Genomic DNA, 142,835 nt, shown 5'->3' with positions numbered 1-142,835 from the left:
TGCCAGGCCTTGTCCTGAGTGCTTGCTAGGAACTAATTCATTGAAATGTCACAACCACCCCATGAGCAGAGAGCCATGCTCTTAGTTCTGCAGTTTTGTGCATTGTACATAAAGTGTGACTGCAAATCAGTGTTTGCTGGGGTTTGGGAAGGAATTGAGGCAGAGGAGAAGGCACAGGGGAATTTCTAAGATCTCCGTTTTGATCGTGGCCCTACGCATTTGCAAAACCCATAGAATCTTACATCACCAAAAGTGAACTTTAACATAGGTAAACTTAAAAAAAATTTTTTTTAAATATTTATTTATTTTTGAGACAGAGCGAGCAGGGGAGGGGCAGAGAGAGGGACAGAGGATCTGAGGTGGGGTCCATACACTGACAGCTCAGAGCCCGACATGGGGCTCGAACTCATGAATCATGAGATCATGACCTGAGTGGAAGTCAGACGCTTAACTGACTGAGCCACCCAGGTGCCCTAAGTTTATTTATTTTGGAGTGAGAGAGAGAGAGAGAGAGCACAAGGGGAGGAGGTAGGGCGGGGACAGAGGGTCTCTGAAACAGGCTTCATGATGGCGGATAGATAGCCTGACGCGGGGCTTGAACCCACAAACCTTGAGATCATGACCTGAGCCAAAGTCGGATGGATGCTTAATGGACTGAGTCACCCAGGCGCCCCACCACTCTTGATCTCAGAGTTAGAAGTTCAAGACCCACGTTGGGTGCAGAGATTACTTAAAAATAAAACCTTAAAAAAAAAAAAAAAGTCAAGGGGGATATTGGGAGATCCCAGGCTGGGATGCAGACAATGACAAATGAATCTGAGTGTACTGCAAGTGTAGGACAAAGGAGCTGTCACCTCTTTGAAGGTGAGAGAAAAAAAGGAGCTGACTTCAGTGACTTTGATTTTAAATGAAAACTATAAAGCTAAACTCAAAGAACTATACATGTAAAGAAAGGAGAAGGGCTGAAATCCAGCCCAGGAACCCCCAGCTAAGCTTGCTGCTAAGAACAAAGGTTCCATCTGTTCACCCTACCATGCGATAAGACAGGTGTCTTCCAAGAGGGGCACCTCTTTAGAATTTGCACAAAAGGGTCTATAGAAGGATGTAGTGGCCCTGCCTACAATCAAGGTGCCGTATTGCCCCCATCTTACAGATGAGGAAGCCAAGGCAGCAGGTGGTCAACTGGTCCAAGAACTGGTCCAATAAAGCACCAAGATTTCACCTCTGGAAACAACTCAAAATGTCCATCGGTGGCTGAATGGATAACTGAATGGATAAATAAAAGTGGTCTGTCCGCACAACGGAATATTACTCAACCATAAAAAGGAACATCACACGGACACCTACTGCAACATGATGAAGCTTGAAAATAATTCACCAAAGTGAAAGCAGACAGACACAAAAGACCACATACTGTATGATTCCATGTATATGCCACGTCCAGAATAGCCAAGTTCATAGAGACAGAAAGTTAGAGTGGAGGTTGCCAGGGGCTGGGGGCTGGGGTGGGGAGGAGAGCAGAGAAAGGGGACTGAGTGCCAATAGGGTCCGGGACTGGGGAAAGAAATAGATGTTTTAAATTGTGCCGATGGTCCCATGCATCTCCGCATACACTACGAACCACTGAATTCATTAGACACCTGAAACAGGAGAATTACGTAGCATGTAAAGTATATCTCAATAAAGCTGGGATTTCAAAAAAAAAAAAAAAAAAAAGACATTCAGCTCTGGCAGCCTGACCGTCACACCATGGGAGCTCCTAACACACATACCAGGTTGCCTTCACCCAGGCAAGCTTGTTAATATTCCAAAACCCATATCCAAGAAATGCCTGAATTAAACCCCTGCCACTGAGTGAATACAGCAGCCATTGTCTTGCCTGGCCCACTCTGTGCCAGCCACTTTCCTTATATTAACTCCCCTTTTCCACAGCAGCTGGGCAGGTTAGGTTCCAGGCTCCCGTATTTTCTGGGAGGTTGGTGTTCCGGAAACCTTGGCAATATGGAAAGCTAATCATTCAAGACTGCCCTTGACCATGGGAGGGCAGGTATTTATTTCTGTTTATCAGCTCAGGGGGGATGTGGGGGGTTGCCCTAGTGGAGAGAGTATAGGCAGAAGGTGTAGAACTTTCAGTCCTACCCACCCTTGGGGTTACTGGATTCCTAATGTGGGGTGTCCACTTAGAGACAAAAAGCAAGACTTACCCATATTTTGATTGCACGGATTCAAATTTGCACTGAAAATGACAACTCTATATGATTATCTTTTGTTTTTTACATTTATTTATTTATTTTGAGAAGAGAGAGCACAGTGGGGAGGGGTAGTGAAGGAGACACAGAATCCCAAGTAGGGTCCCCGCCATCAGCACAGTGCCCAATGCGGGGCTCGAACCCACAAACCCCAAGATCATGACCTGAGAGGAAGTAGGATGCTTCACTGACTGAGCCGCCCAGGAGCCCCAGTAACTTTTAAGTTTTTAAGACCTGTAACACTTTGGATTTGAATAGAAGCTTTTGGCTTCCATTGACTTGTTTGCTCTCATTTGTCTTTGGAGCATGTGTATGATGGATGGAACAAGGACGCAGTCAGACTGTGTGAGCTCCATGCCTTCATCTGACTGAAACTGCTTCTGCATGTAGTGGAAATAAGAATCATGCCTTCCTGTCCACCTCGCCAAGAGTTAGTCAAGTTCAAATGGGATAAAGCAGAGGTGAGCAAACTACAACTAATTGGCCACACTTGTCTGGTTTCCTTCCTGTTTTCTATATAGCCCAGGAGATAAAAATGGTTTTCAGAGGCGCCTGAGTGGCTCAGTCGGTTGAGCAGCAGACTCTTCACTTCAGCTCAGGTCATGATCTCGTGGTTGATGAGATCTAGCCCCACATCGGGCTCTGTGCTGACAGTACACTGAGACTGCTTCTGATTCTCTCTCTCCCTCTTTCTCTGCCCCTTCCCTGCTTGTACTTGCTCTCTCTCAAAATAAATAAATAAACTTAAAATTTTTTTGAAATGGTTTTTACAATTTTCCAGTGGTTAAAAAAAAAATCAAAGAATGATATTTCACGATGCATGAAAATTATGTTAATTTCACATTTCAGTGTCCATTAACAAGGTTTTGTTGGAAGGCCACCACACCCATGAATTTACTTATTGTCTATGGCTGTTACAGTCTAAGACTGCTGCCTTCCAGGATAAAGGACGCTCTTGGTAAAACAGCACAAGAGAGGGGCGCCTGGGTGGCTCAGTCGGTTAGGCGGCCGACTTCGGCTCACGTCATGATCTCGCGGTCCGTGGGTTCCGTCGGGCTCTGTGCTGACCGCTCAGAGCCTGGAGCCTGTTTCAGATTCTGTGTCTCCCTCTCACTGACCCTCCCCTGTTCATGCTCTGTCTCTCTCTGTCTCAAAAATAAATAAAACGTTAAAAAAAATTTTTTTTTAAAAAAACAGCGCAAGAGATAGAAATATCAGCTATTGTTTATTCTTCCTCATTAACAATGTTCCCAATATACAAACCCAACTTTTTTTAACCGCCTATATTTATGAACTACTAGATTCATTTGTTAGCATGCATTGTCTTTTATATTTTTCAAGGCATTAACCCAACAAATGACAAATAGGGAAAAAAAAAATACTCATGACACAGATGGGAGAAATCCTTGATGCGGAAAGAATCCTTTTAGATACAGACAAACCAAACTTATAATTATTTATTTGGTCATAAAACCAAATAACAAATAGTTAAAGATGTTCCATCTAAGTTAGTAACAAAGAAATCCAAATTAAATACAAGATACTTTTTCATCCTGCAGATTGGTCATGGTTAAAATTTAGAAGATGAGGGGCGCCTAGGTGGCTCAGTCGGTTAAGCGTCAGACTTCAGCTCAGGGCATGATCTCATGGTTGGTGAGTTCGAGCTCCGCGTCGGGCTCTGTGCTGACAGCTCAGAGCCTGGAGCCTGCTTCGGATTCTGTGTCTCCCTCTCTCTCTGCTCCTCCCCCACTCACACTTTTACTCTCTCTGTCTCTCAAAGATGAATAAATGTTAAAAAAAAATTTTTTTTTTAATTTAAAAGATGACTACCCAGGGATGGAAAAGATGCACGAAAAATACATACATCGCACATGTGATGTTTCCCTGAATGCTAAATAATTTTAAATGTTAACCTTTTTCAAATTTAAAATGCCTCTTAAAAAATATATCGGTTTGGGGCGCCTGGGTGGCGCAGTTGGTTAAGCGTCCGACTTCAGCCAGGTCACGATCTCGCGGTCTGTGAGTTCGAGCCCCGCGTCAGGCTCTGGGCTGATGGCTCGGAGCCTGGAGCCTGTTTCCGATTCTGTGTCTCCCTCTCTCTCTGCCCCTCCCCCGTTCATGCTCTGTCTCTCTCTGTCCCAAAAATAAATAAAAAAAAAAAACGTTGAAAAAAAAAAGAAAAAAAAAAAAATTTTAAAAAAAAAAAAAATATATCGGTTTGGAACCAAAAGACATAAAATATTCTCCATTATTTATTCAACAAATATTTTGAGCATCAAATGAGTGCCAGACCAGGGGAAGAATTTACATTTGATAAAATTGCAATGGAAGTCCACTGAAGGGTTTTAAGCAGGGGATGGCATGATTAGATTTTACACTTTAAAAAATCTTTGGCTGCTGGGTGGAGATTTGGCCCTGGGGGCAGAGAGACTAGTTAATAGGCTTTATCAATTACCATCAGGAGAAATGGTGAAAAGTACAGTAAGATATAACTTACCGAAGGGTACCAACCACCTCATTGCCCAGCACTGCCTTCTCCTGACCCACCAGGGCCTTCAGTATATTCTTTCCAGCCTTTTATAACAATGCTTGGGCCCAAAGTAGACATTCTAGGCCAGCTGTCCAACACAGGTATTATATGAGCCATATTTGTAATTCTTAACCTTCTGGGATTTTGAGAAAAATCTCTGCCCAACATGGGGCTTAAATTCATGACTCCCTGAGATCAAGAGCCAAATGCTCTACCCACTGAGCAAGCCAGCCACCTCTCCAGGAGTCACATTTTAAAAAGTAAAAAACAGGGGCACCTGGGTGGCTCAGTCAGTTAAGCATCGGACTTTGGCTCAGGTTCAAGCCCCACATTGGGCCCCACATTGGGCTCCACAGCATGGAGCCTGCTTGGTATTCTCACTCTCCCTCTCTCCCTCTCTCTGCCCTTCCTGTGCATGCGTGCACTCGCGCTCGCTCTCTCTCTCTCTCTCTCTCTCTCAAAATAAATAAATAAACTTAAAAAAAAAAGTAAAAAAAAGTAAAAAACAGTTCCTCAGAAAGTTAAACATTTACCATATGACCCAACAACGCTGCTACATAGAATTCCAAGAGAACTGAACATGTATGTCCACACAAAAGCATATACACAAATGTTCATCGCAGCCTTATTCATAATAGCCCAAAAGTGGAAGCAACTCGGATGTCCATCCACTGTTGAATGCATAAACAGCCTGTGGAATCTATCCATACAATGGACTATTATTCAGCCATAACAAAGAATGAAGTACTAATAGATGCTAGACGAGGATGAACTTTAGAAACAATATGTTGAGTGAAAGAAGCCAGTCGCCAAAGGCCACATAGTATATGCTTCCTTTTACAGGCAAGGTCCAGCATAGGCTAATTCTAGACAGAAAGTAGATCAGGGATAGTTGGGGCTGAGGGAGGAGGAGTGGGGAGTGGCGGCTAATGAGCATCGGGGAGTGACGCAAATACCCCGAGATTAGAATTATAGCAATGCTAGGGCACCCGGCTGGCTCAGTCAGAAGAGCCTGAGACTCTTGATCTCAGGGTGGTGAATTCGAGCCCCACATTGGGTGTAGAGATGACTTAAAAATAAAATCTTAAAAAAAAAAAAAATGTATATATATATATATATATATATATATGTATGTGTGTAAAAATAGAACTGGTGACATTAATTTTAATAATACACCTTAATTTAATCTAGCTATACCCAAAATATTATCATTTCAATAGGTACTTGACATAAAAAGTTATCGATGAGATATTTTATTGTTATTTTTTTTCCCTTTTTCTTTTTGAGAGATTCAGAGCACAAGTGGGGGAGGGGGAGGGGGGAGAGAGAGAGAGAGAGAGAGAGAGAGAGAGAGAGAGAATCTCAAGCAGGGTCCACGCCCTAAATGGAGCCCGACACAGGGGGCACCATCTCACGAACCGTGAAATCATGACCTGAGCCGAAATCAATAGTCGGATGCTTAACCCACTGAGCTACCCAGGAACCCCTCATTTTTTTCTTTTTAAAAGTCTTATATGAGTAATCTCTATACCCAAGATATCAAGAGTCATACAATCCTCTGAGTGAGCCAGCCAAGTGCCCCTTATTTTTTCTAAGTCTCTGAAATCTGGTATAGATTTCCCACTCACAGCATATCTCAACTTAGATGTTAACAACGTCTTTGGGAATACTTGATCTGCATATAGATTTCATCAAACTTACCTTTGAAAAAGTAGAGTCAAAATGTTATCATGAGGTGTTTAAATAGCATCAATATATGTTTCAAATTCCCTTGAAAACAATGTATAAATTTTTTATTAAAAATTTTTTGGGGGGTGCTCCTGGATGGCTCAGTCGGTTTAAACGTCCAACTTTGGCCCAGGTCACAATCTCTCAGTCCATGAGCTTGAACCCCACATCGGGCTCTGTGCTGACAGCTCAGACCCTGGAGCCTGCTTCAGATTCTGTGTCTCCCTCTCTCTGCCCCTCCCTCACGCGTTCTCTCTCTCTCTCTCCCTCTCTCAAAAATAAATAAAACATTTAAAAAAATAACAAAAAATAAAAAATTTTAAGTAGGCTCCATGCCCAGTGTGGGGCTTGAACTCATGACCCTGAGATCAAAAGTCGATGCTCTATGGACTGAGCCAGCCAGGTGCCCCTATAGGTTTTTCAAAAAGTAGAGCGGCATATCCAAATTGTCCCAAACGGACTTAAAAGTTTTCCAGTAACAAAATCAAGCATCAGGTTTTTTTTTAACTGAAAATAATGAGAATTAAATTCAATCAGAAGTTCAATTCCTCAGTAACACTATTTTCATTTCAAAGGCCCAACTACAAGTGGGGTGGTGACTCCTGCTTGGGGAAGCCCAGACAAAGACTATTTCCAGGGTCGTCCGCCTGGTTCAGTTGATGGAGCGTGAGACACTTGATCTCAGGGTCCTTAATTCACGCCCCATGTTGGGCCTAGAGCTGACTTTAATAACAGTAATAATAAAAAGACCATTTCCGTCATCACTAAAAGTTCTTTAGCATCCCTCTCTTAGAAGAGGGTCATTGTGAGGCTTAACAGAATTGATGGACTTGAGTGATCACCGCTATGCCTGCCCAGTTCTCAGTACTCAATCCCATGTAATTATTTCACGGCTGCCTCATCTGGGAAGCCCATTCTTCCAGGCTGGGCAAGGTCCAAGCCTGTCATCCTGCTTTTTCCCTCCCTCTTCCCACTGGTAACTCTCTTCCGCCTCCTAGTAACTCCTGACAAACACTGCCCCTTCCATCCCTGACGGCTGAGTGCAAGTTTCCTGAGGGCTTCCTGCCGCCTACCCTCGAGTCCCCATTCCTCCAAGCAGCAGCCAGAGTCATCCTTTCAAAAGGTAATTTGATGGAGTAATTCCCTTTCTTAAGAACTTTCTAGATCTGGCCTTGTTTGTTCTGGCCCCTCCCAGCCTGCCTTTCCACCCCACCTAGAATCTGGGACTGCCTCTGGCCTCCAGGCCTTGCCCCCAAATGCTATCCTCTTCCTTCCAACAATCTTTGTCCCAGGTGGCTCCAGTCATTTTCTTAGGGTCCTCGCTCGCCGCGCCCCCCCCCCCCCACCGCTGCGCCTCACACCTTCCCAGCAGCTGCAGAGGTAGCCATCTGCGTGTGACTGTTCTGATTAAAAGCTTTGATGAGTTAACATGTGTTATTGTGTGCTTAATGGCTTTCTTCTGCTAAATGTGAATTTCTTGAATGAGCGGGGCCCCATCTGCCTCATCTGTCCCTCAACCCCAGGGCCCGGCACACATAGGTGCTCAATAAATGTATGTGAGTTGAAATGTTTTCTTAATGTAGATTAAAAAAAAAGTCTGCTCCATAGAAATGTATCCTCCAAGAGGTAGGAACTGCCCTTATCTGTTCCGGGTAGAAACTGCAGGAAAGACTCAAATATCGCCCGAAGGAAGAAACCGATGCATTTCATTTGCTGGTTTCTCGGAGCCAGAATGTCTGAAACAGCGGTGGTCAGCGGCCTACCTGCGCTGGCGAGGCCCCGCCCCCTTCTCCAGGCCGCCCCGCCCCCCGCAAGCCCAACAGGCGCACGCAAGCCTCTCCAGATCCGCACGCTGCTCAAGGGTATGGATTCTCCGCCAGCTCGGAGCACGCAAGGGCACCCTCTGCCCCGGGAACCGCAAGAATCTATGTAGCAGGAAGCTCTCAACCACAGAGGAACCAGGGGGTAAGGGGGAGGGGGAGGGAAAGCACCTTGCAAGTCTATGGAGCTAGAACAAATGTCCAATATTTTAATGCTAACTTACAAAATTTCACCTCTGGACTGATGTGCTTCCCAGATTTGAAGGGTTTTATTGGTTTTGGGGGGGGTTATTTTTGGAGGGGAGGATGTAATGACATTTCTAAATACAATGGCCAATTGAGCAGTACTTGTAAGGTGATCTGTTCCTACTCTGCAAGAGAACTGGATTTTAAAAGATGACAAAGGTGCCTTAAGGGATTTTCAGGGAGAATTACGCCCGCACTTCTGCATCTGCGCCGATCGCGGAGCCTGGGTTCTCATAGGGGCCCTGTCGCCAGTTATTCTGGTTCGACCTTGTTAACAGCTCACCCTTTCTTTGCTCTCCACTCGGCCTCTGGCCTCTGCCCCAAATCCATCCTTCCGCTAGTTACTGAAGGACGCAACTCCTTTTTGGTCAATCCAATCAGCTTGGCACGAGAACGCCAAAGGCACGAGAAGAGAACTCAGGCTCAAAGTGCAAAGGAAGCGGTCAAACGTGCATTTACAAATCACAGGCTTGCCTACCTAAAACCCTCGGCAGAAGAGACGAACCAGCTCGGGAGGGCAAGGCCAGATTTCCGTAAGGCGGCGGTCGGCAGACCCCACTCCGTACCCTGAAATTTACGGCTTCCTCAGGAACCAGCAACAGAGTCGGAAAACAGGATTCTTAAAACAAAACAAAACAAAACAAAAAACATACCTTGTTTTTTGCTGTTTTCCCTCCAGCTAAAGCTAGTCAGGAACAACCTGGATTGGAAGCTGGTGCTGGGGACGTGAGGAGGAAGCTCCCTCAAGCACCTGGGGAGGGACCACCGTGGGAGAGACCCGGTTCTGCGCCTCCTGCTAGGCTTACAGCCCTGCGCAGGCATCTGCTTCCGAGGTGGCCTTGACTGCTTGGTGAATCTCTTGAGACCCAGGCCTCTGGGGCCTCGCTTACCGTCCTGCGACCACTCAGAAGGACCTATCCCAGAAGGGAAAGCGATCTGGTCCTCTTCTTCCCAAGCTCCAGCCTTTTATAGGCCCCCTCCCAGCGGCCCACCCCCCCCCCTCCCCCACTGGCAGGTCTAAAGGCACGGGCCGGAATCCTTGCTTCATTTGCATAACCTAAAGGTTTACTTAAGGCGTGGTTCCAGAACCAAAGAGCTAGCTATTCTAAAGTAATTTTGAAGGCTCCACCTATTCCTTTTAAGATGTATTTATTTAAATAATCCCTACCCCCAATGCGGGGCTCGAACTCACAATCCGGAGGTCAGGAATTGGAAGGCTCCAAACTCTGAGCCAGCCAGGAGCCCTTTCACCTCTTCTTGAAGCATAGTGACAAACCCCATAATGTTAGGACTTTCATTCCAACCACAGTAGTGCCTGCTCCCCCTTATCCAGGGGGATACAGTCCAAGATCGCCCGTGAATGACTGAAACCGTGGATCATCTCGAATCTTACATATACTGTTTTTACCTGTACACATATACCTATGGTATGCTTAATTTTTTTTAACATTTTATTTTTTTATTTTTTTATTTTTTTTTAATTTTTTTTTTTTTAACGTTTATTTATTTTTGAGACAGAGAGAGACAGAGCGTGAACAGGGGAGGGGCAGAGAGAGAGGGAGACACAGAATCCGAAACAGGCTCCAGGCTCTGAGCTGTCAGCACAGAGCCCGACGTGGGGCTCGAACTCACGGACCGTGAGATCATGACCTGAGCCGAAGTCAGATGCTCAACCGACCAAGCCACCCAGGCGCCCCTAACATTCTATTTTTAAGTAATTTCTATGCAAAGGTGGGGTTCAAACTCATGACCCCAAGATCAAAAGCCTCATGCTCCAAGACTGAGCTAGCCAGGGGCCCCCACACATACCCATGATAAAATTTAATTCAGGGGCCTCTGGGTGGCTCAGTCGGTTGAGCATCCGACTTCGGCTCAGGTCATGATCTCCCAGTTTGTGGGTTTGAACCCGGCATGGGGCTCTGGCTGGGCTGACAGTGCAGAGCCTACGAGGGATTCTCTCTCCCTCTCTGCCCCTCCCCTGCTTTCTTTCAAAATGAATAAATAAAATTTAGAAAAAAATTTAACTTATAAATTAGGCACAGTCAGAGGTTAACAACAATAACTAATAATAAATAATAGTTAAAACAATATACTAAATACTGTAATAAAAGTTATGTGAATGTGGTGTCTTTCCAAATACCGTATTGTACACTCCCTTCTTTTTTTTTTTTTTTTTTAACTTTTTTTGTTTTTGAGAGACACAGAGACACAGAGTGTGAGCAGGGGAGGGGTAGAGACAGGGGGAGACACAGAATCTGAAGCAGGCTCCAGACTCTGAGTCGTCAGCACAGAGACTGACACGGGGCTCAAACTCACAAACTGCGAGATCGTGACCTGAGCCGAATTGGGTCCCTCAACCAATTGAGCCACCCAGGAGCCCCTACACTCCCTTCTTCTTGTGATGATGTGTGAGATGATAAAAAGCCTACGTGAGGAGATGAAGTGAGGTGAATGAGGTAGGTGCTGTGATATAGTAGTGTTAGCTACTGTTGACCTTTTGACCATACTTCAGAAGTAGGATCATCTGTTTCTGGACCAAGATTGGCCATAGGTAACTGAATCCTGAAAAGTGAAACCAGAGATAAGGGGGAGCTACTGTATTCACTAGAACACTTTGTTAGATAGATGGATGAATGGATGGATAGATAGAAAGAATGAATTTAGCTGCGCTACAAATAAATGTCTGCCTTGTAAATAATGTATGTTTCTACATCTCAGGGTGGGGAGTTTAAATTTTTTCTTTTTAATGTTTATTTATTTTTGAGAGAGACAGAGCATGAGTGGGAGAGGTACAGAGAGAGAGAGGGAGACACAGGATCCGAAGCAGGCTCCAGGCTCCAAGCTGTCAGCACAGAGCGTGACGCGGGGCTCAAACCCACGGACCGTGAGATCATGACCTGAGCCGAAGTCGAACACCCAACCAACTGAGCCACCCAGGCGCCCCTCAGGGTGGGAAGTATAAACCCACATTGGGCTATGCACCAGGCATGGAGCCTACTAAGAAACGGACAGAAGGAAGGAAGGAAAGAAAGAAAGAAAGAAAGAAAGAAAGAAAGAAAGAAAGAAAGAAAGAAAGAAAGAAAGAGAAAGAAAGAAAAAAAGAAAGAAAGAAAGAAAAGAAAGATGCCTTTAATGGGTCCCAGTGTTGGCTTCTGCCATGTACCTTGGGGCTAATGAATCAGGCCCAGTTTAGATAATATCTTTATAACCTTTAACATATTTTTGCATTGTTTAATTACATTACAGTGCAGGTTCTTTGCACGGTTAAAGGAAACATAATTTAACATAACATCATAACATGAATGCATGTCACACATACTGTATAATATCCGTGCATACATCACATCGCTCCACTGAGTTCATTAATGTGAAATAATCAGGTAATTTTACTCATTTTTATTTTCATTTTTTTAAGCAGGCTCCATGTCCAAAAGGGGGTTGAACTCACAACTCCAAGATCAAGAGTCACATGCTCTACCGACACTGAGCCAGCCAATCGCCCCATTTTTTCTTAAGTAATCATCAGCTGGTTGTAAATGCTTTATATTTCTCAGAAATCCTTAGTAGGTTGTTACACGAGTGTTTCAGAATGCTTTAGCAATATGTTTGGGGAGCATATTACCTGGGAATGCATCACTCTTTTTTTTTTTTTTTAAGTTTATTTATGTTGAGAGAGAGTGTGTGCACAAGCTACGGGAGGGCAGAAAGAGAGGGAGAGAGAGAATTCCAAGAAGGTTCTGCATTGTCAGTGCAGGGCCTGAAGAGGGTCTCAAACCCATGAACCAAGCTGAAATCAAGAGTCAGAGTCTTAGCCAACTGAGCTACACAGGTGCCCCTGTATTATTCTTTTTAAAATAATGGGACATGCTAATAACAACAAAACTAGAAACAAGCCAAGGGCCATCAACAGGGGAAAGGTTAAATTGGCTATACTACAATCACAATGGAATACCCTACAGCAATAAAAAAGAGTAAGTCACTGAGACACAAAAACACGAATGACTGTCACAAGCATGTGAGAGTCTATGTATACTGAATACAAGAAGAGGCAAAACTAACCCATGGTGCTAGAACTTGGTTTATAGTTCCCGCTGGGTGGGGAATGGGTGGTGCCTGGGGAGGCCATGAAGGAAGCTTTTGCTGGACAAGTTGTTAGTTGGTGTCGGCCTGCATGGTGGTTATGGGATGCGTCCATATGCAAAGGCCATCGCTTAGCACACTGTACTCTCTGTAAATTCATTCTCCTTGTCCCCTGTAGCTGTGTTCTATAAGGTCACCACAAACACTGAATTAGTGAACAATGAACAATTGCTCTTAGGGAAAATATAGGAGTTGGTTCCCGCAAGCCTTGGGTCACATTTCCCAATCAATACATAATCTCGTTTTATGTGTGTTTCTGTTTAAGGACTCCTGACTGAATAGACATTGTTGGCTCATAAACATTGAATTCAGGGACAGCAGCCACACAACGTGTGCCCGAGTGAAGCTTATCTGACACCCGTATTTTCTCTGTGAGGCCCATCACAGCTTTCTTGCACTTAGGAACACACTGGCCAGCCCCACCACGTTAGGGGGCCATTCTAGATACCAAAATCAACAAAAAGTGCAAAAATGCAAAAACCATGGTGCTTAAATAGACCACGAAGAGGACACCTGAGGACCATGACAGTTGAAACAGGAGGCAGAACGTCATTGCCTCGTTGGACATCAGCTCGAAACATGCCTGTCAGGCGACTCTGTTACTTTGCACATGTCCAGGGATGACCTCCCAAAAGCACCGTGAGTATTGATTTGGGGGTTACAAACAAATTTTAGTGAGTGAAGACACAAATACAGAATCCACAAATAATGAGGATAGACTATTTTATAACTCAGAAAAAGTTTTAAGAAAGGAGAGCGAAGGCTCTTGCCATCAGAAACTTTGCTATCCAACACAGTTTCAAGAACAGATTTCATTGGTTGCCCACGCTCTTTTTTTTTTTTTTTTTTTTTTTTTTGAAGTTTATTTACTTATTTTGAGAGAGAGAGCACAAGCTGTGGAAGGGCAGGGAGAAGGAGAGACATAATCCCAAGCAGTCCGAGCCATCAGCGCAGAGCCCGATGCGGGGCTCGAACTCACGAACGGTGAGATCACGATCTGAACCAAAATCAAGAGTTAGACGCTTAACCAACTGCACCACCCAGGTGCCCCTCCAGTGCTGTTCCTAAAGATCTCTCTTCTCATCTTCTCCCTCTGTGGATCTCACATTGTATCTTCATTCGTACTACAAACATTTATTGGGCACCTTCCGTATTCCAAGACGCTGCCTATTAAATCAATGGCAGTTCCCAGAAATCAAAAACACGGTCTTGAGTACGACTCCTTGACATAATCACAGTACTTTTTTCCCCTCTTAAATAGAAAAGCTATGGACATGTGGTGAAAAATCACAATTGTAAGAGTATAAAAAACAAAAGCTACCCCTACTGTCGCAAGGTTGTACACAATACATATAAATGGTGATTAGCGGAGCAGGCTTCACAATGGAACTCCCTAATAAGCCTCAGTTTCTTCACATGTAAAACAGGGACCCACCATGGCATCTAACTCAAAGGCTTAACCCACCTGCCTGTACATGGGAAGCCTGTCTTCCTCTTGTCACTGAATAGTTACTGAGCATCTGTTACAGGCCAGGTGCTGTTGTAGGCAATGAGGCTATAGCAGAGATTAAAAAAAGACAAGTACTGGGCGCCTGGGTGGCTCAGTCGGTTAAGCGTCCAACTTCAGCTCAGGTCATGATCCTATCTATAGTTCGTGAGTCCGAGCCCCGCACTGGGCTCTGTGCTGACAGTTCAGAGCCTGGAGCCTGCTTCAGATTCTGTGTCTCCCTCTCTCTCTGTGCCTCCCCTGCTCATGTTCTGTCTCTGTCTCAGAAATAAATAAAACATTAAAAAAATTAAAAAAAAAAAAAAGACAAGTACTCATAAAAATCCCTGCCCTCATGGAACTTATGTGGGGGGCAACAAAACAAGTCAATTATTGTCTATTAAAAGCTAAGAGGTCTATGGAGAAAAGGAAAATTTAGGGGTCTAAAGAGTCTGGTTACATACAGCTTTTGAGGAAATGGCAGCTTTTTAAAAAAAATTTTTTTTTTAACGTTTATTTATTTTTGAGACAGAGAGAGAGAGACAGAGCATGAATGGGGGAGGGGCAGAGAGAGAGGGATACACAGAATCAACAGCAGGCTCCAGACTCCGAGCCATCAGCCCAGAGCCCGACGTGGGGCTCGAACTCACGGACCATGAAATCGTGACCTGAGCCGAAGTCGGACGCCTAACCGACTGAGCCACCCAGGCGCCCCGGAAATGGCAGCTTTAACCAGACCAGGTAGGAAATGCTTTTGGGGAGGTAACCTTTGCACAAAGAGAATCAGTCAGGAGGCTATGGGGAGAAGAGCAAGTGCAAAGGCCCTGAGGCAGGATTATGGAAGGTTAACTGGTAAAAAACAAAACAAAACAAAACAAAAAAAAAAAACAAGGAAGCATAGCAGATGAGTGGAGAGGGCAAGAAGAAGAGGAGGCAAGAGTCAAGAGCTGGGGAGTATGATAGGCTTGCAGACTGTAATCAGGACCTTGGCTATTACTCTGAGTGACATGGTGTATCAACCCAAAATTTTTGCACATAGAAGTAATATCTGACCCCTTTCATACAGTATTGACAATATTTGGTGTCTCCTTCGAGAAAATTTGCCATGCACGTATAAACCTACACGCAAGGCTGCCTTTCTGGGCTTGCAATCTGCAGGTGCACATGGATTTGCGCTCACAAGGGCTACACTCTGGATTAATGCTCTGCCGTTGCCATCTTGAAATTCTTTTTTTTAATGTTTACTTATTTTGAGAGAGAGCACAAGTGAGGGAGGGGCAGAGAAAGAGAGAATCCCAAGCAGGCTCCACACCATTAGCAAAGAGCCCAACTTGATCTCATCAGCCGCGAGACTGTGACCTGAGCTGAAAACAAAGAGTCAAGACGTTTAACCAACTGAGCCACCCAAGTGCCCCGCCATCTTGAAAAAATTTTTTAACTTCATTTTATTTTTTTTAATTTTTATTTATTAAGAGACAGAGTGAGTGGGTGGAGGAGGGCAGGTGTGTGTGTGGGGAGAGAGAGAGAGAGAGAGAGAGAGAGGAGAGAGAGAATCCAAAGCAGGCTCCACACTGTCAGCACAGAGCTCAGTGCCAGGCTCAGACCCACACACTGTGAGATCACAACCTGAGCAGATATCAAGAGTCAGATGATCAACCAAATGAGCCACCCAGGACCCAGCATCTTGAAATGCTCAATAATTCTTGAAAAAAAGGCCCTGCCTGAGCACCTACCATACATGGGATATGCAATAATTACCATGGATACAAACTTGAGAGGTTCTCAGTCGCCACCTGGCTTCCTTGGCATCTACTGTAATATTATGTGTGCAGACGACCCCAAGGTCTATTTGTCATCAATTGTCCCATTAATAGACAGGGAGAGGTGGGGGACAGAGAGAGAATTTACCACCATTACACCATTTCAGCCCAAACCACCAATCCAGGAAAAAAATAAAATCCCTACTGACTAAATTCTATATTCCATGCAAAACATTAAAAATGCCCCAAAATGGGGGCGCCTGGGTGGCTCAGTCGGTTGAGTGTCCGACTTCAACTCAGGTCGCGATCTCGCGGTCCGTGAGTTCGAGTCCCGCGTTGGGCTCTGGGCTGATGGCTCAGAGCCTGGAGCCTGCTTCTGCTTCTGTGTCTCCCTCTCTCTCTGCCCCTCTCCCGTTCATGCTCTGTCTCTCTCTGTCTCAAAAATAAATAAACGTTAAAAAAAAAAAAATTAGGGGTGCCTGGGTGGCTCAGTCGGTTAAGCATCTGACTTCAGCTCAGGTCATGATCTCACCATGCGTGAGATCGAGCCCCGCGTCAGGCTCTGTGCTGATGGTTCAGTGCCTGGAGCCTGTTTCAGATTCTGTGTCTCCCTCTCTCTCTGACCCTCGCCCCATTTATGCTCTGTCTCTCTCTGTCTCAAAAATAAATAAACATTAAAAAAAAATTTTTTAAAAAGAAAAAAAATTTTTTAAAAATGCCCCAAAATGTTAAACAGCAAACGTATAAGCTGATCAAAGTGCACGCTGTAGGCTCTCTCTCACAACTCCAGAAACCCTGATTTGAGCACAAGAGGTTTTTGCAAACTTTGATCACTTTTCTCAACAGTTTCTGAGACTATTCTTTTTTTTTAAAAGGGAGAGACTCTACCTTATGGGAAAAGACTTCACTGCCTGAGATTTTTCCAGAAGGACCCAAATGAGGGTAGATTTCAAGTTTCCAAATGCACACAGGGCTTCTGAGAGTGTGTGATTAAGGGCGTGGCCCCTACAGGCTGACAGTTTCCCTCAATTTCCCTCAATTCCACCACCATGTGGCCTTAAGGCCTTGAGGCCGGGACAAGCCACCCTCTGCACCTTCTTAAAGGAGCACTTCTCGAGGTGCCTGACTGGCTCAGTCAGTAGAGCAGGTGACTCTTGATCTCAGGGTCATGAGTTCAAGCCCCACGTTGGGCATAGAGCTTACTTAATAAATAAAAAAAAAAAGCACTTTTCAAAACAGTATGGGCAGTTTCTTCTCTTTTCTTTTCTACTGTTTTATTTTTAAATTTATTTTGAGAGAGAGAGAGAGAGCACAGGGGAGGGGCAAAGTGGAGAATCCCAAGCAGATGCCCCACTGTCAGCATAGAGCCCCATGTGGGAATCGAACTCATGAATCATGAGATCAAGACCTGAGCCGAGATCATGAGTCCGATGTATAACCAACAAGCATTACTTTACCATATGGACAGTCATTCCACTCCTAGGTATCTACCCCAAAGAAATGAAAACAGGGGCGCCTGTGTGGCTCAGTAAGTTAAACATCCAACTTTGGCTCAGGTCACAATTTCATGGTTCATGGGTTCAAGCCCTGTGTCGGGCTCTGTGCTGACAGCTCAGAGCCTGGAGCCTGCCTCGAATTCTGTGTCTCCTTCTCTCTGTGCCCCTCCTCCCCTCGGCTGTATCTCTCTCCCTCTCTCAAAAATAAATAAACATTAAAAAAAATTAAAACAATATAAAACAAAAAAACACAAAAGCAATGAAAACATACTGACACACAGACTGTAGGGGAACATTTCTCACAGCACTATTTCTAGTGGCCAAAAACTGGAAGCAACTAAATGTACATGGGCTGGTGAATGGGTAAATAATACATAGTCCATCCAGGGGCACCTGGGTGGCTCAGTTAGGCGTCCAACTCTTGGTTTTGGCTCAGGCCACGATCTCAGAGTTTGTGGGTTCAAGCCCCACACCGGGCTCTGTGCTCACAGCCACAGAGCCTGCTTGGAATTCTTTCCCTCCCTCTCTCTCTGCCCCTCCCTTGCTTGCACTCTCTTTCTCTCTAAATAAATAAACTTAAAAAAAAAAAACTATAGTCCATCCACACAGTGGACTATTATACAGCCCTAAAAAGGAACTGAATGCCCATACTCGATACAATATGGATGAACCTTGAAAACATGATACTTGGGGAAAGAAGCCAGACACAAGACACCATGCACTGTAGGATTCCATGTATATGAAATGTCCAGCATAAGCGAATGCACAGAGACAGAACATGGATTCGAGGTTGTTGGGGCTGGTGGAAGGAACAGGATTCACTGCAGAAGGACCCAAGGATAATTTCAGAGTGAAAGAAAGGTTCTAACCATAGTAATGGTCGCACGACTCGATAAACATACTGAAAAATCATTGAACTGTGCACTTCCAATGGCTTAGCTTTATGGTATGTAAATTATCCGTCCATAAAGTTAAAAAATAAACCACTTCTGTGCGACGTCTGCTGCAGGCATGACCGTTAGTTAAATATGTAGCCGCTGGAGTAATAAGCACTTACAAAAGGATCTGCTGGCGAGACAAACTGCTATTCCCTAGGAAACCCCCCCACCCCGCTGCCCGAGGCCCCCGCAGGCCCTGTGGGCCACTGCACATCTCCACCTCTGTTCTGGCAGTCTCCGCCGTCACGGGCATGACGTGAAATCCTGGTCATTTTTCAGGGTCTTGCTCTAAACCGCTGCTCTCCTTGAAGCCCTCCCCAGTGATGCCCTGCTCCCGCCCCCACCAAAGAATCCATGATTCCCACCTTGAACTTCGTTCAAATTACAAGCAAGTTCTAGAGATCTGTTGTAGTTAACAGCACCACAGTGCTGAGCACTGAAAAACTCATTAAGGGGCGCCAGGGGGGCTCAGTCAGTTAAGTGTCCAACTTCGGCCTAGATCATGATCTCGCCATTCTGGAGTTCACGCCCTACATTGGGCTCTGTGCTGATAGCTCAGAGCCTGGAGCCTGCTTCGGATTCTGTGTCTCCTTCTCTTTCTGCCCTACCCCACCCATTCTCTCTGTCTCTTTCTCTCTCTCTCTCTCTCTCTGTCTCTCAAAAATAAATATACATTTTATTTTTTATTTTGTTATTTATTTTTTTTTAATTTTTTTTAATGTTTATTTATTTTTGAGACAGAGAGAGACAGAGCATGAACGGGGGAGGGTCAGAGAGAGGGGGAGACACAGAATCCGAAGCAGGCTCCAGGCTCTGAGCTGTCAGCACAGAGCCCGACGCAGGGCTCGAACTCACGGACTATGAGATCATGACCTGAGCTGAAGTCGGACACTTAACCGACTGAGACACCCAGGCGCCCCAAAAATAAATATACATTTTAAAAAATTCTTTAAAAAAAAACTTGCAAAGAGGGTAGATCTGAAAGAGGGTACATCTCAGGTTAAGTGTTCTTGTCCACAAAAAAAAAAGAAAAAAAGAAAAGAAGAAGAAGAAGAAGAAGAAGAAGAAGAAGAAGAAGAAGAAAAAGGGGCGCCTGGGTGGCTCAGTCGGTTAAGTGTCCGACTTCAGCTCAGGTCATGATCTCATGGTTCGTGGGTTCAAGCTCCACGTCGGGCTCTGGGCTGACAGCTCAGAGCCTGGAACCTGCTTGGGATTCTGTGTCTCCCTCTCTCTCTGCCCCTCCCCCACTCATGCTCTGTCTCTCTCTGCCTGTCAAATATAAAGAAACGTAATAAAAAAATATTTTTAATAAAAAAATAAACATTAAAAAAATTTAAAACTTAATGTTTATTTATTTGAGACAGAGAGAGAAATTGGGGGAGGGGCAGAGAGAGAGAGAGAGAGAGAGAGAGGGAGAGGGAGAGAAAGAGGATACCAAGCAGGCTCCACACTGTCAGTGCAGAGCCCGATGTGGGGCTCGAATTCACAAACTGCGAGATCATGACCTGAGCTGAAGTCAAGAGTCAGATGCTCAACCGACTGAGCCACGCAGGCGCCCTGAACTCATTTCTTTCTAAATCCAATTATTTGCAGCCGTGTGTATCACGCCACCAGCAGAGGATGATTCATCCACAGGCATTCCTTTGGCCTTACCTTCTGGTGGAGGAGACAGACAAGAAACGGATCCATCTGTAAGTGCCGGAGGGAACACGAGGCAGGTTCGGGGTAAGAGTGTGGGGAAGGGGCCCTCTCGGAGACGGTGGTCCAGAGTGCCTTCTAAGGAGGCCCCAGAGAAAGTAACCCTCTGTCAACCCTGGTTTCACGGACCACCAGCCCTGCTACTTGTCGGCGGGGGGGGGGTCCCCCGGGGCTCAGTGTGGGTTCTGAAAACTGGACATACTGATGCTAGCCCCTGGCGTCACTCTGCAGATGGGACAAAGCAATGCAGCTGTCACTATCGCGAGTACCTAGGCAGGGCAGGGAGCCCTGTGTTTCCAGGAGGCCTCCTTCAGACGCGGACATCGTGCCACGGATTGAGGAGTAAGGTCAACCCACATCTATGGAGAACATCCAAAAGAATAATGATAAAAATTTGTTCAGCTATTTAGTTAACGGCCAAGTGTCCTTGACTGTCAGCTCTAGGAGGCAGAAACAGCTCTTTCTGCCTCCTCACCAGCTCTGTGGGACCTGCACATAACCGGAGCTCAAAAACAATCCGGAGAATGAATGAATGAATGAATGGATCTAAGACAAATGCGAGAACGCACCCGTGGGTTGTGTGTTTTTTCTGTAAAAGCAAATGAGGAAGAGGACTAAGGCAGGCAGGGCCTCTAGTGGAGGGGAGGACACATGTGTGCTCCGCCCTGCCCCATGTCTGCACCCCAGCATACAGCAGGAGCTCAATAAATGTGCATTGGACAGGGGAGTGCATGTCCTGCTCGGTCCTTTCTGTCCTTGGAGGTCGGCAGCCTATCCCGTCATGCATTCAGGTAAAAGCACCTCTCATGCCCCACGCACCGGCACTGACTCAGGTCTTCAAATTCATTCATTTCATTCTCTAGATTGTTTTTGAGCCCCAATTATGTGCAAGCCTCGCAGACGTGTTCAGGAGGCAGAAAGCAGCTCTTGCTGCCTCCTGGAGCTGACAGTCAAGGGGGAGATGAGAATTAACTATCTAACAAAAGATTATGATTATGATCCTGGACGGATGTCTAGATGTGAGTTGGCCTAATCCCTCAGTTCCAGGTCGTACAACATTGGAATGTAAGCAAGGCCTCTGTTTTCTGTTTCCTCCTTCCCTTCCCTCCCGTCCCCTTCTCTTCCATCCCCCCCACCCCCACACTTCTTCGAGGACTTGACTTTTAAGCTGTGCTTTGAAGCTAGGCAGAGAAGGAGCAGAAGAGCCCAAGGGCTAGGGGGCGCAAGACCTGGACGGGGGCAGTGGGAAGAACAAGACAGGTTCTCAGAGGGTTGGTGGGATCAGACTGGGTCAGAGTATTGACTGGATTAGGTTTCTAACCTCAGGTCTGCTCCCACACCCAGCTCGACCCTGGGCCATCTTTCCTCCAAGAAGGAAACGTGTCCTTCTCTTCCTTACCAAGGTGATCCTCAGAAGCCTTCTGGGGATGCTCCCAGTCATATCTGGGATGTTCCCTTGTCTCTGCAGCCCAGGGTCCAAGTGCCATTGTCCCACTCAGACCCCACTCTACTCCAATAGATCCCACAGACACACTTGTTCCCTCCTGTCTGCAGGGTGACATTAGGACTTCATCCAACAACTGGGTGTCTGTTTACTGAACCCCTACCAAATGCCGGGCCCTGTTTTGTTTGCTGGGGACACTGTGAACAGCAATGTCCTTGGCTTTGAGGAGCTTTCATTCTGGTAGGTGGAGAGAGAGAAGCAGAGAGGTGAGATACGTGGGGTCCCGGGGAGTGGTCTCTGAAGAGGAATACAGTTGAGGGGGACGCAGGCATAGAGGGCTGCGTGCAGGTCAGGTGGGCTGTGTGGTGGGGAATGAGGATGTCGGGAGCCAGCAGACCGCCGGGACTCCTCATCGCTGCTGGCAGGGTGTCCAGGCTGGGGAGAGGTGGTCTTTCCCGGGGCGAATTAGGTCATGGTGTTCCCTGGCTTCAAACCCTCAAAGGCTTCTGTTACCCTTGGAACAAAGGCAAAGCTTCCCAAGGGGCAGCCTGCGTGTGTGACCTGGCCTCTGTGGTCCTCCCGCCCCTGGCTCCTTCCATCTCCTCCATCCTGTCCTTGCCACAGAGGCCACAGGGCCTTTACACAAGCGGCTGCTTCCTCCACCCAGAATATTCTTCCCTTCCCACCTCTGCTCAGGGACTCCTATTCCTGTCTCAGGTCCTGACTGTCACTTCCTCCAGGATGCTGTCCCCAGACTCCCGTGACCAGGGGGAGTCAGTTATGCCCCCGTCTCCAGGTACTTTCCTTCTCAGCACTTGTCTAGGTTGGAAATGTACATGCATGTACGTGAGTGTCTCACATCCGTCTCTTGCTGTCTGCTGAACACCAGCATCAGGGACAGGACCTGGCAACAGCAGAGGGGCGGCTCATGGTTCTTGAAGGAAAGAACAGAAGGATGAATGGATTGGATGAGGGGGCCGCCGCGGGAGGGCCCAGTGGGTCTTTGCGCTCCCGACAGGGTCAAGCACGCTGGGGTACGAGGCAGACTGAGTTGTTCCCAGCTCCGTGAGCCTGGGCAAGCACAGGTGTCTCCGAGCCTCAGTTTCTCTCACTGGTAATGTGGGTGTGATCACAAATGCCCAGGGAAATGAGCAGGCATGTCTAGTTTCCCTGGCCCACCTTATGCCCAGTGTGTGTGCGTATGTGGCAAAATAGACATAACATTGTATTTATCATTTTAATCATTTCAAGACCACAAGTCACTATTTGGTGGCGATGAGAACATTCACAGTGTTGTGCGCCCATCATCGCTTTGGGTATTTCCAGAATTTATTGTTACGGTTTTTTTTTTTTAAGCATTTATTTTTGAGAGAGAGACAGAGACAGAGAGACCGAGCACAAGTGAGGAAGGGGCAGAGAGAGGGAGACACAGAATCTGAAGCAGACTCCAGGCTCTGAGCTGTCAGAACAGAGCCCGACTCAGGGCCCAAACCCACAAACTGCGGGATCACCACCTGAGCCAAAGTCAGATGCTTAACCAACTATGCCATCCAGGCGCCCCAGGTTCAAGCCTCATTGGCTCAGAGCCCATTGGCTCAGGGCTTGAACCCACCAACTGCAAGATCGTGACCTGAGCTGAAATCAAGAGTCAGATGCTTAACCTTCTGAGCCACCCAGACGCCCGTGTGTGTGCGTGTGTGTGTGCGTGCGTGTGTGTGTGTGTGTGTGTGTGTGTGTAAGTAATCTCTATGCTCAAATTCACAACCTCTGAGATCAAGAGTCACATGCTCTATGGAGTGACCCAGCTGGGTGCCCCCAGAAGCTATTAGGTATTTATGAAGGTTGTGTCATGTACGTGAAGTTTCCAGCACAGGCTCAGGGGTTCAAGAAGTGCTCTTTAAACACGCTTACTTTCTTCCAGTCCCTCTCCCCCGCTCGTGTGCGTGCTCTCTCCCTCTCAAAACAAACAAACAAACACCCTGAAAAAACAAAAGAAAACAAAACAAAACAAAAACACATGCTTACTTATTATTAGCAGCACTGACAATGGTACTCGGAAACTAACCTCTCACTTGCTGAACCTCCGGCAGCAAGCGCTCTGGGCCCCTGACATATGTTCACACTCATTAACTCATTCAGTCCTCACCCCAACCCAGGGGGGTAGGCTCTATGATCCCCATTTTACAGAGGAAGAAAGCGAGGAAACAGAGCGGTTTGTTAACTTGCCCAACGTCACACAGCAGGGCCAGGGTTGATCCTGGCCCCGATATCCCCACTCTTGACCTCCATGCAATGCCAAGCTCAGGTGAAGCCAGGGCCACAGGTGTTTTCCCAGATGCAGGGAAGGGCAAGGAATTAAAGTTTCCTAAGTGAGAATGGGCGGTGGAGGGGGGGGAGGGCAGTGTTTTCTGCTCACCCCAGGTGCCACCTGGAGGTGACACCTGGCTGCTCGAGGGAGAGCCAGGTAGATGCACAGAAAGCGTCCTCCTCCCTCCTTCTGCCCGCCTTCCCTTTGATGCCTGGCCTCTCATACCGCAGCTGTCACCTTGTTAGGCTGGTGACAGGTCCCAGGGCCTTTTCACCAGGGCCCCGAGGGGCCGGCTGTGACCCTGACAGGCTGACTGCCCAAGAGCGCAAGCTGGGAAGCACCCGGTTAGTCGTGCCGTGGGCAGGCGGGGAGCTCAGCGTCCTCCCTGCACGCCTGCCACCAGGGGGGCGCCAGGGAGCAGCGTCCCGAGGAAGGAAAAGGAGCAGGCGCGTCCAGCTTCCCCAGCCTACTTACGCCCAGCTGCTCATAACATCCCCAACAATGGGCTGTGACTTTCTTCCACCCACTGAGGTTCTCTATGAAGAGAGAGCAGTTTTTCTATTTACTAAGCATAAGAATGTCTGGGCAATTTTGGGGTTTTCTGAAGAGGCTTTTAAGACCAGCCTAGTTTTTTTGTTTTTGTTTTTAGTTTATTTCTTTATTTGGAGAGAGAGAGAGAAAGCAGAGGAGGGGCAGAGAGAGAAGGAGAGAGAGAATCCCAAGCAGGCTCTGCCCTGTCAGCACAGAGCCCGACGTGGGGCTCGATCCCACGAACCGTGGGATCATGAGCCAAAACAAGAGTCGGCTGCCCAACTGACTGAGCCACCCAGGCGGCCCTGGGAACTTTTTTTTCTTAATGCAGATTCCGAGGTCCCATGTTTGATCGGCCTGGGCTGAAGCCGGGACACCTCCAGTTTCTACCCGTCCCCACCACAGCCAGACACACACACACAGACTCTGATAGATGTGGTTTTTGGACCACTCCTAGGGAAACGTAGGAATACAACAAGGATTTTTATTTTATTATTATTATTTTTGGCATTTTTATTTTGAATAGGGATAACTAAACTAGCTATACATTTCCTCTCTCTTTATTCACGTTTATACCAGCTGATGGGATCACCTCGGTCTAGAAAATGCATGGGTTCTTACTGAGATAATAGTAAAAGCAAGAGCAAACATTTATTTAGGATCTACTAGGCAAATTTGCATGGTATTTGCATCCACATTTGCATTTTTACCCTCGCAACACTCCCGGGAGACGGTGCTATAATTATCATCTCCCTTTTTTGAGAGGAGGAAATAAAATAACCTAAGCAAAGTCACCCCAGCGAGTAAGAGGCAGAGCACGGATTTGAACTCTGGGCTGTCTGAGTGCCTAGCGGCCACGCCATGCTTCCTTCCCCCCTGAACAGGTGACAGGTTCCAGTGTGCACCACAGACAGGAAGTGTGGGCATCCCCAGGGAGATGTTTCTCAGGGCCCAGGGTTGGTGCCGAGAACCGTTTGTCTTATCCTCCAGTGGTGACAGAGACATCTCTCAGATGTCCCTCTAATCCCAGGGACACTGTCCACGGTAGGAAGGGAATTGGCTGCAAAGTCTCTGTGTGAGGCTGGGGTAGCCGGGGCCACAGTTTGGATCCAAAAAGCACTAGGTTTGTTTTCAGCACGGTGCTACCCAGAACAAGGTGGATTTTATTGCTGTAAATGTTCAGACACACAGATCTCGTTGCCTGAGTGGGAAGAGAGTGCAGATCCCAGGACGGCTGCCTGCTGGCCCCTGTCACCTCTGCAGAGGTCAGAGATGTCTCAGAGAGACGATGTCTCAGAGATGTCTCAGAGAGATGCTTGTTTTCATGACTTCCAGTTTGGGAAGGCCACATGCATTCTGTGTGCAGGGCAGCTCATGGCCACCAACAGAGTCCGGTCTCTCTGACACTGATAGAAACGAGGACATCTGATGTGCTCCCAGCTAGTGACTTCCTCACAAGGGTGCTGTGGTGAGCAGGATCATGAACCCTCAAAGGGGTCCACATCCTTATCCACAGGACGGAACATGCAAATATGCTGCTTTACACAGGACGGGGAATTGAGGCTCCTAATCTGATGACTTTAAAATAGGGATGGGGGGCGGTGCCTGGGTGGCTCAGTTGGCTGAGCGTCCGACTCTGGCTCAGGTCATGATCTCACAGTCTGTGGGTTCGAGCCCCACGTCAGGCTCTGTGCTGACAGTCGGAGCCTGGAGCCTGCTTCCGATTCTGTGTCTCCCTCTCTATTTGCCCCTCCCCGGCTCACACTCTGTTTCTGTCTCTGTCTCTCTCTCAAAAATAAACAAAGCTAAAAAAAAATTTTTTTAATTAGGGATTAAGGAGCACCTGGCTGACTCAGTCATCAAGCATGCTACTCTTGATCTCAAGGTCATGAGTTCCAGCCTCACTTTGGGTGTGGAGCCTAAGTGTAAAAAATAATGATAATAAAACAAAATAGGGATTAGAGACCTGAATGACCTGGGTGAGACCAATGCAGTCTCAGTTCTTAGAAGGAAGGTGAAGGCAGAGGACCAGACCCAAGATGGACGTGGTGGGAGCCACTTGGGAGCCGTGGCTGCCTTTGCCGAAGGGAGGGGGCCGGGCGCCAAGGAATGTGGTAGCATCTCAGAGCAGCTGAAAAGGGCAAGAAAAGAGATTCTCCTCTGGAGCCTCTGCAAAGGCACACAGCCCTGCTGATGACTTCATTTGACCTTACGAGACCCACAGCAGACTTGTGACCTGTTCAATAATGATTTTGTTGTGTAAGCCATGACATTTTTGGTAATTTGTTACCGCAGCCACAGAAAACAGAAAGCATGGGGCGCCGGGTGGCTCAGCTGGTTAAGCATCTGACTCTTAGTCAGCTCAGGTCATGATCTCTAAGCTATTGAGATCGAGTCTCATGTCGGGCTCTGCCCTGATAGCACGAAACCTGCTTGGGAATCTCTTTCTATCTGACGGTCTCCTGCTTGTGCCTGTGCTCTCTCTCTCTCTCAAAATAAATAAACTTTAAAAAATTATATATGTGTGTGTGTGTGTGTGTGTGTGTGTGTGTGTGTGTGTTTTGACTCCTTGAACTATATCAGTCAGGATAGGCTGAGTTCCACTGCAGTAACAAATGACCTCCGGAGCCCAGTGACCCAGCAGCCCCAAATTGTGTGTGTGTGTGTGTGTGTGTGTGTGCGTGCGCGCGTGTGTGTGTGTGTGTGTTTTGACTCCTTGAACTATATCAGTCAGGATAGGCTGAGTTCCACTGCAGTAACAAATGACCTCCGGAGCCCAGTGACCCAGCAGCCCCAAATTATGTGTGTGTGTGTGTGTGTATGTGTGTGTGTGTGTGTGTGTGTGTGTGTTTTGACTCCTTGAACTATATCAGTCAGGATAGGCTGAGTTCCACTGCAGTAACAAATGACCTCCGAAGCCCAGTGACCCAGCAGCCCCAAATTGTGTGTGTGTGTGTGTGTGTGTGTGTGCGTGCGCGCGTGTGTGTGTGTGTGTTTTGACTCCTTGAACTATATCAGTCAGGATAGGCTGAGTTCCACTGCAGTAACAAATGACCTCCGAAGCCCAGTGACCCAGCAGCCCCAAATTGTGTGTGTGTGTGTGTGTGTGTGTGTGTGCACGCGTGTGTGTGTGTGTGTTTTGACTCCTTGAACTATATCAGTCAGGATAGGCTGAGTTCCACTGCAGTAACAAATGACCTCCGAAGCCCAGTGACCCAGCAGCCCCAAATTGTGTGTGTGTGTGTGTGTGTGTGTGTGTGCGCACGCGTGTGTGTGTGTGTGTTTTGACTCCTTGAACTATATCAGTCAGGATAGGCTGAGTTCCACTGCAGTAACAAATGACCTCCGAAGCCCAGTGACCCAGCAGCCCCAAATTGTGTGTGTGTGTGTGTGTGTGTGTGTGTGTGTGTGCGTGCGCGCGTGTGTGTGTGTGTGTTTTGACTCCTTGAACTATATCAGTCAGGATAGGCTGAGTTCCACTGCAGTAACAAATGACCTCCGGAGCCCAGTGACCCAGCAGCCCCAAATTATGTGTGTGTGTGTGTGTGTGTATGTGTGTGTGTGTGTGTGTGTGTGTGTGTGTTTTGACTCCTTGAACTATATCAGTCAGGATAGGCTGAGTTCCACTGCAGTAACAAGTGACCTCCGGAGCCCAATGACCCAGCAGCCCCAAACGACAAAGGTTTACTTCTCGTTCCTGCTACACATCCATTGTCCAGATGTCTGAGACTCTGTCCCGTGTGGTGACTCAGGACCCAGGCTAACGTGATGGGATGAGGTGCCAAAGAGAACGGGAGCCGCTAAATGTCTTCCATGGTCACTTGCACACATGGCTCGCTGGCCAGACTAATCACAGAGCCTCGCGTACAGTACAGCAAGGGCCCGGGAGTGCCGTCCCACCGTGCACTCAGGAAGAGGGAACTGGGAACGTCACTAGCAACTCATCACACAGCCCTCGTCACCCTCAGCCAGGAGTCTCTGGCAGCCACGTATGGATGGCATGCCTCCTGTACCACTTACTGGACTAGGGTTGTACAAAATGACAATAGTACCTACCTCACAGGGCTGTTGTAAAGAGTCTACACAAAGAGGCTTTGAACAGTGCCTGGCACATAGAAAGTGCTCAAATCTGTCTGTTGTTGTTGCTGGTATAAATTGTGGTTCTTTGGTTATAAGCAGGATACGACTTGACTGTGATTATCTTAACCAAAAAAATAGGCATTTGTTGGAAGGAGAGAGGATAGATCAGACAATCAAAGAGAAAGATGAACAGCCCAGACCTCAGCCAGGGATAAGGGCAGCTGCGGGGATCCAGGAGGTAGGATCAGACAGTCTCTCCAGCCACCCCTGCTGGGCAAGGCTCCAAGATTCAGATTCCAAGACAGATCTAGCTCTGCACATCCTTACCCTTCGACACCTCGATCGACAATCCTAACCAAGCCGCAAGGAGCTGGGAGAGAGCAGCTCTTTGAAGGGGTCAAGGGCTGTGGCTGAAAGATGAGTCCACAGTTCACTCTGGGTGCCACTAACGCATCCAACAACTTCACTGAGCTAGAGGAAGACCTTCCCTGTGGGTGGATGTGCCCCTGAACCTGTGCACATGGCTTGACAAGCAGAGGAGGGTCTCCTAGCTCAGGGGACCTTGTACAGTGCAGAACCCGCTTAACCATCCATGGCCACCCTATATCTTTTACCAGTCCACAGAGAAAGAGAGATAGAGAAAGACACAATGTGGCCAGAACTGAGCTCTGGAGCTGCCACAGTCCTTGGAGTGGTCTAGGAGCAGAAGCACTCAGACTGGAGAGAGAAAGAAAAATAAATCCAACCTGCAGAAAGAAACAGAGCCAAGAGGCTCCCTGAAATGCAAATCCAGTCTGCATTTCTGATGGGTTTCCATTTCTGGACCCTCCTGGGGCCTTTACGTTCTGCAAGATGCTCCATATCTTTATAGTAAGCCCCCCCCTTTTGCTTCAGCTAGCTGCATTCCAGCCCCAGCAGACTTCTAACAAAGGAGGAAGCATTTGGTTACAGCTATCATTCTCCTGGGTTGACAGGGAGACTCTTTTGCCAAACACCCCGGGGAGGTGAGACTCAGACCATACCTGGGGTACAAAGGGGAGATGTATGGTGGAGCCAGTGTCCCTGGAGGTAGCGATAAAAAATGACGTCTGATTCTCTGCAGATGATGGATGAGAATTTAGCCACCTCCACCCCCCGAACTGTAGTTATTCTAGGAAAGCAGCTCTGGCAGCAGGGAGGGTAGCTTCCACAAGGAGAAGCCTCCATGGGTGTATTAAACAAAATGCTTTTGAGGAGCCCCCCAAGAGTCCCACTAGACAGTCTGACACCAGGCCCTTCCCATTTACTCTGGGTCACAAAGCCCAGGATGATGAGTCCCCATCAAGCATCAAGGGGAACATGGCACTTTCTCCCTCCCCCTGTAAAACATCCGAGCATGTGGGGGTGGGCTTATCTTATATCAGGTCCATGATTTCATAATACTGATTGATCAACTGTGCAAATACAGGGTTACCTTGGGTAAATCTAAATTTCCCTTCCTCCAAACTCCTCTCAGAGGACTTCATGTGATCCTGGGCTGTCCTCTCTTCTCTCCACGTGGCTCAGGCTGGCCAGAGTAGCCCTGGCCACTGGATTGGCTCACAGTGTAGGCATGTGACCCTTGCTGGGCCAATCAGAAACTTCTCTGGGATATTTTTTCCAGATTTTATTTATTTATTTGTTTATTTATATTTATATTTTTTAATGTTTCTTTATCTCTGAGAGAGAGAGAGAGTGCAAGCAGGGGAGGGGCAGAGAGAGAGGGAGACACAGAATCCCAAGGGGCTCCAGGCTCTGAGCTGTCAGCACAGAGCCCGACAGGCGGCTCAAACTCACGAACTGTGAGATCATGACCTGAGCTGAAGTTGGACGCTCAACCGACTGAGCCACCCAATCGCCCAATGTTTATCTATTCATTTTTAAAGTAAATGCTACATTCAGTGTGGAGCTCGAACTCATGACCCCGAGATCAAGAGTCACATGCTCCTCCAACTGAGCCAGCCAGGCGCCCCTATCCATAGATACCGGGAAGCAAAAGTTCTCCTTCTGATTGGCTGCTAACCTGGGAGTCTGAAGCCACCACAGGTCATTGTTTCTGCTACGTGGAGAGAATATCCTCGCAATGAAGCCAGGCAGCAACTCACAGAACAGAGAGAGAAAGATAGAAAAAGCACGTAGCCATTGCTAAAATTCCCGGTGACTTTCACCCATCAGTTTACCATCTGGCTAAGCTCTTTGGGTTTGGGTTCACGCTCAAAGAAGAAAGTTACATTTTGTGGGGACTCCAGTTGATATGATTTTGGGGAGGTCCTGCTAAGAGAAAAACAGTTTAGGGACACCTGGATGGCTCAGTCAGTAGAATACTCGACTCTTGATCCCAGGTTGTGAGTTCAAGCCCCATGCTGAGTGTAGAAATTATGAAAGAACAAAGAAGGAAGGAAGGAAGGAAGGAAGGAAGGAAGGAAGAAAAGAAAGGAGGAAGGAAGGAAGGAAGGGAGGAAGGAAAGAAGGAAGGAAGGAAGGAAGGAAGGGGGAAGGGAGGGAGGAAAGAAGGAAGGAAGGAAGGAAGGAAGGAAGGAAGGAAGGAAGGAAAAGAAAAGAGGAGGGAAGGAAGGTAGGAAAGAAGGAAGGAAGGGGGAAGGGAGGGAGGAAAGAAGGAAGGAAGGAAGGAAAGAAGGAAGGAAGGAAGGAAGGAAGGAAGGAAGGAAAGGAGGAAAAGTAAAGAGGAGGGAAGGAAGGAAGGTAGGAAAGAAGGAAGGAAGGGGGAAGGGAGGGAGGAAAGAAGGAGGGAAGGAAGGAAGGAAGGAAGGAAGGAAGGAAGGAAGGAAGGAGGAAAAGAAAGGAGGAAGGAAGGAAGGAAGGAAAGAAAGAAGGAAGGAAGGAAGTGGGAAGGGAGGGAAGAAGGAAGGAAGGAAGGAAGGAAGGAAGGAAGGAAAGGAGGAAAAGAAAAGAGGAGGGAAGGAAGGAAGGTAGGAAAGAAGGAAGGAAGGGGGAAGGGAGGGAGGAAAGAAGGAGGGAAGGAAGGAAGGAAGGAGGAAAAGAAAGGAGGAAGGAAGGAAGGAAGGAAAGAAAGAAGGAAGGAAGGAAGTGGGAAGGGAGGGAAGAAGGAAGGAAGGAAGGAAGGAAGGAAGGAAGGAAGGGGGAAGGGAGGGAAGAAGGAAGGAAGGAAGGAAGGAAGGAAGGAAAGGAGGAAAAGAAAAGAGGAGGGAAGGAAGGTAGGAAAGAAGGAAGGAAGGGGGAAGGGAGGGAGGAAAGAAGGAAAACAACAGTTTAATTATGACTATAAAACGGCTAGCGGGGCGCCTGGGTGGCTCAGTCAGTTGAGCGACCAACTTCGGCTCAGGTCATGATCTCGCGGTTTGTGGGTTTGAGCCCCGCGTCGGGCTCTGTGCTGACAGCTCAGAGCCTGGAGCCTGCTTCGGATTCTGTGTCTCCCTCTCTCTCTGCCTCCCCCCACCCCCCACTCACACTCTGTCTCTCTCTCCTTCAAAAATAAACATTAAAAAAAAATTAAAAAAAAAAAACTGCTAGGAAATGAACAGCAGCCCAGACTTTCCCCAAGAGCTAGTTTGTCGACCCTTGATCTAATATATGACTTAGGAGCAAAACTTCTAAAATAAAATAATTACTAGGGCCCCTCCCAGGGCTTAGGAGGACATAAGCAAATACCCCAAAACTCACGTTTCATGACCCTCACATTAAGTCACCTCTGTTTGTATCCACTTAGGATCAGTCCCTTAATTTGTTTGTACCTATCACTTCTTTCCCCGGTGTTATACCAGACTGCATGCGAGAGCTGCCTCATCACTGTGTTAGCCTCTGTCTGTCTACACCACACCTGAGAGCTGGCAAATAGCTAAGGATATTTATGCTCGTTCTCTTTCAACTATATATATGTAGTTATACACAGATTTAGATAAATTGATTGACTGATATACAGAGAGATTGATATATAAATATAGAAATCTATCCTGCCTGTACTCTCTCTGTTCTCTCTTTTGGACAACAATTTAGCAGTTCTGTGCACTCAACTCAGCTCCCACTGACAACATAGATAAGCTTAATAGTAAGTGTGAGGCACTGTGCTTAGTGCTTTAAAGACATTTTCTTATTTAATCTTCTTGATAAAGGGGGGAGGGGGGGTCCGTTCCCTGCCTGTGATTGGTTCAGGAATCCAGGCCTAAGCCACTCAGCTTCAGGCACTTCCCAATGAATGGATTCTCAGTCCATGGGTAGGTATGAGACCAATTACACTGAAAAGAAGGAATCGTATTCCATCATCAGGAGGGAGGGGAGGGCTCTCCATTGCTCATTAGATATGAACAACAAGGCACATGCCCTCAACTCCCACAAGAAGCCAGAAGCCACCTAGTGACCACAAAAGAAACTCAACCTTAGTCTGAAGGCAAAGCCTGGATAGAGAAGGAAAGCTTGAGGGTTGGGTCAGATTCAGTTGCTGGATTAGCCACACCTCGAGGACACCCCACCACTGGGCTCTTTGCTATGTGACATGATGCGCTTTCTTGTGGTCGACATAAATTTGTGTTCCTTCCAGCCACAAACATCTGGTTGATCTACGTTCATTGTACACATGAGAAAGCTGAACTCAAAGATACTATGTAACGCAAGTGAGTCAGTCAACGAGTAAGTAGCAGACCTGGGTCTGACTGCCATACTAGCGCCTTTCGTCATACCAGTTTGAGGCTTAGCCTGAACATCCTGCCCCACTGCCCCCGTTTCTGCAGTGCAACCAATGACACATCAACAACAACTGTAATAATGGTAGCTAACACTTGATGAATGTCTGTGTCAGATACTGTTCGAAGTGATTCACTGTTACCAGTATCCCCATTTAACAGATGAGGAAACCGAAGCAGAGGATTTAAGCAACCTGTCCAAGTTCATAGGAGATTCCAATCATCCATGCTCTTACCCACTACGTTAAATAAAGTGATGCATTTTAGTACCAACTTCAGTTGGAGAAACTGGTTGCCACAGACCCCACCAACACCCTGTTGTTACACGCGGGCTGCTTCACTTCTTTGCAAAACCAGCCTAGCTCCTGTAGGCACAGAATTTCCAAACCTTGGGGCACAGCAGGGCAGCAAAGACTAACGGCCATTACTTTGCTATATCCATTTATTTCCCGGTTTATTTTGCTTGTTGGCTAACTTTCTCCAGTTTGCTTTTCTATCTGCACTGCCACCCACTTCCTTATGTTACGACTTTAAATGAATTACATTCTTGGCACATTCACCTCCCTTCCTCCCTCTCCCGTCTGAAGCTCAGTAAACCCAGCTGGCGATAGGTTCGCCTCCAACTTGTTTCTTTTTGCACGTTATCGACTTAGGAGCTGAAAACAATTCCAAGTCTATAGCCAGTGTCCAAAGGATGCTTACCAAAGGCCCAGCACGTTCTGAGTGCTTAACATTAATGCTCCTTGAAACAACCTCTGAATTGTTCTATTGTTATCATCCACCCTTTGGGAACGGAAAAAAACCTGAGACACAGAGAAATTAAGTGATCTGCCAAGGTCACACAGCAATACAAACCAGAGCAAAAAGACTTGAATGTCGAAAGTCTGATTAAGGCGGCCCTTGGCATTGCACTTACTAGGGGGGAAATGGCTACTTGTATGGTATCAGAGAACTTTCGAAATATTAAAGCGTGCCACCCCACCCCCCGCCAGGCCAATCCTGTGTTTGTTGAAGATTCCGTCAAGCAGAGAATTATATCAACTCAGACCCAATCTTTTCAACCTGACCCTTTGTCCTCAGCCTGATTTCCTCAGCTTAAAATGAACGCTCTTTGCAGGCTTTCTCATTGGCTCTCTCATCCTTCCGGAGCTGGGCGGTCCCACATGAAAGCTGTCAGCCACCTGTGGCTGCTAGAGAACCTTTAGAGGGGCTAGTCCAAATTGAGAGGTGCTGTGAACATTCAGTGCATGCTAGATTTCAAAAACTTCGTATCAGGAAGAAATACAATTTTGATAATTTTCGTATTGATTACAAGTTGAAATGACAATATTTTGCACGTATGGAGTGAAGCAAAATGTATTGCTAAAATTATTTTCAACTGCTTCTTCTTACTCTGTTGCTTTTTTATTTTTTTAAATTTTTTAAAGTTTATTATTTAGAGGGAGGGAGACAGAGCATGAGTGGGGGAGATACAGAGAGAAAGAGAGGGAGACGCAGAATCTGAAGCAGGCTCCAGGCTCCGAGCTGTCAGCACAGAGCCCGACGTGGGGCTTGAACCCACGAACCATGAGATCATCACTGGATCCGAAGTTGGACGCTTAACCGACTGAATTACCAAAATTCATCCTTTTTTACCTGCTCTGTGAAAGCAGGTAAAGTGCCCCATTTTTAACTTTTTTTGTAAATTTTTGCTTCTTCTGCCTCTTCTTCTTTTTTTCTTTATGTTACCTTACAAATGTGGCTACTAGAAAATTATAAATTATATGGGGCGCCTGGGTGGCTCAAACCCCATATCAGGCTCTGTCCTGACAGCTCAGAGCTTGGAGCCTGCTTCTGATTCTGTGTCTCCCTCTCACTCTGTGCCCCTCCCCCGCTTGTGCATGCTCTCTCTCTCTCTCTCTCTCTCTCTCAAAAATAAATAGAAATGTTAAAAAAATAAAATAAAATAATAAAAAAATGCAATCGTGATAATAGTGTTTGAATTACAAGTAAAAAAACCACCTCTCTCATGACACTTGAGGCATAAATCCGGACCCAGCCAGGACAGCAAAGCCATATGGCAATTAGCATAGCAAAAGTTTAATTTAAAGAATTATTAACTCCCATGGGCGATTGGTGTAGTGACGGATCAGATGCTAGGGATGAGACACAATGCCCAAAGAAGAGTCTCTCTCTACCGCTCTTGGCAGCAGCCAGACCTTGTTAGTGAGGTGTTGCCTCTGGAACTTGCTGGAAATTTGCTACCTGGGATGCCGGGGAGAGTCTCCCTGGAGGCTCTCACCACAAAACCATCTGACGGGGCGGGGGTTGGGGGGGATGTCAAGGGGAAGTTGGGTGCTGCTGACCACAGTGCACGGCAGGTGCCTGGAAAACTGCCCACACCAAAGGAGCTGGACTCTGGCTAAAGCTACATGCGTGGCTGGAGGCAAGCCATGGAGGAGCTGGGGCCCTGGAGAGATGTCCAGACACACTCTAAGCGCCTGCCTGGTAAGCACAGGGCACCAGGAAGTAAAACCCTTTGCTCCTGAAACGTCTCTCTCTCTCTCTCTCTCTCTCTCTCTCTGGCGCCCTCTACTGACAAAGCTTCAGGGCCAGCTGGCGCAGGAAAAAAAGTTGTTTTTTTTTAATTTGTTTTTTTTTTTTTTTTTAATTTTTTTTTTTAACGTTTATTTTTGAGACAGAGAGAGACAGAGCATGAGTGGGGGAGGGGCAGAGAGAGAGGGAGACACAGAATCCGAAACAGGCTCCAGGCTCTGAGCTGTCAGCACAGAGCCCGACGCGGGGCTCGAACTCACGGACCGCGAGATCATGACCTGAGCCGAAGTCGGCCGCTTAACCGACTGAGCCACCCAGGCGCCCCTTTTAATTTGTTTTAAATGTTTGTTTATTTTTGAGAGAGAGAGCTGGGCGGGGGCAGAGAGAGAGAGGGGGACAGAGGATCAGAAGCGGGCTCTGCACTGACAGCAGAGAGCCTGACGTGGGGCTCGAACTCATAAACTGCCAGATCATGACCTGAGCCAAAGTCGGATGTCGGACACTTAAGAGACTGACCCCCCCAGGTGCCACAGGAAGAAAAGTTTTAAAGGGCCCAGATCCATTTTCACAGAGCAGGTAAAAAAGGATGAATTTTGGTAGCGGGCATACACTATAATGATGCGGATTCTTCTGGATGCAAGGGACAGATATCCCATTCAAACCTGCTTTTTCAAAAGTTATGTGTATGTGTGTGTAGGAGTGGAGGTATATACAGTCTTAAAAGCATCGCCCCACAGATTACCTATCAAGTACAAATGACAGAAGGGGCCTCTATGGTGGATAAATCTAGAAGATGCTACCTTAAAACAATGATCAAATTTAACGCCACCAATGATAAGAAAAACCAACACCAAGTGCCCTGTGTTGGTGAGGAACTGAGGGACACAACATCACTTAGGAAGGACTCTCACCAAAAACATTTCATCAGGGGGTGCCTGGGTGGCTCGTTCCAATTTCAGCTTCGGTCATGATCTCACGGTTCGTGAGTTCAGGCCCCACGTTGGGCTCTGCGCTGACAGCTCAGAGCCTGGAGCCTACTTCAGAGTCTGTGTCTCTCTCTCTCTGCTCCTCCCCTGCTCACACTCTGTCTATTTCTCTCAAAAATAAAAAACGTGATTAAAAAAAAATATTTCATCAGAATGTAAACAGTGGAGGGGCACCTAGCCAGCTCAGTCTTGGTAGAGTGTGTGAGTGTTGATCTCAAGGTCACGAATTCGAGTCTCGTGTTCGGGGTAGAGATTACTAAAAAAAATAATAAATAAATTAAAAAAAAAAAAAAAAGAATCCAAGCAGTGGAAATCAATTTCACAAATCCAAACTGAGATATTCTACAAAATAACTGTCTGGACAGAAACGTCAATGTCATAAAAAGCAAAAATGGTTGGAGAACAGTTCTAGGTTGAAGGAGACCGGGGAACCGGCAACAGTGCGATGTGTGATCCTGAATTGTGAGACAAGGACATTATTGGAACCACTGGGGTAAACTGCACATGGGCCATATATCAGAAAAGTTTTTTCAAGTGAATTTATTTATTTTCAGTAATCTCTACACCCAACATGAGGCTTGAACTCAGCCCTGTGATCAAGAGTCTCATGCTCTTCTGACTGAGCCAGCCAGGTACCCCGGTGTTAAATTTCTTTCCTTTCCGTTCCTTTCCGTTCCTTTCCTTTCCTTTTCTTTTCCTTTCTTTTCTTTTCCTTTCTTTTTTTTTAAGATTTCTTTCTTTCTTTCTTTCTTTCTTTCTTTCTTTCTTTCTTTCTTTCTTTTTTTCAGAGAGAGAGAGAGACAGAGAGCAAATAAGGGGCAGAGAGAGAAAGAGAGAGAGCAGAGCCCAAAGTGGGGCTCAAATTCACGAACCATGAGATCATAACATGAGCCGAAGTCGGATGCTTAACTGACTGCAAAAACCCAGGTGTCCTCCCCAATGTTAAATTTCTCAAATATGATAATCGAATTGGAGTTGTATAGGATAAAGTCCTTGCTTTTAGGAGGTAAATATTGAAGGATTTAGGATGAAAGTGTGTGATAAGACTAAGTCATTGTCAGATGACAGGATTCAGTAATAAATACCCAGAGACAGATACTAGATAGATGATAGATAAATATAAAGAGATAGATAGATAGATAGATGCTAGATAGATAGATGCTAGATAGATAGACATATAGATAGATGATAGATAGTAATAGATAAATATAACAGAGAGATCTAAGAAAAATGTAGAAAACATAATTTTTAAAGGAGGAGCTGAAAAACGGACCCACACAACCGGAGAGGAATCCACTAGCTTCAGGAGCGGTTGGATACATGTGCTCAAATAACGTGTCAGCAATCTGTCTTTCTCCATCTCCCAGCTCTGCTCTGCTCAAATTTGTTCTCCAAGTTCATACCCTATCAGCTAGCCTAGCCTAGCACACAGACAACACCTCTTTCCAGGGCTGATGCTCATTGGACACTCGGGTCACATGTTCATCCCTGAACCGTGAGGATAGGATGCCCTGATTGGTTACACTGGGTCATGTGCCCACCCTGGGAATCTAGGAATGGCAGAGCAGCCCCACATAAACCACATGAGCTAAGTATGAAGGACTGGTCATGCCCCGAAGAAAATCTGGGAGGGTATTAACAGAAGAAAGAAGACTCAATGCAGGACGGATAAAAAGAACATTTGTAGGACACATATATATACATTACATATATATTTAGCCATCCATACTTTACATCTTTTTTGGAGACTAACATTTTTCATTCACTAAGATACCACTGAGTTATATCTCAATAAAGGTAGACAAAAAGTATATATCGTAGACAAAAACAAAATCAGACAGTAGAGAAACCTGAGAGACATTACCTCATCCAGGTCGTGGTCAAGGTCAACACCAAGGGCGAGAAGCTATGTTGGTAATCTGCCTCCTTGAGTTGGTGTGATGAGCATGGCACTTCCATCTGTGTGGTCTTCCTCCCCAGCTGCATCATCTCAGGCTCGTCGTGTTCTGCGCATATCTGACCAGTACTCCTCAAAACTGTCAAGGTCACCAAAGACAAGGAAAAGACCTGAGGGGAGAAAAGGAAAAATGACAAATCAATGTAAAGCAGTGTTCTGGATGGGACCCCGGGGCAGAAAAAGGACATTAGGTAAAAAGTAAGAAAATTGTGAACAAAGTGTAGATTTTAGGTAATAATAATGGATCAGTATTGGTTCACTAACTGCAACAAATACATGATACTAATGTAAAATAGGGAGAGGAGAATTGGAGTGCAGGTGGATGGGAACGCTTTGTGACAGCTTTGCAATTTTTCTGCATATCTAAGTAAATTTTTAAATTTTTTTAAAGTTTATTTATTTTGAGAGAGAGTGGGGGAGGGGCAGAGAGAGGGGGAGAGAATCCCAAGCAGGTTCTACGCTGTCAGCTCAGAGTCCGACGCGGGGCTCAGTCTCCAGGGCTCAGTCTCACGAACCGTGAGTCATGACCGAGCCGAAATCAAGAGTCAGATGCTTCACTGGCTGAGCCACCCAGGTGCCCCATAAATTTTATTTTATTTATTTATTAATAAAAAATTTATTTATTTTTATTTATTTTTTTTAAATTTTTTGTTTTTAACGTTTATTTATTTTTGAGACAGAGAGAGACAGAGCATGAATGGGGGAGGGTCAGAGAGAGAGGGAGACACAGAATCTGAAACAGGCTCCAGGCTCTGAGCTGTCAGCACAGAGCCCGACGCGGGGCTCGAACTCACGGACCGCGAGATCCTGACCTGAGCCGAAGTCGGACGCCCAACCAACTGAGCCACCCAGGCGCCCCTAAAAATTTTTTTTAAATAGCAGCATGCAATTTAATGTTAATTTATTTTTGACAGAGAAAGAGAAAGACAGAGACAGAGCACGAGTTGGGGAGGGGCAGAGAGAGAGGGAGACACAGAATCCGAAACAGGCTCCAGGCTCTGAGCTGCCAGGACAGAGCCTGACGCGGGGCTCGAACTCACAGACCGCGAGATCATGAGGTGAGCCGAAGTCGGATGCTCAACCGACTGAGCCACCCAGGAGCCCCTATTTTGTTAAATACATTATGGTCTTGTACCACATCAGTTTTTAAATGACTGCATGGTACTCCTTCGTATGGCCGATTCATGATTTTTGCTGTTTTCAAAAGTTGTCACTGTCTTCCTAGGCGGACACGATTCTAGAAGGAAGCTGGTCTCCCTAAAAGTGGCCATAGCTTGACAGAATGATCTGAAAACATGCCACCCCTTTGTCAGATCCCATGGGGCTCCCCCTTTCCGGCGGGGGGCTGGGAAGCAGCAATTGGTAGTGGACAAGCTCAGTTCTAGAACGCAAGACACTTAGTCCCCAGCCCCACTACTGACCGGAAGCTCTTTCTCTCCCTAGGTCAGTATCCACCTCTGTAAAAACAGGTCATTGGCCTTGATGGCCTTGGTTTGGATCAAGCGAAATCCAATGTCTGTGTCCAGACCCTGGAGGATATGTGACCTGGGAGCACAGTAGGCCAAGAAAGAATAATCAAAGAAGGGGCCAGAGCGCCCTGAGGTTAAATGACATGCCCAGCTTCCTCGCTGGCAGTATCAAGCAGGCCTGGGACCTGAACTCCGGTTTCCCTGAATCCCCAGCTAAGCCCTAGGAAGCCGAGCACTCTGGATGTACCAAGTGCCTGCCTGGTGCTTTGGACAGGACTATGTACTTTGTTATGGTTGGAGTTTTGCCATGTGATCCACTTCTCTTCATTCATCAAAGGCCAGACACAGACACAAAATGAAGGATGCACCTGTCCCCCCCCTCACCAGTTGACTGCTACTTGTAAATTTCTCAGCTCAGCTATCACCTCCTCCAGGAAGCCCTCCCTGACCACCACACACCGGGTGTGCCTCTGTGTAGTTCCACAGCCCCTCATCACGGTTCTCGCCATGGTGCTCTAACTGCTCGTTCAACATGCCGTCTGCCTCTGTGACTTCAGGAATGGAGTCTCTCTTGTCTGCTGCCACATGCCCTGGGACAGTTACACTATTAGGCCAGAGCATCAGTTCACTAAATGTTCGTCGAGAAACAGATGAGTTTCAGAATGAACTGTTCGTGGAAATATAGCCTGATTGCTATGCCTTGCCGCTTCAGAACTCCACTGTCGTGTTGCTACAACACATTTCCCCGAACTGGTGGTTTAAAACAATAGGAATCTATTTCCCCAGGGTTGTGGGGCCAGCAGTCTGAAATCTAGCGGAGGTGTGTTCCCTCCAGGGGCTGTGGGGCAAGCTCTATTCCTTGCTTCTTCCAGTTTCTAGTGACTTCTGGCATGGTCTTCCTGGGCTTGTGGCTGTGCCAGTCCAAGCCCCCACCTCTGTCTGAACACAGCCTTCACCTCTTTGTGTCTGTCCTCTGTGCATCTCTGATTAGGATATGTGGCACTGGATTTAGGGCGCATCACATTCAAAGGCTCTAGAGATGTAGGTGTGAACATATCTTTTGGGAGACTACCATTCAACTCACTACACCCACCCCACTGTAACTGTTGCTTTTCTCTCTGTCTCCCCATTACAGCATTGTGTCACTTAGGAATATATTAGCTGCAAGTGATAGAAAACCCCACCAGTGGGGCTCAAGTCACAAGGGCATTTATTGTTTAACAAGAAGTGCGGAGGGAGGCCACCCAGGGTTCATTTGGAAGCTGAGTGCTGTCGGCAAGGACCCTGGCTCCTGCCCTCCTTCTACTTCACCACCTTCAGTACTGTGGCTTTTCAACTTTGAGTTCATCTTCTCATGGTCACAAAATGGCTGCCACAGCTCCAACCATCAGACTCTTACATACCACTCACAGCAGGAAGGGAAAGAAGGCAGCAAATACAGCCACTCCTTCCTCATGGTCATTATGTCCGGGCGAGAAAGTTTTCCCGGAATCCCCCCGGTGGACTTTCCATTATAATTCATTGACCAGAGTTGATTTTCATCCCCACTCCACACCCAAGCCAATTCTTATTAAAGAACAACAGAATTGCCATGACTGGCTTAGACCAGTCTCAGTCTTAGTAGCCTAATAAAATCACCTTAGTAGCTTTTAATAAATACTAATGCCCATGCAGGCTCAGAGCTGTCAGCCCAGAACCCCAAGCGGGGCTCAAACCCACAAACCAGGAGATCATGACCTGAACTAAAACCAAGAGACAGATGCCCAACCGACTGAGCCAACCAGGTACCCTCTAGCATTTAAACAAATTTTTTTTAAGTTTATTTTATTTTTGATAGAGAGAGACACAGAGACAGACAGAGCATGAGCAGGGGAGGGGCAGAGAGAGAGGGAGACCCAGAATCTGAAGCAGGCTCCAGGCTCCCACCTGTCAGCACAGAGCCCAATGCGGGGCTCAAACTCATGAACTGCGAGATCATGACCTGAGCTGAAGTCAGACTCTTAACCAACTGACCCACCCAGGCGCCCCCTGGCATTTTTAAAAGGATAGTTTCCCCAAATGATTCTAATGTACAACTGGGGTTGAAAACCACTGACTTAAACCGAGGGTTAGCACATTTTTCTACATTGGGCCAGAGAATAAATTTCTTTGGCTTCGTAGGCCAGTTTTCCCTGCAACTATTCAATTCTGCTGTTACAGCACAAAAGCAGCCACAGACAGTACTGAATGAACTGCTGTGGCTGTGTTCCAATAAAACTTCATTTACAAAGGCAGGTGGCGGGCTGAACTTGACCTGTGAGCCATAGTTTTCTGCCCCTGGCCCAAACCAACGAGGCATCAGGAATGCTGTGAACCAGAAAAAAGAGAAATGGTCTGCAGGGGGCGGGGCGGGGGTGGGGGTGGTGGTGCTCAGTCATGATCTCACAGTTTGTGAGTTTGAGCCCCGCCTTGGGCTCTGTGCTGACAGCATGGAGCCTGGAGCCTGCTTCAGATTCTTTGTCTCCCTCTCTCTCTGCCCCTCCCCCATACGTGCTCTGTGTCTCTCTCTCTCTCTCTCAAAATAAATAAACATTAACAAAATTAAAAAAAAAAAAAAAAAAAAAAGACAGGGAAGGGGCCACAAAGCAAGGAATGTCGGTGGTCTCTAGAAGCTGGGAAAGCCAGGAAAAAGGATTCTCTCCTAGAGCCTCCAGAAAGGGAGGCTTCCGGGGCACAGTCTGAATTTAGCCCAGTGAGACCTATTTTGGACTTCGGACCTTCACCGCTGTCAGACGTTAAATGCGTGTTATTTTAAGCCGTTAACGTTCATGGGGACTTGTTAAGGCGGCCCTGGGACACGGATACACCAGACCCCACAGGGTCCAGACCCCACAGCGCTTCTCTGGGAGCCGCCCCTCCGGGTAGTTCCCTCCCACAGGGGGTCTGTGCTGCCTGGGGCTTACCAGTGGGCAATGACACATGAGAATTGCTGTCAGCTCCAGACCCAAGCCTCAGGAGGGCTGGCTTGCACTTTTGGGAGTCCCAGGATGCAATAGTTCAAGCTCTGGGGTCGTGTCAGAGAAGGCTGTGCGGAGAGGAGAGGCCAGAAGAGCTTAGAGGGGAGGGAGGCCCAGTCTTCTCAGGGGTCTCCGTTTAGCCTCCAGGTGACCCCAGCCCCTCCGGCAGCCACCACGTGAGAGAGCCCCCAGGCAAGATCAGCTATGGCACAGCCCAGCCAGCCCGGTCCACCCACAGAAATGGAGGGATAATAACACGGTTCCTTTAAGCCACTGTCTAATTTTAGCTGCCATGAGTTAAGTTGAGGCCCTTCTGTGGTGAGTGCTAGGAAGCCATCAGCTCCTACACTGTCCTGAATATCAACCCCACTTTCAAGATGAAGAAACCGAGGCCCTGAGAGGGAAGGTAAGGAGAGTGGCTGGTAGATGGGAGAGCTGGGTTTAAACCCAAGTCCTTCCACCTCCAGAGCCCCAGGCCCTTAGCACCTGCCAGAGCCAGCTCTCCTCAGAGCTCCCTGGATTATACTTGGAGGCCTAGGTGGGCCCCAGTCACTGCTTTGGCCGCCATTGTCGGCCGCCATGTTGGTTCAGGCAAACTCATTGCTAACCTCCTGCCCTTTTCCTCCTCTTGCTCTCAAGTCTCATCGGAGGAGAAGCGGGATTACTTACAGTAAGTGAAAACCAAGACTTGTACAGGAAGCGCAGCCTGATCCATTACAGGGTTATTCTAGCCTGTAATGGACCTGCACGCTCTCAGACACAGCCAGACTGTCTGGAGAGGGGCTGGGAGGGTTTCGAGCTACCCCGTGGCTGCTGGGGGGGGGGCGGGGGGGGGAGGGTCAAGGCTCAGGCATGCAGAGGGAGGGGACCACAGGCCCTCGGTGGCCGTTGCTCTGGGTCTCCTGAAACTGCCTCCCCAGACGGTCGTCAGCGTGGCTGGAACAGCGGCCAGCAGGTGCTCGGACGCGGAGTGTTTACCTGCAGTCCTGGGGCTTTCCAGAGACTGCTGTTCCTTCCCCCGGAGGGCAGGGAGGGCCTCCCGGGGCTGATCGCTCGCCCCGGGCCTCGACCCCAGCTGCCTGGGCAGCGTCAAGGTCTGGCACCCTCTAGTGGCCGTGGGGAGAAAAGAGCCGCTTCGGAAGCGGTGGGCGGAGACTGGGGAGCTAGGTTCCAGCTGACGTTGGAAAGTCAGACTCTCCTGTCTTCAGTAAATGCAGGTGTGCGTGGCCTTATCAGATAGGTGTGTTCCAGCCATATTAGCTACGAAAAAATCTTGCTTTCTCACTGTTTTTTTTTTTTATTTTTTAATGTTTATTTTTAAGAGAGACAGACACAGAGAGCACAAGCAGGAGACGGCAGAGAGAGAGGGAGACAGAGAATCTGAGGCAGGTTGCAGGTTCTGAGCGGTCAGCAAAGAGCCCGACGTGGGGCTCGAACCCACGAACCATGAAATCATGACCTGAGCCGAAGCCAGGTCCTTAACCGTCTGAGCCACCCAGGCACCCCTTTCACCGTTTTTTCTTAAGACTGTATTATTTAGTATTTTTAGAGCAGTTTAAGGGCCACGGAAAAATTGAGGAGAAGCTACAGAGATTTCTCCTACACCCTGTGCCCCTATGCATGCACAGCCATTATCAATATCCCTGCCAGAGTGGGGCATCTGTCACAGTGGATGAACCTGCATGGACACATCATCACCCAGAGTCCGTAGTTTCCATCAGGGTTCACTCTACGTAGTGTACATTCCGTGGGTTTGGACAGATGTATAATGACAGGAGTCCATCACTATGGTATCATACAGACTAGTTTCGCTGCCCTAAATATCCCGTTCACCCCTCCCTCCTCCCCACCGTGGCAACTGGGATTGTTCTCACTGTCTCCATAGTCTTTGCCTTTTCTAGCTTGTCACCGAGTTAGAATCAGATGGTATATAGCTTTTTTAGTCTGGCTTCTTTCTCTTAGTGATGTACATTTAAGGTTCCTCCGTGTCTTTTCATGGCTAGATACTTTCTTCTTATTCTTTTTTTTAATCCTTTTTTTTTTTTTTTTTTTTTGAGAGAGAGAGAGAGGGAGGGAGAAGCGAGAAGGGGCGGCAGAAAGAGAGAATTCCACAAGGGGAAGAGAGAGAGAGGAGAGAGAGAGAAGCGGGGCTCACCTGGGGCTCATGTTCACCCGAAGTGGGGCTTGTACTCACCTGACGTGGGACTCAAACTCAGGAACTGTGAGATCCTGACCTGAGTCAAAGTCAGGTGCTTAACGACTGAGCCATCCAGGCACCCTCTTCTTTTTTTTTTAATGTTTATTTATTTTTGAGAGAGAGAATGGGGAGAGGGGCCGAGCGAGAGGGGGACAGGGGATCCAAAGTGGACTCTGAGCTGCCAGCACAGAGCCCAACTCAGGGCTCAAAGTCACAAACCGTGAGATCAGCCCCTGAGCCAAAGTTGGACGCTTAACCGATTGAGCCACCTCGATGCTTTCTTTTCAGCGCTGAATAAACGTTCCCTCATCAGGTTGTACACAGTTTCTCCATTCGCCACCTGCTGAAGGACGAATCGGTTGCTTCCCAGTTTGGGCAACGATGAGAAAAGCTGCTGCACACATCTGTGTGCAGGTCTTTGTGTGGACATGAGTTTTCAACTCATTTGAGCAAATACAAAGGAGTGCGATTACTGGGTTGTACGGTAGGAGTGTGTTTAGTGTTGTGGGGAACGACCATGCTGTCTTAAAAAACAAATTCAAAACCCTTAGTTGACTACTAGGAAAAGGTTCTCTAGGTACCTCTGACATGACTTTCCTTTTTAAAAGTGGCTCCCCCGGATGCCTGGGCGGCTCAGTCGGTTGGGCGTCCAGCTTCGGCTCAGGTCATGATCCTGCGGCTCGTGAACTCAAGCCCCACATTGGGCTCTCTGCTGTCAGCACAGAGCCTGCTTCAGATCCTCTCTCCCTCCTCTCTCTCTGCCCCTCCTCCACTCATTCTCTCTCTCCAAATAAATAAATAAACTTAAAAATAAATAAATAGTGGTTTCCCATCACCCAAAACATTTCTTAATCTGGAGCCCACGGAGCACCTGTGTATCCACAGATGGGCTTTGCAGAGAGAATCCTCTGAAATCATCTGTTAAATTGTTTGAGTGGATCTGGGGAAGAAGAGGGTCTGTAATCTTCATCAGCTGCTAGTGGTGGTGGGGGGGGGGGGGGGGGCGGCGGTTGCCTGACTCCAAAAAGCTGAAGAAAATCGCTGAAAGTCCTGGTTTCCTAATGTGGCCTCTGCCTGTTCCTACCTCTGGTCACCTTCCTAAAACCAAAACAGAGAAACAGAAGTCACCCTCCTTTCTTGGCTGCTGTACTAGTGGGGAGAGGACAACTGTGTAAATCCACCCCTCCCCCCCCCCCCCCCCATCTCAGGGCTTACCCAGAGAAATTTATTTCTGGCTCCTTGGCCAGTTGGGAGCCCCCTGGCTAGGGGCCACCCCATCTGTCAGGGCCCCACGTTCTGTCCGTCCTCGGTGGCTCTGATCTCCTCAGTGTCCTCTCCATTTGGTTGGCCGACGGAGAAAGAGTAAGGAGGATCAGCACGTTGGAGGTTTTCATGGGCCAGGCTTGCAAATGGTGCCCCAGGCTTCCCTACACATTCCACCGACAAGACGACACTCGCAAGGGAAGCTGGGAATGTGGTCTGGCCCCAAAGGAAGAAGCAGGTTGGCAGAGCAACCACCGGGTCTCTGCCTCCCGTGGCTGCCTCCTACTCACACGTTCAGCTCACCTGTCATCTCCAGGCAGTGTGCTCAAAGCCCGCCCCCCCTCCCCCATGCACACATCACGCCTCAGCCTGCCTTGCCCCTGATTCGGTTAGATTCATGCTCTTCAAACTTCGGTGTGCAGTCAAACCACTGTGGGACCTTGAGAAAATGCAGATTCTGAGTCAGTAAGTCTGGAGGGGCGCCTAGAATTCTGCACTTCTTTTTTATTTTAATGTTCATTTATTTCTTTTAGATAGAGAGCACCGGCGGGGGAGGGATGCGCGGTGGGGGGTGGGGAACGTGGACAGAGGGTCCGAAGGGGGCTCTGCGCTGACAGCAGGGAACCCCATGCGGTGTTCGCACTCAGGAACCACGAGATCATGACCTGAGCCGCAGTCGGATGCTCAACCTACGGGGTCACCCAGGCGCCCCTGGAATTCTGCATTTCTAACACTTGCCCCGGTGCCGCTGGTCCACACACCAAAGTTGGTGGAGCAGAGAGGCAGATACCTCTCGTGTCGTCTCCTCCATCAAATCACCGTGTCGTTGGGGCACCTGGGTGGGCGTCTGACTCTCGGTTTGGGCTCAGGTCATGATCTTCCGGTTTGCGGGTTCGAGCCCTGCATTGGGCTCCACACTGGCAGTATGGAGCCTGCTTGGGATTCTCTCTCCCCCTGCCCCTCCCCTGCTCGTGCTCGCTCTCTCTTCCTCTCTCAAGATACTTAAAATAAAATAAAAAATCACTGGGTTGTAGACATGGCTCATTTCTGGGGCTGTCCCCCAGGCGCCCCGAGACCAGGCGGCTGCATCCACTGGTTGTTGGACGCCTCTGGTGCCGAGCACCGTACCTGGCCCAGAGCAGGACCCCAGTGACTGCTGCAGAGTGAAGGACCGGTGAGTCTCTTTGCTTGTAATCGAGGTTCCCCCTCCCAGCCCCCCTGACTGAGCCACACTGGACTGGGGGACAACTTGAAATTGCCAAATTGACCAGCAGCAGAGCCGGCCTCTTGAGGGAGGTTACCACGTCGGAGGAAGGAGGCAAAGCCCCTCGTCTCAGGATCCCAGGTGGGCTTTGCGGCACCCATCCCACCCCCCCGCAGTCCCAGTCTGGGCCTATGCTTGGCCCAGAGCATCCTCTGGCCTCGAGATGCTGTGTTTCTGATGGCTTTTTGTTGTTGTTGCTGTCTATTTATTTTTGAGAGAGAGACAGAGAGACAGAAGCAGGGGAGGGGCAGAGAGAGAGAGGGAGACACAGAATCAAAAGCAGGCCCCAAGCTCTGAGCTGTCAGCACAGAGCACAACGCGGGGCTCGAACTCATGAACTGCAAGATCATGACCAGAGCCAAAGTTAGGTGCTTAACCAACTAAGCCACCCAGGCGCCCCTCCTGTGGCTTCTCCAAAGCCCCATAAAAACTAAGTTGTGGCATATGAAATTGCCTATATTCAGTTATTTTTGACCCGTGAAAAGTCAGTTTCATATGATTCAGCTTAAGAATCCAACAATTGACATATTTACTTATTTCCCCAATGGTATCTACAGATACTCCTTCCTGAAATATTATGACCCAGAGAGGGCGAAGATGTCAAAATAAAGAAAAAAGAGTCACCTCTAACCTCTTAAAAGGAAGACAGGATCCATGTACTGGGAGCCCAAGACAAGATAATCAATGAATTTGATGGTCTCTGTACTTAAGTTCAGTTGTTTCCAGAAATCTGGGGTAAAAAGGAAAACTCAGAGTGTAGGCTTTTTTGCAGTCAGATAAAAGGAATTAAGTTCAGAAGGAGAGCCAGATGTCACCCTCAACCCAAATTCAGGAAGAAAATGGTCCCGTTAAACCCAAGTCTGGGTGAGCTGTCATTTTCTAAACTTTGGCTCCTAGAAAAATCTCATTTTCCTTTAAGCTGGAGGAAATAAGAGTGACTTTCGGTTCCAGCAGTGAGACATCACCACAGCAAAAGGCAATTATTAGATCAAAGGCACAGTTCGATGCATCTTAATTTTATTTTATTTTTTTAAATGCATCTTTAAAAGCCACTAATTCGATGCAGAGGCGACCATTCAACCCTGCTCCCACAACTGGTTTGCTTGACCTTAAACAAGGTCCTGTCATTTGTGTGCCTTGCTTTACATTTTCAAATATATGTCTCTTTTATTCTCACAGCATTAAAATATAAACAAACAGGGGCGCCTGGGTGGCTCGGTCGGTTGAGCGTCCGACTTCGGCTCAGGTCATGATCTCACAGTCTGTGAGTTCGAGCCCCGCGTCGGGCTCTGTGCTGACAGCTCGGAGCCTGGAGCCTGTTTCAAATTCTGTGTCTCCCTCTCTCTCTGCTTCTCTCCTGTTCATGCTCTGTCTCTCTCTGTCTCAAAAATAAATAAACGTCAAAAAAAAATTAAAAAAAAAAATAAACAAACAATAGCAAAGACCCAGAAATCTTCAGGGACTGAGAAGAAGGGGTTTCATCGCAGGGTTTCACAAAATCAGCACCAGGAATCTGATCTCCAGAGAAATCCAGATTCAGGATCCATACACTCCTTCTCCCACTATTCCTTTATCTCACAGGTAAAGGTTCTTCCTTTAGGCCAGTGGTTCTCAAATAGGGGTGGGGGAGAAGGAGGGATGATTCACACACACATCCATTCTGGCAATGCTTCAAGTGCATTTTGGGTAGCCACAACTAGTGTTTCTGTGTGCTGTTCGAATCTACTGAGTAGAGGAGGGGACTGAGGGGGGAGGAGAGGGAGGAAACGGGAGGAGACTGGGGATGGGGAAGAGAGGCTAGAAGAGATAAGAGACACAAAATGAGAACAGAGAGAAGAAGAGACAGATGTGGGGGGGCGCGGATGGGGGAAGTGCCAAGCCTCACATGAGTGCTGGATCCAGCCAGACCTGAAATCCCTCCCTTGGGCATTCCAGTTATGTGAATCAATCCCTTCCCTTTTTAGTTTAAGTCTGTCCGCCCTGGGCTGCCCTTCCCTTGAGTCACCCTGAAAGCTGGAGGAGCACTCTGGTCCAGACAATCATGTTGGGTTTACGGTGTCACATGGGAATGAAGCAGAGAGACAGGGACCCCGAGTAGGTGAGAAGGGACAGCAGGTGCATGAGCCACCAGCTCCTGAAGAAGCGGACTGATGCCTGTTACACTTTTTTTTTTTTTAAGTTTATTTATTTATTTATTTTGAGAGAGACAGAGCACTGAGCAGGGAAGGGACAGAGAGAGAGGGAGAGAGAGAGAGTCCCAACCAGGCTAGGAGCCTGATGAGGGGCTCGATCCCACAACTGTGAGATCATGACCTGAGCCAAAAGCATCAAAAGTCAGACGCTTAACAGACTGAGCCACCCAGGCATCCCTGCAGCCCTTGTTACACCTTTAATTGGAGGTGGGAGTCCCACATTGCCTGAATTGGGGGACATTTTCCTCCGGATGGCTCCAGAAAAGGAGAGTCCTTGGGGCCAGCTGCTTGGCTTCCTGGGATGCAAAATTCATGCTGTATGCACAGCAGCCAGAGGGCTGGTTCGCAGGTTTTCCTTCCCGGCACTGGCCAGGCTGGGGGCCAACGGGCTGGCGGGCGGAGGAGGTGAGCTGGGTAGCACTCCATCTGCATAGCCTCCGCAGCGGGGGGGGGGGGGGGGGGGGGGGGAGTGGGAGTGGGGGTTGGACCACCGTGGGCATCGGGATTAGGAGTTGGCTCCAGGGAGGAGGCGGCCCCAGCAGATGCCTGCCTGCCCGCCCAGCCAAGCCCGACTCTGGTTTCTCACCTGGTGGGAGTCCTAGTGGAAGGAAAAAAAAAAAACAACAAAAAACCCAAAACAGAGGAGGGAAGATACTCTCGGCAACTTTTCTTGCAAAGGGATGCAAAGATGTGGGAATAAATCACCCAGGTCTCTGCTGCTGCGGCACAAGCCCGGGCTGTTCTGCTTCGGCCCCCCGCGTTAGGCAGGGTTACTCTCAGAAGACAGAACAAATACTTGTTTCTTCCCCTTTATTTGGCAGTTTCCAAAATAATGAGTTGGTTTCTTAGCATCTGCCAAGGTGAGGCTTTTTTTTTTTGTCTGATTATGAGATTATAGATTTTTAAAAATTTATTTATTTTTGAGAGAGACCGAGGGAGCGAGCAGGGGAGGGGCAGAGAGAGAGAGGGCAAGACAGAATCCCAAGCAGGCTCCGAGCTGTCAGCAAGGACCCCGACGTGTGGCTTGAACTCATGAACCATGTTGACCTGAGCTGAAACCAAGAATCGGAAGCTTAACCGACTGAGCCACCCAGGCGCCCTTGAGTTTGTAGATTGCATTATTTATTATTATTTTTTAAAGGACAAAGGCATGTCTTGCCTTCTTTTTTTTTTTTTTTTTAAGTTTATTTATTTATTTTTGAGGGGAAGAACAGAGACAGAGAGAGACCCAGAATCTGAAGCAGGCTCCAGGCTCTGAGCTGTCAGCACAGAGCCTGATGCAGGGCTCCAACTCACAGACGGCGAGATCATGACCTGAGCCGAAGTCGGATGCTCAACTGAGCCACCCAGGTGCCCCTGAGTTTATAGATTTAAATATATTTGCTATCTTTCACCCTGTTTCAGTTCTCCTATTGGATACTCACATCATCCCCTCATCGGCCTATGGGAGACTTTTTTGTTTGTTTGTTTATTTGTTTTTGAGAGAGAGAGAGAGACAGAGCATGAGCAGGGGAGGGGCAGAGAGAGGGAGACAGAATCCGAGGCAGGCTCCAGGCTCTGAGCTGTCAGCAAAGAGCCCGACGCAGGGCTCGAACCCAAGAACTGTGAGATCATGACCTAAGCCGAAGTCGGACGCTCAACCGACTGAGCCACCCAGACGCCCCATGGGAGACTCTTGAACTTGGCACCGTTTGCCATGGCTCCTGTTGCCGTGCTCCCCAGGCACGCTTGCTGCTCCAGACCTAAAATCAGCCGTTTCTCCAAGGAGCCGTTTGGCCACTAGGGTTACACAGCTTTCTTTTTTCTACACAAACTCTAGCAAACAAATGAAGCCATTCTGCAGTTTCACAACACGGTGCATCTTCGGTCCCCATAACTGACTTTGGAAAACAAAAGCTCTGAGGATTTCTTCTACTTTACCCCCTGCTATGCCCCACCCCCAACCCCCCTCAGGCAGTGAGCAACAGGCTGACTTCAGTGTGAATTCAGGGAAGAGGAAGGCGGGGAGACCCAGGGAAAAAACCCAGGGTTTGTAAAGCTCATAGCACGTGAACTAGGTGATCAGATAAATGATTAATCCCATCCTTCTGATTTGTTCTTTCCTCCTGTCTACAAAAACATACCTTTGAATTCAATAATTCTTAGCAGCGTTAATACGACTACTTCTCATTGGAGAGGAGGAAAATGCAGAGAATCAACTAGTTACATTGTAATGCACGTCGCTGAGAAATGCCTCTTCTGGTGTTTGTGCAGCTCCTGCTCCCAGAGCCTCCGGGAGCTGGCTTTCCTGCCCCAACATGCGATTTTGTAGCAGCGATGCACATTTGAATCCTGGAAACTCCTCCGTGCTCTCCCTCCTCTCTCCACACCCCGCCCCTCCTCCTCATCTTGTCAGAATCTAAAGTTCAGAAAGACAAGTTCATGGAACTCAATGCCAGGAAGCCTTGAGTAATCTCGCTTTGCATAATACAGTTCTTAGGGTTACTTTTCAAATGCCAAAACGCCTTGTCATCTAAGTTTCTTTCTTGTTTTTGATAAAGAAGTGGGTACTAAGGAATATTGCTGTGTGGAAGGAAGAACAGTGATCCAGGTAAGGTCATTGATTTTTTTTTTTTTAATGTTTATTTATTTATTTTGAGAGAGAGACCACAAGCAGGGAAGGGGCACAGTGAGAAGGAGAGAGAATTCAGAGCAAGCTGTAGTCTCAGCGCGGAGCCTGACACAGGGCTCGATCTCCCGACCGTGAGATCATTACTTGAGCTGAAATCAAGAGTCAGATGCTCAACAGACTGAGCCACCAAGGCACCTCCGGGTCAATGAGTCTTTGAATCGACCTTTTGTATATGGTGTGAAATAGGGATGCGCCTTCATTCTTTTGCATATGGATATCCAGTTGTCCCAACCTATTGGTTGCTTGTCTACCTATGTACCTGGTGGTTCCCCTCCCTGTATTACAGCGTCTAGGTGAACCTGTTAGATAAATGTCTCTGGGGTGCCTGCCTGGTTCGGTCGGAAGAGTGTGCGACTCTCGATCTTGGGGTTGTAGGTTCGAGCCCCACATTGGATGTAAAGGTTACTTAAAAAAACAAAATCTGTTCGGTGTCGTGTTCCTCGTGTGCAGTCAAGACTGAGATTCACTTTACTGAATCATTAATCAAAATTATTTCACAAATTATTCTTATGATTCCTTTTAAAAAAGATACAGCAGCAGCAAGGGATGTATCTCCAGGTCCCGCATAATTCCCTTTCTACTTTGAAGTCCTCTGATGAGGATAAGGGACGTGAATCCAACACTGTTATTGTTGCTCAGTAGCAAATGGAGCTTTAGTTTCACAAAATGTGAAAGCAACGCTCCTAACCCTTTAAAAAATAAATCTGGGGGCGCCTGGGTGGCTCGGTGTGTTAAGTGTCCAACTTCAGCTCAGGTCATGATCTAATGGTTCATGGGTTTGAGCCCCGTGTTGGGCTCTATGCTGACGGCTCAGAGCCTGGAGCCTGCTTCGGATTCTGTCTCCCGCTCTCTCTGCCCCTCCCCAGCTCATGCTCTCACAATGTCTCTGTCAAAAATAAATAAACTTAATAAAAAGAAATTAAAAAAAATTCTTAAAAAAATTTTTAAATAAATAAATAAATAAATAAATAAATAAATAAATAAAATATTTTAAAGAGACAGAGTCACGCATTTTGTGGGGGAGAAGCAGTTCTGAACCCTGATTGTGGTGGTGGTTACACGAATCTGTGCACGTGTGATAGAATTCCATAGAATGGAGCACACACACAGAATGTGTGCAAAAGCTGGAAAGTGGACGAGGTTTGCAGTTCGCTGAAGAGCATCATATCAGGTGTTCATTTCCTGGTTTTGATAACAGACAACATTTATTTATGTGAGATGTTATCACTAGGGGAAACTGGGTGGAAGGTATTCGGGAAATCTCTATACTATTTTTTTGCAACCTTTTGTGAGTCTAAAATTATTTCTAAATAAAGGCTTTATTGAAAATGGGGAGGAGGGGCGCCCGGGTGGCTCAGTTGGTTGAGCGTCCAACTCTCGGCTTCCACTCAGGTCATGATCTCACGGTTCCTGGGATAGAGCCCCATGTTGGGCCCCATGCTCACACGGTCTCCCTCTCTTTCTGCCCCTCCCGCCCCTCAAAATAAATAAACTTTTTTTTAAAAATGGGGAGGAATGCAGGCTCAGTTGGTGGAACCTGCGACTCTTGATTTCAGGGTCGTGAGTTTGAGCCTCATATTGAGTGTAGAGATTACCTACAAAAATAAAAAATACATTTAAAAAAGTGGGGAAGGGGCGCCTGGGTGGCGCCGTCGGTTAAGCGTCTGACTTCAGCCAGGTCACGATCTCGCGGTCCGTGAGTTCGAGCCCCGCGTCGGGCTCTGGGCTGATGGCTCGGAGCCTGGAGCCTGTTTCCGATTCTGTGTCTCCCTCTCTCTCTGCCCCTCCCCCGTTCATGCTCTGTCTCTCTCTGTCCCAAAAATAAATAAAAAACGTTGAAAAAAAATTTTTTTAAATAAAAAAGTGGGGAAAAACTGAAGGACTACTTTGGGCATGGGGTTTTTGAAATAAACAAACAAGACAAAGAAAAAAAATAGCAACCTTTCAATGGCTTCGTGCTGCCTTCAGGATTCAGTTCAAAGCCCTCAGGATGGCATTCGAGGTCCCTCCTGACCTGGTCTGACTACTGTTCCCAGATCATTCAGGGTTTGGAACACACAATCAAAGTGTCCCATCAGTAGACACCCTAGAAACCCAGTTGGTGAAAGACAGTTAAGAGTCGTGTTCCTCGAGGCCAATCCGAGAGCTGGGCTGGGTCAGAACCCGGGTCATGGGGACAGCTCATCAGATCCACAGTTCCCTTTTAACACAACATTTTGTAACCTCACTTTACTGAAAGAAAATCTGTGAATAATGTAGACTTTCTCCACACACAATTTACAAAAACATTATAAGGCCCCAACTACATTCTAAAAAGGAAAAACTTAGGGCCATCTGGGTGGCTCAGTCGGTTAAGCGTCCGACTTCAGCTCAGGTCATGATCTCAGCTCATGGGTTCGAACCCAGAGCCTGGAGCCTGCTTCGATTTTTGTGTCTCCCTCTCTCTCTGCCCCTCCTCTGCTCACTCTCTGACTCAAAAATATAAACTTTAAAAAAAATTTAAAAAGAAAAATTAAAAGAAAGCCATTTTAAAAAATAAAGCCATTTATAATAAAAAGAACATGCATTTTTTTAAGAGATGAGTTTTTTTTTTAATGTTTATATATTTATTTTGAGAGAGATAGCACTCACGTGAAAATGTGAGCAGGGGAAGGGGAAAGAGAAGGGGAGACAGAGAATCCCAAGCAGCCTCCATGCTGAACCGAGCTGACAAGGGGCTCGATTCCATGAACCATGAAATCATGACCTGAGCCCAAATCAAGAGCTGGATGCTTAACTGACTGAGCCACCCAGGTGCCTCAAGAACATGCATTTTTAATTTTTTTTTGAGAGAAAGACAGAGACTTACAGAACATGAGCAGGGGAGGGGTAGAGAGAGAGGGAGACCCAGAATCTGAAGCAGGCTCCAGGCACTGAGCTGTCAGCACAGAGCCCGATGTGGGCCTTGAACCCATGAATGTGAGATCATGACCTGAGCTGAAGTCGGACACTTAACCAACTGAGACACCCAGGTGCCCCAAGAACATGTATTTTTTTTAAGTAAACACTTAGAGTTTATCTATCTATTTATTTTAATAATCTCTATACTCAATGTGGGTCTCAAACACATGACACTAAGATCCAGAGCCACATGCTCTTCTGACTGAGCGAGCCAGGTGCCTGTATAAGTAAATGCTTAGCCACAACTGTTCTGAAAGACTTAAGAGAAGCAGTCAGATGCTCCAAGTGATAAGGATGTGTCTTGTAGCCACTCAAATATCACATTTGGGAACGTATATATACATATACAATATAATATATTTTTTAATGTTATTATATATTTCTATATCTCATGTTTGGGGATATGAGTTTCCAAAATGGTGGATGACTCTTGGTAAAATTCCCCCCCAAAAAACAAAACAGAACATGATCTTTCCAGGATTTAACTTTCTGCAAAATTCCCGATATAATGAAACAGTACAGGGGCGCCTGGGTGGCTCAGTCCATTGAGTGTCCGACTTCGACTCCGGTCATGATCTCATGGTTCATGAGCTCCTCCCCTGCATTGGGTTCTCTGCTGTGAGTGAGGAGCCTGCTTTGGATCTCTGTCCCCACCCCCTCTCTGCACCTACCTTGCTCTCTCTCAAAAATAAATAAACATTAAAAAAAAGAAAGAAACAGTACAAAAGATACTTTGTGATTATGCATACAACAGAAGTAGGTTCAAAGCTCATAGGATTTTTTTGAGTTGTTTTTGTTTTTTGTTTTTTTTTTTTTTTTTTTTACCACCTTCATGAAGGGTCAGTGGGATGTTCAGAAGTCACATAGGGGACCCAGAACAACTCTTCATTTTGTGGCACTGTCTGATGCATTGCAAGACATTTCCCATCCCCAGCTGATGCCTACTGAATACTGGTGGTGCCCCAATAACTATGGAACCAAAAAGGGCTCCTCAAATTTCCCAAATGTTCCCTGGGAGGGGCAGCCACTTCTCATTGAAAATCAGTCTTTTAGAGCTGTGCTTACTCCGTATGGGAGCCAAGAACCAACCTAGCCCTTGAAATGTGGGGAGTCCCCTAAAGTGAGATGTGCTGATGGTATAAGAAACACACAGGATTTCACAACTCAGTATGAGAAAGAAGACAATGTTTGTGTCCTCCCCAAATTCGTAAGCTGAAATCTTGCCCCATAATGTGATGGTGTTAGGAGGTGGGCCTTTGGGAGGTGATTGGTCACGAAGGGTGGAGACCCCGTGACTGGGATTAGTGTTCTCGTAAAGGGGACCCTGAGAGCTGTCTCTCCACCAGGTGTGGACACAGAGGGAAGACACCGTCTGGGGACCAGTAAGAGCCCCTCTCCAGACACTGGATGTGCCAGCGCCTTGATCCTGGACCCCCCAGCCTCCAGAACCGCAACAAATGCGTATAAGCCCCCCAGGCTGCGGTATTTTTGTCATAGTGGCACGAACGGACTAAGATAGCACATACGGCTCCAATTCTGTCTCACTTCTTTTTTTCTTAAGTTTTTTTTTTTTAATGTTTATTCATTTTTGAGAGAGAGAAAGAGAGACAGAGCATGAGCAGAGAGAGAGGGAGACACAGAATCCGAAGCGGGCTCCAGGCTCTGAGCTGTCAGCACAGAGCCCGACGCGGGGCTCCAACCCACAAACGTTGAGATCATGACCTGAGCCGAAGTCGGATGCTTAAGTGACTCAGCCACCCAGGCGCCCCCGTCCCACTTCTTGTTTTCTTGCTCGGGTAGGGAGAGGTCTGGCCTTTGCTTCTATGTACCTTGGGATCTGAGGCCTCTGAAGATTTGGTGTGTCTGTAGAGGCAGGTTAGGAGACACTTCTACAAGGTGGAGAAGAAAGGAAGAGCACAGGGGAGGCTGTGGTCATCAGAGTCTTGGGCTCTCCCAGTTCACCCAGGGAAGGTGAAGGGTGTTTCAGGGCCTCCTGGAGAATGACTTGTAGCTCTGGGAGGGCACCAGCAGAGCAATGTCCTACTGCTATGGACAGGCATGGGAAAGATGACAAGAGGTGCCAGGTGAGATTAGCCGGGAGACCTGCCAGGAGCTGCAGAGAAAGCGTCCGCATCAGGAGACAGGCTAGCTGGACGCGGCTGACCGTGGTGGGGCACAGGAGCCCTCAGCAGCCTGGCATCCCCAAACTCTCAAGTGGGAGCAGAACAGGGATCTGGAGCGGTCGGCAGGCTCAGTGCACGAGGGGGGCCTGAACACCAAGCAGGGGGAAGGGGCAGGATGCTCTGAGTGCCCCCCCCCCAAGTCTGGCAGGTGGCGTGAGGAGGGTCAGGTAAGCATTTGCTTAAGAGCAATGATGCTGGGGCACCTGGGTGGCTCAGTCGGTTGAACGTGTGACTTTGGCTCAGGTTATGATCCCACGGTTCCTGGGGTTCGAGCCCCGCATCGAGCTCTCAGACTCTGTGCTGACAGCTCAGAGCCTGGAGCCTACTTTGGAGATTCTGTGTCTCCCTCTCTCTCTGCTGCTCCCCTGCTCATGCTCTGTCACTCTGTCTCTTAAAAAATAAAAGAAAAAAACGAAGTTAAAAAAAAAAAAAAAATGATGCTGGCTGCAATACGGAAAGCAGACAGCAGGGGGGGAGAGGAGGCCAGCAGAGGTCATCCTGGGATGTCCTCGAGCAAACAGGCTGGACACCCTGAACAAGTGTGTCCTGCTCTGGATGCCTCCACACACAAATGCCGATGTAAGATGTGCTTGTGGCCCTCGAGGGTGTTACAGCCACGTCGCGCCACGAGACACGTGTTCATTGTCCCAGTGCTAAAAAAAGTAAAAGATGAGTGGGTTTCAGCAGAGTCTTGCTGCAGCATGAATAAACAGTCAGACAACAGGCGAATCTGTTGGGAGGATGTGGTTTAACCTCGGAGGCCAGTTGGCCCGGTGTCATACCTGGCCACAGGCACTGACCTCCCAGATACCATGTCTCGAGATTTTCCTGGAAGGCAGCATGGTGTGTACTTGTAAGGTCACAACCTTTCGCTCCTGTTAATTCACCTTTCAGAGCTTCTGTTTCTTCGTCCATAAAATCAGATCGCCATTTCCACCATAGTGTGGGTATGAGGATTCGCTGAGGCAACGCATCAGAGTGCTTAGCCCAGTGCACTCAAGAAATGTTAATGATTCTCTTTATGGGCATTGTTTTCTTTTCTCGAGTAAGGATGTCATCCATATATATTATTTTTTAATTAAAAAATGTTTTTTAATCTTTATTTTTGAGAGAGAGAGAGAGACAGAGCGTGAGCAGGGGAGGAACAGAGAGAGGAGACACAGCATCTGAAGCAGGCTCCAGGCTCTGAGCTGTCAGCATGGAGCCCGATGCAGGGCTCAAACCCACGCTCTGCGAGATCATGACCTGAGCCGTAGTCGGACGCCCAACCGACTGAGCCACCTAGGAGCCCCTATATCATTGTTTTTTTTTTTTTAAGCTTATTTTTATTTTTGAGAGAGAGAAAGAGAAAGCACAAGCTGGGGAGGGACAGAAAGGGAGAGAGAGAATCCCAAGCAGGCTCCGTGCTGTCAGTGTGGAGCCTGACGTGGGGCTTGATCTCATGAACCGTGAGATCGTGGCCTGAGCTGAAATCAAGATTCGGACACTTAACCAACTGAGACGCCCGGGCGCCCCTACATGTATTATTAACTTATTGTTCAAGAGTACCTGAGAGCAACGTCTACATCTCAGTCATCTGTGTCTGCCATAAACCTACTTCCTGGAGGGAGAGTGGAGGAGGGAGCCTGCCCCTGTCCACAGTGCTGAATCTTCCTGGTGTGGGTGTGGCCTGTGATGCCTCCTCTTGGACCCATTCACATCTCGCATGGCGTTCTCCGCCCAGATGCCCTCTGGAGTGATGCAACACGGTGTCCCTGATCTCCCAGACATGCTAACGTGTAGTGAAATAGCACACACGGGATGATCTCGCTGTGGAAAGACACATGTTGTGTGCACATTCATTTTTGTAGAACACACACTGGGCACAACTCATCGAACAAGTTTATAGAAATAAATAGAAATTTATTAGAATTTATAGAAATATATAGAAGGATGTATATCAAACCGTTAATGGTGTTTGTCACGTTACAGCGGGATTGGTGACGGCGAAAGCTTTGCTCTTAGTGACTCACGCTCTTTGGTGGTGTTTTTTTATTGTTTTAACGATAGCCTCTACATTATTTTTTTTTTAAGATTTTATTCTTTCTTTAATTTTTAAATTTTTAAAAATTTATTCATTTTTCAGGGAGAGAGAGAGCGAGCACGAGCGGGGTAGGGGCAGAGAGAGAGGGAGACACAGAATCCAAAGCAGCTCCAGGCTCTGAGATGTCAGCATGGAGCCTGACGCGGGGCTCCGATTCACAAACCACAAGGTTGTGACCTAAGCTGAAGTCGGACACTTAACCGACTGAACCACCCAGGTGGCCACCAATAAACTCTGATTTTCACTGACCAGTTGCTGTATCACAGGCACAGTGCTAAGGACTATAAATACGTTATTTTGTGTGATTCTTTCTTTACACAGTAGATACCATTATTATCCCCATTTTACTGATGACGAAACTGAGGCCATTGAGATAAATCAACTTGCCTGGTATCTCATGCAGTCAGCGTGGCAGACTATAATTTCCAAAAATGGTCACAGCAATATCTCTGGTCCCATGTGCCTTTCCAGAACCTTCTGGCTCTCTGGCAAGAAACAGGATCTATTTCCTCTCCATCTGACCTTAGGCAGAACCTTGTAACTGCCTCAATTAATACAACACAGGGGAAGTGATGTTATTTAACTTCCAACACTAGGTCATGAACATGATACAACTTCCAGCTGACTCTCTCTCTCTCTCTCTCTCTCTCTCTCTCTCTCTCTCTCGGCATGTTTGGCCCTGCAACCCAGCCACGACGCTGTTTGAAGACCCAAACCAACCACGCAGAGAGACCCATGTGGAGAGAAACTGAGGACCAGCCTGCATGCAGCTTCGACCACCGAACGTGGGAGTGAAGGAGCCTTCAGGCGTCTTCTAGCGGAAGCCCTGGATAAGGAGGAGCAGACACAAGTCCTCGTGGCTGACGCGCCTTCTGAACTCCTGAGCCACGGCACCTGGGAGCAAAGTACGCAGCGTCCCGGTGGCAGTAAGTTGGGGGGCACTGGGGAGCAGCTAACACGTCAGGGGTTGAAACCGGGAATCCCCGGCTCTTTCCGCTCTACTTCCGCCCTTTCCCAGCTCTTGCTACCTGCTGAACCACCAGCAGTGTTCTCAGCAAGTCGGCAGGCTCCCATCTCCCAGCCTGGGGACCTCCGACTAATCTCAAGAGCAGTCATTTATATTTGGAGAAGAAAAATCAGAATCCAAAGACAGTTGTTCACAGAATGTGGAAGAGGCTCTCCTGTCTTTGGTGAGAGCTCTGGTTCTTTCCAGAAAGGAGAGGCTCCAGCCCACGGATGGCCCACCCCCATGCCAGAAAACCTGAGTCAAACAAAAAGTAATGAGAACGTCTGTTCATGCCTGCCGCCCTTGCCGTTTGCTCTGATCACAAAGGCTCCTTTTTTGTTGTTGTTGCCGTGTTTAATAAGTCTCTAAGCATCTGCCAAGGCAAGCATTCTCTTTTCTATGCCCACCTTACCTCCCTCCAAAACAGTGGGGCTTCTTCCTTCCATTTGGTGTAGCATTAAAAAAAAAAAAAAATTGCACTTAACTTTTCCTGGGCAGGCCTAGAAGCGCATCTGTGAGCCTTCAGGCTGGAGAGCCCAGTTTGGCTGAATGTGAATCTGTTTTCTTCCTTCCGGGCATGAAGATCCATTAGGATGCATTGCAAGATGGGAAATGAAAAAAGAAAGAAAGAAAGAAAGAAAGAACCCAACCATCTCGTCCTAAGCTCTTTAAAAATAATGATAATTAAAACAACAACAAAAAATAAGGATAATTGAAACAAAGAATGTATTCATTTATACACCACCAGGGAATTCAAGCGTAGTTTGTCTCTGGACGAGGCTGGACCCAGCAGCTCAGATAATACCATCCGGACTCAGAATCTCTGTATTCATCAGCTTTGCCTTCTCTGTGGGGTTTCATTTCCTGGCTCCTCTGGGTGTTACATGGCCACTTCACTGAATCAAATGTAGAGGAAGGCAGAGTTTCTCTGTCCAATAGCTTGAAAAGACATCAAGGAATGGGGACTTGTTTTCTCTGGCTGACCCTTCCTGGGTCATGAGCCCTGTCCTCAACCAATCAGCATGGCCCGGAGGAGTCCACCTGTTGGCTTCCTTTAGGTCAAAGGCTGTGAATCTGACTTTACAGGAGACTGATAAAACAGAACACAAGTGGCCACTACCGGATGGAATTAGGATGCTCTGAGAAAGACACGTTAAATATCCACAGACTCTCATAGAAGATTCCACTCACAGAAGATGATGCAGAAATGGTCCTTATGAACACTTGAAAAGATGCCTGAGCTCACTGGTAATCTGGGAAATGCAAAGTAAAACATCAAACAAGAAATAACATTCCCACCTCTCCCATCCAGGGGTGATAAGTGAAAGCTGTACCCAGCTAGCGTTGGTAAGAGTACAGGAACAGGGGGCGCCTGGGTGGCTCAGTCGGTTAAGTGTCTGCCTTCAGCTCAGGTCATGATCTTACAGTTCGTGGGTTCGAGCCCTGCATCAGGCTCTCTGCTGTCCATGCAGAGCCCGCTTCAGGTCATCTGTCCCTTTCTGTCCCTGCCTCTCCCCTCCCCACCCTCTGAAGTAAGTAAATAAATAAGCAAGCAAGTAAGTAAGTAAGTACAATGTATCAAGTGCAAACAGCAACATGCAAAAAATGCAGGAGGTATGATCCCATTTGTGGAAAAGAGAAAATATTTAAGAGACGGTCTGGGTGGCTGGGTCAGTTAGGTGTCTGACTCATGGTTTCGACTCAGGTCATGATCTCAGGGTTTCGTGAGTTTGAGCAGTGAGTTCACAGGCAGCTCGGAGTCTGCTTGGGATTCTCTCTCTCGCTCTTTCTCTCTGCTCCTCCCCAACTTGTGCTGTCTCTCTTTCAAAATATATAAACTTAAAAAAAAAAAAAAACTTTAAAAAATTTCTAAAAAGAGAGAGTAGAATGCAATGGTAATGTGTATAGAATTTGGGGCCGGGCTATCTGGGTTCGAATCCCAGCCCCCCGTCTCTGAAGCCGTGTGGCTTTGGGGAGTTTACCTCACCCCTCTGGGTTGGCATTTCCTCCTGTGTAAAAGAGAGATTATGGAATTCGTGGCATATGGTCATGTAGATTAAATCAGTTCATCTATGTAAATTGCTTTCAGCAGTGCCTGACATGTAGTCAGTGCCCAGTTGGCGTGAGCTGATAGCCCTGTGCACAAATCCACATAAATGCAGAGCAAAGAGGCTGTAAGGATGTGCTCCAAACTGTTGATGGCAGAAGCTGATAGCAAGGAACTTTGTACTTTGCTGTACATCGATTTGAATCGTTAGAGTCTTTCACAAAAATATGTTTGTGTATGACCAGAGTAATAGTTTTAACCCCCTGCCCTCAGATCCCCCACCATGATGTCCCTTCACAGGCTTCCTTTTGTGGAATACTGTCATGTCATTCTGTGAGGGACAGGGCAGGGTCTAGCAGGGACCAGCCTCTAGTGGAGGCCCAACCCCCACTCTTGTGGGGATGGAGAAAGGAAAGCTGCCAGAGGTTAAACCACTTGTCCAGCCTCAAGCTTTGACTCACTGGCCAGACAGGGGCCCACGCCCAGAATCCTGTTACCTCCAACTGCCCACCCCCCCCCCACCCCCCCCCCACCCCCCCCCCCCACCCCCCACCCCCCGCCTCCCATTTCTGCCTTGGGCCTCAGGCCTCAGCAGTCCATGCTCTTTATGCCCTTAAGTCACATTTTCCTCCTTCTTTAGGCTGAACAAACTGGCTAAATGGCCCTCACTCCAAATGTTCTGTTGTAGCAGAGCCTGGGTGGCTCGGTTGGTTAAGCTTGATTTCAGCTCAGGTCATGGTCTCATGGTTCATGAGATTGAGCCCCACAGCGGGCTCTGTGCTGATGGTGCAGAGCCTGCTTGGGATTCTTTCTCTCCCTCCCTCTGCCCCTCCCCTACCTCTCAAAATAAATAAACTTAAAAAAAAAAAAAAAAAAGAGGGGCGCCTGGGTGGCTCACACGGTTGAGTATCCGACTTTGGCTCAGGTCCTGATCTTGTGGTTCGTGATTTCGAGCCCCACGTCAGCCTCACTGCTGTCAGCGTGGAGCCCACTTTCTTTGGATCCTCTGTCCCTCTTTCTGCTTTGGATACTCTGTTCCCTGCCTCTGCCCCTCCCACTCTCTCTCTCTCTCTCTCTCTCTCTCTCAAAAATACATAAACACATAAACATTTTTTTAAATGAAAAAAAAAAAAAGAAAGAAATGTCCTGTTCTGTCCTCTTGCCAAACCTGGGAAGCAGACAATATTTCCTCATTTTTCAAGTGAGGAAATTGGAGAACAGAATGGTCACGTAGCATGCCAAGGGCACACAGCTAATAAGCAGCAGAGCTGGGTTTCACAGCCATCTCTTTCTGATGTTAAGGCTGTGTTCTTTTTTAAAAAGTGACTTAATTAGTGGGTTTTTTTTTTTTTACTATCCTTATTTTTATTTCCATGTTTTGCTAAATAAGTTTAAAAAAATTTTTTTAAATGTTTATTTATTTTTGAGGGAGAGAGACTGAGCAAGGAAGGAACAGAGAGAGAGGGAGACACAGAATCCGAAGCATGCTCCAGGCTCTGAGCTGTCAGCACAGAGCCCGATGCGGGGCTCCAACCCACAAACCTTGAGATCATGACCTGAGCTGAAATCGGATGCTTAAGCGACTGAGCCACCCAGGCACCCCAGGGTTTTTTTGTTTTTTTAGATTTAATTAGCGTTTTAAAATAAGTTACTCCCGGCACCATCCATCCAAGAAAACCTAAAAGCTGGACTGCTCTCTGAGGTTTTACCGCTGCCAGGGTTCAGACCTTACAGGGGCCTCGGATTCTTGCATCCGGGATCTACGTGTCTCTCTGGGCCCTGCTGGCCTGGACCGAATGTGTGGTTTTGCCTGGGTCAGACTGTCCCAGCCAAGAGGGCAGAGTCAAGATGAGAAAGGAACCTTGGACTATGTTGAGCCCCTGGCTTCACCCCAGGGAAGAGCCCGGCGAGGCCAAGAACCAGAGTATGAAAGAGTCAGCACACAGGGAAGCAGAAACGATGACTCAGCTCCGGGTCATGATTTCCCTCTTCCTTGCCTGAGACATGAGTCATGGCCTGTACGTCTTTAATTTTCTGACTTCTAACTCATCCCAGCAGGGAATGGGAAGCTGATGAAGGAAAGCTCCCTGCAGCATGGGCCGTGGCCCCAGATGGCCCGACTTCAAATTCTGTCTTCCACTTACTAATCGTGGGACCTTAGCAAATCACTGAGCCTGCATTTCCCCGTCTGTGAACTGCAGATGCTAACGCCTATCTTGCTAGGTTCCTCCACCTAATCAGGATTCACTGAGCACCTACTATGTGCCAGGCAAGGGGATGTGGTAGTAAATAAAACAGACAAAAGTCCTGCCCCCATGAAGCTTACATCCCAGGGAGAAAAAACAACAATGAACAAATTTGTGTATGTCACATTGTAATGTATACATTACATTGTAACACATATGTCACATTGTAACATATGACATTGTACTATCAGCTGGAGACCAGCAGAGGTCTCCAACGGTGAAGAATCCAACGGTGAGGCAGGACAGAGGGTCAAGGGGGTTGATGGAGACAGTTCTATAAACTAGCAGGGGAGGGGCAGAGAGAGAGGGAGAGAGCATCCCAGGCAGGCTCCACACTGTCAGCACAGTGCAGGGCTGGAACTCACAAACTGTGGGATCATGACCTGAGCCGAAGCCAAGAGTCACTTGCTCAACTCACTGAGCCATGCAGGCACCCCAGTGTTAATCGCTTTAAAGTGAACAATTCAGGGGCGCCTGGGTGGCTCAGCCGGTTAAGCATAGGACTTCGGCTCAGGCCATGATCTCGTGGTCCATGAGTTCGAGCCCCGTGTCGGGCTCTGTGCTGACAGCTCAGAGCCTGGAGTCTGTTTCCGATCCTGTGTGTACCTCTCTCTGCTCCACCCCCGCTCATGCTCTGGCTCTCTCTCTCTCTCTCTCTCAAAAATAAATAAACATTAAAAAAATAAAGTGAACAGTTCAGTGATGTTTGGTGCATTCACACTCCTGTGCAACCATCACCTGCATCTGCTTCCAAACTATTTTATTTTTTCTTTTTAAAAATTTTAAAAAATGTTTATTTTTGAGAGAGAGACAGAGTGTGAGCGGGGGAGGGGCAGAGAGTGAGGGAGACACAGATTCCGAAGCAGGCTCCAGGCTCTGAGTTGTCAGCACAGAGCCCGATGCGGGGCTTGAACTCAGGAGCTGTGAGATCATGACCTGAGCCGAAGCCGGATGCTCAACTGACTGAGCCACCCAGGCACCCCACCAAGGTGTCATCACCCCAAAAGGAAACCCTTAACCCACCAAGCAGTCACCCCTCATTTCCCTGTTCTCCAAACTCCCCCATCCCCTACAACCAAAAGTCTGCTTTCTGACTCCGTGTATTATGTATTTCTGGGTTTGAATCCTGAAATATTTTATATTTCATATAGGGGCACCTGGGTGGCTCAGTCGGTTAAGCGTCTGACTTCGGCTCAGGTCGTGATCTCACAGTCGGTGAGTTCGAGCCCCAAGTCGGGCTCTGTGCTGACAGCTCAGAGCCTGGAGCCCACTTGGAGTTCTGTGTCACTCCCTCTCTCTCTGCCCCTCCCCCGTCCCTGCTTACATTCTCTCTCTCTCTCAAAAGTAAATAAATATTTAAAATAAATAACTAAATATTTCACATAAACGGAAGTACAGAACCAGCGGACCTCTTGTGTCTGGCTTCCCTCACTTATGGTAATGTTCTGGAGCCTCAGTCTGCCTTGTAGCAAGTATCAGACCTTCTTTCCTTTTTACGGCTGAATGCTATTCCATCATAGGGATGGACCACATTGCTGATTCCTTCTTCCTCAGGTGAAGGGCCTCCACAAGTGTGACTCTCCAGAGGGGCATCTGGGTGGCTCAGTCGGTTAAGCATTCAACTCTTGATTTTGGCTCAGGTCAAAATCTCACATTTCGTGAGTTCGAGCCCCACATCAGGCTCTGCATTGACAGTGTGGAGCCTGCATGGGATATTCTCTCTCTCTCTCTCTCTCTCTCTCTCTCTCTCTCCCTCTCCCTCTCCCTCTCCCTCTCTTTCCACCCTTCCCCTGCTCTTGATCTCTCTCTCTAAATAAATAAACTTAAAAAAAATGTTTGACCCTCCAGACTCATGGAGTCTCATCACCGCCCCAGGAGGTGATTCCAGGAAGCTCTGTGAGGGCGTGAAATGAGACAGGGCTCAAAGAAGGACCAGCAGAGGGTTCTCTTGAGGAACCCAGCAGGTTTGTGCCGTGTGCCGCTGGCGGTCAGCTTAACCGGGGCTGGTGCAGTCACCTGAGGGACCATGCAGGGTACAGGTCAGGGGGCTGGGTGCAGGGTGGAGAGACTGAGGCCTCAACCCCCAACTGCTGTCCACACCTGATGGGTGTAACGTTGGAACTTCAGCTCCCCGGGGTTTCCAGGCTGAGCCAGAGCGCGCCCCCACGTGGACAGGAGGGATGCAGGTCCTGTAGGGAGGAAGCAGGGAGAGAACAGGAAACCATCTGGCTGCAGGACAGCCAGGGGAGCGAGGGGATGTGTCGCATCGACACCCTTACATGCACAGTGATGTGTGATCCGTGCAGGGCAAAGCTTTAAGTGCTTCACAAATATCCCTTCGCTGACTCTCCATGACAGCCCCACGAGACAAGTGTTGTCATCCCCGCTCTACAGATGGAGAAACTGAGGCGTGGAGGAATGGCGAACAACTCACACAAGATCCTCCCGTAAGTCAATGGCAGAGCAGGATTCAAACCCAGAAAGTCTATGCTGGTCATGAGCGCTCCACCACCCTTGCCCGCCCATTGTGTCTTCCCTCCTGTCGGGTCTTCCATATAGATTCAGCCGCCTATTTCCTTCAGGTCTCAGCTTGCGGACCACCTCCTCCAAGAAGCGACCGTGATCACCTCTCCTACTAGTACCTTTGGCAGAGATCTGTTTGTTTTCCTCATAGCACTTAACAGTTTGTAATAATTTTCTCTGTTGCTTTACTTACTTACCATCTGCGACTATAAGCTTCATGAGGACAGGGGCCCATCTGTCTTGTTCACTTTGAATTCCTACTTCTTATCTCAGGGACTGGCTCCGTGTAGGAGCTCAATAAATAGTATGTGCCCCTGGAGAGTAGTTGAATAATTAAATAAATGAACCCAACATACAAAATATATTGACGTCATGTTTCTATAGGCCTGACATATACACATTGCATTGTTTTCCAAATATTAATTAATGGGGCCTTTGGAATTTCCCTGAGGGGTTGGCCGAGGGTGCTTCCATGTGGAAGATGCAGGACACAAATAGAGCGAAATGATTTATTCTGGGTCACTGGTGACTCAATGTCTGGGAATAGAAACACACTCCAAAACCTTTGCTCTAATTAGTCAAGGTAATTATTAGGCACAATAATTAGGCATGAATGACCTCAGCCAGGCTGTTTTGTAACCTCTGGAATTTAAGACCTGTACTAATTTTGCTTTAATGGCAGGATTTGTTGTGGCTTGCCACCCCCACCCCTTCTCTGCTTTTTCTGAGCAAACAAACATTTGTCTCAAAACACAATCTTTTGGGGGCATCTGGCTGGCCGAGTCGGTAGAGCATGTGACTCTTGATCTCAGTCTTGGGGTTTTGAGTCCGAGCCCCACATTGGGTGTGGAGCATACTTGGAAATAAAAGCTTTAGGGGCACCTGGGTGGCTCAGTCGGTTGAGTGAATAACTCTTGATTTAGGCTCAGGTCACGATCCCAGGGTCGTGTGACCGAACCCCATGTCAGGCTCCACGTGCAGCATGGAGTCTGGTTAGGATTCTCTCTCTCTCCCTCTGTCCTTCACCCACTCGTGCTCTCTCTCTCTCAAAATAAAATAAAATAAAATAAAATAAAATAAAATAAAATAAAATAAAATCTTTAGAAAACACACACACGCACACACCCTTTTCAATAAGAGATGCTTGGCCTCACCCACCGTCACATTCTGGAGTCGTCCCTCAGATTACTGCCCTCTGACACAGCTTTTGCCTTTGTGGGATTCTTTTGGCTTGGGGTTACTGTAAGAGGTGGACTCTGGTCCCTGAGAAACTCCTCTCCTGGCTCCTTCGCTTATTGAAGCGATATTTACTGCGCCCCCTTCTGGGAGCAGAGGTCTATGCACCCCCAACAGAGCCAACAGGGAGTAAAACGATTCCCACCCTGGAAAAGAATTCTCAGGGCGTCCCTTGGCAGGGTGAGGAGGGTTTACGCATTTTGGTTTCCTCTTTATCTTACTCTTGGCTCGTCATCGCAGCTAGCATTTCCCATGATCTTCCTCTATATGATGCGTGGTGTTATGTGAGTTTACTAGAAACAGTCCTAGAAATAGTCCTATGAAGAAGGTTATTACTATTAGTGCTAGGATTACCGCCCCCGTTTTACAGATGTACGGGGGCTTAAGTGACTTGTCCAAATTCACACAGTTGTTAGGTAAGTGACAGTGGCAGGACCTGAACCCAGTCTTCAGAATGGGTGCTCTTACCCACTATACCAGGATCACTATACCAATATTTTGGATTCTCCAGAAAGGTCTCCAAATTCTCTGACATTGTACACCGACTTCTTTTTCTGTTTTATTTATTTATTTAGAGGGAGGGGCAGAGAGAGAGGGAGACCGAGAATCCCAAGCAGGCTCCCCCACTGTCAGCACAGAGTCTGACACAGGCCTCGAACTCACAACCTTGAGATCATGACCTGAGCATTATTCAACTGACTGAGCCCCCCCAGGTGCCCCTGCTCACCCACTTCTATACTCACAAGACAAACATTTCCGGGAGACCCTCTGGCTGATGGCAAGGCCCCAGTAAGGCAATGAGTAGGAATATGGAGATGAACCAAAGCCAATGCTTGCCTTAGAGTTGGGGCCATTTGGAGGAAGGACCAGGACTTTGGAGTGGGACCCTGGCCTCAAATCCTGGCTGGGTCAGTAATTAGGGTTGCCAGATTTAGCAAATCAAAGCATAGGTCACACAGTTACATCTGACTTTCAGATAAACAGTGAATAACTTCTTAGTATAAGTATGTTCCATGCGTGTGTTGCATTTCATCTGGCAACCTGACAGGTAATTAATTGCTGTGTGACCTTGGGTCCTTCACTCAATCTCTCTGATCTCAGATTCCCTGCTTTCCCAATGAGGAAACCAATTCCCATTGCACAGGGTTGCTTTCAGAAATAAGAAAGGGTGTGGGGAGCCTGTGTAGCTCAGTCGCATGAACGTCTGACTTTGGCTCAGGTCATGATCTCACGGTTTGTGAGCTTGAGCCCCACGTCGGGCTCTGTGCTGACAGCTCAGTGCCTGGAGTGTGCTTCAGATTTCAGACTCTTTCTGTACCTCTCCCGCTCGTGCTCTCTCTGTATCTCTCAAAAATAAATAAACTTAAAAAAAGAAAGAAGAAAGGGTGACTATATTAAGCACTAGGAATGCTGAGGTGCTTCTTAACTGGTCCATTTTCATAGGCAGCCCGCTCCAACTTGCCCCGTGCAGGAGCTGGGGTAGAGGGGACTTTGAAAACCAGCTCAGTCCACGGCCTACTGAAAACCTTTTGAGGTTCCCAGGGCACCTGGACTGCAGCCCAAAGGCATCTGGATGTACCTCAAGTCCCCTCGCAGCAGGTGGTGTCCAGGGCAGAGACCCTTCTCGGAAACCACCGCAGTGGCCAACCTAGGATTGTATTCTCTCTGCGTCTCCCCAAGGGCCCAGCTGCAGGCTTGAAGCTCCCAAAGTGAAGGAGGAGCGAAATGCATGGGGATTTCAGGCCTGAGATGTGGAAACAGTCCAGTGGGCTACCACCAGATATCCCTCCGTTTCTCTCCAACCTCCTGAATCTTCCCCATCTTGGCCACCCCTCCGCAAACGGCTGTTTGCTGCCGAATTGCAATAACCTTCTTGCAGGTTTACCGGCTTGCAGATTAAAACTAACTGTAGCAGAATTTTTAATCTGAAAATTTTAGAGGGAATAAGGGCACCTGGCTGGCTTAGTCGGTCGAGCATGTGACTCTGGATCTCAGCATCTTGAGGCTGAGCCCCACGTTGGGTGTAGAGTTTACTTAAAGAAAAAAACGGGGGCACCTGGGTGGCTGAGTCAGTTGAGTCTGACTTGATTTCAGCTCAAGTCACGATCTCACAGCTGTGACACCGACCCCCTCGTCGGGCTCTGTGCCGACAGTACAGAGCCTGCTTGGGATTCTCTCTCCCTCTCTCTCTCTCTGCCCCTCCCACTCCCTCCACTCCTCTCTAAAATAAAATTTTAAAAATTTAAAAAAGAAAAAAAAACAAAACAAGTAGAAAGAATAGAAAAATGGACTAGCTCATCAGCTTACGGTCGATGCTGTTTTACCAAGTCTAGCCAATCCAAGAGACATTAAAAAAAAAACTCTCTTTTGTGAATCTTGCACATCAAAAGCCTTGGCTTTCAAGATTATCATCTCTGCCATGAGTTTCAAAAGCCCGTTTAGGAACTTGGTGAAAGCCAAGAATTTGGCTGTTTGGCCACTTTCTGCTTTCTTTGTTTGAATTGGTTTGGGTCAAGCCTGTCCAAGGGATGTGTAATGATTCAGGCCTCAACCTCAGGACTGGGTTTTGTGGGGAGAGGGGTCAGAGGGTTTCTTTTATAAAGGGAACAAACATAGCATTGCTGCGTGTGCAAAACATGCTAGTCATTGCTATTTTTGTTGTCAGAATAATTTTAGTGAATTTCAATGATTTCTCAGAACACTCACAGATGTGATGGCCACTCCTTTGTTCTTCTTTTGTATTATTATTTTTTAAATTTTATTTTAAGTGTATTTATTTTGAGTGAGAGAGAGAGAGAGAGAAATGAGTGCCAGAGAGGGGCAGAGAGAGAGGGAGACAGAGAATCCCAAGCAGGCTCCACACTGTTACCGCAGAGTCTGGTTCAAGGCTCAAACTCACACACAGCAAGAACATGACCTGAGCCTAAAGCAAGAGTTTAACTGCTTAACTGACCACCCAGGCGCCCCTCCCCCCCACCAACCCTGGTTTTTTTCCCTATGTTTTTAAGCTCTTCAACTACCATTTCTCCTAATTTAAACTCTCGCCAGATCCTAACTCCCAACTCTGGGGTGGTTATTCTCTGCACTGAATAAGTCAGTATCCTAGGTGTTTCTGCAAGAGCACCTTCTCAGGGCTGCACCCATCCAGGCTGGCAAACCAGTGGCTTGGCTGTCACCTGAAGCCCCGTGTCATCTGAAAATCTGATGCTCCTGCTTTGCGTTGCATCATCTGATTTCCGGTCATAAGCATTGGCATTAATGTTGAAGTCAGTCACCCGTTTAAAAAAAAAGCACAAAGTCCCTTTGCAGCCAAATCCACTGAAATTTCCCAATGTTTTCCAACACCAGAAGTCTCCGAGAATCAGGACTTAGCCAGACAGGATAATTCAGGCCCAGACATGATACACACTGAAGGGGAAGGAAGGATGGTTAGGGGTGAGAGCCACTTACTGAGAATAGAATCCCTGGTGTTTATCCTCAGCTCAGCCAACAACTTCCCTGGTGCCCCCACAGGCCACAGCCAGGCTCTGTTTCCAAACGGCAGTTTTCCTGATGACAAAATCGGAAGAGCCTTGTGTCCTTACAGCTAGAGGCAAGAACCCTTGTGTGTTTTTTTTTTAAAGTGGACCAAACGATCACAATTGGTTGTGATTTTTTTTTTTTTAATGTTTATTTACTTTTGAGAGAGAGAGAGAGCTTGCACAAGGGAGGGGCGGAGAGAGACAGAGAGAGAATCCCTAACAGTCCTGATGTGGACTCGATCCCACCAGCCGTGACATCATAACCTGAGCCAAAATCAAGAGCCAGATGCTCAATCAACTGATCCACCCAGGCACCCTGGGTGATTTTTTTTTTTTATAATAAAGTTTTAGAACAGTTTTAAATTTACAGAAAAGTTGTGAAGATAGTGCCAGCAATTCTCCATATACCCCACACCGTCTGCGTTTCCCGCATGATTTTCCCATATTACAAACACCTTACATTATTATCATGTATTTGTCACAATTGACCAATGTTTTTATTTATTTTGTGGAATTTTTTTCAATGTTTACTTTTGAGGGAGAGAGCAAGAGACCGTGTGTGAGGAGGGAGAGGGGCAGAGAGAGGGAGACACAGAATCTGAAACAGGCACCAGGCTCTGAGCTGTCAGCACAGAGCCTGACATGGGGTCTGAACCCACCAACAGCGACACCAGATGCCATTGAACTGTAGGGTTGTCGATTTTAAAGCTAATTTCCTATTTGGGGCACTTAGGTTATTTTCAGTTTTGGGTCCTACAAATAATTTTGTAATAAGCTGGGTTGGGTTTTCTGCTAACCAAATCTTTGCATACAGATTTGTTTTCTTCACATAAACTTCTAAACATAGAATCGAAGGGTTAGGGTGACATATTTGAAATCTTTGGATGCGAACTGCCGAACGCCCTCCGCATTTCCACTCTCACCCCGGACAGCGTATGAAATGCCGATTTCTCTATATCCCCACCAACACCGCATATTAAATAGTTGTTTAAAAATCTGTGCAGATTGCTTTGGTGTGATTTTTAAAAAAATTTTTTTAAATGTTTTTATTTATTGGGGCGCCTGGGTGGCTCAGTTGGTTAAGAGTCCGACTTTGGCTCAGGTCGTGATCTCGCGGTTTGTGAGTTCGAGCCCCGCATCAGTCTCTGTGCTGACAGCTCGGAGCCTGGATCTTGCTTCAGAATCTGTGTCTCCCTCTCCCTCTGCCCCTTCCCTACTCACACTCTGTTTCTGTCTCTGTCTCTCTCAAAAATAAACAAACATTAAAAAAAAATTTTTAAAGAAATATCATAAACAAAAACAAGTGTTCTGTGGATAGGAACTTCATTGTGCCTCAATTGCTCTTTAAAATAGGAATAAAAATATCAACCTCCTTGAAGAATTATGGGGATCAAATAAGTTAATACAAAGGCGTTATGATAAATATCAACACATGTAGAATCAAAATTAACAACTCAGGAAACCACAGACATTGGTGAGAATGCAGAGGAAAGGGAACACTTTTGTACTGCTGGTGGGAATGCAAACTGGTGTAGCTACTTGGGAAAACAGTGTGAGGTTCCTCAGAAAATTAAAAATAGAACTACCCTAGACCCAGCAATTGCACTACTAGGTATTTATCCAAAGGATACAAAAAAATGCTGATTCGAAGGGGCACATGCACCCCAATGTTTACAGCCAATAGCCAAAGTATCAAAAGAGCCCACATGCCCATCGACTGATGAATGGATAAAGAAGATGTGGTACAATGGAGTATTACTCGGCAATGAAAAAGAATGAAACCTTGCCATTTGTAAAACGTGGGTGGAACTAGAGTATATTATGGTGAGCGAAATAAGTCAGAGAAAGACAAATATCATATGATTTCACTCATATGTGGAATTTAAGAAACACAACAGATGAACACAGAGGAAGGGAAGGAAAAATAAGGTTAAAAACAGAGAGGGAGGCAAACCATAAGAGACTCTTAAATACAGAGAACAAACTGAGGGTTGCTGGCAGGGTGTTGGGTGGGGGAATGGGCTAAATGGGTGATGGGCATGAAGGAGGTGCTTGTTGGAATAAGCCCCAGGTGTTTTATTGTCGATGAATCACTAATTTCTATTCCTGAAATCGTGATTACACTATACGTTAACTAACTTGGATTTAAATAAAATAGGGGAGCCTGGGTGGCTCCGTCAGCTGAGCATCCGACTCTTGGTTTCACAGGCCATGATCTCACGCTTTCGTGGGTTTGAAACCCACGTGGGGCTCTGCACTGAGCATGAGCATGAAGCTGCTTGGGATTCTCTCTTCGCACACCCCCCCCCCCCCACTCACACTGTCTCTGTCTCTCTCAAAATAAATAAATTTAAAAAAACCTAAATAAAATAAAATAAAACAAACACATGTGAAATCATATGTGTGGCTGGGCGACCTTCTATGAAAATGTTATTAAGGATTGCCGCAATATCCAGGTCTTTGTTCTTGGGCGTCAGGAGATAGTGTTAGGCAGGGTCATATGACTGGCTCTGGCCAACAGATTATGATCAGAAGTGATGTGTCACTTCCTATCTGAGGGAGCAAAAAGCCACCGTAAGTAAGACTCTCCAGGCTTCGTCTTCCCCTTCGCAGAGGGTGGAGTCACAAGACAGACGCTGCCTGCATCCCTGAGTCACTGTGCATCATCCCGTGGAGGGCAGCAGCTGTGATGGATTGTTGCCTGGACCCAGAGCAGGCTCTGCCTGAGCAAGGAATTCACTTCCGTGAGGTTTAGCTGATTCGATCTTCTTGTCATTGTGGTTCAGTCACTGGCAGTAGCCTGACTACTAGAACAGATGTTTGAATGCTCCCAGACAATAACCCACACAGTGCATTTGGAGGATGCAGCGTACCGCCCCTCGAATCCTTCACCCCACCCTGAGCCTGGGCCTCTCCTGTTCTCTTACAAAAGGCTGTTGCTTCAGCTGCTGGGAGAATTCACAGAAACACAGTCTGCCAAACATATTGGTACCATCAGCTCTTAGCACCCCTGGGGTACAGGGGACATGATTCTAATTTTTTTTTTTCAGTTGAGATCTAACTGGCAATTGACATGTAACACTGTATTAGTTCTAGGTATGCAACATAACGATTCAATATTTGTATATATTGTTAAATGATCACCACGGTAAATTTAGTTAACATCCATCACCGCACAGCTTTACAGACCCTTTCTCCTTGTGAATAGAACTTGTAAGATTTACTGTTTCAACAATTTTCCAATGTACGACACGGTATCATTAACTCTAGTCTCCATGCTATACAAGTGCTGTATTTTTTAAGAAGGAAAGAAAATGTCCCTGTGATTTTGGGATTGTGGTCTGCCAGCGCCATGGTTAACGCACCCCCGTTTGGGAAGAGCTAGGGAAGATGCACATATTTGCACCTGTTCCTTGTGCTGGGCAGCCTCTGAGGGGGTCCCCAAAGATCCACACCTCCTGGTATTCATGCCCTTGTGTAATTCCCTTCCCCATGGTGGGGGCTGAACTCACTGACTTGCCTCCAATGAATAGAATACAGCCGAAGTGGTGGACGTCACCTCCAAGGGTAGGTTATAAAAAACTGTCATTTCTGTCTTGGGCACCTCCTTTCTTTTCCTCTGCTGAAAAGAATCCAGCTGCCAGGTCCTGAGCTGCCCCATAGAGGCTTAATTAACATAACTATCACCCAAACTCTTTCCTTTTCCAAAGGAGATTACAATAGAATCTTCTTGTAATCCCTCCTTCTGGTCCTTCCCTGTCCTCCCTGACATCCCCAGGCAACCTTTCATCTGTTTTCTGTGGCTATAGATTAGTTTGCTTTTTCTGTAAAGGGAATGAATCATAAGGCACACACTTTTTTTGGGGGGGGGTGGTCTGGCTTCCTCTACTTAGCATAGTTATTCGGAGATTCACCCGTGTTGTACTGTGGACCGAGAGTTCATTTCTTCTCACTGCTGCATAGCAGTCCCCTGTATGGATGCACCATGGTCTGTTTATCTTTCCACCTGTTGGACATTCGGGTTGCTTCCAGTTTCTGCCTATTGCAGAGAAACACAGGGGGGTGCCTGGGTGGCTCTGTTGGTTAAGCATCTGATTTCAGATCAGGTCATGATCTCACACTTCATGAGTTCAAGCCCCGCTTCCAGCTTGCTGCCTTCAGTACAGAGCCTGCTTCAGATCCTGTGTCTCTGGCTCTCTCTGGCCCTCCCTCACCCAAATAAATAAATACTAAACAAAAAAAAAATATTTTAAAAAAGAGCATGTAACTATAAGGGCGGATATAGGCTTTCTTTTCTCTTTGGTAAATACCTAGGAGTATTGGTGGAAATGGTATTGGAAATGGTAGAGTATTATCGTGAGTGTATGTTGAATTTTATTTTATTTTGTGAAGTTTATTTTTATTATTTTTTATGTTTATTTTTATTTTTGAGAGACAGAGTACCAGCGGGGGAGGGGCAGAGAGAGAGGGAGACACAGAATTGGAAACAGGCTCTGGGCTCTGAGCTGTCAGCAAAGACCCCAACATTGGGGCTCGAACTCACGGAGTGTGAGATCATGATCTGAACTGAAGTCGGACTCTTAACTGACTGAGCCACCCAGGTTCCCCTATGTTTTTATTTTTAAAGTAATCTCCACACAGTTGGATATTACCTAAGTCTCTAAACTCACAATCCCAAGATCAAGAGTAAGATTCCCTACCAACTGAGGCAGCCAGGCATCCTGTATACTGAATTAACATTTTTTTTTAAAGTTTATTCACTTATTTTGAGAGAGAGAGAGAGACTACGGGAGGGGCAGGGATAGAGGAAGAGAGGATCCCAAGCAGGCTCTGCACCATCAGCATGGATCCTGATGGGCTCAAACTCATCAACCATGAGATCATGACCTAAGCCTAAACTAAGTGTCAGGTTCTTAATGGGCTGAGTCATCCAGGCACCCCCTGTATGTTGAATTTTAAAAGAAACTCTTGGCTTATTTTTCAAAGTGATTGTACCACTCTACACTCCCACAAACTACTCTGTAAGATGTTTAACCATTCTGGAACTAACCAGTAAACACCAGAAGTCCCAGAGTGTGACAGCCATCTCCCACCACCCCCCATTCCAAATGCTTCCCAGAATGGGGCGATACCCCCACCTCTGCTAGACCAGAGGCATTCTTGTTCCAGTGGTAGGAACCCCCATTTATGAACCATGGGAGAAAGCTTGTGAACCCATATTTCTTTTTTTTACTTCTTCTTTTTTTTAATTTTTTATTTTAAGAAAGAGAGCGCGCATGAGCAAGGGAGAAGGGGTAGAGGGAGAGAGAGAGAGAGAGAGAGAGAATCCTAAGCAGCTTCCATGCTGCGCGGTGCAGATGAATCCTGACATGGGGCTTGATCCCACGGCCCTGGGATCGTGACCTGAGCTGAAATCTAGAACCGGAGGCTCAACCAACCGAGCCACCCAGGTGCCCCTGTGAACCCATATTTCTGAACTGAGTTCATGGTGGCCAATGTACAAGACGGTAAGAAGAGCAGGAGGTAGCTACTAGTTGGCTACTACATCTTGGCTTGGCTTTGCATTTTGTGGTTCTTTGGTTTCTGAAAAGACCAAACTGCTCTTTATTTAGAAAACCACGGTTTACATGTAGTGGAGAAACACCCTGTGGTGGTTGGAACTTACAGTCAGGACCCGTTTGCTTTCTATTCTTAACTTTGCCTCTGGCCCTGGAGCCTCCCAGAGCCTCCCTGGGGTAAAAATAAGTGGTGTTTGGTAATCTCGGGCTGAAAGGTGGTACTTAAGTCAAAATTACACCTGAACTCAGCTAATTTTCTCTAATCACCTGTACCAGCCAAGGATCAGCGGGTGCGGGGGGCTTGGGGGGGGGGGGCATGATTATGATGCAACCACAACCACGCACTGCAGGACGGCATGGAACAGTGTTGTGATTCTGAAAACCTTCATCCCTGGACCTTATGAAGCTGGAGTGTGCATCAGAATCCCCAGGAGAGACTGCCTGGTCCCACCCCAGAGATTCTGATTTCAGGTGTCTGGAGAGGTGCCTGAGAATTGTCATTTCTTTCTTTCTTCCCTTCCTTCCTTCCTTTCAGTATGTTCCACGTGGAGCCCAAAGTGGGGCTTGAACTCACAACCCTGAGATCAAAACCTGAGCTGAGATCAAGAGTCAGATGCTTAACTGATTCCTCCACCCCCCCTTTCCTTTTTAAAAAATTAAAAAAGATTTTTTAGGGGCGCCTGCGTGGCTCAGTCAGTTAAGCGTCCAACTTTGGCTCAGGTCATGACCTCGCAGTTCGTGAGTCTGAGCCCCACATCTGGCTCTCTGCTGTCACTGCCCACTTGGGATCCTCTGTCTCCCTTTCTCTCTGCCCTTCCCCAGCTCTCATGCACACTCTTTCTCAAAAATGAAAACAAATTTTAAAAATTTTTATTTTTTATTAAAACTTTTTATATTAATTAATTAATTAATTAATTATAGTTTTTATTTTAGAGAATCTTCGTTTCTAGTAAGTTCCCAGTTGGCACATCTGCTACTGATCATGGGGCCACTCTCTGAGACGCGCTTCCTTCCTGGAGGTCTTTGCTAAGGTCAAGTCCAGCTGAGTCAGTGACCTTCAGCTGGGGTGATTTTCACCACCAGGGGGCGAGACTTGGAGACATTTCTGGTTGCCACAGCTGGTGTGCAGTGGGCATTGCTACTGGCATCTAGTGGGTAAAAGCCACGTCTCAAAGCATGAGACAGCCCCCCACACGAGTTATTCGGCCCAGAATATCAACAGTGCTGAGGCTGAGAAACTCTGAACTGCCGAGGAAAGCATGAATACATCAGAAGATTATTATCACAAGGAGTAAATAATACGCACCCATTAGGAAGAATGCCCTTTAGACCTTTTATTTCTTTTTTTCTTAGGCATTTTTAAAAATGTTTATTTATGTATTTTTAAGAGAGAGAGAGGGAGTATGAGCAGGGGAGGACAAAGAGAGGGGGGCAGAGAATCCCAAGCAGGCTCCACTCTGTCAGCACAGAGCCCGACTTGGGGCTTGAACTCATGGACCAGTGAGTCGGATGCTTAACTGACTGAGCAAGCCAGGTGTCCCATTTTCTTAGACCTTTTTGAAACTTGAGGAATTGTTTGTGATGGGGGGCAGGGGAGAAAAGGAATACGTTCAACATTATCAGTGGTTTCATTAATTTTTTTATACTTTATCACTTCCTAGAAGTTTCTTGTTTCTGTGTTTATTTATATGGCATCCGTCTCCATTTAAAAGGACCTAACACTTTAGGAGAGTGTTAACTAGTCGGTGGATGCGTGGCTGGGGAAACCCAATGTCTTATAAGTCAGATCAATGGCGAGTTGACAGGTTCTTAACAACTGACTCCCTGAAAAGAAAAGCTCTGGTTTGCGGTATTTGCTGATTTTCATGCTGTAAACATCCCCCCCCACCCCCCGTGGCTGATTTCAAGCCACCTCATGATGTCACCGGAGAAGGAGTTGGGTAGATGAGCACAACTGGCTGGCCAAGCCCATAGGAGCCAGGGGCCCTGCTGTTAATTATGGAAATAATTATGTTAATATAAAAGACTTGAAAAATATATACATTTTTTAATGTTTATTTTTGAGAGAGAAAGAGAGAACCAGTGGGGGAGGGACAAAGAGAGAGGGAGATACAAATCTGAAGCAGGCTCCAGGCTCCGAGCTGTCAGCACACAGCCCAACCAACGCAGGGCTCGAACCCACGAACCGTGAGATCATGACCTGAGCTGAAGTGGCAGAATGCTCAACTGACTGAGCCATCCAAGAGCCCCAAGACTGGAAAAAAGTATTAAAAGACTGGAAGGAAAAATGCCAAAAGACTAATAGTAGTACACTGGGATTATGCAAACATTAGAAACTATGAAGCTCCAGCTTAATATGAAATGAATTTGAGAGCGGGGCGGGGGGGGGGGGGGGGTAGGGAAACAGAGGTGGCTCCTAGGCTGGGTTATGTCCTGGGTTATGGAGGAACAGAATCACCTAGCCATTCAATCGATGGAATGGGAAAAGATATTTGCAAATGACCTATCGGATAAAGGGCTAGCATCCAAAATCTATAAAGAACTCACAAACTCCACACTCCCAAAATAAATAATCCAGTCAAAAAATGGGCAGAAGACATGAACAGACACTTTTCCAAAGAAGACATCCAGATGGCCAACAGGCACATGAAAAGATGCTCAATGTCACTCCTCGTCAGGGAAACACAAGTCAAAACCACACTCAGATACCACCTCACACCAGCCAGAGTGGCTAAAATGAACAAATCAGGAGACTATAGGTGTTGGCAAGGATGCGAAGAAATGGGAATCCTCTTGCAGTGCTGGTGAGAATGCAAACTGGTGCAGCCGCTCTGGAAAACAGTGTGGAGGTTCCTCAAAAAATTAAGAATACAATTATCCTACGACCGAGCAATAGTGCTACCAGGCATTTACCCAAGGGATATAGGAGTGCTGATGCATAGGGGCATATGTACCCCAATGCTTATAGCAGCACTTTCAACAATAGGCAAATTATGGAAAGATCCTAAAGGTCCATCAACTGACAAACGGATGAAGAAGATGTGGTTTATATATACAATGGAATAGTACTTGGCAATGAGAAAGAATGAAATCTGGCCTTTTGCAGCAACATGGATGGAACCGGAGGGTATTATGCTGAGTGAAATAAGCCAGGCAGAGAAAGACAGATACCATGTTTTCACTCATAGGTGGATCCTGAGAAACTTAACAGAAGACCATGGGGGAGGGGAAGGGGAAAAAAAGTCACAGAGAGGGAGGGAGGCAAACCATAAGAGACTCTTGGATACTGAGAACAAACTGAGGGTTGATGGGGGGGTGGGGGAGAGGGGAAAGTGGGTGATGGGCATTGACGAGGGCGCCTGTTGGGATGAGCACTGGGTGTTGTATGGAAACCAATCTGACAATAAATTAAAAAAAAAAAAAAAAAAGAATCACCTAGCCATTAATGTTACTTAGCTCCCAATTTCTGGTCTCCACCCAAATTCTAAATTTGTGACTGAGAGAATCAGTTGACATGATCCTATGCCAATTGTAGTGGAGGTTGGGGGCGGGGGGGGAAGATGCATATAAACATACGGTGCATGGGTGGGGGGGCATGTGCTGCAGGTGAAATGTGGGTGAGGTAGAAGTGATGGGGGCTGGGAGACTCTGCTGTGGAACGCCCGGTCAAGGAGGACTGCTCAGAGGAAGTGACATGTGAACTGAGACCTAAATGACAAGAAGGTGCCTGACAGCCTGGGACTGTGTTTTGAGAACAGCCAGCAAATGCCTTTCCACTCAAGATGCCGTCTGCGCATTGGGGCACGGGCATCGCTGGGGGCTTATTGGACGGGCACCCACCCAGGGCGCACCCCAGCTGTGAGGAACTGGACTGTGCCTTTGAATGAGATCGACCGGGGGGGATTCAGGTGAGAATCACAGAGCTGGGGATTGAATTCGAGAGCCTGCATTACTGTTTCAGGATGCTGGTTTCGGTCAGATACTGTGACTCCACTGCATAGACATCTCGCCTCAATGAGAAGCTGTTTCTCTAGTGAGACCCAGGCTGGCAAACGGAACTGAGCCTTTGTTTTTCAGAGCTGTGCCATTTTATTACTTTATTTTATTTTATTTTTTAAATGTTTATTTTTGAGAGAGAGAGGAGAGCACACATACAAGTAGAGGACGGGTAGAGAGAGGGAAAGGGAGACACAGAATCTGAAGCGGCTCCAGGCTCTGAGTTGTCATCACAGAGCCTGACATGGGGCACGAACTCATGAACTGCAAGATCATGGGCTGAGCTGAAGTTGGATGCTGAACCGAATGAGCCACCCCAGCGCCCGAGAGCTGTGCCATTTTAAAACTGGTTTTGGGGGGCACCTGAGTGTCTCAGTCTGTTAGGCATCTGACTCTTGGTTTCAGCTCAGGTCATGATCTCATGGTTCATGAGTTTGGGTCCTATGTTGGGCTGTGCGTGGACAGCATAGAGCCTTCTTGGGATTCTCTGTCTCCCTCTCTCTCTCTGCCCCTCCCTGGCTCGTGTTCTCTTTCCCTCTCTCTCAAAAACAAACATTTAAAAAACCCCCACAGATTTTGGGAAAGTGAAGGAATCACTTAGCAGGCAGAAGCTGGAGGCCTGAGAAACAGCGTTATCATGAGACTTTTCACAGTGACATCACCACTGGGCTGAAGCGTACCTTCAGCCCAAGCCCTGGGCCTCACAGGCAGAGTTCTCACAAGTCGGAAAGGCCACGGGCTGTCTTTCTGAATGCACTTAATTGCCTGTGATTCACCCCTCAGAGAGGAGCCAGAAAGAGAGATCGTTCCTAACCGGAGTACTGATAACTGGCAGCAACTTGCAGCTACAGTTCCAGGCTGAACACCAGCCCTGGAAGGAACACGCTGTTGTAATGGGGCAAAGTTGCATAAAAGGTGGGTAAAAGCAAAGAGGAAGCACAACCAGCAACCTCAAATTTCCCCAAGCTACAGGAGATTGCATTTATTTAGCACTGCACAGATTACTACGTCCTTTACATATAACAAGCAATGGATTGCGTTTAGCTGTTGGTGCAGAGACCCAGCCACAGCTGCTCATATAAACTAGAGGGCTTTTCTTTTACTTAAATAGTGGTCTGAGGACATCTACAAATTCATCAGACTTCCTCCTTTCTGCTCCACTATTCTCGGCATATGGCTTCCTTCCTCAAGGTTACCTCATGGTCAAAGATGGCTGCTGCAGCCCTGGCTACCTTGTTTGAGTTCCAGGCAACAGGAAGGAGGAAGTAGCAAGAGACCAAGCTAAGTCACTTCCTTTTAAATAGCTTTCCTGGAAGCCCCACCCAATGACTTCCTCTTATGATTTCATCATCCTCCCTTCCTTGCAAAGGAGGCTGGGAAATGTAGTCCTTAAGCTGGGCACACTGCCCACTTGAATACAATTTAGGCTCTGTTTGCAAAAAATAACTGTGGAATGGATATTGGAAGAGAAGCATGCAGTCTCCAACATGCTTACATTATCCCATTCTGTGCTCAGTTTTGAGAGACCTTTGGGAGAATCTATAATTTCCCCCACAAGGTCTGAGATTCTCTGACACTTTTTTCTGTGTTATAAACAGACTAGCAGTATTTTTTCTTTCTTTTTCTCTGGGTGGGGAGGGGAGAGAGAGAGAGAGACAGAGAGAGAGACAGAGAGAGAGAGAATCTTAAGCTGGCTATATCCCATTGACCCCGGGTTCATGATCTGAGCTGAAATCAAGAGTCGGATGCTCAATCAACTGAGTCACCCAGGCACCCCAAGACTAGCAGTATTTTCTCTTTTTCTTAAGAAAGGTAGAATTATTTGCCCAAGGTAAGCTGCATTTCATAGCAAGGGGAGGAGAACATATAAGGTTTCAAATCTGTCGAAAATCTTCTTTCACAATTTGTTTTCTGTGTTTCTGCAGAAAACAAGAGTTTAGGGAGAAACACGTCCCTTTAATTTACCAAGTGAGGTGAGTTGTGAGCACATTTGATCACAGGAAAGGCACGAGAAGGAATCAGAACACATCCCTCCCACACTCCTTCCCTCACCTCCCAGAAGAGCAGATCATTGTTCCCATACACGGTGACTGAAATGTGAGTGGGGGGAGTCACCCGCATCTCCAACAAGCCACCCCACCTTTGGAGTCCAGGACTGCACGGTCAAAGAATCTCACCCTCAGTAGGAAGCTGAGTGCAGCACGGGTACAATCGAGATGTGGTGTTTTAAAGTGTATCCCCATTTCTATGGCATGCCTCCCTTCAAAGGTGGAGCCAATCCCCCTGGCCTTGAACGCGACCCAGAGTTAGTGGCTTGCTTCCATGGAAGAGGCTGTACACATGCTGTATGACTTCTGAGGCTAGGTCATACAAAGGAGAACTTCCTCCTGGCATTCTCCCTCAGCTCACCCCCTCTGGGGGAACCGGATGCCATGCCTCGTAGCAAAAGTGAAATTCAGAAACCAGCTCAAGAGTGTACTTAATAACGCCAACACTGGTGCTAAACTTGAGCAGGCAACGTATTAAAACCCAAAAAGGACTGCCTTTATTTAAATGTATGTGCGGTGAAATGTTAAGTAAAAGATGTTTGATTTTATCTTATTTTTATTGACCTCTTGTGCTCACAATGTTATTTGACTTTTCTCATGTCTTTTGACTCATGCCCTTCATTCTAACTTTGACCTTTCCTGGCAGAAATTGATCTATGAGGCCACGTGTATGGCCTACTGTGATGAATGCGCGCATCATGTATCATGAGAAGCTGTCGGTATCACCCATTCTCTTGACGTTGCTGTGTGGTAGTCCAGGAGAGAAGGAAAAAGATGGGCTTCCATTTCAGTTTTAATTCAATCACGTGGGGGCGCCTGGGTGGCTCAGTCAGTTGAGCGTCCGACTTTGGCTCAGGTCACAATCTCGTGGTTCATGAGTTTGAGCCCCGCGTCGGGCTCTGTGCTGACAGCTCAGAGCCCGGAGCCTGCTTCAGATTCTGTGTCCCCCACTCTCTCTGCCCCACCCCTGCTTGTGCTCTGTCTCTCTGTGTCTTTCAAAAATGAATAAGCATAAAAAAATTTTAATTCAATCATGTGAACAAATAATCTTGGGAGTGTGGAAAGCCTTTCTAAGCCTGATGCAAAACTCAGGAGCTATAAATTCAAAGACTGAACTCTTTAAAAAAATTTTCAAAGCAAGAAAAATGGAAAAGGATAAATGAAACAGAAAGCCAATGACAACCTGGGAAACTAGACTAGTCAAAGTACAGCCATAAGGAGATAACCTTTTTTCATTTCTTTGATCAGCGAAGTACAGAGTTTTTGGTTTTTTTTTTAATACCATTAGTAAGACTACGGAAAAATGGCACGCATGTATTTATGGGAGCCAGTGCCAATTGCTCTGCCTTTCTGAAGCACATTTTCTTTTTCTTTTTTTGTATTTTTTTTTATGTGTATTTATTTTTGAGAGAGACAGAGCCTGACATGGGGCTTGATCCCATGAACCATGAGATCATGACCTGAGCCAAAGTCAGGAGTCGGCTGCTCAACCGAGTGAGCCACCCAGGAGTCCCTTTCAGAATATTTTAAAAGGCTTTATGTACTGACAAGGAATGGTGTCAAACTATGTTAAGAGAAAGAAGAGTGCGATAGTACTCATAAAATGGTCGCGTGTTTTTCCTTAAAGGGGGGACATACATGTGTATAGTTACGTACACACATACACACGGACACCATTTCCAAAGGTTACATGTTAGCTCTTGAGTATAGGATTGAGACACATGCCAGACAAGATAGGTGGAATAACTTTTCACTTCTTACTTTCTGTTCTGTGCAATTGCAATTCTTCTGTTGAAACAAGAAGGAGTACTTGTTAGAACCAGTGAATACAGAATACGGTGCTCTTACAGGGGATTCTACCTCATGGAATGTATAGGAAAGGAGGAATTAAAGGATGGCCAAGATGAGTTAGTTGTACAGAGACCCTGAGTACGTGTTCCTATAGTACTAAAACACTGAAAACAGCCAAAATGCTTTGTGGTGATGAACTGATACATTATGATGGGCCTATACGATGGGGTACTATGTGACTGTTAATAAGAAGTAAGCAGGTGACTGCTGTTGACCTTTAAGAAACATGGGTTTGAACTGCGTTGGTCCACTTATATGCAAATTTTTTTCAGTACAGTACAGTTCTGTGAATGTATTTATTCTTCCTTGTAATGTTCTTAGTCACATTTTCTTCTCTCTAGCTTCCTTTATTGTAAGAACACAGTATATAATACATACATAGCATAAAACCTACATGTTAACCAACTGTATATGTTATGATGGATGAGGCTTCCAATCAATAGAAAGCTATCAGGGGGCGCCTGGGTGGCTCAGTCGGTTAGGGGACCGACTTCGGTTCAGGTCATGATCTCACGGTCCGTGAGTTCGAGCCCCGCGTCGGGCTCTGTGCTGACAGCTCAGAGCCTGGAGCCCGTTTCGGATTCTGTGTCTCCCTCTCTCTGACCCTCCCCCATTCATGCTCTGTCTCTCTCTGTCTCAAAAATAAATAAACATTAAAAAAAAAATTAAAAAAAAAAAGCTATCAGTAGTTAAGTTTCAGGGGTGTACAAAGTCACATGGATTTTCGACTGTGTGTGGGGTCATACCCTTAACCTACACATCATTCAAGGGTCAACTGTATATTGTTGGCACGGGAAAGACGTCCAAGATATATTACAAAATGGAAAATAAAAGGTCAGTTTCATAACAAGCTGTGTAATATATCTTTTGTATTTAAAAGTGTTTACATATAGGGGTGCCTGGGTGGCTCAGTCAGTTAAGCATCCGACTTTGGTTCAGGTCATGATCTCAAGGTTTGTTCGAGCCCTGCATTGATTGGGCTGTGTGCTGACAGGTCAGAGCATGGAGCCTGCTTCCGATTCTGTGTCTCCGTCTCTCTCTGCCCCTCACCCACTCACGCTCTCTCTCTCAAAAATAAATGAATGTTAAAAAAAAAAAACTTAAAAAAAAAAAGTCTTTATGTATACATACCTAAACGTCTGGAAGGTGTTAAAAATCAAAGTGCAGGGTCACCTGGCTGCCCTAGTCTGTGGAGCATGATTCTTGATCTTGGGGTCCTGAGTTCCAGCCCCACGTTGGGCATGGAGCCTATGAAAAAAAAAAAAAAAAGAAAGTATACATTAACTCATATTTTTTTCAGTCATCAAATGCTACTTACTTTTTTTTTTTTTTTTTTAAATCTTTTTTTTTTTCAACGTTTTGTATTTATTTTTGGGACAGAGAGAGACAGAGCATGAACGGGGGAGGGGCAGAGAGAGAGGGAGACACAGAATCGGAAACAGGCTCCAGGCTCCGAGCCATCAGCCCAGAGCCTGACGCGGGGCTCGAACTCACGGACCGCGAGATCGTGACCTGGCTGAAGTCGGACGCTTAACCGACTGCGCCACCCAGGCGCCCCAGCTACTTACTTTAAATGGATGTGAAGTTTCCAGAGTTTAGCTGAGAGATGTCACATGCACTGTGGTTCCTATAGACCTCCCAATTCCAAGGTTGGAGGTTAATCCAGGATCACTTTCTCAGGCCCCTTGAGGACTAACTTTTTTTTTTTTTTTTTTTTTTTTAGTGCCAGTTTTTATTGAGTAATTTTGTGGATGTGTGAGGAACTCAGTTCTTTTCTCATTTATTCTCATTGAATCTTGAAAGCAAACCTCAGGAATTTCTGTTATCATCTCCATTTTTGATGCTCAAAGAGTCTTACTAATGTGCCCAAGGTCACTCAGACAGGAAGTGCCTATAAAGTTATTTAGAAAGCCAAACTAGATGGCACTATCTCATCAATAGAAAGAAAAAAATGTGGTTCAAGTCAAACTAGATTATTACTGGTTTTGTAAGCCTTTTTTCATGTCTGTGCCTTTCTTTTTATTTTATTTAATTATTTTTTTTAAATGTTTGTTTATTTTTGAGAAAGACAGAGACAGAGTGTGAATGGGGGAGGGGCAGAGAGAAAGGAAGACAGAATCCGGGACAGGCTCCAGGCTCTGAGCTGTCAGCACAGAGCCTGATGTGGGGCTTGAACCCATAAGCTGTGAGACCATGGCCTGTGCTGAAGTCAGACACTTAACCAACTGAGCCACCCAGGTGCTTTGTATCTCTGTGCCTTTCAACTTATGTGTCCCAGTGCTCTGAGGGGCCTCTGCCTTCCAGGAGCCTTGGCTGTGCTTCACGGTCTAGCAATGCTTCCCCCCGCAGGAAGTCCTCTGAAATTCCACCACTGGGAAATACCCATTTATCCTCCTTACAAATCTAACTTTCCACCATCATAGCATAGGCCATATGTTTTTACAGTAGCCACAGGTGAGCCTCATCCCACAGCCCTTGCAGGTTGGCTATGAGCACCCAGCAGGTATTGACGTGTAATAATGCTGCTTAGGTTTTATAAACAGCAGTTTAGAATGAAACTGACCAATAGCTTGGGTCTCCAGAGTCATCTCTGTGTGTCTGGGGGCAGGGAGGGGGAGAAAGAGAGGAAGAGAGAGAGAGAGAGAACACTCATTTAAGACCTTGGCAAGTCTCAGAAAAATCTCTATGAAAATGCCCTCAAATTAAACATTTTTTGCCATACAGGCGCCTGGGTGGCTCAGTCGGTTAAGTGCCCAACTTTGGCTCAGGTCATGATCTCGAGGTTTGTGGGTTCGAGCCCTGTGTAGGGCTGTGGTGACAGCTCAGAGCCTGGAGCCTACTTTGGATTCTATGCCTCCCTCTCTCTGCCCCTCCCCTGCTCCTGCTTTGTCTCTCTCCGTCTCTCAAAAAATACGTTAAAACAAACTTCTTTGCCATAAAAATAACAGATTTTCAGATGTTTTTCTATTGTAATCATTGAAAAAATTCTTTTATTTTTTTTATTTTTATTTTTTTTTTTTAAATTTTTTTTTTAACGTTTATTTATTTTTGAGACAGAGAGAGACAGAGCATGAACAGGGGAGGGTCAGAGAGAGGGAGACACAGAATCTGAAACAGGCTCCAGGCTCTAAACTGTCAGCACAGAGCCTGACGTGGGGCTCGAACTCACAGACCACGAGATCGTGACCTGAGCCAAAGTCAGCCGCTTAACCGACTGAGCCACCCAGGTGCCCCGAAAAAATTCTTTTTTTTTTTTTTTTTTTCAGTGTTTTTTATTTATTTTTGGGACAGAGAGAGACAGAGCATGAATGGGGGAGGGGCAGAGAGAGAGGGAGACACAGAATCGGAAACAGGCTCCAGGCTCCGAGCCATCAGCCCAGAACCTGACGCGGGGCTTGAACTCACGGACCGCGAGATTGTGACCTGGCTGAAGTCGGACGCTTAACCGACGGCGCCACCCAGGCGCCCCGAAAAAATTCTTTTAATATTATAGAATCAACAGATAGTTTTTGCTGTGCTTGTGCAAAAGAGGTAAGCCCCAGGCTGTGTGCCTCTGATAGTGGATGGACAAAACGCATTCATGGCCTGCTGCTCCCACTCTGGCTGCCTGAAAACTTGGGGTTCCCCTCTAACACCCACTTTTGCCTGGCATGTACTTTCTGCGTGGCCTCCAATCCCCTTTCTTCCTAAACCTTACCTGTCTTTTTAAAGATTCAACCAGGAAGAAGACTGCCAAGATTCTGACCTTGAAGTTTTTTTTTTTTTGGAGACAGCAGTCCTGTAAGAAAACGCATCAATAGATCATTTCGTGTAGTGATACGGGGTATGAAACAGTAAAACCAGGCAATAGGAGAGTACAGAGCTCTACTTTAACAAGGCTGGTATGACAAGAGCTCTGTGCTTACAGGCCGTTTGAGCTGAGCCTTGAGAACTGAGGGGTGGGGGGAGGGGGAAGAGTCCAGAGAGAGTGTACCATGAGAGCAAAGGCCCTGTGGCAGAAAAGAGCTTAGTGTCCTGGGGAAACAAAAAGAAGGCCAGTGTGAATGGGCAGCACAAGACAAGCAGGGGATGGTGTCAGGTGAAAATAAAGGAGGCGGACCCATATCCTGTAGGTCAAAGTGAGGAGGGTGCGCGAGGTGGCAGCTAGTGGGGGATGGTGGCCTGGCCGACTTCTCCAGCCGTGGGTGGCTCCTGCCCCTGACGCCGGCGTCTGGGGTGGCGGGTTTGCCTCTGTGCGGTCATCGCCCGTTTGCGTGGCTGCTTCCACTGGGGTGCCCCGGGGTCACAGGGGCAACAGGGTCACCGCGCCGCGCGGGGTAACTGGAGGCCGCGCCGTCCACTCGGCGCGGCCACGCGGGTTCCGGCCGCGGGAGGCGGGGGCTGGCGCGTGACGCAGGCTGCCCGCACGTGGCCCCGCAGCGTGCTTGTCGGGACAGGTGCGGGGCCGCCACCCACCCCGGCTTGGGCTCCCCGTCCCGCGCTCCGTTGCGCTGGCGGCCTCCAGGGTGGACTGGCGGCCGCGACACGGGACGCCGTCCCCGAAGACCAGCCCGCTGGCCTTGCCACTTGCGAGTTTTTCTTCGAGCTCGGAGGCCCAAATTGCCCGTGAGAGAAATGGGACACTGAAATAAACAGATGGGGGAGCACTCTGCCAAGCTGGACACAAGTTGGGCGTTTCCTTCTCTTTCTCCACGTCCCTCCTCCCCTTTGGAAGCCCAAAGGGCTCGAGCAGGCTGGCTGCCACCCCCGACACCCCAGCGACTCCAAGGCGCGGAGGCCCGACTTACTTTTGCTTCCCCTGAGGCCGGGAAGCGCCTGAAAAGCCCCCGCGGGGCGCGGTCGCTAGGGCGGGTCACGTGACCCCGACTCGACGCCCCGCGGGGTGGTTGTGCCCAGCGGCGAGCAAGCGAGTGCGCATGCGTACCTTTTATCTCTCCCCACCCCACCCCCGGTTGGCTTGGACACAACCACTGTCAGCTCCTCCCCCTCCTCCTCCATCCTTCCCGACATATACTCCCTTTCCCCCGCCCATTGGTTACGTCAGGCAGACAGGCCGGAGAACCAATCACGGAGCTGTATTCAGAGGCCGGCACGCGGAACCGGTCGGATCGGGCCAATGGGGGTCCTCGAAGCGGGCGCGCCCCAACCGGGCCGGAGCTGAAGCCGAGTGGGCGGTGCTTCCCCAGTCAGCATGTGGGCGGGGGAGGGCGGAGACCAGCAGCCGCAGAGGCGTCGACGGCGGCGGCGACGACGACGTTCCTCAGTCTTCGGGGTGGGCTCGGCGGCATAGGCCGGGCTGTGCGGCGGGCTAGGCGGTCAGCGGCGGCGGCCTTAGGAGGGCCGCGGCGCCATGGGCGGGCGGTAGACGGGTTCGGGCCGGCGACGCGAGGTGCGGCGGCAGTCGTCCGGGCCGCGGCGACCTTCCGCGAAGCCCGGGGGTGGGGAGGCCCGGGGCGGGGGTCGTCCCGGGCTGCGTGGGGCCGCGGGGCGGGGCTCGCAGGCCGTCGGGGTGCAGGAGGTCTGGGCCGCCGCGAGGAGCCGCCGCCGGTCGCTGGGCCCCGCCGCCGGGCCGCTCGACGACGACGCTCCCGCGGGGGCCCCGCCTGAGGAGGACGCGGCGGCGGCGGCGAGGCCGCGGGAGGCCGCGGAGGATGGAGGAGCGGAAGGAGGAGGGCGAGGCCGAGATCCAGGAGCACGGGCCCGAGCACTGGTTCTCCAAGTGGGAGCGGCAGTGCCTGGCCGAGGCCGAGCAGGACGAGCAGCTGCCCCCTGAGCTGCAGGAGGAGGCGGCGGCCGCCGCGCAGCCCGAGCACAAGCAGCAGAAGCTGTGGCACCTCTTCCAGAACTCGGCCACCGCCGTGGCCCAGCTCTACAAAGGTGAGGCCCGCCGCCGCCATCTTGCCGCCGCCGCCCCGCCGCCGCCGCCTCGGCCGCCTCGGGGCCGGCCGGTCGGCGGAGAGCCCCGGGGGTGGCCGCCCTGGCCCTGCCGCCGCGCCACCGCCCCGCCGCCCCCTCCTCACAAGATGGCGGCGCGGGGGGCGGGCCCGGCGGGCGGGCCGCGGCTGAGCAGGGGCCGGCGCTGGGGGCGCCCCCGTTTGGGGCCGCCGGGGGCCCGCCCGCGCCTCGGGCCCGGCTGCCGGCGCCCCTCGGGCCGGGAGGGGCCGGGGAGGGGCTCCCACTCACAAAATGGCGAAGGCAGGCGGCGGGGCCGGCCATTGTGCCCGGAGCCGGCCTCGGGGCGGGGACCGGGAGGGGGCGCCTCCGGCGGGCGCGGCTCGGCCCCGGGGGGCTGCACCTCTGAGCCCCGCGGCTCGGCCTCGTCCCCGCCGCGACCCCCTGCCCGCCGTCCTCGCAGCGAGTGTGGGATCCCGAAACCCTGGAACAAAATGGCGAAACCTAATATGGCCGTTCGGAGTGATTGACGCCCAAATAACCTCTCTTTCTCTGTGTCTCTCTCTCTCTCTGTGTCTTTTGTGTTTCTTTTTTCTCCCCTGCACCCCTCACCCACTTTTTCAGACCGAGTGTGTCAGCAGCCAGGACTTTCTCTCTGGGTCCCCTTCCAAAACGCAGCCACCGCCGTCACCAACCTCTACAAAGGTAAAGATAACCTTGCTGCATTGCCGCCTGAGGGGAAGGGCAGCCTGCGTCAGGGCTTGAGTCCTCCGTTGCCAGGGAGGTAGACACCCCGGCCCGGACTGCCCGAGCCTTTTCTGCGGCCGAACCCGGCCGCCGAGTGCCTGGAGCACTTGGTGGGGCGAGAGCTCCGGGGGTGGCCTGGCCGGAGCACGGATTCTCAGCTGGGGCGTCTGACCCCGTCTTCGCCTGCCTCGGGGACGTTTGACGCTGGGGGCAGTTTTGAACGTCATGTCATCGCCGAGAGGGGGCTGCTGGATATCCTGCCCTGCAGGAGACCGTGCTCCCCGTCCCCGAGTGTCAGTAGTGCTGAGGTTGAGAAGCCGAGAGGGGTGCAGCTTCTCATCGCAGAAGTCGCCCAGGGAAGAAAAGGGTTTATGGTTTGGTGCCACAGACCGACGTGAGCAGCTCCTGGAAAGGATTCTTGAGAGTTAGGCAACTCAGACCAAGGTACTTTGGTAGCATTTAAGTGCGTTGAAAATCAGCTGATGGGAGTAATCTGTGCGCACGTTAACGTACTGTTCTTCCCTAGCAACCTCGAATAATTGCTTGCAGAGCTGCCATCTATCTCATTGTATATTGTTGGCAGGAAACGTGTTACCAGAGTTTGTGTCGGTAGATTTGTGCTTTATTGATAGTGTTTTTTGGGGGCTAATCTCCCGCCCCCCAGTGACCGGAAGATCTGTAAGTAAAGGTTCTTGCTCTTTGTGCGTTCTCAGTAACCATGGCATTAGATTTCGTGTCTTACGATTTTGAAGATTTGGAAATTTGGATTTGATGTCTTTTGGGGTTAAGGTTCCTATGGAGAAAGGATTTGAATTTGTTAATCTTAGGAAAAATGTAATTAAATCGAACGTTTTCAAACTTGTAGAAGCTGCTGGTAACAGTAATGGACTATGTGCACTTCAGAATTGTCAAAACAAGTTGAAGCACAGGCTGTGGACTGCCTTTTCAGGTTCTCATTTTTGTGTAAGAATGTGGAAATGGTGGCAGCATTCTATAGGAAAAATGTCCCTTCTTGTGAGATTTCCTGGGTGGAATTTGCAGTTTTGGGGGACAGTAATTTGAAAACAAACTGGTGAATGGAATGTTAATTCCAGGGAAGGAGGAACTCAGTCTAGGCTTGCGAGAAAAAGGAAACGATTAAATGTTGTCTCAGTGGTCAGCTTTGATTCTATGTAGGTGAGTTCCTTAAATTTTGACTTTTGAGTGAATTACTCTAACATTTATCAGTGCTTGAGGGTGTTAAGCATTGTCTGGAATGGCTCTTGTTTTCATCCAGAGAATTTTGAAATATTTAGTACCTGTTTTAAAAACTCCTTTCTTGGAGTATAATTTGGATATTGTGTAGTCAGTCTTCTTAAGAATCGTAGCTCAAATTTGACAAACCTACATCGAGAGAAAGCATCTACCTCCAACCCAAGCCCGCGGCACCGCTGATCTGATTGCCGTGTGTAGTATATAGTTTCTCACTTCCATTAGGTCATGAGTAGAGCTTTATGGTATGCGGTCTTTTGTGCCTGGCTTCATCCACTTCCCATGTTTCTGAGATTGATCCCTTGAGTTCATACTGAAGGTGTGAATTCTGCCCCTCCTTTTTTATTTTTTACTTATTTTTTGCTGAGTAGCATTTTGTTGTGTGAGAGGTACTACAGTTCGTTCATTTGTTTGTTGCAGTTGCTTTTTGTTTGAAGCTGGGGGATGGCACCATTTTTGGTGCTTCTGTATGCCAAGCTCTTTGCCTAGGTCATGCAAAAATACGAATGTCCCCTAGATTTTCTGTTCAGTTTTTGGTGCTGTTGTGTGTTTTTATGATGTATCTCTTTAGAATTAAAGCTGGCAGTTTTGTATATTGCCTTAGGTGAGAAGATGCGTTCAAAAGCTGAACTCTGAAATTATCCCTAATTTGATTACTGGATTTGAAATTACTTTTTGTAATATATTGTTTCTGTTGAGAAGATTTAATGAGAGCGCTTCAGTTTTTTAAAAAATAAAATCACGTGATGTTCTTGGGTTATTGTGAATATTAGATTGTTAGAACTCGTTGTATTTTGTGTTGTGTTACTGTAAAGGTAAGTCTGTCTTTCTTTACCTGTTAGGAGAGGTAAGCTGTGGTTTGTGGTATTTGGTAGTGTGGCAGCATAGTCTTAACTGATTGACAGAGAAAGGATCATGCTCTGCAGAGCCTCACGTTCCTCTTTTTCAGGGTGAAGTGCTTGGGGACCAGGAATGCAGCTGTAGGAATAATTAGGTACCTTAAATAGAACTGGTACAATTAGCAAGGTAGTGTCACCAGTGCATACAGCCTGGAGTAGTGGTAAATCTAAATCATCCTTCATAGCTCTCATTAAACGTTTACATGTAATTTACAAGGGGAAAGATTTGGAGGGTCTCTTTAAGTGGACACTGCTTCAGTATTTTATATGATGAAAGACTAAAGCTAAAGCTAAAAATGGCTCCTTTTCCAGTCCGGGGACAGAGAGGTTGGCACTTGTACCAGGTTCTTGATAACCCCTAAAGGGAGCACATTGGAAGCTCAGAATGGTGGTAAAAGCTTAACTGAGGATCTTTTGGTTGCTTGTGGGCTTTTTGAAAAATCAAGTGTCAGTTTGGTTTGGCTCGGCTCGAAGGATTTAGAGGAGAGTGAGTTGTCCCTCATCGTGGACAGGATTCAGCAAAATGGAGTGTGTGGTTCCTTCTACTCCACTGAGTAGGGCCAGACTTGGGTATCCTCTTTTGGAAAGGGGAAGAAAAAATCTTGATGGTCGGTTCTCATCTCTATCTTGTTTTGGTAAATATAAAGAGGGCGATGTTTGTTTACTTTTCAGTCAGGTTCTGTTCCTGGCCTGGTACAGTTTCTGATGTCTGCAACTGAAGAGGGGAGCGAAAAGTTACTGAAGTTATTTCAGTATAAATACTGAAATATTAATATAAATACCCCTGCATTTTCCTGGGTGCCAGTCGCAATCTGTCTCCTGATTCCTCAGTAGGAAAGTACTGGTCTCCTTACCTAATGCTAACTTCTTTCTGTTTTGGGGGGGGGGGGGGGTCCTTGCCCAGAAGAGAGGTTGGACTGGTGGTTGTCCTGGGATAAGGCTAATCCCATGGGCCTCAGTGGTGAGTCTAAAGTGGCTGCAGGTACCTTAGCTCTTCAGCAGAGCCCTTGAGCCAATGCTTGCTCTCACCCTACAGGGCCACTTCTCAGCATTTCCCTAGCTGACTTTTCTTCTTTAATGTTTTTGAGAGAGAGTGAGTGGAGGAGGGGCAGAGAGAGAAAAAGAATCCGAAGCAGGCTCAATGCTGTCCGCACAAAGCTTAATGTGGGGCTTGCACCCATGAACTGCGAGATCATGACTTGAGGTGAAGTTAGAGCCTTAATCTATGGAATCACCCAGATGCCCTTCCCGTTTATCTTTAAAATAGTATTTTTTTTTTTTTTTTTTTTAATTTTAAATTTTTTAGTGTTTATTTTTGAGAGTGTGAGCAGGAGAGGGCCAGAGAGGGAGACAGAATCTGAAGCAGGCTCCAGGCGCTGAGCTGTCAGCACAGAGCCCAATGTGGGGCTCGAATCCACTAACCGTGAGATCATGACCTGAACTGAAGTGGGATGCCTAACTGCCTGAGCCACCCAGGTGCCCCTTAAAATAGTTTTTAATTTTAATTTTTTAAAGTTAGCTCTACACCCAGTGTAGGGCTTGAACTCATGACCCTGAGGTCGAGAGTCACATGTTTCACTGGCTAAACCAGCTAGGTGCCCTTGTGTTGACTTTTAAAAACTGCATCACAAACTTGAGTTGCATAGTGAGTTCTATCATCTGTGTTGGGAGGTTTCTCTTGATGCTCTTCGGGGGTTAAAGATGTTTCTGGTTCTCCCCTTGAGCACTGTTTGCCCAGGGGGCATGTCTACTCTAGCAGTGCTTAAAGAAAGCCAGCACTGCAAGCAGCACTGCTGCTATTGTCGGAGTTTGGATTTTGGGCTGTCAGTACTTAGCTGTATGGTTCTGAAGACAGGTAATGGAGGGAGATGCTTCACCATTTGTGCTCCTTCGTTTTTTCCCCTGTAACTGGGGATACGTTACCCAAACCTTAGAGGACAAGATCTGAGTTTAGTGCTAGGGTATCTGGGGCAAGGTGAGTGTTGACCTTGTTGGTATTAAAGTTCTGTTTTTCAGCTTTTTCTGGCTCTGGGAAGTCCTTAAGATAAAGGGAAGAAATTCTAGGTTATTTTTTGCCTTTGCATTTTTCTTTTTTTTTTTTTTTAATCTTTAAAAATTTAAAATTTTTTTCGCCTTTGTTTTTGAGAGACAGCATGAATGGGGGAGGGGTGGAGAGAGAGGAAGACAGAATCCGAAGCAGGGTCCAGGCTTTGAGCCATCAGCACAGAGCCTGACGTGGGGCTTGAGCTCACGAACCGTGAGATTATGACCTGGGCCTAAGTCAGACTTAACTGACTGAACCACCCAGGTGCCCCATGTCTTTGCATTTTTTTCTTGTGTTGAAAAAAGCTTAGTGGGAAGTACTTTCCTTTTTTATCTTTCCCTAAAAGTACTAAATGTAAATTGGATTGGCAGGTGAGAAAAATAGCACGATGCCCTTTAAGTCCTTATTTTTGAGATATCTTGATGCCAAATCCTTTTTATAATATGCTGTCTCACTTCCGTGTAGCAATCTTAGACCATATGTGGAGTGAGGGTGAGCAGGATGTACTGAGAATTTGGGCCCAGTGGTGAGCAGTTGGTGTCTAAATCAGTGGTCAGAGAAAGCATGTTCTACTTGGAGATAAATAGAATTTCATCTCCTTAGAATTTGACTTTGTGGACTTGGTTTGTGACTCACCTGTAAAAAACCCATTATTGACCTTTGAAGCTTTGTTCAGAAACGCCTTAATATGGATTATTGTTCTCTAAGTCTTAAATTTTATTTTTAATATAAGGAGTAGTGGCCTCAATCACTAATATCCCTTGTGGATTCTGTCAGTTTTTGTAGAAGACAGTCTTTTTTTTCCTTAAGTTTATTTATTTTGAGAGAGCGCGAGCAGGGGAGGGGCATAGAGAGAGAATCCCAAGCAGGCTCCACACTGCCAGCCCAGAGCCAGATGCAGGTATTGGCCGTACAAACCGCAAGATCAGGACCTGAGCTGAAACCGAGTCGGACCCTTAACTGTCTGAGCCACTCAGGCACCCCGACAATCTTTTTCTTATATACAACTTTTCTGTAAAAGGATGTTTTGGTTGCAAATAAAGCAGAAATTACAAGGCAGACAGGCTTCAGTGGTGTGGGCATGGTTTGGCTCCTCTCTGGCTGGAAGGCTGAGGATAGGATGGATTTAATTCAGTCTGTCCTGCTCTCAGCTCTCTACACTGTGTGTGTGCATGTGCATGTGCAAAGCACGAGCTTTGTTTTGGGGCTAGTTTCAGTTCGTTGGCAGCTTGCGTCTTCGGGTCACTCACTGACGCTGACGAGCCCTGGCGCTTCTTTTCCGGGAGCTGCCAGCAGATGACTTCTTTCTACCGGCTCTTGGCCAGAGTTGGGTCACATGCTTAATCTGAACCAGTATCATAGGTACTGTTTGGGGCTGTGCACATGAGATGAGCACTAAACCACGTGTTCCACCTCTTGAGTGAATGTGAAGAAAGCTCTCCCTACAGCTCTCCAAACAGAAACTTTGGAATCCCTTTCGGAGAGGCAGGGTGAGGACTGGATGCCAGGCAGATGAGGCCACTGCATTTCTTCCCTGGCTCCTTTCCATTGTTGTGTGTGCTGGGTGAAAATTGAGTATCTAAGTAGCTACAAGGGAGTGCTTCTTTTTGGATACACTGCTTTGTTAGGGAATATAGGAGTCCTTTTCTCAAAACTGTTGGAAAAGGCTTTTATTTTGCCTGTAGCTCAGATCTTTGTATGTAATGAAACCTTTTTCATACTTATTTGCCCTGTGGCAGACTGGTTGGTTAGTGTCGACGCGTTTCTAAGTTCAGATATTTAGTCGTTAGTATTCCTTGCAAATGTTACTTTGGTCTAGCAGTGTGTTCTCACAGTGTGTAGACCCTCTAAGGAGAGTGGGAGACGGTTTCTCTTTGGTTGGGGAAGAACTGTGTCCCTTCACCTGACTCCCAGGCACGGCCCTCTGAGCCTCAGCTCCAGTTCCTTGTCTCTGAAATGGGGAGGTCTGCTCTGGCTAACTCCCATAAGGTTTGTGAGTGTCAAAAAGCTATAAACAGTGAGATTGGGTTAATCTTGTCGGTGTCCTAAGTAACAAAATTGTGCATTTGGTCTTCATCTCGGTAATCAGGTGATTCTGTGCCTCTTGTCCCCTGCCAGTGGGGACAGGATTAGACCTGTAAAAATCTGGAATTCTGTTTCAGCTGCTTATATAAAACCCTTTTTTTTTTCTTTTTTAAATATGAAACATGGGACATCTACCATGACTTGTCCGAGTCCATTTGTATTTTGAATAAGGAAATGAATGTGTTGTGCTTAAAGGTTGGGTTGACATTTTGATGCCCTTGGGGTTTGCCTAACCTTCAAGCTTCTGGCCCTGCTGCACAGAGGCTTTTTGGCTTCAGTAAAATAGCTTTGCACATAAGACTGTCCCCACAGTTTCTGTGCTCTGCATTTCTAGAATTTGGATGTCTGTCTGTCAAGGTTCAGATGTAGTCACAGCAGTCTTGGGCTGAGAGCCTTCAGAAAGCCATCCTTGCGCATGTTTATGGTGCTGCTGTTCACTAAATCAACCTGTGATGACGTTAAAATCTAGCCTAGTCAGGCCTAAGATGCTCCAGTAAGTATTCATGTGTCTCCTGTTTAGTGCAAGGTATGGTGGGAGGATTTTATTTTCAACCAAGCAACAGTTTAAAGTCCTAAACATAAGGACTGTATTTGAAATGCTTTAGGGTCAGTCAATGTGACGTTTTCTGTTTAGGGAAGTAACTGAGATTGGGTTAATCTGGGTGGTGAGGTGATTGGATTCGCCTTTCAGGATATGCTGTTAATGGTACAAAACCAAGTTGGGCCCGGCAGTGCAAAAGGGTGTACCTGAAGACCTTAAATGTCACTTTTTGCTTTTCTCTTCCTGTACCTTCTAACCTGTAAAAGTCCATGTTTTAGAAAGTGCCTCATATTTAGTGTGTTCTTGGTTGGTTCTGTTGTTTCAGGCTCAGAATTTCTGAGGTGAAATAATTGGTCAATTAGGAAGACATTTTTTTTAGTTGTGTAAATTTTAAAAGAGCTTCACAACTTACATAACTGTCTTTCATCTAAACCAGTGAATAATTGCGTTTTCCAGCTTTGTTCAAATCTGTGATTGAAGCATCAGGCCCTCCTTGGGGGAGCCTGGCTGGCTCAGTTCGTAGAGCATACAGCTCTTGATCTCAAGGTTGTGAGTTCAGGCCCCATGTTGGGTGTGGAGCCTACTTCAAAAAAAAAAAAGTCAGGCCCTTGCAGATCTGATTTTTGGGATTTCCTTGTGTCCTCCATCAGAACAAACCAAAATTTAGCTTTCTTCCCTGAATTGTCATTTTTTTTTTTTTTTTTTTTAAATAACCGCTTCTGGTGGCCCCCTCCCTTTGGCCCTTGAGTTTTGTATCCAGTTTATGGAGAATTTTTTGGTGTCTGGTTTGCCAGGTGTACATTTACACGACTACTTCATCTTGGTTTGTGCTGTGCAGTCCTCCTTTGCACTTGTTTTTTGTACTCCTTTTGCACTTCCAACTTTTCCCCCCTCTGTACTTCCAATTCTGGGCCTGCTTCCATTTGGTTCTTGAAAAATAAAATTTCCTCGCTCTGTTTGGAAACCCCCTTCTCCAGTTATGAGCTTGAGTATAATCATTCTTTTAGGTAGGGTGGGTTTGTAGAAACCTGGTTGCTTCTAGGTACACACGTATGTTTGGTGCTGTGGCATGGGATCAGTTTTTGCTCAAAGACATGATTTCTCTGAAAATGCTTCCGGTGCTTTCAGAATCTCTTCTTTTTAACGTTTTTTTTTTTTTTATTTTTGGGACAGAGAGAGACAGAGCATGAACGGGGGAGGGGCAGAGAGAGAGGGAGACACAGAATCGGAAACAGGCTCCAGGCTCCGAGCCATCAGCCCAGAGCCTGACGCGGGGCTCGAACTCACGGACCGCGAGATCGTGACCTGGCTGAAGTCGGACGCTTAACCGACTGCGCCACCCAGGCGCCCCGAATCTCTTCTTTTTAGATCTGGCTTTCCCAAGGTCATCTTAGAGTTTACCTAGTCCTGAGATTAGCTTCAGTAGAGTCTTTAAGAGATGGAAAGTGCTATAGTATACTCCTAAATGCTGTTTATGTTTAAAATGAATTTCACTCTTGCTTTGTTTCTGATGAAAGGAGAAATCAGAAGCTGTTCGTTCACATTGTAACTTGGTGTTCAAGTCTGAGATACTAGAGAAATTACTTCATTCCCAAGCTGCTTTCTCTATCTTTAAAATAAGAATAATCTTCTTCTCAAAGTTGTGATGGAGTTTACTTTTTTTAAAAAAATTTTTAAATGTTTTTATTTATTTTTGAGACAGAGACAGAGTGCGAGCAGGGGAGGGGCAGAGAGAGAGAGGGAGATACAATACGAAGCAGGCTCCAGGCTCTGAGCTGTCACCACAGAGCCTGATGTGGGGCTCAAACTCATGGACTGTGAGATCAGGACCTGAGCTGAAGTCAGACCCTTAACTGACTGAGCCACCCAGGCGCCCTTGGAGTTTACTATTTTTAAAGCGTGCTCCCATGGACAAATTCTTCCATTAAAAAAACTTTTTTTTTTTTTTTTTTTTTTTAACAACAGGGATTTGTCATCTAAAGAACAGGCCTTGTTATAAAGTTCTGCTTGTGCTGCCCTCTTGCCATCTTGTTTAATAATGCAAATTCATGGCAGTTTGGGATTCTCTGTGATGTCTGGATTATTGTGTTTCTTTCTGGAACACAGCTCTTTTTTCTTTTTCTTCCTTTCTTCCCTCCCTCCCTCTTCCTTCCTTCCTTCCTTCCTTCCTTCCTTCCTTTCTCTTTTCTTTCCTTTTCTTTCCTTTTTTCTTTTTCTTTTTCTCTTTTCTTCTCTTCTCTTCTCTTCTCTTCCCTTCCCTTCCCTTCCCTCTCTTTTCTCTTTTTCTTTTCTTTTCTTTTCTTTTCTTTTCTTTTCTTTTCTTTTCTTTTCTTTTCTTTTCTTGAGAGCGAAGGAGAGAGCAGAGGAGGGGCAGAGAGAATCCCAAGCAGGCTCTTCCCACTCCATCAGCGTGTAGTCCGATGCAGGGATCAAACTCCCAAACTGAGATCATGACCTGAGCTGAAATCAAGAGTTGGACACTTAACTGACTGATCCACCCAGGTGCCTTGGAACCATCTTCTTTTCTTTAAACTTTTTATTTATGTATTTATTTTTGAGAGAGAGACAGAGCACAAGCAGGGGAGGGACAGAGAGATGGAGACAAAATCTGAAGCAGGCTCCAGACTCTGAGCTGTCAGCACAGAGCCTGACTCAGGGCTCGAACTCATGAGCTATGAGATCATGACCTGAGCTGAAGTTGGATGCTTAACCAACTGAGCCACCCAAGCACCCCGAAACCATTTTCTTTAATGTCACTAGAAGTATACTCATGATTTTCTGCTAGCAGAGCAGTCCAACTAAAAATAAATTGCAGTGGCTTAAATTTCCCAGTTCTTTTTCCAACTGTGTAAAATCATGGGAAGAGCAGGGATTGTTTTTTTGAAAACTTGGGCTTAGTATATACAGGGAGGGGTAGTACTTACAGGGAGACTGGGAGGCCAGTCGGAGATTTTAGTTGCAAGGTCTTTTGGGAATGATTATGAATGATGGGAAACTTTTGGGGGACTGGAAGCAGAATCCAAGTGTATACTAGGGAAAGGAAGCCTTTTCTGTTTCCACTGTGCTGTTTGGTGTTGGTGTTGACTGGTCAATCAGAATTAATTTTTCCTCACTTCTAAATTGTTTGCTGCGGCTTTCAGTGTGTTCCCAGTTCTTGGTGCTGAACTGATCTGTAAGAGTGTATCCCCAAAATGACATGGTAAATGTAGGTGGCCTGAGTGCTTTGTAATATTTAGTTCTCTGTTGAATGATGTGATGCTCCTATTTAGAATTGTGAGAATTCACTCCTTCCTTTTATTCTTTTTTAAAGTGAATTTTGAGAGAGAGAGCACGACCAGGGGAGGGGCAAAGGTAGAGAGATTCCCAGGCAGTCTCCACCCTGTCATTGCAGAGCTCAACGTGGGGATCGATCTCACTGAGCCAAAACCAAGAGTCAGATGTTTAGCTGACTGAGCCACCCAGGCACCCCAGGAATTCACTCTTTTCTGAAAGAGTGTAGAAGCTTAGTGGTTAAGAATCATGGACTCTGGAGCAAAATTCCAGCTCTCATATGTATTCTTACACCTTGGTAGAGTTACTCGGTGTAATTCACTTCCTTGTTTCCTCATTTGCACCAGGGGGACCATAGTACCATTTTCAAGGTCGTCTTGATATTTTTTTTCCTAAAGTGAAGCTGAGTATAGTACTGATAGACGTTTAATAACGTATCCATCAGAGCTCCTGGGTGGCTCAGTCAGTTAAGCGTCTGACTTCAGCTTAGGTCATGATCTCTGAGTTTGTAAGTTCCAGTGCCTTCCAGTGCCGCGTTGGGCTCTGTGCTGACAGCTCAGAGCCTGGAGTCTGCTTCGGAGTCTGTGTCTCTGTCTTTCTTTGCCACTTCCCCACCCATGCTCTGTCTCGAAAATAAACATTAAAATAATTTTTTTAAAGTAACGAATAAAACTATTATTTTTTTAAGGAACAAGGCAGAAGCTCTAGGACTGTGTGATGTTAGCTCTGAATTTAGACCGTGAAGATTTAATGCCACGTATAACACTTGAAACATGGATGAAATACCATTCAGTTGACTAAATTACTGATAGACCTCCAGAACCCCAGTCTTCACGATGCTCATTTTGGTTAGCTCCTGAAATAGTTTTCTCTTAGGAGAGAATGCTGCATGGCTCTGCTGATCATGATGTATCTTTTTTCTTGTTCTTTTTTCCTAACAGAAAGCGTGGATACTCATCAGCGAAGTTTTGATATTGGAATTCAGATTGGCTATCAACGACGCAATAAGGATGTGTTGGCTTGGGTTAAAAAGCGCAGAAGAACTATTCGTAGAGAAGATTTGATCAGCTTCCTGTGTGGGAAAGTTCCTCCACCACGAAACTCTAGAGCTCCCCCAAGACTGACTGTAGTGTCCCCTAACCGAGCTACTTCAACGGAAACTAGCTCATCTGTAGAGACTGATTTGCAACCCTTCCGGGAAGCCATAGCTCTGCATGGTAAAGCCGTTTAAACATATTTCTTTGGAAAAGTGGTTAAGAGTGTGCCTGTCGACCCCTTTACACATTTAGGTTTAGGTCCAGATATATTGTCTTGTGTTTTGTCTCTTATTAGTAACTAAATGCTCCAGAAATGTTTACGCAGAATGTAAGCTAAGAACTTACCTGGGCCATTTTTGAATGTTAGCTAGCCTATTCTAAAAAATGTTTTTAGAAAGTTAGTTTGAGCTTATCAGTGTCACAGTAACAGAATCTTGCAACGTTGATTAGAATTTATTGCTTTATACTTCTTATTGTACATGTTTTCCTATTATTCTGAGTCAAACAGGAAGTTCTTGTGTCTTCAGAATTCTGTTATATTTCCAATTGCCTGGAGAACCTGGTTAGCAGCAGGCAAGTGAGGCAGGAAATTGTTGGGCTGTTCTCCTGGGGACTCCCTTTGGCCCTGTAAGTTACTGAGTGTGCCTGTCAAAGGTGAGAGTTGATGACCCAGGTGGGAATGGAGAAATGTAAGAATGATTGATTTTCCTTATGTCTCTTGTCCCTTAGGTCCTTGATTTGATAGTCAGGACTGTCAGGACAGTCCATCACTATCTCCCCAGGCCAGACCTGCCAGAAGGCGGCATTCTTGGCCAGGGGGTTTAAGTATTACTGGAGAAGCCTGGGATATGCAGTCAACAAGTCTGTTGTTTGTTCCTCTCTAATACAGATTTCCAGATAGAACTGGGAGAGGTACTTACAGGACATTTAATACTGCTGTGAAAATAAAAGAACAACAAAATAATGAGACTTAGTAGATACAGAAAAGAAAACTTGAATGGTGCAGGTGACTGAGCAGAGAGAAGCAATTAGTGAATTAGGTCAGGAGTCCTGTTAGAAGTCAACATTTCTGGGCCACAGTATAGGCCATCTAAAAAACCAAGTAACCTGGTAGTAAAAAAGGTGGGATATATATGCAGAGGACATCTATATCCTTGAAGCTTTAATGCTTATGTTCTTGTTCTCTTTGGCGGACCTTGATTCTTTACCTACACCCTTCATCAGAACCTGGGGTTGGAAACAGTGTTTTTCCCTTTTGATAGTTTGATAAGTTAAAAATACATCTGTTGCAAGAGAAAGTCCCTGATATATGGATGCAGTACTTAGGACTGCCACTGTCTCATGTAGTGGAATAGTCATGCATCAGAACCTCTGAAACTCAGGCAAAAAAGAGGTCCATCTGGTCTTTGTTACAGAGTTCACATCTTTTACCGTTAAGTTTGGAACAAATGATTGGAAGCGTGTGTAGTGTCAGGTGGCTGTCCTGTCTGCGCATGGTAGGGCCGTATGCGGTTGTCTCTCTAAGCATTCTGATTTTCCTTATCGTCAAGTGCAATTTAAGATTCATTCCATACCTGTCTCGTTAAGATTTCCTTATTCTCTATTCTACTATACTTAAGAAGATAGTTTTAAGACACACAGATGCCACTCCTGTTAGGAAATCTTAGTGCAATTGTATACCTTGTAAAAAGGGCCAGCTTCCCCCAACCCCTCTTTAGACTGTTCAACTTGTGGTTTATTATTTTCCTGAACTTCTGTTGGAGTTTTAGTGACAATGTAGTTTTAAGAAGAGATTATATTTATAATTTTGACTTAAGTTTAAATTGTGAGGTTTGAGAAAGTTCATAATTATAAAGCTATGTAGAAAAATAATCTTTCCCTTCAATAAAGTTTCCCATTAGCACAAGTCCAGAATATAGTGGAGACTCAGTGTACTCTTTACTCTTATCCTAAGGTTCATACCCTGAATTTGTGTCTTAAAACAGTCTAGTAATATGGCCTCTTGAAAGAGTGTACAGAAACATAAATTGCATCGTGTTTTGTCCTATAGTGGTTTATAGAGGACATCGATGTGTTGAGAATGCTAGTCTGGTTTGAGTGTTTACAATGACTGGAATGATTTCTAGTAATAGGGCATTGCTAACTAAGTTGTAAGGCAGATTAATGACCAACTTTGTAACCAGCGGTCCTAGTGATCTGATTTATTGGATAGTCTATAAATTGAAGTGAAAGCTGTTTAGATGATCTTTGAAAACATATTTGGAGACATCTCAATTAGGGCACATACTTGTCAGAATTTAGTTTTGCATATAATTTGCTTAACCAGATCTGTGAAATGTAATTGAAGTCAAATTGAAGTTCTTAGGAATCTGCATTGGAAGGAGAGTCTAAATTTATGAAGTTTTAGGGTATGGGTTGGTGGGGGAGGGGTGCATAGGAGAAGCACTGTGTATTGAAGCAAACTTCTTAAGTTTATAAACCGCAAACATGAGTATAGGGGATTCACACCATTCTATCCCTTTTTATAAGACAGGACGGTCCCCCCCCCCCCCCATAGTTTTTCTTTATCAGTTCCGAAACACCTGTACCAAGCACCCTAAATCTATCTAAAATACGCATTTTTATTTGAAGAAAAATGGCAAAGATGTACTTACAGTACATTTATTTCTTACACTGTGTGTGATAGTAAGATCCTCTGATTAGTACCTCATCTGCCTCAGACCGAACCCAATTTCAGTCATACATCCATCAGATGGTTAGCAAGCAGTTTCAGTCAGATCTGTTGGTTACTGAAGCTTACAGAACATAATCAGTCCTGTGCTTTGTTCTGGCTCTTGTCTGCAGCATAGGTCGCTTTTTTTCTGAGTACCATGGCATCTAGTCATCTGGATCTTAAACTCACCAAGAAGTCCGGGAAACACAGGCATGTGCTACACGTGCAGCTAGGACCTGCCGCCTCATTTTTAACGTAATAGAAGATTTCAGGTGGACCTAAAATCCTCTGGACCGTTTTGGTGGTTCTCAGTCTCCCTTTCTGATGATGTGGCTTAGGCATGCCTTCTCATCTGGAGTTTCCCTTTTCTTTGGTCTTTTCTTTGTCGGCTCCTTCAGCCTCTGACGTTTCCTCAGGTTCTTGACTGACTTAGATTTCACTCCCGCGGTTTCGAGCCCTCGCCGCCTTCTGCAGGCCCCTTGCTTGCAGTTTCGCCCACTTCGGGCCTGCCGGGCGCGCGTGTTCTCTCCTGTCCACCACGCCACCCCTGCAGGCAGGGCTCTCACACAGGGCTTCACGCGGACTCCCCTTCCCGCCCCGTCAGCAAATACCTGGCTTTTCCTCATGGAGCCATCCAGATGCGTACATGGCAGATTCTGTGCTGTCTCTGGGAATATATAAATGAAGAGTGAGTGCTTCCTTTTTTACTGAGGCCAACACATACTTGGAAAATTTAATGTCCTGAGCATGGTTTGTGTATGATGTTCTAAGGGCAGAAAGGGACATTTTACAGTGCACACTGGGTGTACGTTAAGGGAAGGCTCTTTGGAGAGGATAAACCCTGGGCTCTTGGAATAATCTTCCTGCTCTTGCTTCCTGGCCCTGAGATGACCCAGTTGCCAGTCCGTGTTTCCTGAGGCCACTGGAGCAGTCCTTTCTGTCTCGTCACTTGACTGAAAAATGACTTTTGTTGATGGAGAAATACGTTGAAGTCAGAACCCAGCACTGAAAGGCCCTTCTGATTGGATCTTCACCGTGGGTCAGATATCTTAGCTATACTGTCTCATGTGTGAAATAGCTCCGTGCTCTTTTCCAGTTCTTTCCCTCCGCCTGCTCATACTTTAAGACTGATCAAACGCTTCTTCCGTAATGAAGCTTTCGTTCTCCCTTCTGAAGCCTTCCTTGAGCTGTTAATCTGCTCTTTCTCTTTAGATTTGCTTCTTTGGCTGTCCTTTCCAACATGGGGCTACCTTAGGGCAGGGCCTGGTCTTAAAGTTTCTGCCTTTACCAGAACCTGGCAAAGAACCTGGTGTTAGATGTATTCTAAGTTGAACACAGAGTTCAGAGGTCTGTTATGTGAAAATATATAGTACAGTGGGTGCAGAGAACCTTTAGAAAGAGTTGAGGATCAAGATCCCCAGATGACTATAATAAGGGTAGAAGTAATGGTGTACCTTAGGAGAGCTACAAAGTAAACTCTTTAATTAGAACAACCAAGACTCGAATGGGGTTTGAGGATGATGTACCATTACAGCTATTTTAGTGTTTACTTAGTGCAAGCAACTCAGCTTAGGACATTCTCATTTAACCTTACACTTGCCCGGAGTTACTACCATTTTGTTGACGAAGAAAGGGCGTATCTGGCCATGATGGAACAGATGAGTAACTGGTAGAATAGGTATTCCGGATCTGCCTGTATACACACTCTTAACCACTGTGCCTCCATATTTGTGCATTTATGGTCCTTCCCCCATGGGGTTAGGGGTGGAGTGGGGTGGGAAAGATCCCTAGGCTTACTTTTCTTCCCTAAAGACATCAGAAAATACATGAATTTTGTATCTTGGGGTTTTCGCCATGGGTGAACCTTGAGAAGTAGGCTTGAAGGTGAATGGTTCGGGGCCTGTATTTCTGCTTCATTTAGTAGGAAGAATATTTATTTAGGCTTTTGTGTGTAGGCTACATTCCCGGTATGACCTTGGGCAAGATGGTTTACTTTCCCAAGGCAGTCGTCTTTGTAAGGTGTTAGATTAAATGAGAAACAAGCAAGGTACTTAACCTTTCACAACACCTTTTTACCTTGGGAGAAGCGGGATTTTCGGTTAGTTCTGAGTCCTGTGCAAAGAGTGTTCTCTTTGCCTCTGGGTGGCATTTTATTGCAAAAGTAGACCTGGAGATCAGGTAGCCTTTGAGGGTACTTTTTCCCTCCTCTTTTCAGTAAGGATGCCCTTTTAAATTGCATATATTACTCCAGAGGGGAAGGATAATTTAAAACTTACTGTTTATAACTTATGTTCCTTGCTAGGATCTTGTGCTTTTTTTTTATCTTGATACAAATCTGTGGAGTTAGTGAGGTTCTCTTTCTACTGGGTGGACAGACTTTGACTTGACTTGCCCAAGCTAGTGTTATATCTGGAAAGCCTTAGATGAAATCTGGTCTCCTCGTTCTGAGTTCTGTTCATTATCATGCGGGTTAGGAAAGGGTCGAGAGTAAGATTGGGGCATAGATTGGGGCATACATTCCTGGAAGGGGGGAGAGAGCTGATTAGGAGAAGGAGCTGGATACCAAGTCACTTCGCTCGCTCTTTTGATACCGGCATTAAAGCCTCCTCACATCATCTTGTGGATGGTCTTTGTAGGTTCTGGCCCTGGTTCAGACTGTTCTGTAAAAATCAGAAACACTTGGGTTTGTGTTCCAGAGGTCATTTTGATGGCAATCTTGACTGAAGTACTAGGAATTAACATCACTGGGCCTGGGTCGTCCTGTAAAATTCGTCAGTTCAGACTCAGGCCCCTAGCATGCAGGGTGTCGTGTCATAATAGGCACTGCTGTTGCTGTCATTGGCATTTGGCTTTAGGATCTCCCATTGTCCAGTTTTAAGTTCCTTTGGTGTTTAAAATAGGAAGTTTTAAAAAGGCAGTGGGATGCTACATTCACCAGTGTAAGTACTGAAAGAGGCTTAGGCAACCCAGCATTTACATGACCCTGGAGAATTTCAAACAAAGGAAAGTTTGTTTTTTCAAAGAAAGCATTTTGTGAGTTAAGCCAGCAGCTCTTTAAGTATTGAAGTCTGAAGTCTGAATCCTTTTTAGTTTGAAATCCTGCCTTTTTTTTTTTTTGTGGCTGTAGTCTTATGAGTTCTGATTTCTGCAGTTCATATCCTTCCGTGGAAGGGGTGGTCATTTAAAAATAAAGTATATATTGTCATTTTGCAGCCTTTTCTATTGCCCAGCATTTTACTGAAAGTAAATACCATGCAGTCTATTAGAGACTAGTGGCAGGGGCCTGTGTGATACAAAGAGGAGTTAGGTAATGTCTTTGAGGAATTTCTAGCCTGATAGATTTCTATGAGAGCATTTGAAGTGTTCAAACCTAGGCAGTCAGATTGAGGCACGGTACATTGCCTTCGGAGTTCATAGACTCCATTTATGGCTACTTGGTTTTTTTGCCTTTAGTCTTCTCTGGACTACGTACATGGTGATTCTTGTTCTCTTAAATCATTAAGTTGCTTGACAGATTCTTGGACATGGAGAAAACTGGGTGTAGGGCTTTTTGGAAAATTGTGTAAGGTCAGGTAGGAATTTAACTTAGGAAAAATGTAGGGCCTATTCCTAGTTTGTCATACTCAGGGTATAAAACTGATACCACCTTCTCCTAGGGTTTATGGAAAGCTGTGATTCCAGGCAGCTTGAACCAGTCGGGTTTTCGTACTCCTCTGAGCACAGGTTTTTGTAGCTTTGGTTAATTTGGTCAGCACTTCGTTTGGCCTGTGTGCTCTAGAGTGGTACAGAAGAGAAGTTAGGAAATTCCAGTGAGAGCAAAGCTTCTTGATACAATTTCACCTGAGATCCAGTACATTTAAGAAGAAATTAAGTAATTGTGCTTGGTTCTGTCTCTTCCTTAAGGATTCTTGTCCCCTTCCATCCTAGAGGTAAATGTTTAGAAATATTCTTACCGCACCGGTGCTTAGGTTAAGCGATTTTACACTGGTGGAGTAGTGTAAAGGAGACTCTTGTAACACTGCAGAGGACTAACTGGAAATCCATGTACCTGTCAAGGTGCTCCCTTCTCTTGCCCACACTCCCTGTGCAGCGTGTGGGACAGTGCTAGAGACTTTACTGTGTGCGTGTCTGCATCTTCCTGAAATAACAGAACTGTCAGTAGTTATTTTAACAGCAAAATATTTTTTAAAAAACTTATTTGGAAATAAAGATGTAAGAGATTTAATGCACCAAAACAATCACCTCTCTTAAATGCTTAGAAAAATGATTATTTCAAAGAAGCTTCTTTAATTAAAATTCATCTCTGAAGGCTGGAATCTCTAAATTACGGCCTTTGTTCAAACCAGCTTTTGGGAATGAGGAAAATGAAGGCAATTAACAGCATTAAAATTTTTGATGAAAACTTGGCATTTCTTTATGTTAAGATTAGATATTAGCTGCTGAAGTTTCTGGGGTAGGACTTCACTAAAGCTACCATCAATGATACGAAATTGTTTGGAAGTTGGCAGTAAAATTTTCTTGGACAGTTTTTCATTGATGTGAAAAAGGAGTCCATACAGCCATGCCTCAAAGCCAGTTCGTGCACCTAGTACTTAATGTCCTCCGGTAGTTTACGAAGCACTTGAACATTTGAGTTTAAATTTTCCACTAGTCTTCTGATTTACAAATAACATTCTCTTGGAAAGTTTGAAAATTTCCGAAAAGTAAAAAATTCAGTATCTTGTTATCTGACTATACAGAGATAACCACAGTTAAATGTTTGGTGCATTTTCTTTCAGTCTTTTTTTTTCAATGTATAAATATTAAAATTATTTCATAGTTGAGATCATACTGCATATATGGTACTGTATCTTTTTTTCATTTTAACGTCGTGAGCATTTTTCCCATGGCATTAAAATTGTCTTTGAAAAACTGAAAGCATTGGGCTGTCAGCATAACTGAAAATGTTTTCTTGGTGTGACACATGTATCTTTGTAATTGGTTTGATTTAGTGTGCTTTACTTCAATAAAAATTCAGTATTACAATTTACATATTGGGGTGGGGAGTGGTATCTACTTCAAATTACTAAAATCTTAGTAGAATTCTTTTTTCAGTGATTTGAACTCCTTCCTTGGTGCATTTCAAACACAACATTTACACACAAGTGCTTGCTTGCTTCAAAACCTCAGAACACCACTTTGTGCACAGGGAGCTCTGGCCATTTGAATAGTGCAATTCATTTGAAATGCAAGAATGCCAGTTTCCTAGGGTTCCAGTCAGGAAGTTCTCACTTGGTTCAAATTGTGGGGATTTCAAATCCCCTCTCATGCTGCAGATGAAAAAAACTGGTGGAGCGTATCTGCCGAGCATTCTGAGCCTGTGCTGAGTGGATCGACAATGACAGTCCTCCGCCTTTTCTCCTCTGGGGCTGGCCCTCTGCTCTCAGTCTTAGGGAGTTGGGGAGCAGGTAGAGAGTGTAGAGGCGGCCTCCAGGCCACGGGCTGCTGGACGGAGGAAGGGGGGGGTGCATCGGTCTGCATTTGCTCTTTCTGTGCCTATATGTGATCTAACTATGTGCTGGTAAACTGGAATTACATGTAATTAATTCTGAAAACAGGATTATCTTATTATCTGAAGCATGAACTTGGTATGAAAATAATAGTTATGTGCTGCTCTTAACATTTGACCATGTAACCTAGATACCTATAACCTGGACTGTAACTGTTTTAGCTCCAGTGGGAGCTTTCTTTTTAAAGTATGATTAAATCATCCTAATCTTTTTTTTTTTCCCCTCCCTCCTGCACTAATCATTTAAAACGAATGCAGAAACTTTAAAACTGCTAAGTTTATCTTGTATTAAGCAATGGAGACTTTTCTGTCTAATCATACTACTTGTTCTGCTTTTTGTCAACTGATACTCCCATAGCCCTTTTGAAAAAGTGTGTTTTGGTAGAAATTAAGTTGTATGCCCTCGGGCTGTACAACTTAGTTTTTAGTTCTGAAGCATGTTCAGACTCTCTGTACTTGTATAGGCCTGATTGTTCATGTGGCTTAGCTAAGGTTTCCTGAAGCATCTTCCAGTAGCTGTCATTGGTTTGTAAAATAAAATTTGGGCTGTTTAAAATATATATTTTTTGGTTGTTAATCTTAATTTTTTTTTTTTTTTGACACGAAAGTGTTTTTGGGGAAGATTTTCAGCTAGTTAAATGTTGAAAAGAATTTTCACTGCTGAGAGTAGGTAGGAGGAAGCTCATGTTGCACATTGTGGTTGCACTTGAGCTGCCCAACTAAAGCCCCCAGTCATACACTCAACAGAAGAAAGATGGCAGTTGCCCAGCAGTTACTGGGGAATTTTCAAATGGACCAAATTGATATTTAATGTCTCTTCTTTTTCACGGAGAATAGCAGTGGAAACAATAGAAGTGTTTGCTTGATGTGCCTGTTCACTTCTGGTGGAGTATTCTGCGAGCCTTGGGTATTTGTCCTTAGGTGTTAATAAACATGTTGCTATGTTAACAAGAGGGGTTCAGGGTGGGGGGGGTTGTTGAGTTCTTTTGATGGTTTCAAATGATAAAGGGGATTAATTACTGAAGTTAGCCCAGTTTCGTGCCGAAGGCCTAAATTTTGCAGTCTAATTATCTTAGGACTTCCTGTATTATGAACCAGCTATGAAAAGGTTCTTGTTTTAATTTCACGGACACCTTTTAGTAGTTTGTTTCAGGCCGCTAGGTTGGAAAAAAGAAAGCACAGCACATAGAACTTGGGGGGAAAAAAACATGCCAGCAATTTGGGAATAACTTAAGTTTTTAAAAACTTGATGGCAGAGATTTAAGAGACAAGAGCCACCTGGGTTTATTTCCGGGCTTTGGAGAGGGGATGAATGCCAGCAGGTTTGGGTTTCAGTGCATTTCAAAATGGATAGACTTTGAAGCACTCCCCTGTTTGCAGAATTGAGCGAATGCTGTGTGCCAGGCACCATGTACGTTAGGTGGAGATGAAGCTACACGATTGTACCGCGTTGCATGAAATGAGCCCAAGATGTTTCTTTCCCTTTTATTTATTTTTTAATAAACCTGCATGGCCTGAGGAAGAAGCAGCGTGTAGCGCCTTTTTGATGTTAAATGGGAGAGGTCCAGCAGGCAGTTAGAACTGTGGGTGGGCCCATGTGCACAGGAGAGATCCCCTGTGCTGTGGAAAACAATGCCCATCGGTAAGCTAAGGGGTCGAGGACACCACCCTGCGTGGTACCCAACTTGTCCGGTGGAAGTGAACCCCGCAGAGGCCACTGAGGAAGGAGCTGGCGGGCTGCAGACAGGAAGGAGTGGAGAGTTTCAAGCAGGAGGGAAGCGGAGCCAGCCAGAGACTAAATAGGAGAGAGGTGGCAGAGTCAGGAAAGGAGCCTCAGGGCAGAATAGGTGCCGGAGGAGCTGGGGGCCAGGCGTCAGCAGGTGCACACGGTGGAAGAGAGGTGCTGGCCAACCTACCAGAGCTGCTTGGCCGTGCACATCCGCTCTCCCGGTGGTGTGGGAGCACGAGGCCTGAGAGAGGCCAGGCGCAAGACCCTGTAGCCGCTTCATGCTAAAATCATGTTGACTTGAAGAGTGTAACAGTCAAGGGGAACATTAGATTGTGCTTAAGTTTTGAGTCGCAGCTCTTGCTTACTAGCTGTGTGACCTTGGGTCGCTTACTTAACCTTTTAACCTCCGTTTCCCATCCGCAAACAGACCATATGGATGTCGTAGGATCACTGTGAGGATGAAAATTAAAAGTACTTAACGTAGCACCTGCCTCACACAGGAAGTACTCCCAAGATTAGTGCCTCTATTATATTTTTTTAAATAGGCACCAGCCTTGCAATGGCTTAGAGCTAAGGAGTGACATGCCCACCCTTCCTCTCGCCACCAGTGGGAGGGAGGACGCATCTTCCACAGGCAGAGCAAGGAGGGGGCTGATGGCTACCAGGTAGGGAGTTTGAGAGCAGGAAGAGGTGTGGGCTGCAGAACACAATCAGCATAAGGGAGGCTGTTGACGCCTGCAGCCTGAGAATGTTCACAGAGTATTTGTAGAGTCAGAATAATGTCAAAGTTGATGTGGTAGAAAGAGAATTTTTTTCTCAACATTCAAATTTGAATCACATTAACAGTATAAACTAGAATGGGCCCCTACCAGACCAACCTCTAAGCTCATTTTAAAATCTGAGAAGTTCTGTTCTTTGGGAACATGGGAGTATCCTAGGTCATAGTCTATGAATTTAGTCAAGCAATAACAAAAACCCTGTGTGAGGCTAGAATAGCGTAAGGGGAAGTTCGTAAGGGAAATCCACCGTTCGTGATGTTAGGTTTTCAAATTCAACGCTGTGGTTAATGTTTCCTGGCGTCTCTTGGGCCTTTCACAGGTTCATCCTGAACATTTCAGAGTGGAACATATGTTTGCCTCCTTAACTGTTCAGGAATCTGAGGGATGAGTGTCCAGCGTTGGGTGCTGGGTCTGTTCTGGATTTAATTCAACCTTGAAGGCAGCAGGATTTTTTTATACGGCCATAGGCACTACCTCCTTCTCAGAGGGATCATCCATGATGATAAGTGAGGTTGTCCCGAGGAGACCAATCAAGTCCAGACCTTGGGCGATCGTATAGCTTGTTTCATCCAAGGGCAGACTCACTTTGTGCTTGAGGTCCCTGCGTACTTTTTCAGTAGTGACCCCTTTTTTGGGCTGCAGCGTGCACGGTTTTGGATGATCATTTGGGGGAAGTCGGAATGAGCCCACTCAGACCTAGAAATCATCGCTCCCCTTCGTGCACGTACACACACTATAGGGGGATCTATTGGGGGTGGTGACTCTGGATAACCAAAATGTCCTATTTAAAGCATGCGCTTGCTGTCCTCAGCCATAAATTATAAGCAGTATATACCCAGTAGAGTAGATGGGAGGGTTTTGTGATCTGTGTATCCACCTTATATGGTGCTTGAGACAGAGTATGCTTCCCAGAGTTGTAATTACCAATATTGTAAATAGTGGTAGTCTTCCCAATGAAACATCTACGCCAAAAGCCCGGCGATTCATTTTTCCAGAAGGAAACATAACTGCCCCCTGGTGACTCCTTAAGAAAACAGGCAGACCTCCTTTGACACTATGAAACATTGAAAGTAAAGTGGGTTGCTTTCAAGAGGGTTAAATAATCGAGCAACTCTAAAACCTTTTTTCTTCTTCCTAGGTCTTAGTGGTGCAATGGCTAGTATAAGCGTGCGTTCGAGTACCCCAGGCTCTCCTACACATGTAAGCAGTGGATCGAATGCTAGTCGAAGGAGAAATGGACTCCATGATGTCGATTTGAACACTTTCATATCAGAAGAAATGGCACTCCACTTGGACAATGGTGGAACTAGAAAGCGTACCTCAGCCCAGTGTGGCGATGTCATTACAGACTCACCAACCCATAAACGCAACAGAATGATCTAAACTACAGACATTTTCACACCCACCATGCTGCTTGAAAGCCACTCGATCCTCCACATATACTCTTATTGCAAAGGAAACATGAGGCCATCTTCCCTTGTTCACTGTTTAAGACAAGTGAATTCTATAGTGGTTGCCATAAAAGGAAGCTCTAGGTATTTACAGTAGATGCCTCTTGTAACCATGGCTTTCTTAAAACTATAATCCTAGCAGAGGACATCAGACATCGTGTAGTCATTAGCAAGATCATCATAGGCAAACATATTATCCGTTCCAAGGCTAAAAGTGACCTTAACTGTATTTATTCTCAAAGGGAAAGGAACTATCAGATGTTATTTGGTTATATAGAATGCTTCCCCCACCCCCTCCCACCCCCACTCCCCTTCTTCTTCTTTTTGGTCCATTTCCTGCTGCGTTGAGTATTTTGCTTCAACAGTATTGCCAGGTTCCTAAAATGATCTCAGACCCACGATTTGGCTTCCTCAAATCTGCAGGCTTCCAGTTTTTGCAGCGGCCCTGTACCGTGCACCTGGTCTCTCTGTAGTCCACAGTGTGCAACTTCTAATGATGGGACTGTGCCCTGGTTTTAGTTTTCCAAGCAGTGTCTGATTCTGGTGATTGTGTGAAGTAAAGAGGTGCTATGATGGTCATGCAATTAATACTTAATATTGAATCAATACACAGAACTTTATTGGATTCACTTTGTGTGTGTTAGCGCTCTAAAAGTAGCAATATGATTATTAAAGTGCCCCCCCCCGATTGACCCCGTAGGCTTAAAATACTCCTGTTTTAAGACAAGTACTACTTCCCACGCAGGGTACTGTTCCTTACGGTAAATGTAAACTTGTAGACTGCATTCAAGGGGGACCTACAGTAGTGAGGTCATGAACTTGGAGGATGGGCTTCCTTTTTGGCTCAGCATTAGCGAGAGGGAGTTGGATGGTGGGGGAGGGTAGGTATTCCAGTCTCTCATGTCCTTTTCTATCTACATTTTTCACGAATGCCCTACTTTGTGCAGTTTTCCATTGGAGTTGGTGGAAGATAAAGGTCTTCGATCTGCCAATAATGTGATCGCAACCTAAGTAGCAACCCCCCCACTCTCCAGTCCCCCCTCCCCTAAAGAGTGCAGTTTGGAATCTCATTCTGGAAAAGATGGAATCGCATGGAGGCTTCTCTAGATGTTAGTTAGACCTAAATAAAGGTTCTGAGTAGATTCCTCTTTTGGTCCCTTATAAGACCTCTTGTAGCCACAATGTTTTAGAGCATGCTTCACCTTCATTTTTAATATCTTGAACTGAATGATAGTCTTTTTTAGATGAAGAACTGATGTCAGCCTGCCAGGTACTGTAATTTATTCTATCATATTATTATGTTATATATCAAGTAGGACAGTGAAAATGTTTCCTTGCAAACTTGTAGTCCAGTATCAGTTAACTTCCTGTTTTTATCCTTAAAAGACCACTGCAAATCAGTGGGTTTTTCCAGTAATTACTCACAGCACTTTGTTAAAGTTTGCAATTCCTTCAGCCATTTAATAATATCTTTCTGTGAAGAAACTTTGCTAAGTTAACCATAATATTCATGGACTGGGTGGGAGGTGAATGGAATGTTAGAAATGTTCTGTATTCATATAGATATAGCCCTATTTAAAACAAAAAAAAAAAACCCAACAGAACAAAAGTCAATTCCATAGTAAAACTTAGGACTGAAAGTGAGGTATTTGAAAATTTTTGCAAAAAGTGGATCATTCTTTTTTGTTTGAATATAATAGCAGGAAGAATTATACCTGAAACAGACGAGCCTGTGTATTAGGAATACTTTTAAGCTTCCCTTTGGAATATGCCCAGAAATGCATTTGGAGTTACCATTGGTTTTTTTTTTTCCCCCATCGTTGTAAATTTAGATTCTGGAATTGGCGTTTGGTGTGGTGTGAAGCGTAGCTCACAAGTGGCCAGACCCCCTCTTCCTGAAGGATTTTGAGATTGAGGAACGCCTGTATAACCCTCCCTTTATGCCTTGGTTCTCTAGTTCCTCCTTCCGAAGAATAACAGGTTTTTTTAAATTTTTTATTTTTGGTTGTTTTTTGTTTTAGTTGGTGCTCTGACGCTGAATCTCAGTACCCTTTACTCTCGATTGTCAAATTTTGATAAAACATGTGCCATTTTCTTTGGTTAGAGAAAGCAGGTCTTAATGTCTGCCAGAACACGATTTATATGCCTTATTGGCTCCATTAAACTTTTTAAAAACTTTAGCATTCGTTACTTTTTTCCACTGCATTGAATCTCAAATGCGATTTGTCAACCTCCTCGTAACTCCCCCCACCCCCGCTCTGTCTCCCCTGCTCTCTCCCGTGCCCCCTGAGCACAGAATAACTCTTCACATTTAGGAGTAGAAAGGGAAACGATTTCTCTCTCATAGGAAAACTTAGTTCTGACTGCTAGAATTTTGAAGCCTTTGATTGTGCCATTTTAGATGCAGACAAATCATGGAAGATTGCATATTGTGTGGTACTTTTTAAATGACATTGATTTTCTTTTTTTCAGTCTCTTGAGAACAGTGTAGGCTGAATTTTAAAACTGAACGGTTTACTCTGTGGGAACAGAACCTCCCTTCATCTTAAGCTAGATCCTCGGATTCTTTCAGACCTCATGGCTCATGAGACCTGTTGCTGTCGCCCTCACTTGGCATGAGTGGGTTCAGCTCATCCTTACTTACCCTGCAGTGTTCCGAGCATGGCTGAAGCATTCAAAACTTAATTACAATGTTTAGTATTTTATAGAGCAAAATTAATGGAAAGCATTTGGCTGAACTAAAGACCCACAGTCAAATTCTTCAATGTGGTTTACCCAACTGGAGTCATGGTACACACCTTAAATCATTCAATGAATAAATAATTTAAAAATCCAAAAAACTATGGGGCTTGTCTGCGGTTTTGTTTTGGTCACCACATCCGAGTTAACTTTTTTGATCGAGTCAAGTTCAGTCTTTTAGAAAAGAACCAGCCTTCCTACCATTCCACCCCCCCCCCCCCCCCCCCCCCAGGGCTTTTGAGACCCATTAAATTCACACAGCTGTGTCTTCGGGCCAGAAGGGCTCCCTGCAGCAGTGAGAGCTGGGCTGGCTGGCTCCCCCTGTAGGTCGGGGGTGGGGGGTGGGGTGGCCAGGGCCTGACGGGGGCGGGGGTGTGGGGGGATTGAGCCAGCCTCAGTGCAGTGAGGACACAAGAGGCCGAGGGATGATCTGGAAATGGAGAGAGTGGGGACCTAGTTGGGAACATGGGCCACATAGTTAATTTTAGAAACTTACCATGAATGAATCACTAAATTTTTGTCATGATTTTTTTTGAGGGGTATTGTGACTATGTCAGTATACTTATCTCATTGCATCAGATTTCATATTGTTTGTTAGAGCTTGCCACTTCATTAGATGCATGACTCAGGCGTCCAGTTGCAGGGTGGTGGGGAATCTTCACAGATGTATTCCCGGACTCTAAGGGTCGCGGGGTGACTCGAAAGGTTCTGCCAGAAGAAGAAGTTTTACTTTACGGTTCAAAGAAACTGAAGATTCATCCCTTTAATTGAGTTACAGGAGGTTGATGTGGTCAGATGCTCATGGTACCCGCTCCCCCTGCCATGAAAGCTGTTACGTTTCTGGTCAGTTCAGGTGACCTAACCTCATGCTGGCCAGCTTGCAAGCGCCATACTTCAGGGTTTCCGAGCTGTGTGATGGTCGAGAGGGGACCGTATTTTGAGAGAGGACCAGGCCTTCGCGCCCAGGCTGGCCGTCCCATCACTCCGTGTGTTGTACTGACGCATTGGACTTCTTCCTACAAGACGTGCACCATCTTCGCGGAGTTCAGCAGACGGCAGCCTTCGACACGCACAGGTTTGGAGGGTCCGACGCACATCCTGTGACCCTTGGTAAAGCCGGGAAGTCTCACTGATGCTGTTGCGAGTTTCCAGTGGCCTCTCATTTCAGTTGTATTGCATTAATGCTTTAAAAAAAGTTAAAACTCCCCCAAATCCAGCCACACAGCCACTTAACCGTGTATACACATCTTTCTGTGCCAGAGTACGTATGCGGATACCTGAACAAATAGTATTAGTTTCTCAAAATTGGTGCTGTGCAGTAGTGAATATTCTAGTTTCGTTAAGTTTCTGTAGGATACGTTTCTGCAGGTAAAATGGTTCAAAGGAATTCATATTTAAAATATTAATGGGTCCTACCAAAGGACCTTCTGCAAAGTGCTGGTTAAGGCTCACGCCAACACGGTTCTCCCAGCACCTGAGCCAGCATTGGGTATCTGGACTATTTGCAGGCAGGGGTGATCTTACCATTTTCATTTGCTTTTTTGCCCCCTTGCATGAAGGAAGAATCTTTGCTTGAAATCCCGTGGATTTGAACGCTGGCTCCACCACTTACTAGGTGTGGGAACCTGGGTAAGTTTGCCTCCCTGGGCTGGTTTCATCATCTGTGAAATGGGGTGTATTAGGGGAAAAAACAATGTGAAGCTCAGTGACTTGAATTTCTTGGGTACTTTACATCTACATCTATAATCTGCCTCTCATCAGTGGTACCTTGAGCACTCTGGAATGTGGCTGATAATATTTGCAATGGCATGTTAAGAAAAACGTAACACATAGTTTGTTTTTTTTTGTTTTTGAAATGGCACACAAGTCGGGGAGGGGGAGGGAGGGGCTGGAGGATCCAAGGATCTGAAGCGGGCTCCTCACTGACATCGGTGAACCCTGTGTGGGGCTCAAACTCAACGAACCATGAGATCATGACTTGAGCTGAAGTCGGACACTCAACCAAATGAGCCACCTGGGTGCTCCAACACGTGCATTTTTGTAAGGAAAATTAAAATGTCAGACCTTAGTAGAGAGGCTGTTTTAATCTCTCCTCCCCAAAGGTAAAAGCTGAATGGTTTTGGAGAGTAACCTTCCTAGTATTTGTGTTTTATGTATGTAACCATTAAAAATACGCACGCTGATCGATAGGTGTTTAGGAGTCAGTGTCGGGTAACCCACCTTGGGGACATCAGTCGTGGGAAATGAACTTGGGATTTCCAGTCTTGGAAGTGGACTGATTTCACCGTGTTCTGGTGCAGTTTGAAACCTGACAGCTTCAGGAGTCTTAGGTTTTATCCAGCTTCAGCAGTGAGGAGCCTCAGCAGCCTGAATACCATGAGAAAGGTGGCCCTGGGGGGACTCGGGGCAGTCTGCCACCACCAGCGTTCCCGGCCGCCTTCAGCACCTGAGCCGGCGGACGGATGCTCGATCCAGATGTCCTCTACACATCCACCAAGGTATGTGTCACTGTGACTTTGGGATTCGAGGAAGATTCTCAGACCATCGGTTCTCTTTAGGGGTGGGGTGGTGGTGCCAGGGCTCAGATACCTCGGGGGACGGGGAAACACCTACCAAACTGTCCTTGAGTGCCGTGGGCAGAGGTTGGTGGCTTCCCCCATCTCTTCTCTCAAGGCGAAGCTCCTGATCACAGTGGTGAGGTTGGTTTCAAGGTGTATCTAGAAATCAACTACCAAGAAGTTCTGATTTGGTGTTTGAGGCCTAGGTTGACATAAACCTATGGAATCGTGTTCGCTTACACTTTTTATTTGGTATCTTAAGGCTTTTCTCTTGTCCATCTTCAGTGTTTCTCTGATGTTTTGGGCTGCAATCCACAGTGTGAAATACCCGTGGCATCGAGACCTAGTGTGGAGACATACACATAACACACAGTAACCAAAAGAAGTTAGAGCGCTTCCTCTCTTTCCGTCCGGTGCACAGCACTTCACAGTTTCTCGCAGGTTCACGAAACAGATTGTGGTGTGTGATCCTACTACGTTGACTTCACAGCAGCTTGAAAACCAGGCTCTCTGGACATCAGTGGCTGGCAGAGTAGGTTCCTGGACGTTTCTTGAATGAGTGAGCAGATACAAGGTGCCTTGAGATTTTCTAGGTTTTCGTGAAGAGTCCCTATTTTTCCTTCTGGGCTTTCACAGCGTCTCCAGAACCAGGGTGTGGTGGTTAAGAGCTGAACTTTGGGGTCAGTGGGGTATAGACGGGCCCTGCCATGGGTCTGGGGAGATTAAAGTGCCTGAGAGGACCCCTGGCTCATAGTAATAATCACACACACGTTAACCATTAAGTATGGTCACCATCATCCATCTGGTTGGATAAAATTCCCTTTTCAGAGTCTGAGAGGGATCTCTCCTGACCTCTGTGCTCCCCTGCAGCCTTGGTTCCCCGCCCCCCCCAATTTCCTCTCTTCCTCAGATTTCGTGGTTCTCAATCTGTGCGCACACCAGAACCAGCTGTGCTCAGGCTGTACCCGAGACAAACTAGATGGCACTCCTTGGGGTTGGCCATAGGTACCAGCATTTTCCAGGCCCCTCCAGTAGAGAAACACTGTCCGAGGGCCTCAATGTGTTCTGCAGAAGGGAGTGTTGCTCTGGCCCTTTTCCAGATTGTTTACTGGGCAGGTGTCCAGTGACATTGGACTCTGCCCGCCCTCCCTCAGCGGGCTGCCTGCCCGTCCACCTTCGGTCCCTCAGGCTTTGAGGAAGTCTGGACTTGACCAGTGCATTCCTCTGGGGCAGGGTGTTTTCCTGGGCTTGCTTGGCAGGAGGAAGTTTGCACCCACAAGGCTTCGGGGCGTGGTGCATCCTGGCTCACCAGGAGTGACCCAGCAAGTATGCCGTCCCCAAGACAGGCTCTCCACCTGGTTGGGAATGTGTCCCCTTGGGAGAGGTTTCAGATAGATTCCTGGACTCTCCTCCCACACACACACTGAACCCAAAGGGTCTGAGTTGGGGACAGGGTATCTGAAAGAATATCTAAAACGGATCCTAAGTCCTGCCACCTCTGTTGACTTTTAAAAAATTACATTGCTAGTATGTGCACCTGGGGGGAGATTGTACAGGAAGGTCCTGGGTGAAGAGTTGTTCTCTCCGGAGCCGTCTCCCTGGCACTAACCTGTGCACGTGTGGCCTGGAGCTGAGTGGGGCCCGGGGCCGAGGTTGACAGGACAGGGAAGAGCCTGGGCCTCCAGTGTGTGGGCCATTGTGTCATCTAAACCTGGAACCCTGTCACAGACACGTATCATGAGGACCAATCCCAGGATATCAGGGCGGATCTGTCCCCACCACCCCCCTCCCCCAAGTCTCCCTATCTCGTCTAGAGGTGCTGGGTATACCTTATAAAACATTGCTGTGTATGTGCACACATACAGGCATACAGAAGGGGGTCAAAGCCACTCCAGTCTGCACTTGTGTTTCCCGAAGTGGCCCTTCCCAGCCTGTGTATGTTGTACTGTGCACTTGGGGAAGGGCTGGAGACACCTGGGTGCTCGCCCACACATCCACTCTTCTGTCCATTTACCAGGTGAGAAGCTGAGACTTCGGTGACTGGCTTTGTGGCCACCGCCCTTGTGCTGTTGCCACTGCTGGGGGAGCCTAGGGCCTCGTGGTCATGGTGTCACCTGTCTTGGCAAGTTCTTTTTTTTTTTTTTTTTTTTTTAAATTTTTTTTTTTCAACGTTTTTTATTCATTTTTGGGACAGAGAGAGACAGAGCATGAACGGGGGAGGGGCAGAGAGAGAGGGAGACACAGAATCGGAAACAGGCTCCAGGCTCCGAGCCATCAGCCCAGAGCCTGACGCGGGGCTCGAACTCACGGACCGCGAGATCGTGACCTGGCTGAAGTCGGACGCTTAACCGACTGCGCCACCCAGGCGCCCCTGTCTTGGCAAGTTCTTTAGCCACCCTGCTTCAGTTTCCCCATCTAGAAGGGGGGTTGTGAGGATGAAATGAGGTAATGCCTAAACCTAGAGGATCCCTGGCATGTGGTGAGCCCAGAGGTCTTAATCCTGGCAATATGTCTTGGCTGTGAGACCGTACGTGCTCCATTTCTCCACGGGGGAGCTGATGAGGTCCTGAGGCTGGTAAGTGGTGGGTTGGAAGTTGCCCTCAGCGAGAGGAGAGCGCTCTGGGGGGAGGACCAGAGTGCGTTGAGGTCAGTGGACTGTTTAGGTGCCGAGTGTCACCAGGAAGGGTTTAGGTGACACTCCCGGGTTCGGCATGGACCCGCCTCAAAAGGCAGGAACTGTTCCCAGCAGTGCCCTCAACTGGCCCACAACACGAGCAGGTGGGTTCCCGCGGAGCTGCCTGGGACCCAACAGCCCAGAGATCAAGATCAAGTTGACTCGGCTTCCTGGAACAGGCAGCTTCTGTCCACTGCGTGGGCTCCCCTCCAGCTGTGGAAGCCAGAGCGCCAACAGATGAACCCAGCATGGGTAACTGGCCGGGGGGGTCGGTGGCCCCAGTGCTTGTGTGCAGTCCTCCCGGCCCAGCCAGCGGGGAGGCCCCATGAAGGCAGGATGGGGGAGTGGGGGTCAGTTTGCAGTCCCCCAGTGTGGAACTCGCCCTGTCTGAGGCTGGGGGGACCAAGCTTGGGGCACAGGTGCTGTCACCCTTGCTGGCATTCTCAGTGGGTGCCATCAGTGAGGATTTCCCATTTTCCTTCCCTGGGAAGGATCTGGCAGTGTCTGGGGTCCACCCCACTGGAAGCTTCTCCTGTAGAGGTGTCTCCCTCCTTCTAACGTTTGCTCCTGCTGCAAGGTTTATGAAGACTGGAAGTCTTCGGAATTCTCTACGTGTGCCCCTGGGATGTTTTTCTGCCCCCATTATGAAAAGGCTGTCCCCTTATTTTCTGGTTCATCTTCCTTATCCTCTTGCAGGAGAGCCCATCTGACCCTCTCTGGCTCTTGCATTGTTCTCTGCTCTCTCATTTATTCCTGGAAGGTTTATTTACTGGTCTGCTTTTGTTTGGGGTCTGCCTTTCCTGAAGGTTGAGTGTGTTCCTTCTAGCTTATCTCCGCTCCTGTCTCCAAGTAGACCACCAGTTAAGTAGTGGCTGAAGGGATGAGGGCATCTCCACTGAGACGGGAAGGGAGTGGCCAAACCAGGTCAAACCACATCCCAACCCCGGGTCTGCCTGGCTTCCGACCTACCTAGAAGGCACTTACACATTTCTTGTTGAACTGGTACTCGGGTTCCAATTCTCGAGGATTAGGGGCACCTGGGTGGCTCAGTCAGTCGAGCGCCTGACTTCAACATGAGATCATGGTCTCGAGGTTTGTGGGTTCGAGCCCTGCTTCGGGCTCTTGTGCTGACAGCCTGGAGCCTACTTCGGATTCTGTGTCTCCCTGTCTCTCTGCCCCTTCCCAGCTCGCGCTCTGTGTCTCTGTCTCTATCAAAGATAAACAAACATTAAAAAAAAATTCAAATTCTTAAGGACTGGGGAGAGTGGGGTGGTGTAGGACTTGGGCAGGTGATCTTCACCCAAGCCTCAGTTTGCTCTTCTGGAAAGTAGGGATGCCCATGTAAATGATTGAGCTCTGTCTTAGTATGTGTGCAACAACCCCTGCTGTTGGGGGTCCGGCCAGCAACCAAAAAGAGATGCCTGAGTGATCTGCCTGACCCTGGTCAACTCCGATGAACTTGGGTGGAGTGTGAGATCTTGTGTCAGCTGCACCCCAGCCAGCCAAGCAGTATGAGCAGATGCTGAAATCTCGTCACACTTCCTGCTGAGCCAAGCACCCCAACGATGCCTGACCCCAACAGGGGGACCTCCGAGGTCGCCCTTGAGCGGCAGCTCCCTACGGCTGGGAGCCCTGCATTTTCCTGCGGTGACTCATTTCCTGTTTGGGCCTGGAATTCGGAAGACTGTGAAACAGCTCAGCGAGCTCCATGGAAACTGCTGGGCCCGCCCACCAGAGCCTTAAAGGGGCAGTCCTCCCAGGGCAGGACTGGGTGGAGGTGAGGGTGGGTGGGGGCCCTGGTGGTGAGCGGGGTGTCGATGAAGTTAGGATTTGAACCCACGGGGTCTGCGGCCAGATCCCACAGCCCTCCCCTTTCCCCCTAAGGAGCCCCCCCGCTCCCAACCCCCCTTCTCTGATGCCCAGTCCAGTTGCTGATCTGGTTTGGAAGGACCCTCACTGCCAAGACCTCACTGAATAATTTGGTCAAGCTGGCTGCTTGTCTTGCCCTGTATCCTCTCCTCTTAAGTTGAGTGACAGTATCCCAGGCTGCCGGTGAAAATTCCAGGGGATCCTGTTTGTTGGGGGTGGCACACACTCAGGACGTTGATGGGGACAGGTGAGTGAATCTGGCAACCCTGAGACCCCAGTGAACTGCAGAGTGCACTTCCCACCAAGGACACCCAGTTCATGTGTTTAAACACCGACCCTGCCTTTCCATCCGAGCCCCTGTGAATGAGGCTGTCCTTGGGGCAGGACCCGAGGGAAGCAAACGGGTGGATGCTTTTCTAGGCTCCTTCAGAAACAGCTGCCCAGTTCTCTGGGCCTCCGCTTGTCCACCTGTACATGGCCCCTCTCACCAGCCCTGGATTTGGGGTCCAGCATGCTGAGAAATCTGAACTGTTACTTGCAGAAACTTGTTCTCAGGCTTTAGACCCTGCTTCCTGTACCTCTAACTCGCGTTCCCAGGCTGTGCCACATGGAGTGCTGGTGGTGCCCTTGGCCTGGCCTTCAGGGCTCTGCCTCAAGAGTCCCTTCCTGGGACGCCGTGATGGCTGTAGTTCTTCCTTTAGCCTTTGGCAGAAGGCGAACCCCGGCTGTGGACAAAGTAGGCTCTGGCTTCTCAGTGTGGAACAAGCTGGGGACCAGACAGATAGAATCAAGTCTGCGAGTCCTGGAGGAATTGATGTGATGGCACATGAGAGGGGCCAGGCGTCCTGATAAGCGCATATCTCAACTTCCTCTTGGGTGCTTATGTCCAAATCCCATGGTGTGATGATGGCATGTGTGTGTGCCTGTCCTGCCAGTGGAGAAGCTGGGCTCAGAGAGGTTGTGTGACTTGTGTGGGAGAGGCCCAGTGGTGACTCCACCGTGGGATTGTGTTTCTCTGAAGTCTGGACTCTCCTCTCCTGTGTGACTTTCCCTTACCCGAAAAAGGTACAGTCCTTATTTCCCTGGAACTTGTGATCCAGCAGGCAGCGTGACATTGGCATCATTTCACGCGTTTAACTTTGCTTTTTATTCGCGCCAGTTAAATGGTATTTAGTGGTCTCGGCGTAGAGAGAGAACATCGCCTCTTCTCCCATGCAATCATGCTCTTTATTACAAGAATGGGATTCTTTATTAAAGCGGCTGGTTTAGAATATTAAAGCCCATTATTTAAGGAAATGGAGCACCATAGAAGGACTAAAAATAAGTAATGCTGATGTACAGTCTCTGGACGTAGGCTGTCTGGATTTGAATCCACTGGCGAGCTGTGTGACCTTGAGGAAACCTGCTTGACTTTTCTGGGCCTCCGTTTCCTCATCTGTAAGTGGTGGGGAATGATAGCTTTTATTTAAGTTGCTATGAGGCTTACATGAGTTTAATGACTTAATATTTAAACACTCTTTAGAATGGCACTTGCCATCTAGTTAGTACAGACCTTGACCCAGAGCAGAGCTAATGGCCTCCTTTGTCCCCCCCAAGTCCCAATCCTGGTTCTTTTGCAGAGGCAATCTCTGATACAATTTTGGTAGTTTTTTTTCCTAGGCCAGGAGTCCACAAACTACAGCCTGAGGGCCATGTCCAGCCCACTGCCTGGTTTTGCCAAGTTTTATTTACACCTGTTCACATTGTCGTCTTCTTAGGTTACAGATACCTTTATGGTTCACAGAGACAACAGTATTGACGATCTAGTCCTTTACAGAGAGTGTTTGCTGCCTTCTCTTCTGGAGCATTTCTTAATGATTTAAAAAATAGATGGACTGGGGCGCCTGGGTGGCTCAGTCGGTTGAGCATCCGACTCTTGACTTTGACTCAGGTCATGATCTCATGATTCATGAGATGGAGCCCCATGTCGGGCTTTGTGCTGACAGCACAGGGCCTGCTTGGGATTCTCTCCCTTTCTCTCTGCCCCTCTCCTGTGCGCTCTGTCTCTCTCAAATAAATAAACATGGGGCACCTGGGCGGCTCAGTAGGTTAAGTGTCCAACTTCAGCTCAGGTCATGATCTCGCCATTCCCAAGACAGCTGGAGGAGGCTGCTTCGAATTCTGTGTCTCCCTCTCTCTCTGCCCCTCCCCCACTCCTGCTCTGTCTCTCTCAAAAATAAACAAACATCAAAGAAAAAAAAGCCTAACAAAAAATAGATGGACTCCTACCGTAAGCATTTGTTTAGCGTGTCTGCTTGTCTTAATGTTAGATCGACAACCTCCTTCCTTCTCTGTACATGGTGCCCTGCCTGCCCGCTGCTGGTCTTTCAGATTTGGCCACACCATAGCTTATTACCCACCTCCGTGATGTCATCTAGTTTATTTCTAGTCTGTTGCAAAAAGTGCTACAGTGAACACCTTTCGTGCCCATGTGTGAGACTTCTAGATCTCAAGAAGTGGACATTCTGGGTCAAAGCATACATCCATCTAAGAGTTTATGATTGAGGGGCGCCTGGCTGGCTCAGTCGGAGGAAGGTGTAACTCTTGGTCTTGGGGTCGTGAATTTGAGCCCCACTTGGGGTGTAGAGATTCCTTAAATAAGAACTTAAAAGTTTATGATTGAGACGATACAGTTATCTTCCCCGAAGGCCAGTTTTTACTATCTCTGGCTCGGTCCTCAAGTACCCACTTCCCCGTCTTTGCCCTGGAGTGCTGATTCTTTTCAAATTAACTTACAGTTGGATTTATGGTTCTAATGAAAGTCCAAAGGGATTTTTGGAAACGGGTCAGCAGTATTTAAGTTCAGCTGAGTGAATTCACAGCTGAGAATAGCTAAGGCAATTTTGAGAAACAAAAGAAATTAAAACAAATAGTAATAATTAAAAGTTAGGTATCGGGGCACCTGGGTGGCTCAGCCAGTTAAGTGTCCGACTCTTGATTTCGGCTCAAGTCATGATCTCGCAATTCATGAGTTCAAGCCCCGTGTTGGGCTCTCTGGACAGCATGGAGCCTGCTTGGGATTCTCTTTCTCTGCCCCTCCCCTGCTTATACGCACACGCTCTATCTCAAAAATACACGGTAAAAAAAAAAAAAAGGTTAGGTATTAGCAGCAGGATAAAGACAGGATAGAACGCTCCAGGAAATAGTCTGGTCTATATAAGAACTTGGTGGTCCGTGAGGAGAGAGTGCAAAATGACAGGGGATGGACTGGTCACAACAGGTGGCATCAGAAAAATTGACTATTTGGAGAAATATTTTTGTTAGAGCATCACTTCATGCTCCCTGACATATTGACAGAGTTAAATGTAAATTGACAGAGTTAAATGTAAAACCTAAACCATGAAAAACTGGAGGAAAATATATGTGAGTATTTAACTTTATAAGCATCAAGTTATTGGGGACAATATTTTTTAAATTTTTTTTTTTAACGTTTATTTATTTTTGAGACAGAGAGAGCATGAACGGGGGAGGGGCAGAGAGAGCGCGAAACACAGAATCGGAAGCAGGCTCCAGGCTCTGAGCCATCAGCCCAGAGCCCGACGCGGGGCTCGAACTCACGGACCGCGAGATCGTGACCCGGGCTGAAGTTGGACACTTAACCGACTGAGCCACCCAGGCGCCCCAGGGGACAATATTTTTTAAAATAAAAGCTTGACTGTAAGAATAAATTTAAACTTCAATATAAACAAAATGGAAAGGAAAATCTAACTGTGGCAAGGATTACAGATTTAATCTCTGTATATCCATATATGTATATCTATATTTATATACACCTCCATGCACATAGTTGAATAAGAAGGTAGTATGCCAAAAAGGAAAAATAAAAAAAAAATATATGAATAGGGAGTTTTCAGAAACAGAAATAAGAATGACCGACCAACCCGTACATGAATAGAAATTTCAGCCTTTGTGAAACTCAGATTTGAGAAGGAGATACTGTGTTTTGAATACAGTTTTTTTTCTATTTATTAATTGAATTGAATAGAGCGAGAGAGCGAAGAGTGCACAAACTGCAGAGAGAGGGAGAGAGAATCCCAGATGGGCTGTGTGCTCACAGCAGGACTCGAACTCCCAATCCGGGAGACCATCTGAGCTGAAGTCGGACCCCTAACTGACTGAGCCACCCAGGTGCCCCTCCCCTCGAGTAGTTTTGAAACGATGAGTGTCTGGCACTCAGCCCTGGGAAGTCTGAGATGATGTTCCCTGGCGGAGTTAGAGAATGAGAATATATATGTAATACATATGTGCATATATTATATATATAGTCCCAGTTTCCTATCCTATATTTCCGTTTCTAAGTATTAATCCCAACAGGGGAATAATCAGACTTGCGGGAGCCGGTTGTTACACAACAATATGAAGTGTAGTATTTGGAGAACAAGGCAACACACACACCACATGACATGGGACTGATTAAACATACCAGTTTCACTAGCTGGGAAAACGTGAAGCCTGCATAAAGCATGTTCTTGAGGAATATGGTAAGAGACGGGAGGGGCCCCTGGGTTGCTCAGTCAGTTAAGCATCTGACTTGGGCTCAGGTCATGATCTCACGGTATGTGAGTTCGAGCCCTGCATTAGGCTCACTGTCCGTGCAGAGCCCCTTTCAGATCCTCTGTCTCCCTCTCTTTCTGCCCCTCCTCTGCTCGTGCCGTCTCTCTCTCTCTCCCCACTCTGTGTCTCAAAAATAAATAAAAAATTATTTAAAACATGGGAGAATGCCCATAACATGTACAGTGTGATATATGATCTTAGTTTGACTGGAACAGTGCCAGGCAGCAAGTTTTCAATAAATGTTAGCTACAATCATTGTTGAGAACTTCACCCCCTCAAGTGATCTTTCGCTCGTGTGTTCATTCATTCCTCAGTTGACACGCATCTGAGTATCCCACCAAGTATCTGAGCTGCCTTCTCCCTCCTTGCAGTTCGGCCTTTCTGGAAACAGGCTCTGTTTCTGGCGAGGCACTGCCACCTAGAGGCTCCTGGCCTACACGGCAGCTGTCCCTTGCAGCCCCTCACTTTGACCCCAGGCCCAGCTGATGAAGGCCCTCACTCACTGCACATGCTCTCCCTGGGAGAGCTGCTTGTTCTCTGGAAGCCTCTGAGAGTGTCAACGCTAGAAGGGCCCTTCCAGCTCCCTTATGGCAAAATCTTTATATGGATCGAGGGAGCCTTTGGGGCAGTGTTTCTTAAAATGTGGTCCTTGAACCTGCATTAGTGTCAGCGGGTGGGGAACTTTTTTTTTTAATAGATATATTTTAATGTTTTTATTTATTTTTTTTAATTTTTTTTTTTAACGTTTATTTATTTTTGAGACAGAGAGAGACAGAGCATGAACGGGGGACGGTCAGAGAGAGGGAGACACAGAATCTGAAACATGCTCCAGGCTCTGAGCTGTCAGCACAGAGCCCGACGTGGGGCTCGAACTCATGGACCGCGAGATCATGACCTGAGCTGAAGTCGGCCGCTTAACCGACTGAGCCACCCAGGCGCCCCTAATGTTTTTATTTTTGAGACAGAAAGAGTGTGCAAGCAGGGGAGGGGCAGAGAGAGAGGGAGACACAGAATCTGAAGCCGGCTCAAGGCTGTCAGCACAGAGCCCGGTGCAGGACTTGAACCCATGAACTGTGAGATCATGACCTGAGCGGAAGTTGGACGCTGAACTGACTGAACCACCCAGGCACCCCCTGGGGAACTTTAATAGTAAAGATCTAGGACCCATACCAGTGCCCCTGAATCAGACCTTGCTGGAGGGAGGCAGGGGTCCTGAATATCTAGGCTTTTTTTTTTTAAGTTTGTTTATTTTGAGAGAGACTGAGAGCAGGGGCAGAGGGAGAGGGAGAGAGAGAATCCCAAGCAGACTCCACACTGTCAATGAGAGCCTGACTTGGGGCTTGAACTCACACACCTAGAGATCGTGAATTGAGCCAAAATCAAGAGTTGGACTCGACCTACTGATCCACCCAGGTGCCCCTGTATAGAATTTTGCCACACTCCCCAGGTTATTCTGATGCTGGCTGGAATTTTAGAGCCAGCCACCCAGACCAGTGATATTTTATAATTTAAAAGGGGGCTGGAGCTGGGCACAGAGCCTTTGACTTTCTCCTTCAAAACATACAGAGATACATTTCAAGAGGTTCCTTGACTCTATTTTAAGATTAAGAAAAAATTAGTTTCAAACAGAGAGGGAGGCAAATCATAAAAGAATCTTAAATACTGAGAACAAACTGAGGGCTGATGGGGGTAGGGGAGAGGGGAAAATAGGTGACGGGCATTGAGAGGGACACTTGTTGGGGTGAGCACTGGGTGTTGTGTGTAAGTGACGAATCATCAGAATCAAACCAAATCTTGACCAAAGTCAAGAGCACACTGTATACACTGTTAGCTAACGACAATAAATTATATATATATTTTTAAAATATTTTTTTAGGGGCGCCTGGGTGGCTTGGTCGGTTAAGCGTCCGACTTCGGCTCAGGTCATGATCTCACGGTCCGTGAGTTCGAGCCCCGCGTCGGGCTCTGTGCTGACTGCTCAGAGCCTGGAGCCTGTTTCAGATTCTGTGTCTCCTTTTCTCTCTGCCCCTCCCCTGTTCATGCTCTGTCTCTCGGTGTCTCAAAAATAAATAAACGTTAAAAAAAAAAAATTAAAAAATATTTTTTTCGAGCAGTTTTAGGTTCACAGGAAAGTTGAGAGAGGGGGTACACAGATTTCCCACATAACCTCCTTCCCCCCAACACCTGCACAGCCTTCCCCACTATCAACATCCCTACCAGAGTGGGACATTTGTTACAACTGGTGTCAAAAAAGCTTATAGTTTATAGAGGAGTTCTTCTGGTGGTGGAAATTCCATGGATTTGGACACATATCTAATGACATGTATCCATTATATGGCATCATACAGACTAGTTTCACTGCCCTGAGAATCCCTTGTACTTCATGAGCCTCGGGCAACCCCTGAGCTTTTTACTGCCTCCATCCTGTTACCTTTTCCAGAATGTTCTACAGTTGGAGACATACAGCACGTAGCCTTTTCAGGCAGGTTTCTTGCACTTAGGAACGTGCATTTAACTTTCCTCCGTTTCTTTTCATGGCTGGAAAGCTCATCTCTTCTTCGTGCCAAATAAGATTTCATTGTCTGGGTGTACCACAGGTTATGAATAGAGATGCTGTAAACATCCCATGCAGGATTTGGTGTAGACATAAGGGTTCACCTCCTTTGGTAAATACCAAGGAGTGTCATTCCTGGATCATATGGTGGGGGTATGTTTTGTGTTGTAAGAAACTGCTAGACTGTGTTCCAAAGTGGCCCTGCCGTTTTTGTCTTCTCGTGAAGGAATAAGGGTTCCAGATGCTCCATATCCTTGCTAGTATTTGATGGTTTTGGTGTTCAGATTTTGGCTATTTTCACAGATACTGGATGGTATCTTACTGTTATAATTTGCATTTCCTGATGATATGTGATGAGGAGCATGTTTTCATATGTTCACTGGCAATCTGTGTCTTCTTTGCTGAGGTGTCTATTAAGGTCTTTGGCCCATTTTTTATTCAGGTTGTTTCTTTCCTTATTGTTGAATTTTTTTAAGATTTTTTTTTTTTTTAGGTGCACTTGGGTGGCTCAGTTGGTTGAACGTCTGACTTCGGCTCAGGTCATGATCTCATAGTTTTTTTAAGTTTTTTTTTTAATGTTTATTTTTTAGAGAGAGACAGATAGAGACAGAGTGCAAGTAGGGGAGGGGAAGAGAGAGAGGGAGACACAGAATCTGAAACAGGCTCCAGGCTCTGAGCTGTCAGCACAGAGCCTGATGCAGGGCTCGAACTCACGAACCGTGAGGTCATGATCTGAGCCAAAGTCGGACGCTTAACCGACTGAGCCACCCAGGTGCCCCTAAGATTTTTTTTTTTTTAATTTTTAATGTGTATTTATTTTTAAGAGAAAGAGTGTGAGTCAGGGAGGAACAGAGAGAGGGAGACACAGAATCCGAAGCAGGCTCCAGGTTCCAAGCTGTCGGCACAGAGCACAACGGGGGGCTTGAACTCATGAACGGTGAGATCATGACCTGAGCCGAAGTCACTTAACTCACTGAGCCACCCATGTGGTCCTTTAAGATTTTATTTTTAAATAATATTTACACTCAATGTGGGGCTCAAGCTCAACCCCGAGATCAAGAGTCAAATGCTGCATTGACTGAGCCAGCCAGGTGCCCCCTTATTGTTGAATTTTAAGAGTTCTTTGTATATTTTAGATAATGGTCTTTTATCAGATAGGTTCCTTGCAAGTATTTTCTCTTGGTCTGTGGCTTGTTTCCTGATTCTCTTGGTGTTGTTTGTTTGTTTATTATTTTGAAATGTTTCTTTATTATTTTGAGAGGGAGAGGCAGCCTCCCTGGCAACTACAGCTCTGTGGCCATGTGACCAAGCTCTGGCCAAGGGGGCGTAGGCAAAAGTGGAAGGAAACTCCTAAGGAGTGTTGCCCTTCTCTTCTTTCCTCCTGCCCCTGAAGAGGATTATAGGTGTAATGGCTGGAGCTGGAGCAGCCCTCTGGAACACGAGGACCTTTTAGGAGTCGAGAATGGAAGGCATGCGTATTAGTTATCCAAGATAGAAGAAAGTCACTTCCCTAACACCATGGAGCTGTCACACCAGCCCTGGACCCTTTTATCTCAGATTTTTATGTCACAGAGAAGTAAACATATCTTATTTAGGTCACTGTCATTTTGGGTCTCTGTTACTTGTAAACTGATCTTCGTCTTAATAAATGCATGACCTCACAGATTTCTTGGGGAGACTCAATGAGATATTGTGTGCAACGCACCTGTCATAATACCAGGCACATTGTAAACACTCCGGAAAACTAGTCGCTTCTGTAGCGCTCAGTTATAATAACTGTCCCTCATCTCCAGTGAGAGCTCCACAGAGGAGTTCTTCTGGAAAGAAAAATGGTCAAGATTGTGTTGTTACCTTCCTTTTGCTTCCAAACAGTTACAAAAAGGAAAACAGGATCACCGTAAACAACTAATTCAGTTAGAAATGACTTCACTTTGAGCTCCTCTGTTCTCCTGTTTACTCATTCTAGCTGACAAAGCCAGGCCTCACAAATTTGTATGGTATTTTCATTGGGAGCTAAGTCACACGTTCTTTTAAATAGCTGTATTTACAAACACGCAGCTCAGTTGTTCCACATTTGAAATGCAGCCTTTTAAAAACAATTTGGTTCCATTCTTCTTGGTTTTCTCTCTTTCAAAACACAAGTCGGAACATTTTCTGGGAGTCGGTGGCCCCCAGTTCAACTTTATGCTCTAAGATGGTCCCCTTTATCGACTGTTTAATGATTTCTCCTGTGTCTAATTAATGTCTGTTTAAAAAAATTTTTTTTTAATGTTTATTTTTGAGAGAGAGGGAGAGAGAGAGAATGAGAATGAGCGGGGGAGGGGCAGAGAGAGAGGGAGACACAGAATCCGAAGCCGGCTCCAGGCTCTGAGCTGTCAGCACAGAGCCCGATGCACGGCTTGAACTCACAGACTGCAAGGTCATGACCTGAGCCGAAGTCAGATGCTCAACCAACTGAACCACCCAGGTGACCTTAAGTTAATGTCTTTTGACTCCATCATTCTAAGGTCCTGTTTAACTGTCAGGTTCTCTGATTCAGCAAAATGTTGCCAGTCTTCAGGACACAAACCTTGATTCCTAAGGAATCCCGAGGGTAAAAAAGCAAGGACAGTCAAGCTGAAGAAAATTGTCACAAGGTTTATTATCAATGGTTGAAAGAAAAGAGAAGAGGAAGATCAAGATGGTTACTCTTTTTTTTTTTTTTAAGTTTTTTTAATTTAAGTAATCTCGACATCCCATAGGGGGCTTGAACTTCTAGCCCCAATATCAAGAGTTGCACACTCTACTGACTGAGTCAGCCTGGTGCCCTGGGAGGGTTACTGTTTAATGTTTAAAAAAATACAAAAATTGGGGCGCCTGGGTGGCTCAGTCAGTTGAGCATCCGACTTCGGCTCAGGTCACCATCTCGTGGTCTGTAGGTTCAAGCCCCGTGTCGGGCTCTGTGCACACAGCTCAGAGCCTGGAACCTGCTTCGGATTCTGTCTCCCTCTCTCTTTGCCCCTCCCCTGCTCATGCTCTGTCTCTCTCTCTGTCAAAAATAAATAAACATTAAAAAAAATTTTTTTTAATACAAAAATTTAACAATATTAAATATAACGTGTGGGAGGAAGATGATGCCCATACTACTTTACATTGATATAATTTTTAAAAATGATATAATTTATAATAACTTCATTATATTAATAATATTGAATAATATAAAATACTATAATATATTAATAAATACAAAAATAACATATACTATTTTATTATTGCATAAACAGCGTTTTATATGTTAACTCCATTTTATTTTATTTTATTATTTTTTCAACTTTATTTTGAGAGAGAGACAGCATGAGTGGGGAAGGGGCAGAAAGAGTGAGGGAGAGAGATAATCCAAAGCAGGCTCTGTGCTGTCCACACAGAGCCCGACGTGGAGCTCGAACTCACGAAACTGTGAGATCATGACCTGAGCCGAAATCAAGATTTGGATGCTTGACCGACTACATGTACCACTCCGTTTTACAGTACAGGGAAAACACTTCATGCAGGACTGTAGAACTTCATGGACTGTGTTTGGGGTGCCTGGCTGGCTCAGTTGGTAGAGCATGTGACTTGATCTCAGGGTGTTGAGTTTAAGCCCCACGTCGGGCATAGAGCTGACTTAAAAAAAAAAAAAAAGGCTTGGGGCACCTGGGTGGCTCCCTCGGTTGGACATCTGACTTCGGCTCAGGTCATGATTTCACCGTGAGTTCGAGCCCCATGTGGGGCTCTGTGCTGACAGCTCAGATCCTGGAGCTTGCCTCAGGTTCTGTGTCTCCCTGTCTCTCTGCCCCTCCCCTGCTCATACTCTGTCCCTCTCTGTCTCTCAAAAATAAATAAACATAAGAGGCACCTGGGTGTCTCAGTCAGTTAAGCATCCACCTCTTGATTTCAGCTCAGATCATGATCTCACAGTTGTGGGATCGAGCCCTGAATCGGGGTCCATGCTGACAGAACAGAGTCTCTCTCTCTCTCCCCATCTCTCTGCCCCTCCCCTGCTTGCACTTTCTCTCTCTCTCAAGGTAAATAACTTAAAAAAAAAAAAAAAAAAAGAACTGAAGTTCACATACAGGCAGGACCTCATGTCAAAGACCAAGAGTGGAGCTGGCAGGCGGCATTGAAATGATTTTAGTGTGTATGCAGTGAGTGCTCTCGGTGACCATGTCCTTTGTCCTACACTCTCCACAGAACCCCACATTTCTTTGCGCTGTCTATAGTGGTCTGCCGAGGCTCCCGCTGCTGCAAAGCACCATGAATACATTGAAACAAACTTTTCTCTTCTCACAGTTCTGGAGCCTACATGGCCAGAAACAAGGTGCTGACCCGGCTGGTTCCTTCTGAGGGCAGTGAGAGAGAATCTGTCCCAGGCCGCCCTCCTGCAAGCACTCCCTGGCTCGTAGGTGATATCTTCTCTCTGTGCACGTCTTTGTGTCCAAATTTCCTCTTTCCATAAGGACATCACTCGTACTCAGGGCCCACCCTCACGCCCTTATCTGAACCCGGTTACCTGTGTGGATCACATAGCTCCACACATGGTCACGTTCCAAAGTCTCAACAGCTTTTTTTTGGAGCAGGGCCCAGTGCAACCCATAACATCCACCCCCTTCAAAGGGAGATCCCACAGGTGCGTGGCCGGCCAGGGCTGCCCCCTGCACTCTCTGGCTTTCCATATTTGCACATTGTGTCTTTCTAAACGTTTGAGCTCCCTATTTATCCATGCAGGGCGGTGGGGGGGTGGGGGGGGCAGTCTTACGCAATGTTTAGTGCAGGAATCAGTGAGGGATCTTTGAGCCAGTCCAGATGGCCCCCATTCTGGGTGAAAAGGTGGAAGACAAGGAAACTGCCCAAGGTTCCCTGGACCCAGGGACCCAGGGACGGAACAAGATTCTCAGCAAAGTCTTTGGGAGGCTGCACAGCCCCGTGGTGGAGAAGGAGGGCCTTGGGGACACCTGCCTGAGCTGGAATCCGGCTCTGGGACTTGTAGCTAAATGACCTTGAGCAAGTCACGTGACCTCTGTGTGTCTCCATTTCCTCACGTGTAAGATGGCTCTATGATGGTACCTACCTTGTGAGGGTTAGAAGACGGGATACGTTCAGGGTGCCTGGGTGTCTCGGTTGAGCATCTGACTTCAGCTCAAGTCATGATCTCTTGGTTTGTGGGTCGAACCCTGCATCTGGGTCTGTGCTGACAGCTCAGAGCCTGGAGCCTGCTTCCAATTTTGTGTCTCCCTCTCTCTGCCCCTCTCCTGCCCATGGTCTGTCTCTCTCTCTCAAAAATAAATAAAACATTAGACGATTTTATAAAAAGAGGACACATGTGGGGTGCCTTGTGCCACACCTACACACACATCTATACACACACACTGCCCACTAAGGGTTAGCTCGGTGTTGTCACTTTCAGGGTCATTCATTCCTCCTGTCGTGAGCCTGTCCTGCAGTCCTGCCCGGCCTGATTGTGGGGCCTCGGGTCGGGGTGGGGGATTGGGCTTGCAGTCAGGTGTGCTGAGGCAGAATGCTGGCCTCTCCCCTTCTTGGATGTGCAAGCTTCAGGTCCCCGAGGCTCAGTTTCCCCATCTTTAAATGGGGCCGATGGTATTACTAATCATAGAGAGTCCTGGTGAAGCGTAAAGACCATTCCTTCTTTCAACACATACTTCCTGTGGTCCTTTTCTATACACCCTAGGGTCTGTCTAGATATTGAATACATCCACAAGGCAATTATTTAGCAAGTTGGGGGGACATAAGTGCTATAGGGAAAAACAAAGCAGAGAATGGGGAAGAGAGAAAGTGGCGATTTTGTGAAGGGACCTTTGGACAAAGACCTGAAGGGGAAGAGGGAGTGACTCATGAGGAAACAGGAAGTGCAAAGGCCCTGGGACAGGAGTGTGCCTGGTGGGTTTGAAGGAAGGCATAGAAGCCGGTGTGGCTGGAACAGAACAGGGGAGTGGAAAGGAGGAGGTGAATGCAGAAAAGGACAGAGGCTTCTGGAAGGACCTTGGTCCTACAAAGAGGTCAAGTGTAGTCATTGGAAATACTGCACATGTTTTGGGGGCATTGCTTTGCCCCAGGGATTATGCTGGGTGTTGGGGCCTCGAAGAGCTCAGCCCTGCACTTGGAACCACTGGGGGTTTGCAAAGCAGCTTTCTGGGGAGTCCTTGGGTCTCCATCTGGGTCTGCTTATTTTGCGACCAGAAATGGGTGTTTTGAAAGCCTTTGGAAGTGGAGCAAATGTACCCTTTCAACATCTCGTGGCTTATTTATTAGAAATGACTTAATTGGGGCCCCTGGGTGGTTCAGTTGGTTAAGCGTCTGACTTTGGCTCAGGTCATGATCTCGCGGTTTGTGGGTTCGAGCCCCGCGTCGGGCTCTGTGCTGACAGCTCAGAGCCTGGAGCCCGCTTCGGATTCTGTGTCTCCCTCTCTCTCTGCCCCTCCCCTGCTCATGCTCTGTCTCCCTCTGTCACAAAAATAAATACGACATTAAAAAGAAAAAAAAAAAAAGAAATTACTTAATTTATTTTTTTCCCTAGGGGTGGCTGAAGCCCCCTGCTTGCCTGGCTTTCTTTTTCTTCTGCCCCCGATGATGGCTGAGCTTGGTTCGTCTGCTTTTTCTGTAGCCCTCCAGGAAAACGCTGCCAGCCTTCGGGACCGGCACGGATAATATATTCTTATGAAGCGCATTTTTATTATTCTCCAAATCTTTAAGATGTCAGTCCGTTGAATTTGGAACTGGAATCAGATGGGGCCACTGGACTCAGCTGTTCTCCGCCCCCTCCCCCTTCCCCCCCAGCCCCTTCCTGGTTTTGTTCACTTCAGATGATGCCAGTTCCTGTGTCTTTATCTCTGTGTCCTTCCCTGTTTCTTCGCTGCCTCCTTGTCTCTGTGTTGACTCCACCAATATCGACATTGGGACTGGATGCTGCTGTGTTAATGGCGTCCCTGGTCCCCACGCACTAGATGCCAGTAGCACCTCCTCCCCAGTTGTGACAATATGACACATCGCCAGACACAGTCACCTGTCCCCTGGGGGACACAGTTGCCTCGAGAACCCCTGGTCTGTCCCCTTCTCATCTGTGTGTGTCTCTGATTAACTTTCTCTCTCTCTGTCTCTGGCCAACACGAGCCGGTAGTTAGGGGGGAACTGTCCCCAGGCCTGGGAAGCCAGGCTGTGCCCTGTCTCTTGGCGGTGCTCTGCCTCGTCCTCAGTTTCCATGCGGTGGGGCCGTGAGCTGGTGGAGGAGTAGGAGTGAGGCCAGAGGCCCGCGGGAACTTTGGGAGTCTCTCCTTGCATGAACCTGGGAACCTGGAGGATCCCAGGCTGCTCTCCAGCCTCTGGTGGTCCGTTCGAGACCCACCATATTGGGCTTGGATAGACACATGATAGTGGCCTGTGGCCTGTGTCCAGGATTCCAAAAGATGCCCGAGCAGTCGAGTAACTACTGCACTGGGGCTGTCCTGTCTCTTGCTGGAACCCGAATCTGAACAAATCAAGTGCCAAGTGTCTCCTGAGTCCCCCATGGTGTGGGCGCTGGCCTGGCCCTGGTCAGCCACTGGTAAATTCTGGGTTATCACATGAGCCATGCTGGCCCAGAAACCCAAGCGTGTGCCTGCTCCGTGCCCTGGGCGGGCACATGCTCCCTGCCAAGGGCATTCCCAGAGCACCGTCACCTCCTGCTCCCTTACTTGCCACATCTGGCCCTGACTCCCATCCCAGGAGAGGTGGGAAGTGGCTGGTCTGAGGGTTTTGGTTGTGAGCACCCTCGGGTTCCTGAACCACAGAGGGAGGGGCCAAGGCAGGTGCTGAAGACTGCACAATGGCAGAGCAGACAGGGGACTCACAGACCCCGCTTGGAATCCAGATTCTGCGGCTCACCAGCTGTGTGACCTTAAGCAGATCACTTCACCTCTCTGAGCTTCTGTTTCTTCTTTTTTTTTTTTTTTAAAGTTTATGTATTTATTTTGAAGAGGCAGAGACTGCACGAGTGGGGGAGTGGCAGAGAGAGAGAGAGAGAGAGAGAGAGAGAGAGAAAGAGAGAGAGAGAGAGAGAGAGGATCCCAAGCAGGCTCCGTGCTGTCACTGCAGAGCCCTGTGCGGGACTCAAGCTCATAAAACCTTGAGATGGTGACCTGAGCCGAAACCAAGAGTCGGGTGCTTAATCGACTGAACCACCCAGGTGCCCCTGTTTCCTCTTCCACAGTATAGCAATAATACCACCCAGTGGTGTATGTGGCTTATGTACACCCAGAGTGGATCGTTTAACACCTTTTACTTTCTTTTTGGGGGCAGCTTTATTCAGATACAATTCACATGCCATATACTTCACCCACTAAAAGTATAATTTGATGGTTTTGAGCATATTACATTATTGATTTAAATATTTGTGGTAAAATATGTATCACATAAAATTTACCATGCTGACCGTTAAAAAAAATTTTTTTTTTAATGTTTATTTTTGAGACAGAGAGAGACAGAGCATGAACGGGGGAGGGTCAGAGGGAGAGAGGGAGACACAGAATCCGAAGCAGGCTCCAGGCTCCAAGCTGTCAGCACAGACCCCGATGCGGGGCTTGAACTCACGGACCGTGAGATCATGACCTGAGCCGAAGTTGGACGTTCAACCAACTGAGCCACTCAGGCACCCCTAAAAAGTTTTTTTAAATGTCTGTTTATTTATTTATTTATTTATTTATTTATTTATTTAATTTTTTTTTTTTTTTAACGTTTATTTATTTTTGAGACAGAGAGAGACAGAGCATGAACGGGGGAGGGGCAGAGAGAGGGAGACACAGAATCGGAAGCAGGCTCCAGGCTCTGAGCCATCAGCCCAGAGCCCGACGCGGGGCTCGAACTCACGGACCGCGAGACCGTGACCTGAGCCGAAGTCGGACGCTCAATGGACTGAGCCACCCAGGCGCCCCAATGTTTATTTATTTTTGAGGGAGGGAGAGAGAATGCGAGCAGGGGAAGGGGCAGAGAGAGAGGGAGACACAGAATCTGAAGCAGGCTCCAGCCTCTGAGCCATCCTCACAGAGCCCACCGTGGGACCTGAACCCACAAACTACGAGATCATGACCTGAGCCGAAGTAGGCACTCAACCAACTAAGCCACCCAGGTGCCCTCCCACACTGACCATTTCAAAGTGTGCAAATCAGTGGCATTAGTTACATTAGGGACAAAATGATCTGTGATAGTAGCAATCACAGACACTTGATTTGCCCTTCATATCATGAAACACTTAAAAAATTAAATTTTTAATCGAAGTACAGTTATATACTATACATATATAGTATACATGTATACTATACATGTATACTATACATGTATAGAAGTACAGTTATATACTATATACATATAATATACTATTATTATATGTATATTATGTATATATGTATTATATACTATACATATAATAGTATGTTAGTTTCAGGTGGACAGCACAGAGATTTGACACTTACCTACATTACGAAATACTTAGCATGAAAAGTGTAGTCACCACCTGTCACCATAGAATGTTAGTATACCATTATTGGCTGCATTCTGTCTCTTGTACTTTTCATCCCAGTGACTCATCTGTTTTGTAACCAGAAGCTTGTACCTCTTCATCCCTGTCCCCTATTTCACCCGTCCCTGCCACTCCCCTGCTTCTTTCCTTTTGAAACAAAGGATTAATAGGGCGCCTGGATGGCTCAGTGGGCTGAGTGTCTGACTTCAGCTCAGGTCATGATCTTGTGGTCTGTGAGTTCCAGCCCTGTGTCAGGCTCTGTGCTGATGGTGCAGAGGCTACTTGCGATTCTCTCTTTCCCTCTCTCTCCGCTTCTGCCCCACTCGTGCTCGCTCGCTCTCTTCAAAACAAAACAAAACAAAACAAAACAAAACACCAAAGGATTAACAGCTAAAAGAGAAGCGTCCAGTTCAGTTTTAAACATGTTACTCGAATTCACTA

General features: G+C 46.8%; 1 protein-coding gene and 2 long non-coding RNA genes across 9 annotated transcripts in view; 2 read left to right on the top strand and 1 right to left on the bottom strand.

The window, feature by feature from the left end:
* Positions 1-61,581: 61,581 nt before the first annotated feature.
* LOC132689054 (uncharacterized) lies at positions 61,582-90,823 on the bottom strand. 6 transcript variants are annotated; one of them, XR_014136358.1, is made up of 7 exons: positions 89,998-90,268; positions 89,596-89,676; positions 87,030-87,146; positions 72,375-72,473; positions 68,571-68,733; positions 67,182-67,354; positions 61,582-62,125 (listed from the first exon to the last, which is right to left on the bottom strand). It is a non-coding gene; the product is annotated as an uncharacterized LOC132689054 (long non-coding RNA). The 6 variants fall into 6 exon arrangements; XR_009614815.3 differs by lacking the exons at positions 67,182-67,354; positions 68,571-68,733 and having other exon boundaries at positions 89,998-90,257; XR_014136357.1 differs by lacking the exons at positions 61,582-62,125; positions 68,571-68,733 and having other exon boundaries at positions 66,934-67,354; positions 89,998-90,257.
* Positions 90,824-91,078: 255 nt separating this feature from the next.
* Positions 91,079-118,064, top strand: HAPSTR1 (HUWE1 associated protein modifying stress responses). The gene is made up of 4 exons (XM_060648460.3): positions 91,079-91,775; positions 92,415-92,495; positions 103,569-103,844; positions 115,572-118,064. The coding sequence occupies exons 1-4, from the start codon at positions 91,550-91,552 to the stop codon at positions 115,814-115,816; spliced, it is 828 nt and encodes a 275-aa protein (XP_060504443.1). The 5' UTR covers positions 91,079-91,549; the 3' UTR covers positions 115,817-118,064.
* A 24,219-nt stretch (positions 118,065-142,283) lies between these two features.
* The window catches only part of LOC132689055 (uncharacterized), a 9,978-nt gene continuing 9,426 nt past the window's right edge, over positions 142,284-142,835 (top strand). For both annotated transcript variants that reach the window (XR_013552881.2, XR_013552880.2), the window contains exon 1: positions 142,284-142,835. This exon is cut by the window's right edge. This is a non-coding gene — a long non-coding RNA (uncharacterized LOC132689055).

The sequence above is a fragment of the Panthera onca genome, chromosome E3 (assembly GCF_046562875.1).
Source record: "Panthera onca isolate mPanOnc1 chromosome E3, mPanOnc1 haplotype 2, whole genome shotgun sequence".
Lineage (NCBI taxonomy): Eukaryota > Metazoa > Chordata > Mammalia > Carnivora > Felidae > Panthera > Panthera onca.
Note: the sequence above shows the minus strand (reverse complement) of the source record. Positions and strands in the feature narration are given on the sequence as shown.

What these genes read in the sequence shown, in the direction of transcription:
- HAPSTR1 (XM_060648460.3), top strand. Translation starts at nt 91,550, where the DNA reads ATGGAGGAGCGGAAGGAGGAGGGCGAGGCCGAGATCCAGGAGCACGGG. An exon ending in CGTGGCCCAGCTCTACAAAG is followed by an intron (nt 91,776 to 92,414) that starts GTGAGGCCCGCC and finishes CCACTTTTTCAG; the next exon opens with ACCGAGTGTGTCAGCAGCCA. An exon ending in GGAAGCCATAGCTCTGCATG is followed by an intron (nt 103,845 to 115,571) that starts GTAAAGCCGTTT and finishes TCTTCTTCCTAG; the next exon opens with GTCTTAGTGGTGCAATGGCT.